This window comes from Aythya marila, assembly GCF_965140915.1.
Source record: "Aythya marila genome assembly, contig: HAP1_HAP1_SCAFFOLD_258, whole genome shotgun sequence".
In the NCBI taxonomy this organism is placed as follows: domain Eukaryota; kingdom Metazoa; phylum Chordata; class Aves; order Anseriformes; family Anatidae; genus Aythya; species Aythya marila.
The window spans coordinates 80,612-205,000 of NW_028137481.1; the positions used below are offsets into that span (position 1 = coordinate 80,612).

Sequence of the window (124,389 nt, forward strand, 5' to 3'; positions counted from 1 at the left end):
GGGGAAGGGGGCAGTGGAGGAGGTGGCGGAGGAGGAGGTGGTGGCGGAGAAGATTGAGGAGGTGGCGGAGAAGATTGAGGAGGTGGCGGCATTTCTGGAAAAGGAGACGGATGAGTAGGAAGCGGTGACAAAAGAGGAGGTGAGCAAGGGCTAGGCAGAGGGACACAATGGAGGTGGAAGAGGAGAGAAGGTGGAGGAGAAATAGTAGAATGTGAGAGAAGGAAGTGGCAGCAAAAAAGAAAAACAAAAAGGAGGAGGTGGAGGAGGACTAGGAGGTGGTGGAGGAGGAGGCCAAAAAAAAACAAAAAACAAAAGAGAAGGAGTAGAAGGTGGAGGAGGAGAAGGAGGTGGAGGAGGAGGTGGTTGAGGAGGAGGAGGCGGAGGACTCCAAAACAAAACACCCTCTCTGGCGCTGAGCGTTGACCACCGCTCCTAATTCTAGTTCTGTTTGTAATCCCACAGGACCATGGCACCGTAGCCCTGTAAGGTAGCAGCTGGCGGCTCCTAGCAACTTGATGACGCTCTGTGATGCATTGCTTGTGGCCTGGTTGCCTGGGTAGCGATTGTTAGCTATTATGCAAATAGCCTGTTATCAACCGGGGATGTGGCTGCTCCTCCCTATAAATGGAGAGGAGGAGGAGGAGGAGGTAGTGGAGGAGGTGGTGGTGGTGGAGGAGGAGGAGGCGGTGGAGGAGGAGGAGGCGGTGGAGGAGGAGGAGGCGGTGGAGGAGGAGGAGGCGGTGGAGGAGGAGGCGGTGGAGGAGGAGGCGGTGGAGGAGGAGGCGGTGGAGGCGGTGGAGGAGGAGGCGGAGGAGGAGGAGGAGGAGGAGGCGGAGGAGGAGGAGGAGGAGGCGGAGGAGGAGGAGGAGGAGGAGGAGGAGGCGGTGGAGGCGGAGGAGGCGGTGGAGGAGGAGGCGGTGGAGGAGGAGGCGGTGGAGGAGGAGGCGGTGGAGGAGGAGGCGGTGGAGGCGGTGGAGGAGGAGGAGGAGGAGGCGGTGGATGAGGAGGAGGAGGCGGTGGATGAGGAGGAGGAGGCGGTGGAGGAGGAGGAGGAGGAGGCGGTGGAGGAGGAGGCGGTGGAGGAGGCGGAGGCGGAGGAGGCGGAGGCGGAGGAGGAGGCGGAGGAGGCGGAGGAGGAGGAGGAGGAGGCGGTGGAGGAGGAGGCGGTGGAGGAGGCGGCGGTGGAGGAGGAGGAGGCGGCGGTGGAGGAGGAGGAGGAGGCGGTGGAGGAGGAGGAGGAGGCGGTGGACGAGGAGGCAAAAAAAATCGAAAAAATAACAAAATAATAGTAGGAGGACGTTGCGGAAGGAAAGGTGTTTGAGGTTGAGGCCAAAAAAAAAGAATCCAGACAAAAGAAGCATAGGTGGAGGAGGTGGCGGAGGAGAAGGTTGTGGAGGAGGAGTCCAAAATAATAATAATAAAAATATATATATATATATATATATATAGTAGTATGTGGTGGAGGAGGAAGAGGAAGTGGTGGAGGAGGAGTTGAAAAGGAGGAAGAGGCCAAAATGTAAAAGACAAAAAAAGAGGAGGAGGAGGACGTGGAGGAGGAGGAGGTTGTGGAGAAGGAGGCCAAAAAAATCACAAATACAAAAAAAGTGGGTGAGGAGAAGGAGGTGGGAGAGGAGGAGGCCAAAAAATAAAAAACAGAAAAATCCTAGAAAATGAGGAGGAGGAGGATGTGTTGGAGGAAGTGATGGTGGAGGAGGAGGCCCCAAATAAAATATATGGAAATATTTTAATTTGAAAAATGGATGGATTTGGACCCCAAAGCGAGCTCCTTTCTCTCGGAAGCATCACGTCCTCCTGTCTTTCTTGTATTTGGCTATGACTTTAGGAATCCCTGCAATCCCTGCAGCTGTGTCCCCTGCCAGCTTCTTGTGTGCCCCAAGCATCCTCGCTTGCAGGGCAGTAGAAGATGCAGAAAAGGCCTTGCCTTAGTGGAAGCACTGCCCTGCAGGAGCTCCAACAACCCTCTCAGCAGCATGCTGTAGCCCCCAAATGCCCCCGAAATGGCACATTTCAGCTACTGGGAAGGAAACGAGCTCGCTCAAGGTGAGCTACCCGCTCAAGGCCCAGGTGTCTGTGAGGCGGTGTTGGCAAGGAGTCCTGTTGTGTGAGTCCGTTCTTTGTGGGTGCTCCGTCCCCACAAGGCTTGCTTTTCAAGGCCCAGGAGAGTCTTGTGGGCACTGGCCTGGGGTCCCAGGCTGAGCCAGCTGCTGGCTGGCAATCAGGGAGGCTCGCTCGTCTTGGCTTGGGTTTGCGTGGCCAGGCTGTGGGAGCGGGGGGCTGCAGGGGTGTCCTCTGTGAGGAGAATGCAGCAGCTGCCCCATGGGAGCTCAGGGCCGCTGCCAGGAGGCTCCTTCCAGGAGGGACCCACCCGCTGCTGCCCAGAACGCAGAGCAAAAGGATGATGTTTGCGCCTGGGGGAGAGCCCATCTAAGAAAGGGAACAAAAGCTGCTGCCCAGCAGCGTGTGGCTCAGGGAGGAGTGAGAAAGCTCTGTGCAGCCCCCAAGGTCCGTGCAGCAGGAGGCAGGAGGTGCTCCAGGCTCCCAGCAGCAGTTCCCCTGCGGCCTGTGCAGGGAGAGGCCCCTGGTGGAGCAGGCTGTCCCCCTGCAGCCCATGGGTCCCCCGTGGAGCAGATCTCCACGCTGCAGCCCCCCTGTGGCTGGAGGAGCCCCCGGTGGAGCAGGTGGCTGTGGCCTGGAGGAGGCCGCGGCCTGTGGAGAGCCCCCGGTGGAGCAGGCCCCGGGCTGGACTGGAACAGGCTGTGCTGAGCCTGCTTTGCCCGTGACGCTCCTTGTGGAGTGATCTCCCTGTCCTTCTGGCAGCCCTTGAGCCCTCTCCAGCCTCTTTTCTCCCCTTGGCGTTGGAGGAGGGGCAGGGAGAGAGCGCTTGTGCTGGAGCTCAGCTGCCCAGCTGAGGAAAACCACCACGGCTCTGTCTTGCCGCTGCTGCAGCACGCTGGTAGCAGCCAGCACCGTCTGTTCTTCGAGCCTCAGCAAGCCCACAGCATCTTACCAGAAGGGATCCCTTTCCTTCACGCCTCCAGAGGCTGAGGGCTTGTGCCCCGTTTGCAAGCGCTTTCTCAGTGCCCCCTTCCCCAGAGAAGGATCCCAGCTGCTTGGCTTCCCTGCCCTCTGCTGCCAGGCTCCCGCAGCTGCTATCCCAGCAGCGCAGCAGCCAGCTGACAATGTGCTCGCCTGGAGGACAGCTGCAATCTTGTCCCATGGCTCGCAGCTCGCCCAGGGATGGGGATCACCTGCTTCCTGCTGCTTTTCTATCTAATCTCCTTTCCAACAGCCTCCTGTGCCCTGGGATGGCCCTACCTTGGGGTAGGCTGCCTCGCCTTCCTCTTGCTCCTTCCCCTTCTTGGGAGGACTTTCTGCCCTTCTGAAACAAGCTGAGTTCTACATGCATTCCTTCCCCTTGTGTGTATTGGTGCGTGAGACAGCAGCGGTGTCGTCCCCGGAGCCAGCTGTAGGGCCTGTGCCAGGCTTGGAGGGGCTGCAGGGAACATGCCAGGGGCTGGAGGGGCTGCAGGGAACATGCCAGGGGCTGGAGGGGCTGCAGGGAACATGCCAGGGGCTGGAGGGGCTGCAGGGTGTGTGACAAGTCTTTGAGGGGCCTCAGGTCCTGCCGCAGTGGTTGAAGTCGATGCAGGGAACATCAGAGTTGTTGGAGGGGCTGCAGGTAAAATGCCAGGGCTTGCAGCAGCTGCAGGCTGCGTCACAGCTTTGCATCAGGTCAAGACGCATTTTCCTAGAACCATACATTTCCTCCTGAAGGGGCTGAAGAGCATGGAATGGTCTTCAAAATGCACAGAGCAGACCCCAGCAAATGTAGAGCTGCTGCTAGCAAGTAGGTAACTTTATTGTTCCTGTTGTTAATTTTGTTTCACAACAACAGATGCAAATATGTATCTTGAATGAGGGCAAAGGTGACCTTGGATCTGAAGCACACAGGCGTTCGCTAGTGTCCCCCCATCCGGAGTGAATCCAGAACGACTCGGAAGGAAAAATAAAATCCAAACCAGTGCGTTGTGATAAAGAGAGTTTAATAGGGTAGAAAAGGAATAAAAACCAACAAAATAATAAATAATGATACTTACAGTTTATAAGATATTAATATATAAAAATATTTAATGCTATTAAATACTTATAATTTTATAATAATAAAACAATGCCGTACTGTACAACACAGTCAATAAAGTGGATTTAATTAAATAAATAAGAAAACCAATAAATTAAATGAAAATTTAAAAATTTAAATTTAATACAAATAAAACCCATTTGTCCCATTCCAATGAATTGCTATCCCCATCATCACTTCCCATCCCACTGATCATTTGCTATCCCAAAGACCTCCCAGTTCTTATCCCCTTGGCATGCCAGTGCAAGAAGAAGTGCTCTGCAGGCAGAGGCCTTGCTGAGTGACCACCTAAGGAGAGGAATTTAATCCAGAAGGCAGGAAAGAAGAGCAATGCCCCGAAAGAAGAAGCAAGTCTTGTCTCTCAGCCCTTTGGTGTCCCAAGCAGCAGTTGCCATGGCCAAGCTTTCCCAGCCCAGCTGCTGCCAGCATCTCCCCAGCTTGCCATTGCCACCTTCCTGGGTGAGGCGCGCGCGCATTTGCCATTGGCGCTGTTGCCATCCCTGTGAGTGGCAAGCCCATCCCCTAGCTCCAGCACGAGAGAGGGGAGAGGGCAAGCGAGAGGGGCAAGGGCTGAGGAGCGTGGCTGAAGCTGGAGCAGGTGCCTGCAGAGGTCTCTGTGCCTGCCTGGGTGCTGCGGGGGCCGTCGAGGAGAAGCCCGAGGTCGGTCACGGGTAGCTGGAGCCTGGCACTGTCGGCGGGGCGCTGGGCATGCTGCTGGGGCTGCTGGAGGTGGGCTGCGGCTGCACACAGGCCAGCTGGCACGCTGGCCCCAGCGCCTTGGCCCTGGCCCCCAGCGGCTGCAAAGTCTCGCTGGGGGTCTTTGTCCCCGGCTGCTGGCGCTGCAGCGTCCTGGCCCCGCTGGCCTGGGCACAGAGCCTGTCCTGGGGCCGCACGGCACGGGGCTCCCCACTCGGAGTCTCCGGCAGCAGCCGCGCTCTGCGGGGAGGTGGCGCCGCTGCTCCTTGCCCCCCTGCAGCCCCCGGGCTTCGCGCTCTCTTGCTGGGTGCCGTGGTGCTGTTGATCGCCAGCTGCTGCCCGCTGCTGCCTGCTTCCCTGCTGCTGCCAGCCACCGTGCTGCTGCCACCCGTCTTCCCCTGGCACGGTCTCTTGCGGCCTTGGCCAGCCTGGCCCAGCAGCGTCTTCCTCTCCTTGCCGGGGGGGTTCTCTGTCGTCGGCCTCCTGTGCTGGCAGCTCTGCGCTGTCCCGGGGGTGCTGCTGGGCGCAGGGCGCTTGGCCCCCCGCTTGGTGCCGGTGGATGCAGGGGCAGGCGGGGGGCTCTTGAGGGGACCCAGGGGGCGTTTGGGCAGGGGTCTCCTATGGTCAGTGCGGCCCTTGGGGTTGGGGCGTTTCTTGGGGGAACTCGGGGGGGATTTGGGCTGGGGTCTACTAAGGGCACTGGGGACCTTGGGGTTGGGGCGTTTCTTGGGAGAACTAGGGGGGGATTTGGGCTGGGGTCTACTAAGGGCACTGGGGACCTTGGGGTTGGGGCGGGTCTTGAGGGAACGCTGGGGGGGTTGGGGCAGGGGTCTACTAAGGGCACTGAGGAGCTGGGTGTCAGGGAGGCTCCTGGGGGGACTCAGGGGTGGACTGGGTAGGGGGCTCCTAAGCGCACTGGGCAGGGGACTGGCTGCAGGGCTGAGCGGGGGGCTCACTGCTGGCACGACGGGGGACTGCAGCGACAGCCCACCCTCAAGCTTCTCGGGGCGCAGCCCAGGGGTTGAGGGGACCTCACCGAGGGCTCCTGTGGCTTCCAGTCCCTGCGTGCTCGGCTCCTCGATGTCCTCGCAGAGGTCGGGCAGCTGCGAGAGGAAGCGGCTGAGGGCAGGACTGCTGGGCAAATCGGGGAAGGCGTCCTGGGGCTCCACGGCATCGAGCCAGCTGAGCAGCTCCTCCATGCCGGGGATGGGGATGTCCAGGTCGGCCAGGAGCTCGTCCTGCATGTGCTGCAGCTGCTGGCTGTCCCCTGCCAGCTCTGGAAAGGCCTCGGCAAAGGCATCAGGGCCCAGCTCGGGCAGCTGCGGGGGCTCCTCAGGCACCTGCGGGGCTGTCGCCGCTGAGGACGAAGCAAGAAAATCCCCCAAGACGGGCGATGTCAGCTTTCCCATGGCCCCTGGGTGTGGGGCGCCCAGCGGCCGGCTGTGCCAGCCCCAAACTCACCGTCAGGCGTCGCCGTCTGGGTGCTGGCGGTCCTTGGAGCCTGGGCAGGCTTGGGGGCAGTGGGGCCGGGCAGCGGGGGCCCCTGGTCCTCGCTGAGCCCCACGGCGTGCAAGCAGGGCTCCGGCAGCTGCCCCCGGCTGCTGCTCAGGGTGCGGGGCGTGGGGAGCGCCTGCCCCCGCAGCGGAGGCCCCGGGACGAGGGGTGGCGGGGGGTTGCGCTGGGCGGGGGCCTGCAACAGGCAGGTGCCTGCGGGGTGCAGGAGCTCCCCATGGAGCACGGCCCTGGGCCCCAGCCCCAGCGCATGGTGGGGTACCAGTGTCCCCGTCACCATGGGCTGTCCCCACTGATGGACGGGGGCACAGGGAGGAGCGGTGTGGGGGAGCTGCCCCCCGGCGGGGAGCTGCACCAGCTGCAGCTGGTGCCCCATGGTTGGGAGCTGCACCAGCTGCAGGTTTTGCCCCACAGCGGGGAGCTGCACCAGCTGCAGCTGGTGCCCCACGGCGGGGAGCTGCCCCACAGCAGGGAGCTGCCCCCCGGCGGGGAGCTGCCCAAGCTGCAGGTGGTGCCCCTGGGCTGGGAGGTGCCCCCCAGGTGGCAGCTGCACCCCGGCGGGGAGCTGCAGCACCTGCCCCTGGACCCCCGGCACCACGTGCCAGACGGTGGCCTGGGGCAGCGCGGAGGGGAGGGTGGGTACCTGCGGGGGCTGCAAGGGCAGCGCCGTCGCTCCGGGGAGGGAGGGCAGCAGCCAGGCAGCCACCGTTGGCGGCACGGCTGGGACGACGAAGGGGGAGTTTTGCGTCTGCGCAAGCCGCGGAAGCCGTCTGGGGAAACCCTCTGTGGGAAAAAGGCCGCTGGGCTGAGCTCTGGGGCGCTGGGCTCGCCAGCAGGGCCGCAGCCCCGGGAGGAGCGGGAGCCGGCTGCTGGACCTGCCATGGTGGCTGGAGAGTGGGGCGGTTGCTTGGGGAACCCGGGCAACGGGGGTTCCGTCCCAACGGCTCACCAGCCCCTCGCCGACATCTTGGGGAGGACTGCAGGCTTTGGACCCAAGCAGGCTGCCCAGCGCAAGACTTGGCCATGTTCATTAGAACATTACTAGCCTCTAAGCCTCATGGCATCACCTTCCATCTTGACTGCTGAACCTCCTTGCTCCCTACTATCTTCTTTGCCAAGATACAGCTGTCCACATTTACTTTTCCTACTTGGCTGGACTGAATTTAAGAAGGGAGCTTGCAACTCTTCCTCTTGTTTGCCACTTCATCATCAAACCAAATGAAAACCATTTGCCTTTAACCTCTTTATTTCAGGCCTTCTTTCCTAGTGGCCATTCAAAACTGGGAAAAAAATAGTCTACCAAGTGGGGTTTTTTTTTGATTTGATAATAAATCTGCAGACTGTTAAGTCATCAAGCACTTCAAGACTGTTTGAAATAATCTCGAGATTAATATAAAAGGAATTCCTCACACACGCTGCGGCCGCTTACCTTTAGTATAGTCGTTGGATGCGATGGAGCAGTATTTCTTGCTTTCGCCTGCACTGGAAGTCTTCCCTTCCTTGTAAGGTTGTTTACTGCTCTCACTTCTGCATTACTGACATGAAGAGCCATCTGGAGGATGGCATTCTTCCTTCTTCTCCCGCGTTATCTTCTGGAAACGAGGATCTAAGTGTTCCAAGGAGCCTTTCGCTTTCCTGGTGTTTCTCCTTTTTCTTCTTTTTCTTCTCCTTTTTCTTCTTTTTCTTACGCTTGCGATTGGCATTGTCAAAGCGGAGCGCACAGAAACACAAATCATGAAGTCTGAAAGAAACATGCAAGTTAAAAAGGGAAAAAAAGATGTGGCACTTGTTGCCTATATGAAACCTGATTTATTTTACCACAGGTGATGATTTGCAGCATGTCAGCTATTTTGTGGTGCTTTGTGCACACGCAACTTACTTTAGATGCAGCAAACTTAAGCCGTCAGATTGAAGGACCATAGGTCCTGGTTTGTACACAGATCATTAACAACGGCTAGCTCTGGAATACGTGCAAGCAGAAAAAATCTTTTAACCTAATCTGGAATGGTGTACGGATGTGATTCGAACTATGTGGTCCAAAGCTAGTGCTCTGACACAATTCAGCAAGAGCTTTCCTGTCTTCACTGATCAACCTAACAACATGATCCCCAGCCAGCTGGTGCTATCTAAAGAACTTAGAAACTACCAGAAAAAAAAAAATAAATAAATAAAATAAAAGGAAGACATGAGAAGCACCCAGAAAAGAATTAGGATAAAAAATGCGGAGTATGCTGGAATCCTTGCTTACTTGGAATCCTTCTCTCCATCTTTATCCTTAGACTTCTTTTTCTTCCAGAACTTGTGATATTTTTGCATTTTTTTCACCACCTACAAGCTCCTTTTCTATCTTTCTGTCTTTCCTTTCTATTTCACTTTCACTACCTTCTGCACGGGTATATTTTCTTTTTCTGTTTCCTTCTGTTTCAGTTTTCTGGCGACAGTTCTCCAAATGAGCTGACACAGGTGGAAGCGCATGTCTTTCACGAGAATGTCTTCTGGAATGTTGCTGAGGTACCGAGCAACGATGCAAGTCTGCTCGGGGTGTGCCAAAGCGACGTACATCTTCCTCTCTCAAGAGGGAACCGTGAGGCCATCCGCTTTTGTAATGATAATGCTTATGTGACCTGCTGTAGTAAGTTGCAGTCGATCTGTCAAAGGCTGAATCGCCGTGAGAGAACTTTCTCTCTCTACTGTCTCCTGTCGCATGAGGTGAATAGTAATCCTTGTAATAGCCACATCTTTCCCATCTCCGTGCTTCGTCTCGATAGTATCTTTCTCTGCTCCAACTTCTTTCCCCTTTGGATCGGTAGTACCTATTGCTACCTTGTTCTGATCTTCCTCCGCTGCCAGATCTGTACTTTGAATATTTGACTGCTCTTCTGCCATTCTCAGGGCTGTTTCTTTCACGAGGGAAAGATCTGTACCTGCTTCCCTCCCAGTACTCCTGCTTGTGACTCTTTTGCTCAACAAATTCCACGCTCTGAGAACACCTCCTCTTGCTGGAAGGACCTGCTTTTTGACTCTCCTTCTCTTCACTAGGAGCATGTTCCCTCTTGCTTCGGTAATGCTCTTTCTCAGTGGTTTTAGTCTTGTCCTTTGTATCTTGGCGTCTATCTGCAATAGCTAAGGAAGAAAGATTGTTAGAGCTACATTCAGTGTCAGACTCGAGAGAGGAAGTTTGCCGCAATTTCTCACCAGGCTCAGAAGAGTCTTTGCCGGACAAAACATTTTCTTTTGAAATGAGGTCACGTTCTTTTGATCTTCTTGGTTTCTCCTTGTCTCCACGGTCATCACATTGGTACTGGGCGAGGTATTCATCATTCCCAGGAGATTTCGGAGGTTCCGCAACACTGCATAAAATAAAAACCCATTTCTCACTTCTGCTGAAGGACGTGAATATTAAGAGTAAAACCTTCCAAAGGCAAACAAACAAACAAAAACCTCCGGACTACAGGAACGCTCGCAAAGATATGCCATTTAGAAACCTCTCCTGTGATTAGGACACCTTCTTCAGCTCCCAGAGAAAGTGCTTTTTCCCCTCTTGCTTCTGAAGCCATTGCACTAAAAAAGCAAACGCATCTGTCTCCTTCCACCTGCTGCTCTGAGAAAAAAGGCATAGGGGCGAGCGGGGAACAGCCAGTGTTTCTCCAGACAGTGGAGAAAAATGGAAAAACATTCTATAAAGGAACACAAGTTCTCCTTGAGGCACCAACCTGCATCAGAGTGATATGCTCAGTGCTGATCATTAGTTCTGTTCGTGACACTGGACACACAGTATGGAATTGTACTAATTTAAATCCTTCCATTAAATACTATTAGTAGACAGATAAAACTGTAACGAACTTCCATAAAGTCTTGTCTTAATCAGACTGTGCTCATTTTACCTCATTTCCTCTGACAAGCTGTTCAGCTGGCTGGCTCTGAAGGACTCCGTGATGACTTCTCGATTGACTGAAGGCATAGCTCCAGGCATCTGCAATTAAAACGCACAAGTCAGCAGACAAAAAAATACTATTTGTAGTAGTACTGAGGACTAGTCTTGTCAGAATGTCTCCATTAAATGGTAAGCAAGACCGCTGTCAGTTGTATGCATTATCTACACTTCAAAGATAACCCCAACTCACCCCCCAAAATCTACTTTATGAAACTTAGGAATTTTTATCTCAGCTGAGCTTAAGTTGACAAGTTCTAATGTAAGCTCAGGTCTGCAAATTCTAAGGGGATAATACCACAAAGTCTTACGATCACGTGTGCTGTGTTTTCTCAGTATTTCACCTGAATTAGGAACACAATAAACACTCCCGAATACATCGTAGGTGAGAAATTCTCGATGGAGCAAATCTATGTTTCAAGCAATCCATTTGTTTTAGAAAAGAACATCTCAGAAGGTTTAACAGGTTCAACTCGGCAAGTGGAATCATCAAGTTTCAGTCCGTTTTCTTTAGATTCATTAACTAACCTAATAGCACCATTTAGTGAATCTGTTTTTGGCAGCTCATGCTGGGATCTTCCTTTGTCAGCATTCTGACAGGAAGAATTGGAATGCTGCAATGTACGGACTACCTTTCCAACCAAAATTCCATTAGAGGACATTGCATTGCAATTCCTTTGAAATAAGCCCTTTGACTCCTCCTCAGATTTTCCTGAAGATTCTGCACCATAAGGGACTGTGTTATCAGAGCTGAGTTTAGGATTTTCATTCACTGTTGGCTCCACAAAAATTTCATCAGAAACTTTTTTGTTTGTTTGCATTTGCTTCATTTGCATTACCGAATTTGTAATTGTGGATGAAGGAACAGCCTGGTAGAGATCTTCATCCTCCACAGCACTGCTAAGACAGTCAGGCTGTGACACAGTCTGACGAGCAGGCAATTTATTGTGAATACTGATGGTGATCTTCTGTTTTCTTGACGTATCAGTCATTGAAGGCCTGGTAATTGCCTGGTTTTGAACACAGGCCATTGGTGGTGCTGAAGATGGCCTTTTTAGGGTGACACCAGTGGTCTTTGTGTCCTCTTTTATGGATCCATTTCCATTTAAACGGCTTGAATTCTGTATTTAAAAAGAAGAAATTGCAAGATGGATTAACGCAAACACTGCATGTAACATTTTGAAACACAAAACTCTCCTACTGAGTGTTTCTACAAATGGTCTTAACACCTAAAAAGATGCTTAAAACCAAACAAAAAACCCCACACCAAACCCCAAACCCACTAGCAGTTTGGTGCCGTTATCTGCCCTCCCGCTTCCCTGAATTACCTTAATCATATGAGGAAGAAGTCGTGGTCCCAGAAATCCAGCCTGCTTACTATTAGCCCCCTGCTGACCAGGAGGGAATGAACAGGGATAAGATGGTGCTGGCAAGTAAAACGCACGTTCTCCAAGTGTCAAATCATAGCGCCTTCAGAAAAGAGCAGTGATCGTAGTTTAGTTTTTCTTTCAGCCTACTCTTGGATTAAATCCCATCCTATCATTTTAGAGGAACAGCTCATACGATATGGAAGCCTTCTCTACAGAAGGCTTCGCCAAGACTACAGACTGAAAAGTAGAGAACAGTCTTCCTACTAAGACTATCACTTGCAGAGCAATAATTCATTCTTACACCACAGATGACCTTCATTTCTCTCCTTCTCTAAATTAGCCAGCTACAGATAACACATAGATAGAAATTTACACAAGTGCTGCAGTTTAAGGCCAAGCAACAAAAGATAATAAACGACACAGAGAATTTCAGGTTAGACAGAACTGAATTAGACAAATAATAATCTTCTCCCGGGACAGCAAGAAAAACACTTGCAAAACAGAAAAATATCAATAACAGGAAAGTAAATCTCTTCTGAACACATTTTAAGATTTGTTATTACCTGATATAAAAAAGTATGTAAGCTTGCTGACCAAGAACTCTTTTAATGTCAGTATGCACTACTTTAGCATCATTCATCTGATACCAAAGTCCATTACCAGCCTGCAAATAAAGACAATGATTTCTTTAGGTGAATTGCACGTTTTCCAGTTGAAATCACGGACAGGAACAAAATACACACGTGTCAAATAAAAATATAATGAAATCTTTTTCCCTAGAAACAGTAGCTGCTAGTCATGCTTTAATTGGTTTGCCAGCACAACCTTTACCCTGTTAGAAATGCTGTTGACTTCTACCTTTACATAGCATATATAGTGTCCTGAGTGACAGCTGACACCGTGATGTACCAGCACCGCGTATAAGGCATAGAGCAGTGGTTCTCCCATTGACTGCGACATGTAGGCTCTCAGGTCCAAATACTCCGGATATTTCACCTCCTAAAGAGACATCAAGAAGATAGAAAAATTATCCCAGAGTACTTCGTGGACTAGCCAGAGAAAAACACTTCCAAAAAACACAGACTAGAATTGATTTCTAGAATATATTTCTCGAATATATTTCTTGATTCACTACAAATAAGTCTTCCCATAAACAACGGTTAAGACTAGAAGTTGCAGAGAACTGTTTCCTGATGAATCAGCCTTCTCAGAGGAAAGCATATGCTTCTTGTCAAGCGGGAACTTTATTGATATTAAGAGAAAGAATAAGCCATAGTCGTTAGTCTACAATTATTGTCTGAAAATATTAACAACTTTCAGCTTTGGGGGATGTCCCATTACACAATGATATAGTTGCATTACAGTGGTAAATATACCTTGTTGATCTTTCCACCTGTGAAATCTGCAAATCTTTTCAGTGATATTGTGAGAACCTTGGAAGAACGGTGTATGGTAAATCTCTTGGATGCAGGAACCATCTTTTTACACCTTAAAAACAAGCAGAGATAAGTGTTTGAAGGCATCTTCTTTTTTCGCCCCCAAAACAAACTCCTTTTAATGTCTCACGCATGCCTATGCTATTTGAATGATATTTACTTGCATAATAGGTTGGTCTTTTTTCTTTTCATAAACCCATGCACTGCGTGTCAGGTTTGTTAATACACAGAAGAAGGTCAATTTTCCCAACAACTCAGAGCATAGCGGGAACAGGAATCTCTCACAAAAGGGTATGACCAGGTTGGATGGCAAGGTACCATTTCTTGGTCTACAAAAGTGGCTATTTGAACTCCAATCCTGGATACATTCTTTCAGCTTTCAAGGGAAATACAAATATTGAAAGCGGAACGAGAGAGCCTTGGTCCCCAGGGCTAGAAATTGCAAATAATCTCCAACATAGGTCGACTATCAACATCAAAAATACAACAGAAGCACATGGTCATTCTACAGGAGGGAGACATTTAACAGTAGGAAGTCTTCATGTACTGAGCTTGTCTGGAAAGACACTGAAACCATCTGCCATCCTTTGAAACAAAATAGTTCAGTTTGACACATTGCCCGCTCCAAGGTAGGACCTACGGTGTAAGCAGTGAAAATTAGCCACTAGCCCAGAGAACAACGGAAACTGGGCAGTTTACATCAAGAAAAGTACTGTCGAGAGCTAATAAATAGAAAGAACAAAAGTAGCTCTTTTTGAATTCTGATGGCAAAATACAAGCCAGAGAATTGCAAACCCATAGGGAATGCCTATGAACAAGACTTCCCCCCTCCAAGGAAACAAAAATCCAAGTCTTTTATAAACTTCCACAAAACTTGTAAGTAGATCCAAAGTTTAGAGGTAGTCCAACAGAGTCATGCAACATAGAAAACTGACATCTAGGATTAAGACCTAATTCGTCAAAATCTTACTCGCTACATTTATAGCAATTCTCTCCATCCAGCTCTTCAGGTTTCACAAAGAGTTCCAGAGCTCTGCTAACAGACGAAACCGCCTAGAGCAGCGAGAAAGAAGAGCGCAAAGTCACCGTAATTCAGAATTCCAGAGACATACTAGTAGTTTATAAGAGAATCTTACTAACATACTCAAGCGATCTACTAGGAGCACTGTGAAGAAGGAGGCAGAAAGAGCATGCTCAGCATTGACCTCACCTGGAAGGCATTTGACTTTGGAACAAATACTTTTCCAGTAGCCTAGACAGCATCTACAGTGTGCTTTGTCATCAATACTGGGGACAAATTCATCAGTCTAACAATTAGATGTATATTGAGGTAGAACAACAAAGAAGTATGACAGCATTATAATTTTTGCAGAAAGAGAATTCTTTCCCCTTAAACCCAATGCAAATGTGGAGACTATTTACATGGGTTCCACGGAAGGACAAAGTCCAATCCACTTCCTTAGCACCACCAAGCTCTTACGTTTTAACATTATATGTGGTTTGGTTTTTTAAGTTAAACAAGTTTAATTTAGAAAGTTATGCATGTACTTAAACATCATGAATTATATTTAGAAAACATCTTACCTTTATATCCAAAGTGATATCAAGAAATGCCTCATACGTATCCGAAACTGCTTTGCAATTCAAGCACTTCACTGGAAACAAAATATAAATGCTTAACATTATGTGAAGGAGACTAACTGTCCAAATTCAAGTTGTTGACAGATACTACTTTAGACAAACTACAGACTGCTTTACTACCGACAAAAGACACAGATCAGTTCTAAGGACAGGAATATTTTTTCAAGTACCTCTCGATCTTAGAAATCCTCCAAATATTTGATGAATGATGGTGGTAGCTTGAGAAGATCTGTCCAATCTGGAAATAAATTATAATCAGACCTCAGAAGATTTAAGGCACAGAGTTAACTCTTCAAAGAGTTTGATGAAAACCAAGGATGATGTAGACTTGCGTTGCTGATAGTAAATAAGGCACTAAAAGGTGCTAGAGATCATTTCTGAGAGTAAATAAAGGACTAGAAGGTGCTAGAGAATGTATGAAAGTGAACTTGTTTATGCTTACTCGGTGCTTCCGTTCAAGCACGCTTCCTGCATAGCATCAACAGTATAGCGCAAGAACTCGTGTGCGTCTTCTTGACTGCCAAAACGGAAATGTTGTCCTATTCCTAAATAAGAAGATGATAGTATTGACCTCATTTAAAAATGAAATCATTCTTGTATTTCTAAAATCTCTCTTCATTGGAGTGTTAAAACCACTTAGACACATCAAATAATTATTTGAAGATTACAAGCTATCGAAAAGAAACACATCTGAAGCCACTTACGACTGAGATTACTGATAACATGCGTAGGCTCGATGGCATCAACAGTGCAACGCAGGGCCTGGTTAATGTGAGTCTCCATCGTGCACATCATGCAAAAATCTTGTTCATGACCTGAAGAGTGAAAGAGCAAAGCATCCCAGTCCAGCGAAATATCCAGAACTACAAACATCTAAGTACAATTTAAACTATAGATACAATATCCACTCTCCTTGCTACATTCTATTCTCCCAAGATGCCAATGTCCCAACAGTCTTGTAACATTTCATTTCACACAACTTGACAGAAGAAAAATATCCACTAAGCCTGTATTCAAATGCATGTTGTGATGAGAAATCTAAAAGACTACTGCAAAGTCGCAGTTGTAAAGGCTGACAGGAATGTGAACTCCACAGGCTGCAAAATGTATTACTCTCTAAAATTACTACCAAATGCATTACTGTCCAATGCACTTCATTATTCCCATGAAGCAATAAATAATCCTTTAATAAACAAACAAACAAACAAACAAACAAATAACTAAATAAATAAATAAAACATGGTGCATTAATTGCACTCCATATGCTATTCGGAGCCCACTGCTAATACAGTGCTCAAAGCCAGCTGCTACAGGTAAAATCAGGCAAATAAGCTTATCTCACAGAATCACTGCTGTTCTTTCACCTTCAGAGCTATCCAACAGATTCAAAATACTGTTAGAAAGTACTCACATGACTGGCTGTGCTCAAGAGAAAGCATGTAATTGGCAAGTGGGGGTGTGTAGGTCAAACACTGTAGAGTAGCATTAAGAAAACATGTGTTGCCAAGATTGTACAGGCCAACTCCAACACTTTGTGTTTCTCGCCAATCCATACAAATCTTCTCAGGTGGAAAAAGAATGCTCTGTGGCGGAGCAATTCCATCATTAACGACTGCAAGAAAGTTAAATTTAAAAAGAGATCTTGTTTGTTTGTTTCGAAGAAAGGTATTTAAAAAAATACTATTCTGCAGGAGCACCTAGAGGAGCTAGCTACAATCCAAACCAGAAAAACTTATTGCAGACAGCTTTAATACCACCAAATTCAAATTGGCTGGTCAACACAATGTTTTGGGGAAAAAAAAAACAAAAACAAAAACAACTTTAGTCAACCATTTTAATTTTTCTAAGGCAAGGCTAACTGCCATTCTGTTTGTAGCACCTAATGCCAAGTTCCTCTCCATCTATAATCTTTAACCTGATTAACTCAACTACTGTTTTTTTCCTTATTATAACTTAAACCACAAACTTAGACTTGAAATTATACGGTAAAAACGTAAAAACTAGGAACTAGGAATGACGGTACCCCTACAGATACCAGATTTTTTCCTGAGCAATGTTATCCTTCAAAAAACCTGTGAAAAATGGAAGCTGTGAATAGCAACAATCAAACACTTTTCTCTGCAAAACAGAAAAGACATGGAGGAATCTGTGCATTACAAAAAGCTCCCCGTATTTCTCTGTTGACTGTAAATATATCAAAATTAATTTCTGTAACATCAGTCACTTCAGTTGCCTTAGGGGATTCGCTTTTGAAGTCTTTCTTCACAGTAGTCCCCTTCTCTATCAGTGCAACAAGTAAGAACTGCATTTTCTACTTTTGCTTTGAAGACAATGGAGGCAGGATAGAACGCACACTTACTTAGATCTCTTGGGGCAAAAGCCTTAGATTTTTCAGATGATCTACAGTAAATAGCACCTCCACGTCCTTGGGCCACAGAGACTTGGCTTGAATCTTCTGCAGGCACTATCCGGCCCCAGTTGGCGGTGCGTGACATCAGTATTTTAGGACTTGGTTTCTTGGATTTGCCAGACCGCCTTGAAGAGGGCTTTTTAGGCTTTGAAGATTTGGGCTTCTTAGCTACGGTCATTGTTCACATCTGCGACAGAGACAGAAGTTCTGGTTGACGTAAGACTATCAAGAAGCACTCCAAGAAGAAAAGAGTAACAGAAGTCCTGTCACTTAATCTCAAAGAAACAGCCTTAAGAACTAAATCGCTGGTATGAATGATTTAAAAAGAATCCCCAAACTAAACACACAAAGTGAAAATTTCCATCTAAACTCTATCAGTATTACTTTTTGCTTCTGCAGAACTAGTGGCTGATGCCATTTCTTTCCCTTCCGTAGGATTTTAATCCATTACAACTCTGGAGTCTTTTTAATATAAAAATGTAGAAGACATTCTCTGAGGGGAATCAGTTATTTATTGATTTCCGGAGTTGCGCAATTATCTGTTAATTAGTACCTATGATCTAATAGATAATTGTTGCAATTATCTATTGCTGGCATTAGTAACGGAACACTATTACTTCACTGCCTGCGTTTTTCTGTTTCGTCTGCACAAAGGTACCCAGAACTCACTGCTACTTTTCTTCTGTCTTTCCAGGGCTCGCCCTCTACCTCACTGTCTACTGCACCAGTCATGAGGGGTTTGTTGTGATTCTATAATGAGCCTAGCTTTTAAATACACCTTTTCTGGGCGTCACTTGGTGATAGCAAGTTAATTTCTGAGGGCTCCTCAGTCTACATCATGCGGTCGCTTTTTCCAGGTGAAAAAGCGGAGCTGTAAGTGGCAGTACACCAAAGCCCTGGCATGCTGAGATCCAAGAGGAGAGATGTTTGGCCCTCCTTTTCACTCCTGGGAACCATATACCTCAAAACCCACAGAGGATGGGCTATATCTCAGAGAAATCTTGGGAAAGGAGAGCATGAAGAGCATGTTTGCAAATTTATTTCTCCCTGGGCTTCTTCTGCTTCTCCAAGAAAGACGAGTTTGAATATAACTTTGGCAGCAGTACTTCTGGTGTTTTACTCCTACCACATTTAAAACTCCTACGACAAACTGAAAAGTTAGACTAAAAAGCAGCTCTTTCCGTTCTCCTTTCTAAAGTTGCACGCTTTCCTCATGCAAAACAACAGGGGAATGTAAGCTAGAAACGGAAATGCTGAATGTAAAACAAAACAAAACAAACCTCAGCCCTCCAGGACAAAAGCCAATAACTGCTACAAAGTCCTTTTTAAAATGCTGATTAGGTTTCAAGGTGATACCGCTTTAAATAAGCGTAGTTGTGTGTCCATAGGCAGAAGCTGAATAATGACAGGATGAACTTCTATACTTCATGTTTTGTTACTGTCTTACTGTAGCACACAGGGACTTGTTACCTTTAGGGAAACCACTAACCTCATGGAGGGTTTAAAACATAAGCTAGTTTGTTATACCAAAATGACGGAGAGAACAAAGCATAAAGTGCTTTCAGATTTCTAGCACGCCTTGATTGCTGTCCATTAAACTTCAGACACGTTAAACAAAACACAGTAAATAAGAAAACTCCTAGTCCCACAGCTGGCAAATTGTGTGCAGAGGTTGTAATTAGAACTTTTTTGCCTTGACGTTTTACATTTAAAATTGATTTTAAATCCATTCTATACACACTTTCCATTCCTGAAAAAACAATACGCAAACCTGACAAATGCATTTACATGAGAAATGAAGTCGTCCTTGTCCGATTGGAAGACTAAGGTGACAGCTCCTGGGCTCAGGGATAAGCTCCGATCTTCACCAGTGACAGCTCCTTTTTTAGGATTGAAAGGGAAAATGTTTCAGCAACACTTTGGAAACATACTTAAGGGACAAGAAACAAAATCAAGACTGCAGTGAGAAGGAGAACAGAAAAACAATACTGGGGAAAATGGGAAGGGAAGGGAAGGGAAGGGAAGGGAAGGGAAGGGAAGGGAAGGGAAGGGAAGGGAAGGGAAGGGAAGGGAAGGGAAGGGAAGGGAAGGGAAGGGAAGGGAAGGGAAGGGAAGGGAAGGGAAGGGAAGGGAAGGGAAGGGAAGGGAAGGGAAGGGAAGGGAAGGGAAGGGAAGGGAAGGGAAGGGAAGGGAAGGGAAGGGAAGAAGAAAAAAAGAAAAAAAAGAAAAAAAGAAAAAAAGAAAAAAAGAAAAAAGAAAAAAAGAAAAAAAACAACAAAAAAAAAAGAAAAAAAGAAAAAAAGGGAAGAGAAGGGAAGCAAAGTGAAGCGAAGCGAAGCGAAGCGAAGACCTTGATCTTTATACTGACCAATGAGATAAGCCTTACACATTTTTAAGTTTATTTTTGACAACTGGTTGAGGTGTTACCAGCTATTAAGTACGATTCAAGAGCAAATATTAACACTAGAAAGAAGAAATCCGGTCCACCACCACTGTTTCAAAATACATCCATTTCTCATTTGGAGATGACGTCTCTCTGGCAAGATAGTAGAAAAACTGTAAATACCGATAGAGCTTCCTCTCCCGATGTTCCATATACATACCGATGCTGTTCCTACACCTACGCTCTGAGCATAAATTTATGTTGACATGAGTGACAAGAGAGGGTGTTACTCCTCTCTTTGTTTGCCTTGAGAGACACACCTCTTGTCCATTGAAAAGTAAATTCAAGATTCCAGATCACTTAAGACAGTTGCTATCCCCCCATTCAGAGTTCTGCAGCAGCACTCTTCAGATGTGTTTAGCAGTCTCTTTAGAAAATGTTATCACTTAGGACCTGCTTCTCAGTAGGTCCACGTTTGGCCTCCGCTTAGCAGAGAGTCAATCCCAGCTTAAGCTTTCGTACAAGAGCCCCTTCACGAAACGGAGTTGAACCCTGACATAACTGAGTTGAACCTTTAACCTTGAAGCTTCCTTAAAGAAGAAAGCAGCACCCAGGCCAGGAAATAGAAATTAATCGTCACTTTACCCTGAAACGCAGTGGGCTATTCTGTGCTGGCAGGATTGCTGCCGGGCTGGCCGACGAGGCGGCGGGCAGCTCCCCGGGGCCACAGGGCCTGGCACAGGGAGCCGCCGGGGGTCTCCAAGGTCCGGGAACAGCGGCAACAGCGGCAACAGCAGGGACAGAGGGGACAGCAGCGACAGCAGCAGCCACCTCAGCCGGGGCTGTCTCCACAACCGCCACAACGGCCTCGGAACGCCGCCGAACTCGGAGCTCCAGCGTGACGCCTTTTGAACCTGGCCGCGCTGCTCATGGCTAAAACCAGAGCGTTTCCTCCGGCGTGTGTTTACTGTCGGTGCCGGATCGGCCCTCACCCCGAGCTCTCCCTGCCGGGAGGGCTTTGGGGTTGGGGTTTCCCTCCCGCCGCCCCGCGCGCAAGGGGTCCGCGCTGGGGAGCAGCATCTCACCCACGGCGAGAGACCGAGGGCACGACATGAAAAAGCCCCGACACGAAAAAGCCACGACATGCGGCCGAGGCGGCGGGGAGACGGCTCTGAGGGAGCTGCCACTTCGCCCCGCCGTCCTCCCCTCCCGGGCCGCCCCGCCGAGCCCCGTGCGCCTCAGGCGCTGCGCTGAGGGGGTGGCTGGCTACTGAGACAGCTGCCCAGGGCACTGCTCATGGCACCGAGCCTGACGGAGGTCAACAAGTGTTGAACAATGCTCTCAGACATCGGGTCTCACTTTGGGGTGGTCCTGTGTGGAGCCACGAGTTGGACTTGGTGATTATTGGGAGTCCTTTCCACCTTGGGATGTTCTCTGATTCTAGGTCAGCAATCCAGTAGCTGATGAGAAGTGTGGAGTCATTCAAAGGGAAGAGAGAGCACAACACTTCTCGTTTGCAGAAGCGGCTATTTGGTAACCAAACCGATGATTCCTTTGCTTCTAGAGCAACTAACAGCAGGGATCCGCTTTACAATAGAGGGAAAAGAGTCGTTGGCATGTCATGTGAAGTAACCTTCAAATCCCAGAGGATGATTTTGTTGGAACTTTATTCAGCTGAAAACACGGAAGCCTTGCTTCTGCTTGTGTTAGTTACAGCTCCAGTTTACTTTGGTTGGGAGGGAAGGCATTCCAGGCTAATGTGCTGTACCTGTTCCTTCAGCTCATTGTCCATAAACGGAGGAGCAAATGAAATCAGTTTAATCTCCATTAAATGCAGCAGACAAAGCGGAGTAGAGGGCGATCTAGCACTTAATTTTTCCTGTAAGCAGGAAACCCAGAACTCAACAACACTTTTCAAATCTTGTCCTGCAGTAAATGACCAGCTGAGTGAAGCTTGCATTTAGAGGATGTGCTCCTCCAGTAGACGGAAATAGCTTTTCCTCTTCACAAGTGCAACTGAGTGGTGGACTGGCAGCTACGTGGTTAACTAGTTGTGCCAAAGGGGTTGTGTTGAATGCACAGAAAAATATGCAGGAATAAATAAACAGCAGAGGGTTGTCTGTAGTCATGACACTGAGTACAGATGTTGTCTGCAGGTTCGTGCAGAGTGCACCGCGCCAATAAGCACCCAGAGTCGGAATGCACACGAAGGTCTTTTAATTATATAATTACTTATAGAACTCTGCAGAGTCAGGCACTTGGCCATCTTTCGCAAAGCAAGCACACCTCTGACTCGAATCACCGTCATTTATACACAGGAAACTTGTGAAAACTCTCTCTTTGGCTCCTTTGGATTGGTTATTACAGCTCACCTAACTTATCTCCACTGAGCTTGTGCATTACAGAGGAATACCGGGGGGGAGGGGGAACAGCAGAGGGGGGACACACACCGAATCCCACATTAGCATAGATTAGCATTTTGACAGGTGTGATTTTTAATGTGCTAATGACCCTTAATGAGAAAAAGGTTACTATAGGTCAGTCTGGAGCTGGTGTTCTCCTTCCTGTTTTTTCCCTTTTAGCCCTTCTCTTCCTTGCTTCTGCTAGCTCAAGGCTACCTGTCTCTCTCCTTCTTTATTTTCTCAGCTAAAAGACTGCACAAGCTACACGCCTCCCTATTTGCTTCAACATTTCCTTGGTTTTTTTTTTTTGTTTTTTTTTTTTTCCCAGCTCTGGGACGACACAGGTGTGGTTTGATATTTGCCAGTATAGCTAAAACTCACGCCAGTCTGCTCACGCACAGTAAGTAGTAAGATTTAAGGACTGGTTTCATCGGCTTCTTCCATACTAACATCCTTCTTATGTTTTAGATATGCTGTAGTTAAATCAACACTAAGTTACTACTTGTGGAGTAATCGCCTTAAGCGACTAGGCATCATAAGCACACCTCCATCCCAAAAGCTACCCGCCTCCAAGGTGCAACCACCCCTCACTGAGCACGCCCTCGGAATTTCTCACAGTCTGTACCTTTAAACGCAAGTGAGATCATTTCTACCAAGCACAACCAAGATATGCATGACTAGAGTCACTCAAGCTCCACCTTAAAGATAGAAAATAATACCAATTGCTTTAAGAGAAAGGGGATGTTAGGGAAGATACTATCAGGAAGGATTCCTTCTGACATCACTCGACAGGCTGAGCCTCTCACTCCCCCACCCCCACTCCATTGGGACGCCGTGGGGTAAGATCTGAACGCTTGCTTATACCAGGCGTCTCTGTGGAATCTTAGAAATCTCTAGAGTTTTGATGCTTTTTAATGTCTTAATACCTAGGCTGTGTACCTGTGCATTTCATGCATGCTAGCTTGCTTTTGCAGACAGTGAATTTATCACTGACAATCCAAAGAACCTGTGTACCTGTCGCCGTAAGAAATTGCACTTAATTGCATTCTTCCTAGCTGTGAGAGTTCTCCTTGAATGCGACTAGAGCGAGGCCGTACTGCGTTGTTGGTGAATCCGTGACCGTGATAGTTCAGCACCCTGAATCCGACGGGACCCATGACGGTCAATCGGCTACACCCCTTAACGCGACACTACTAGACGAAGAAGATGACAGGGCTTGCATGCACTGCATTAGGCTTTGCATGTGAAAACACCCCCAAATAATTTCACGCGCATTTAACGTTTTTAAAGGGAAAAAAACAGGAAGGTGTAGTCTCTCTGTAAGCTACAGCCCTACATAGTTAAGGCATCAGCATTCATTCCTTTGCTTGATAGCAAAGTATGAACATACAGAAGAGTTAAATATTTTCTTTGCATTCTTAAAGGCGATTTTTCAGATTTGGGCTTCAGTTGTTGGAGTTGAAGAGATCAGTAGACATCCTTACTTTTACGTTAAGACCAAAATCTTTATCTAAGATTGTGTTATCGAACGCAACTAAACTCCCACCCCCACATGGTTTTTTTGTAACTTCGCAATGATCTTGCTGCAGTCCCACTCTGATGGTCTTTCAGTAACATGCAAACTGCCGTGGCAGATTCTGTTACAGTGCTTTTCTATTGACAGTGTGCATAACACTCAAGGTAAAGCCCCTCATTTCGCAGTGGGGACATAAAGTGTTTCTTTGGACCCTGCTGCTTCTGTTAGTACTCATTTTTTCACAAACTTGTTGAACCTGAGCCGTGCCTACTGAGCCAACGAATGCTTTGATGACACAGTATTTTGTCAAAGCAGTTTTGCTTCTTGGAGCTACAGAAGCAGCTCTGGCTACGTGATAGCGAATTGTGCTGCATTGGCAAAACCAGACTTAGCTACAGACTTACAACACTTGCTAACTCGATCTATTTCAAATCTCATTTTAACTTTAAAGGACAATCAGTTTTGTGGCTCCTGTCTTACTAATTTGCTTTGTTTTGCATGGAAGGGCAGCCTGTGAATGTTTTGCTTTATTGCATGCTTCAAAAAAAAAAGGCTGAGGAAGAGACTGGAGGAACCTTTTCTATTCTATGGACTTTCCCCCGAGAGTGTGGAATTGCAGGCTACTTGGATGAATGTTCGAATATGAGTAAGGGAGCAGACCTCAGCCAAAGGAGGTGGAATCCTTGCTTAATAGTAAGTATCAGTGTGGGAACATCTTTGCTTAACGGGAGCCATTTAAACTCTTCATAGAAACAAAATAAGCTGGACATCTTATGCTTGGAAAGGAGTATGGTTACACAGCTGCTAACATAATGACTTGAGTCTTCTGCTCTGCAACTTCAGGTTTTGTTTTCAAGCAGTGCATACATCAGTTTAAGCTTTGGACAAGGAGATTTGCAATGCAAATAGTGATAAACCAGAATCAGCGGCGCTGACGAGTGTAATGGTGAAATGCAGCAAATCAAGTATTCCTGGAGAAATGTGAGATTACAAAACTAGTAAGCCATGAAGCACTTTTGTGGTTGTTGTTGGTTGTTTTTTAAATCAATTCTTATATGCTGAAATAGCATCTTCAAGAAAATCTGTTTATCTAGCCAGGTAACGGTGTCTCCCTGTAAACAGGAAGGAAATGCCAGGAGCAGCCATACCTCTTTGCTGTCAAAATAAAGAGGCCAACATCATGCCATAGTGCAAAGGCTTGCGAAGAAAGATCATTCTAAGAGGTCTGCAAGAAAAGATGACTTACTTTGTCATAAGTTTGTCAAATAGAATGGACGAGTTAGTAGTCGAGTACCGACTGTGTCCGACTCTACAGCTGCGGCGCAGCTCCAAGTCCCTGTTTTCTCCATGGACTCGTCTCACAGTTTTTGCACCAGCTCTACTCCTCAATGTTCTGGTGACTGAAACGCAGAAACAAAGTCTTTTGAAACAGTGAAGATGGGATTCTCCTTATTTCACCGTTGCTCTTGTAAAATGGAAACAGACAGACAAAAAAGGCACCCTGAAGTGGATTGAGTTTTCTTTACATTTCAGGTCAGAAGTTGGTGTCACAACCACTGCATTCCACTTCTTTATCGCTCTGCACGTTTAAACTGTCTACTTAAAACTGGGACCTGTAGGGAAATTTTTAAAGAGACTGAAAGCTAGCCAGACAAAAACAAACGTGCAACTTTTGTTCCATGCAGGAGGGAAATCTACTCCACTTATTTCTGTCTTGGAAAAGTGAGAACAATCAACACCTTTCTCTAAGGTGTTTTCACTCCATTCATGTCAAACTGTATCTAACAGTGCTCAAAACAAACACTAGGACATTGCAAGCCTCTTCCTAAGAGGTGTATGTTTGATTACTCTGTTTATGCATGCAGCACTTCCATTTCCTGCATTAGGATCTAACAGCTCAAGGAGGGAAGAATCGTTTCAAGAGAAACACCCAAACACCACATAACTCAAACTCGTGCTTTTTAGAAAAAAGCCTGCCCATTGTTTGCCATACAGCACCCTTTGGCACAGGTTGGTTGCTTGCACTGTCATTAAAAGAGCCAAGAGGACAAGGGGAAGGGAAGAGCTACACCACTGTGCTGCTAGGATCACAGCTAAGGTTTACTTTTGTGCTTGCCAGCTATAAAACTAAGTTTGAACTTATCAAGTATCGATTTACTTTGCACAATTAGAACAGTTTGCTTTGTGCCTACCAAGCTGCAATTCACACTGCTCCCTCCCCAAGGAATTCATAAAATCTCCTATTTGCACCTACCTCTCTTCACAGAAAAGTCACTGAGGAGTGAATTCAGCTGACTACAGAAGGCTTTGGGGCCAAATGAAAGCCATGGAGTGACCAAGTGCCATCCTCTTCAGTAACCTGCGGAAATAGGTATCCCGGGGACTTACAGCCACTTACCTGTGCTATATTCTTTTTTTCGTTCCAATTTTGGCTTTCTCAACTGCCTACATTAAGAAAGAGGACAGGGCAGAGAAGGGAGAAAAGACTTGTTGTATTAGACCCATCAAGGATGGGAAATTTCACCATGTTTACAAGCCAGTGCTCCATGGTATACAAAGAGAAGCCTGTAGGCCTCACGCAGGATCCACATCCCAAGTCTGTTGCGTGCCATATACACGCGGTTCTGTATGTACCCACATTTCCTAGCTTGCTCATGTTGAATTCTCAAAATTATGAGCAATAGCACCCAAGTGGAAAAGATACATGTCCTGGTTAGGACATGTATCCTCAGTTAGGACAGCGTTTCAATCTACAAATCGAACAGAGATTGAACATATAGAAATACAGTACCTTGAAAAGCATCTTCTCTTGACATTTCCCCTCAGTATCGCCATACTTTCTTCAAAGCTGGAGACTGAACACCGCAGGATGCTTTTGCTCATTGATCTTAAACGGTGTCCGTTGAAACATTCAATACTGGGAGAAGAATAATCCTAGGGAAAGAAGGAAACAAGAATATATTTATGTGAACCACGTAGATTCAGATAAAGAAATTCTGCCTCACGCAAGTTTAATTGACCCTCCTGACTTGGTAGTGGGGCAACTAATGGCAGGCAGACACTGAAACGCTGCTGTGCTCAAGAAAAACCTGGAGAGAAAAAAAAAAAAAAAAAAAGCTTTAAAAACTAAAGCTTCCCTCTCCCCACCATTTTCTTGTGGATAACTTAAGCTTAATATCCTTGGCAAAAAGATATTGCAGCAAAACCTTTCACATAAAATTAGTGTTTCGTGAAAAACAACAACAACAACAAAACTATAAATTCAATTGGAATTTTTTTCAATAAATTCAATTGGAATTTAAATTCAAAACTTTAAATTCAGTTGAATTTAAATTAAAAAAAAATTAATTAATTTAAATTAAAAAAAAAAATAATTCAATTGACTGTTCAGAGGAACAGTCAAGCTTGACATTATACATCCTAGAATTAAAATCTAGTTTGAGTTTTTCTCCCATCTCCAGGCCTTGCTAAAGATGCTTATTAGGAGCTCTGTCAAAAAAAGTGAAAGGCTTGTTATACCAAAGCTTCGAACCCTTCTTACTGCCCTTGACCTTCTTCACATTGCTGCTCCTACAAGGGTGAGCACTATCATTTTTAGTACGGGAGGGAAGCTGTCATATCCTTGAGTGGGGGGTCGTTCTGTTTACAAAATGAAGTTCCAGTAAGAGTACATCAAATGAACCAACTTTCTTTGAACTTTAATTCATCGCTATATTGAATGAATGACCTCTGGATTTCTCTCTCCCATTTGGAAGTCAATTTGAAAACAAACTACCTCTGCCATAAAGAGCCAGGCATCAGAGACACCTGTTGCGCCTCAAGAACAGAGAAGGTATGAACGACAAGAGCAGCTGAATAAAATGCAACTTGCCATTAGAAATGGGTGTACTGGCATCTACAGGTGCCGCTGGCATCTCCTCATCTGGTTTCTCGTCTTCAGTAGCAGGGTTCTGCTGTGGTGACTTGGAGTTGTCGCATGGAGCACACGCTGCAGAGGTGCGACCTTGCAAGAAAGAATAGATACCAAAGATCTTCGTCGTGCATTTTCAGTTACAAATGCAGAGACAAGTCTTCAAATCCTTAGCGTTAAAGCACGTACCTCTTTTCTCACGAGATTCTTTAATTTGTTCACAAAGTCGTCTAAACTCTGTATCCATTTCGTTCCTCACCATTGAATATGCAGTGTCTTGCAAAACATAGGCGCTGTGACGATCTGAAATTTTACACACTTTACCTGAATGTTGTCTACCAACCAATGAAACTGTTTTGATCACAGAAGAAAATTGCTTTCTTCATAGGTTGGTTCCGAAAGGTTCTCTCAGTGAATATTTTCAGCATAACAACATCGAAGTTAATTAAAACAAAAGCACTAGTTCCTTGGGAACACTTATATCACAATTCCATGCCCAAGTAGCAAAATGATAAAATATTTACAATGTGGTAAGAGATGTTCTCTGTGGACGTCCAAAATCATCTAATCCATCCGAAGTCTATTGTCCGCACACAGCATTTATCCATCTATACGTTCGACAGATTTTTTAAACTAGGGCTAAAAAGCACATCCTCACCTGTAGATCTTTGATCCGGGTAGTACTCTAAGGCATTGTTACAGATTAGATCGATGTCCTTCAGCTAGTCTCCGGCAGCGAGGTACTGGCGCGAGTCAATTTGAGTCAGAACTGTTGAAAGATCCATCGGCTCTTTAATCCTTGTGGCATAGTCAGGTACCTGCAGATCAAATACAAGCATTCAGAGGTTTTCTTAACCTTGCACACTGTCTACCAAAATTATTCTGAAGACTTTAAATAAACGACTTCCTAAAAACCCTGAACATTTGCGATGCATCAGAAGATGCTGAAATTAACCAGTTTGCTTCTCAAAAATGGAAGGGCTCTTTCATTTGTCATTAGCACGGCCACGAGAGGACAACAAGAAGTAGGGAGGTCAGAAGCACGTGCATGGTAGAGAAGAAACACTGAGGGTGGGAGATTCATTTCACTTTGCTTCAGAAAATCACAACAGTGAAAGCTGAGCAAGCCATCCGGCATTCTCTTTGTTGTTGACATTGAGGAAAAGGTGCATGAATTGCACCTGTGAAGTACCTATTGCAGACATCTACTTTAGAATGAGATAACTGGGCCCTGAGGTGCTCATTTCTTCCCTCAGACCAGAAGAGGAGACTAATGACTAGTTCAGATGAGGACATATGTATCTGTCTAGATTTTTCACAGCTCAAGAACCTAGGAGAAAAGGGGAAGAAAAGCCAGTGGAGGCCCACATGAAGACGACTTTGCTGATCCCCAGGTATATTCAAGTTACATCTGTCTTTGAAATATACGCCCCTAGTTTAGGCTTATCTCATAAATTAAGGAGAAAAAGGCATCTAAGCAGCCAATTGGAGGAAAAAGAAAACACACTGCACTTATGGTTGATTCCTATTGAGGAGTTCCAGATGAAAGAGAGAACAGGATCTCAAAACTTATTTTTACAAACTGCTGCTCCTATTCCTGTTCCCACAGGAACTGACAGTCCAAGAAAGGGCTTCAGACTTCACTCAAGTACTCCTGTAAATACTGTTTGTAATTATAAGGAAAGATCTCTGTGCTTTTCAGTGCTGTGACACGCCTACATATCAAAGCTTTTTCACGAGCAAACTGTGTTGGCATTTGGACTGGCTTTTTAGAATGAAACCAGGGCTTTCAGCGAATAATCCCATAAGAGACATTTGAGAGTCAGCAGAAGTAAAAGCACTGCCTCTGCTTCTTGCAAAATCCTAACAGCGCAGCCCTAAAAATAAAGTTGAACCTTTCCCAAAACGCTGAGAAATACGAACACTGAGAAGTTACAGACACACACAGATCAGTACTACTTTACCTTCTGTGGGTCAACGGGCTTTGCAAATTCCCTGAAACGTCTGTCAGTGGCAAGTCTGTGAGTAACGTCCCTCAAGAAAATTCTAAGGTCACGCAAGGTATCCTCCTCTTCCTCCTCCAGCATCCCTACTTCTTCCTCTTGTGGCTTCTGAGGCTCAGCTGGTGGTGCTACAGGCACAACTTCCAATGTCCAATCAAATTCAATTCATCAGGAAAAATTAGCCAATTTACAGTACTCAAATACAAGCATATGACAAATTACTGACAGAAAATGACCACCAAAGCAAAGCCCAAAGAGCTAGTAACTTCGATAGGAAAGTTTTAGATGTACTTCTCATATCCTCCTCACCTCTTTTCTTTACAGGAGGCTTAGCCACTTCATTTAGAATTAGGTCCTCAAAAAAAGGCTGCTCTCTCTGCCCTACCAGGCAACTCAATATTGCACACTTCTCCAAATTCCGTATTAAATCATTTTTGCATCTAAAGCAGAAGGAGGAGAGACATTTCAGATTTAAGGCCACAAAAAACTCATCTTCTATTCCAAAAAGATGAGTACCTTTTCAAATTAATTATAACCTGAAGAACACAAACTGAAAAAAGTTATCATCCTGGCCTTAAAACGCTACATTTTCACAGGCTGGCACAGCAAATTCAAATATCACCTTTAAGAATCACCTGTAGAATTAAAGCTCGCTGAAGGGATTGTACGCTACACTGGTAAAGTAATGGCTTTCACCACATCCAACAGCGCCTCCTTTGTATTTACTTGCCTTGCTGCAGCCTTTACTTAGAACCTTTATGGCTATAGAGGGAAGAGACAGGCTTCAGCAGACAAGTGAGGGCTTTTTGCTGAGTTTTTATTTCTCTATCAAAAGGTGTCTGAAGTAGCTAGTACCTCTACGTCTTCCTCCATTTTCAAGTTCTAGTATTAAAAGGTAGGTGAGGAATTTCACTACTTATTTTAGAAGGAATTTACAGCCTGTACAAAAACTTCTGTGGGAACTCAAGCACTTTCAAAGCAGTTGATAATAAACACGTCTAGGTAAGACCCGTTCTCTTCCCCCGATGACTGAGACCAAATCATCAGAATGACAACAGCGTGGTCCTGTTTTGGGCACCTTCCCTTAATGTAAACTCTCAGAAGTCAATGAAGTTCTGCACGTACTTTTACTACATTTTATTTAGGATTACAACTAGAATTCGATTCCAAAGTTACTTTAGCAGAAATTGGAACTCAGCTTTCCAGCTTGGAAAGCTTTGGCCTATATGAAGAAAGAAACTGATTTATTTATTTATTTTTTAATCAAAGTGTTTCAATTCTCTACTAAATTGCATTATTAGCAGTTTACCCAACATAGCATGGAATGGCAGACAGTCAGAAGAAATCTCTTCAGTAAAAACATCCTCTTGTCATTTCAAGCACTGCATATTCTTGACTGAACCACTTTGTAGCAATCAGAATTATTGTATTAATTTATTATTTGCATGCGTGAGAAAGGGGTGAAAGTCACTTGCTTGACTCAGAAAAAACCTTAAGCAGATGCTTTCACAGTATTCTTTTTCTCTAAGCAAATTTTAAGTGATTTGTTAGGGTGCCTGAGTAATAACAGCATGCATTTAAGAAAGCACAGCATTTTGATGCTGAAAGCATTCATAAATTACAAGACACTGAAGAAATAGTAAGGAAAGTATTGACAAATACCTCTTCTGGGAGATCTGAGTGACGTACATCAGACGGAGCAAGCAGCAAAACTGGCAAAAATGCTGGAATGTTAAGTAGTAGAGTTAGAAAAGTAAGTTTCAAGGCAGGTCCAGCGTTGTCCCACCATAAATGGATATCTGGGACATAAATTGTGCTTGGTGCTGTCTTCTGAGCATTTCGGATCAGCTAGTGAAAAGGAAAGCTTGCGTAAGAAAACTAAAACACGTACAAGAACCTCTTAATACATAGCTACATAGCCATCTGACTGCCCCATGAAATGAAACTACGTGAACAGAGTGGCAAGCATCCTTTCACATAAGGAATTTCTCTGTGCACCCTTTCAGATTATCAGTATTCGGAGAACTCTAGTCAGAAGATGGGAAGGATATATTCAGGCAGTGGCTAGACACCGTAGCTATATGGCCACAGCCACAATCATCGCATAACAAAGAAAGGAAATGTCCCTCTTAAGGGACACATCAGTATTCAGTCGTGTAACATGTCTGTCCTTACTTGTATGGCTCTCAAACGTTTCCACTAAAGGTAAAAATATTTTAAGGTAGTGATGCCAAACAAGAAAATGGATTTCCTGCCTAAAAGTAAAAACACCAAATCTGGTCATTTTTTCTAGTTAAAACCACATCACCGTGCAAATGAAGTGTTTTCTGAATGTTAATGCTTTTAGTGCACATACTGCAACAGCACAAGTTGTGTATGTCCGTGAGAAAGCAAAATAAACAGAAGCCCCAAACCTCGGTTGCCTTACTAATATAATTTAGAAGAAGCCTACAAAAAGTAGCCGACATGCAGTCTGATACAGAGCCATCTACTGGGAGCATACAGTCTTAGGAGGCAATGAGAACTACTTTCTGGATCCCAGTGACATGAACAGCATTTCTTTCCACAAAGAGATGTTTATTAGCAACACCGCCCAGCTTCCTGAGCTGCTAGCAACAGCCTCACTGTAAAATTGGGTATGGAAAATGTCGACATGTACAACATCCAGATTGTTTGTGGTGCTGTCTAAAAGAAAAGGGGATTTTCAGACAGAAGCAAACATCCCAGCGCATTAAAACAAGGCCACCTCCATTACCAATTAATTTTGCTCACCTTACTTGCAACTCGATTGATCCTTTACATACAGTCAGTGAATCCGATGAGAAGAAAAAGAAAAAAAGGTACCTGTCCGCAGATTTCTTCTGGCGATGCAACGTTTGTAAGCAGAACAGAAAGGTCCAGGGTGTGAACGGGAAACTTCTCCAAAGCGTGCAACACCACGGGTGCCACGTAAGAAACCTGGCCGTACCCTTCTTTTCCTACTATTAGCAGACGGGGCAGACGGGTTCGCAGAAAGCACTCCTAGAACAAGAGTTAAGTAAACAAGCTTATAAATGAGGTGCTGAATAGACACACAGATGTTCCAAGTAATTTTCCTATAGACTTTCTTTTCCCTCCCCAAATAATCCAAATGGCAGCGGTACATTAAATACATGTAAGATTTCCAGTTAAGTTATTCACTCATTCCAATTGTTTCACCTTCTTCCCTTGTGTTTCCTATTCTTTAGTAAACCAAGACTGCAAATTAATATCCCTGCAATCTTGCTTTACTTTATTATAAATTTATTATTTATTATATATTTATTATTTACTTTATTATAAATTTATTTTTATTTAAAAATTAATTGGTGAGGAGCATTTGTTTCCCCACTACAATCAGGCTGTACCTCTGCTGGCTTAAATCAAAGATGCTAGAGACTTAGCCTTGCTCTAAAGCACAGAAAATCTTCTGGACAGCACAGCAATAGAAACGGAGAAAAATAACTGATCCAGCTGTGACAACATGATCTAACTTTCCAACTGTGGGCTTGCATGACTTCCATACTAAAATATCACAAGATTAACACAACTTGGTGGCTTAACAAATAAAGACACCATTCACATTTTTCTCAAGGTGTTTTAACAAGCCATTTCTCAGTTTTCTTTCTGCTACATAATTCACTACTGGTTTAAAAATCCTGGAAAACAGAAGGGCAAAAGGTGGCAACACAAACCCATAAAGTTGGGGTATTTTTAGCTAAAAAGACAGACAGCACATTTATGTGGTCTTGAGTCTTTCAAAGAATGCCATGGATTAAGTCAACGTGTTCTGGTAGTCTATGGATCACTTTGGCTTACGAAGAGAAGCCTGGGCTTTTCAATTTGGTCATTCAGAGCAACTTCATTACAACTTTAGTCCCTCCACCCTTTCTTCTTGTGAATACCAAGCACCCCTTCAACACACAAACTTGATGTTGCCCCTTCGTCTACCACCCCTCGCACTTTTAACAGCTGGAACTGTTCACAAAGACTCGGCAGACCTGAGAATTTAAACGTAACAGGGATCTATCTTTCTTTACCTGCTGAAACAGAGGCGTTTTTTCTCTGGTCCGTCAGGCATTCCATCTTTTAATTCATCTCCAGAAACCAAGGATGCATCGTCATCACTGTCAAACATATCATCTTGTAAAATCGGATTGAAATGCTCTGAAAGGCAAAAGAGGTTTGTTAACTTTCCTGAATAGCCTTTGTCTCTTTCTCTTCCATTAATACAGCTTCTAAATCAGTGCCAAAACCCTTTCTTCATTTGAGAGCACACACTGAAAGCTATTTCCTAGAGTTCAGCCCACCACAGATCTAAGGAGATGGCACAAGGCCCTACAAAGCTGTACTAAATCCCACTGATGTGTACGTGTAAGGTACGCTACTCTTGGTGATTTTTTTCTCCCCCTTAGAATAAAGGAGATTACGAACAATTTCTGCAGTTGCTAAATACCTTAAAAAGAAAACAACAAACAAGACCATTTCTTTCTGGAGGAGGTTCCCACAATGAAAGCACGGGGATAAAGGATGTGATGGCCACAGAATTCCATTCATCTAGTAAGTATCAATGCTAATTGATCTCACGTGTATAGTACGATCCACAAACATTTAAATTAGGAGACTGGTTAAAAATGACGATAGCTAAAACAATATTTAGCTTAGACCAGGTATACTTGTATCCTGGTTCTGACATTCTTCAGAAAGGAATTAGAAACATTGACCTAGAAATGCTTCCCCTCCAAAGATCTGAGTTTTGATTTTTTAAAGAAAAATAGGTGCATTATACTTCAAACCTCAAGTCAACCTCTACAAATGCTAATTATCTTAGCTGCCGTCAGAAGCAGCATGCTTCAGTAGAGAACGCATCGTCCTTTACTGTGTATTGAGTCATTCAGAGCTTCCATTTGGCATTTCAGTTTTGAATCCACAATAAAACCTATGTGTTGTATTCCAGACTTGCCCAAAAAAAAGACATGCACATGCAAATAATAAAATTCTACCACCATTATGTCTGAAAGCTATAAGTTGATTGCACAAACCACAAGTTTTTGCTTTAGCAGAATTATAAAGAAGTGGATGCTGTGGTTATACCTTGCTGTCGGTCCTCCTTTAGTGCAAGCTTTGCATGCGGAAAGATCTTCTGCACAACTTGTAAAATATTCTCTACTGATCTTTGAAAAAGTGGCTTGAAAATGGGTGATAGTGCTTGTACGGGTGAAGCCTTGATCCGGTTTGAAGCTGGAACAACCTTCTTCATAGCCATGAAAAAGTCCTTTGCTTTTATTTTAATAGAATTAACGTCTAGTAGCAACTTCTCCCTACTTGCATAAATCTGAGGATAGCATCGGCGTAGAGAGCACAGCGCAGCTTCAGTACAGAGGGATTTGATATCTGCACCACAGTCTCCTAACAAACAAAAATCAAACGTTACATCAGTCAAGGCCCAGGTTTACAACATGCAACATTTAAAGAATTTGTAAGGCCAAAACCAAACAGCTTAACAGGGAATTCAAAGTGCTACCGCTCTGCAGGGAAGTTTCATGTTGCTCACTGCCTGATATCCTGCGCTTATGCAGCTGAAGCAGACTCCTCATCAAAAACTATACTCTTGAGGAAGATGCCCCAGAACCATTTAACGTTCTTAGACAACAAGAGGAACGACAACAAAGAGTAAATAGATGAAAGCATCTCACTCTGATTGCTATGAAGGTGTGCCAGCTGCCTCGTTGACTACTTGTGCAGCAAGGCACAAGAGCATGGGTACTGCCTGGTACAAGCTAAGGTTCTTTACAACTTGGTCACAAGCAAGAATCCGTTTCTGTTTCAGTCTTACCAATGCATTTCTCAGCTAGTTCATCAAGCAACATGTCCGGTGGCTGAGGGGTCCAGTCACGAGTATGAATCTTGACAATTTCTTTTCTAGCCTGGAAGCAAAATCATTGCATTTTAGCTTGTCCCAAGTTTTCCTTAAAAATACCAACAAGAAACAAACAAACCAAAAAGCAAACAAACAAACAACAAAAAACAAAACAGTCCTCCCTCAAAACCCCTCATCTATTAATACGCTTTTCTTACTTGCTCAACTTTCAAGTATTTTACAGTTATTTAATATACACTCTGCATTGTCAACCAGGAAATTGAATAGTTCTTATTTGTTATACTGAACTTTTTCTAGGAACCTACAGTGAAAGAAAAGGCATTTATAGCTTCAATAACAAGTTTCCAAACTACGAGACCTAAGGACCCAGAGGAAAATACTGTAATGAAAAATTTATCCAGAAACATTTCTTTGCTGTCCAAAAAACTTCTCTAAAACTTAGCAAGCTTTCATTGGGACAGTCTCATTACTTCATCACATTTGATTTTCAGTCAGTAAATTCACAGAAAGCACTTCTGGCACAATGCTTCCAATTGCTACGATTACTATAAAGAAGAAAAGAATTATGACTCAAACTACTACCACCGAGCAGGGGCACAATCAAATGCAAACACGTCCCCTATTCATTCATAAGCGAAGGATTGAGACCAAAAACACAACTTCATGATGAAAACACCCAAGTGGACTAAATAATTAAGCAAACAGGTACAACTTGGGGAATGAAAGGTTTGATTATAGAACTAACTACTTGGTGGTATCATCCTGACCATATATATCCAGTACCAGATTTGCCCTCCATGGAACAATGCAGTGTCTCCACATATCACTCGTTTGTTCAAGTTGTCAATTATTTTTTTCCTATAAAGTTGGACTTTGCCATGGTAGCACTAACGTTGAATTTAAGTTCTCACCTCTTTATTTGGCAAGTTGAAGAAGAACTCTCTGCCAAAGCATCCTGGTCTTTGTAAAGCAGGATCTATAGAATCCAGTCTGTTGGTAGCTCCGATTACCACGATCTCCCCTCTGTTATCTATGCCATCCATAAACATCTGAAGAGTTGAAACAATGGAAATAATAGAAAAATATAAGTTTTACTTACTGGTTCAGTACATTTTGTTACATTCCACATGACTTTCTTGATGTTGGAACTACCTTCTTCCTAGTGGTCATTCAAAACTGGGAAAAAAATAGTCTCCCAAGTCGGGGTTTTTTTTGATTTGATAATAAATCTGCAGACTGTTAAGTCATCAAGCACTTCAAGACTGTTTGAAATAATCTCTACGTTAATATAAAAGGAGTACCGCACACTTCTGCTCAGGAAGAAAATCACGGAAAATGTCAACTTTGATTTTAGATGTTGAATTTGTTGCAGTGAGATCTTCCTCATCGCATGATTCTATTTGGATTTAAACCATATTATCTATGGAGAGACCAAGATTAGGACAAGAACAGCACAGAGTTCAGCATGAAGCCAATCAGGAGTTCAAGTTTGTATTCTTTGTATTCAACTTTACCCTTCTCTTGCTCGAAGGATCTGCTTTTTGAGTCTCCTTCTCTTCACTAGGAGCATGTTCCCTCTTGCTTCGGTAATGCTTTTTCTCAGTGGTTTTAGTCTCGTCCTTTGTATCTTGGCATCTCTCTGTAACAGCTGAGGAGGAAAGGTTTTTAGAGCTACATTCAGTGTCAGACTTGAGAGAGGAAGTTTGCCGCAATTTCTCACCAGGCTCACAAGACTCTTTGCCGTACAAAACGGTTTCTTTTGAAATGAGGTCACGTTCTTTTGATCTTCTTGGTTTCTCCTTGTCTCCACCGTCATCACATTGGTACTATGCGAGGTATTCATCGTTCCCAGGAGATTTCGGAGGGTCCACGACACTGCACAAAATAAAATCACATTTCTCACTTCTGCTGAAGGATGTGAATATTAAGAGTAAAACCTTCCAACGTCAAACAAACAAACAAAAACCTCCGGACTACAGGAACCCTCGCAAAGATATGCCATTTAGAAACCTCTCCTGTGATTAGGACACCTTCTTCAGCTCCCAGAGAAAGTGCTTTTGCCCCTCTTGCTTCTGAAGCCATTGCACTAAAAAAGCAAACGCATCTGTCTCCCTCCACATGCTGCTCTGAATAAGAGCCAGAATATTCAAAGCCACTCTATTTGTTCTCCCCACATAGCCAAAAAAACACCAGTTGAAAGAGTTTTCTACCTCTCTCCACGAATTTACATTCACATATCCTATGACTGCAAAAATAGAAGGCGGGGCTCAGGAGGAACAGCCAGTGCTGGAAATGAAAAAAAGCAGCCTGTTTCTTCAGAGTCTTAAGCCTATGCTACTAGGAACAAAACAAAACAAAACAAAACAAGAGGAGAGGAGAACAACAGCGGGAAATTTACCTATTCTCCAGGTGTTCAATTGCAAAGCCTCCTCTGGAGGATCAACAGTTGTGAATTCAGTGTGCTTAGGAGAAATCAGATCTACATCTGAACCACAACTATTTCAGTAGTATCACGAACTTCTGTTACTCTGAAGAAGCAGTCAGCACCGTTTCTATGTTAGGAAAGAGCTGAACAGAGTCTGTTATTCACATCAAGTAGTCAGGCAGGTTTCTTCTTCTTCAGGCTGGGTTTCACTAGAACATGACTAGCCTGTAAGCCTCATGGCATCACCTTCCATCTTGACTGCTGAACCTCCTTGCTCCCTACTATCTTCTTTGCCAAGATACAGCTGTCCACATTTACTTTTCCTACTTGGCTGGACTGAATTTAAGAAGATCTTGCATCTAAGAAAGGGAACAAAAGCTGCTGCCCAGCAGCGTCTGGCTCAGGGAGGAGTGAGAAAGCTCTGTGCAGCCCCCAAGGTCCGTGCAGCAGGAGGCAGGAGGTGCTCCAGGCTCCCAGCAGCAGTTCCCCTGCGGCCTGTGCAGGGAGAGGCCCCTGGTGGAGCAGGCTGTCCCCCTGCAGCCCATGGGTCCCCCGTGGAGCAGATCTCCACGCTGCAGCCCCCCTGTGGCTGGAGGAGCCCCCGGTGGAGCAGGTGGCTGTGGCCTGGAGGAGGCCGCGGCCTGTGGAGAGCCCCCGCAGGAGCAGGCCCCGGGCTGGACTGGAACAGGCTGTGCTGAGCCTGCTTTGCCCGTGACGCTCCTTGTGGAGTGATCTCCCTGTCCTTCTGGCAGCCCTTGAGCCCTTGCCAGCCTCTTTTCTCCCCTTGGCGTTGGAGGAGGGGCAGGGAGAGAGCGCTTGTGCTGGAGCTCAGCTGGCCGGCTGAGGAAAACCACCACGGCTCTGTCTTGCCGCTGCTGCAGCACGCTGGTAGCAGCCAGCACCGTCTGTTCTTCGAGCCTCAGCAAGCCCACAGCATCTTACCAGAAGGGATCCCTTTCCTTCACGCCTCCAGAGGCTGAGGGCTTGTGCCCTGTTTTCAAGCGCTTTCTCAGTGCCCCCTTCCCCAGAGAAGGATCCCAGCTGCTTGGCTTCCCTGCCCTCTGCTGCCAGGCTCCCGCAGCTGCTATCCCAGCAGCGCAGCAGCCAGCTGACAATGTGCTCGCCTGGAGGACAGCTGCAATCTTGTCCCATGGCTTGCAGCTCGCCCAGGGATGGGGATCACCTGCTTCCTGCTGCTTTTCTATCTAATCTCCTTTCCAACAGCCTCCTGTGCCCTGGGATGGCCCTACCTTGGGGTAGGCTGCCTCGCCTTCCTCTTGCTCCTTCCCCTTCTTGGGAGGACTTTCTGCCCTTCTGAAACGAGATGAGTTCTGCATGCATTCCTTCCCCTTGTGTGTATTGGTGCCTGAGACAGCAACGGGGTCGTCCCCGGAGCCAGCTGTAGGGCCTGTGCCAGGCTTGGAGGGGCCGCAGGGAACTTGCCAGGGGCTGGAGTGGCTGGATGTGAAGTACTATCAGTAAAGAATTTCTTCCTAACATATATCAGAAATCTAACTTTTCAGTGTAAAGCTATTACTCCATGTCCTGTCACTTCAGGCCCTGATAAAGACCCCCTCCCCAGCTTTCCTATAGGTTGCCTTTAAGTACAGGAAGGCTCTCAGCCTGGCTGAGTGATGGCAGATCCTTCACAATATTATTTGAATTTCACGTAAATAGAACAGACTATCAACTTACTTAGGAGAAGTAATACAATTTCAGAACTATTCAAAACCAAAGGCATTCCAAACTAAGTTTAAGTTCAGAGGAAATCCAAAGAAAAAAACTAATTTTGAAACTAATAATCAGAGACCATAATCTTCTTCAAATGATAGATTTTCCTCCTGTACTGGGTAATTTTGATCTGTCTTTAATGATCATCCAGACATGGCTTTGACACCGAGTATCTTGCTTTGCCTCTGCATTAAGTCTTCTTCTCATGTGAGGTAAATGTCCTGCTCTTATGGGATGGGCTTAGGAGACATACGCGCTGTGTCTCATGATGCTTGGATATCATCTTAATTCTGTGTGAAGATGAAAGGTCTCACTGCTTCCTGAACAGGGAAGTGGATGTCTGCAGTTAAGAACCCTCTGTCTAATCTAGAAACATGAAGGAAGGAGTTTGCTGGATTGCAAGTGACAGTGAAGAAAGCCACAGGTGACATATCAAACTGATTAAAATGTTATTTAGCTCAGGGCATGGCTAATGATGTGGAGCTGGAATAGTTTGATGACTGTAATTACACTCACTATCACTGTGACTTGTTTATAGGATGGTAATGCCTAAAGGTCCCACTGGAGCCTGAAACAAGGTTGTGCTGGGTGCTGCACGTGCATATCTCAGTAGCGCTTTGATAGCTAGTGATACAAACAGACAAAACAGAGATTGAAAGGAGAAACGGGGGGACAGAGATAAGAAGATCTTCCTGCAGGTCATTTAGGGTATGAGCCAGGACTTCAGTGCATCCAGCTCTCTAGTGCTCTGCTGGCCCAGTGAGATGAATGGAAAACATTGCAGCCTTGGAAAAATAGTGCTTCTTCTAATTCTTTGGCCAGTTTTGATGATTTAGGACTGCTCTATTTATTTATTTATTTATTTTACTTTCCCCATTTGTGCTGGAGAAGGTGAACTTTTTAAATACCTATTCTGAATTCAAATATCATGTTCATTGTTATGTTTCTGTTTTGTTGGCACTATTCGTAATGACTTCTACCCTTCAGTGGAAGCAAAAGCTTATCATACCATAAAAGTGGAAAGGTCACAGAAAACTTCAGAGCTTTTGAAGAAAGCTGAGGAAAATCCATTCCCTGTTCTAGGCAGAGGGAGTGGCTGATTTCCAGACAGGTAAATGGGCAGGATAAGGCCACTTCATGTCCGCTGATGGCCAGTTGTATGGACCGCGAAGATAATGGACTAGCAGCACAAGAGACAGTGCCAATAATCTAATCCAATACAATCTATTTCAAGTGGTAGAGACCTGATACTCTACGACAATGTGAGGAAGACCAAACTGTCAGGCAAACTTTGAGATGATCATGTTCAGGATCTAAAACTCTTAAGACAAGTGTCAACACAGGAAGGGTGAAATAAAGGCATGAATGCCATACAAGTACTGATAAATCTCAGGAAGTCTGGAAACCAGGGCAGATGGATGGAATAAGATGGTGCTTTGTGTTAGCAAGAAGCAGAGGTTAGGGAAATGTTATGGGTCAGCAATAGAGTGGTTTTGTGCAAATCGCTGCTAAAGAAAGACAGCCTTGCTAGCCTGCTCTTTGCTCTTAGCTCCAGTCTACAGTTATCAGACACATAAACAATAATGGGAATTACGGGAGACTTCAACTTCCCAGCAAAAGACTGAAAGATGATTACCACTTATTCTCATACAGATATACTATGTGATGGATTTCTTCACAAAAGTGAAAAAATATAAGACCATTTTAGACTTGGCTCCTGTACGGGTTTAAATGTAGTAAGATTTGAATAAAGTCTGATCATGAGCTGACTTTTCTCATTTTACATTTCAAGACAGACAACACCAGGCTTAGAACGAAGGTTTTGGGGCTTACAAATGCAAACTTTGAAATCTAAGGAAATGAATCATTGAGTCTGACTAAGCATCTCTGGGACTGGAGTGCAGAGAAGGCAGAGTTAAAATTCAAAATTCAGATGGGAAAAAAGCAATGAGAAAAGGTACATTTCAGAGGTTAAAAACTGCAAAAATAAAGTACGAATGACCCAAAACCTCCTTCACGTAGGAAATTAAACAATAATAGTAAATGATACTTAAGCCACAGAAACCAGGGGGAACAAAGAGAACAAATTAGGACAGTTGCATACTCGAGGCAAAAATAGATCAAAAGTTAATGATGTCTCAAATGCTGCAAATCTTATTTCCTGCATCTAACAGCAACAACAATGTGATATTAAGGGCAGTGACAGGATTCCCATTGCAAATGAGGGTAGGGCACTAGGCACAACATCATCTGAGGTGAAATAAAAATCTACAGTGATTCAAGTGAAAAATGACAAGCTGATATCTACCTAGCCTATTAACAGCATTGGCACACAGAACAACAAGTCATGTAGGAAAAATACATCACAACTGTGCAAATCAGGGATAGTCCCCAGAATGGGAGAGTAACAAATATACTTCTGTCCAGGAGAATGTAAAGAGTGATCCAGACAAGTGCAGGCCTGTTAGTTTGACATCAACGCTGAGCAAAGTTTTGTAGCAAGAATAGATAAGACTAGGGAAGTAGCGGGTAATGTGGAATTTACAAGATAATTTATTAAAGCTAATTTGTTTCCAGAGAATTTAGTAGCTTGCCTTTGTAGGACCAGTGCTCCCCTACACAGGGGATGAACTACATCTATTTCACTTTCTGTGAGCTTCTGATACATTATCTATGGATTTGGGCTTTGGGGCTGCAAGTGAATCAAGGGAGTTTGCAATTGTTCACACTGTTCGAAGAGGGAATTACCAGCAAAGGAGAGGTTCCCTGTAGTGATTCTCAGAGACAGTTCTGAAACTGCAGCTGCTAAGGAGGCAAAGACTCATGGAGAAATGTAGGCTGGAAGGGACCTCTGAAAACCCAACCTCCTATTCAGAGCAGAGATGACTTCAAATTTAGGTATGTTCAGTATGGACATGGTGGCCGAAGACTAAAAATTACATATGAGCTTTGAGATTTCCAGGTGACATAAAGTTGGGAAGTACTACCGAGCCTGACAGAAGGATATCCCTTGTGATTGAAATGGTTCAGGTGAAGTGACATTTGATAATACAAAGCAGAGCCATGCTAAGAGATTCTCAACCAAGGGTGGTTTTTTTTTTTTTTCTTTTTTTTTTTTTTTTTTTTGTCATGTTTGCTATATGGCAGTCAGGAGTTTAAAACAAACAATAAAACAACAAAACCCCATGTTCATGCACTGTTAACAGAAGAACTGAAAAAGTTAAGTGGTTATATGGTGTGTATGGCTATTCTTTTTTTTTTTTTTTTTCTCCAGTATAAATACACCTGACAGGGCAGCCCTGCCACACATTTAAGACATGAGGCAAAATTCTGCCACTTGTATTCACATTGAACTTAGGAGGAAGTGTTCAGAAGACAGAAGGAACAAGTTGCCTATTGTGTGGAAGGGAATTAAAGGACATCATTCTGCTCAGCCAGATGCCAGTTGAGAGAAAAATATGATGTCTCTGTGAAAATGCATTTCTTGAGTAAATATCAAGGAGAATTAGGAAATGTGTAAGTTGGGAGATACATCTGAAATGATGATTGCAGTTGGCTTATGAGGAACTTTGGACAGGAAATTGGTAGAAACTTCCCATTTTAAGAATAAAGTGCACCATAGATATGAAGTCAGCATTCACCTAAAGAGTAGAGGCCAACTCAAAGCCCCCACAACAAAGCAGTGGACAAACCAGAACACTAACATGTTATGGTCTAGAGTCACACAGATATACATAAGTTTACTATACCTAAACATCTGAGGGGTTCCTTTGAGAGGCGGAGGGCTTGTGCCCCATTTCCATTTCCACTCTCAGTGTCCCCTGCCTCAGAGAAGGATCCCAGCTGCTTGGCTTCCCTGGCCTCTGATGCCAGGCTACCAGAGCAGGTATCCCAGCATCGCAGCAAACAGGTGACAATTTGAGTGCCACAGCAGTCCTCAATGCTAGCTGGACACTCAGGGCATTTGTGGCCACCCACCTTTGTGAGCTCCAAGGCTGACAGTGACTCTCTGCTGAGCTGCCACGGCTCTCGGGTGTCCCGGTGACAGAGCTTTCGGCGCTAAGCTGACTGCCAGGAGAAAAGGCTGCCGTGAAATGGCTGCTCCACAATGCCAGGAGCAAGGTCTGCTGGGCTGGGGGTTCGCAGGGGAGCTCAGCCTTGGGCCTGGCAACTGCGCCTGGAAGCCAGGGACGGCCTTGGTGTGCAGCTGGACACCTGGGCCTGAGAAAGCAAGGTCTCTTTCCAGACACTTGGCACCATCGTCACCCAGTGGCTGTCTCAGGGGGACGAGAGAAATGCACAGCATCTCTTGCTTTCCTGAAAAAGGGATGGATTTTGACCCCAAAGCGAGCTCCTTTCTCTCGGAAGCATCACGTCCTCCTGTCTTTCTTGTATTTGGCTATGACTTTAGGAATCCCTGCAATCCCTGCAGCTGTGTCCCCTGCCAGCTTCTTGTGTGCCCCAAGCATCCTCGCTTGCAGGGCAGTAGAAGATGCAGAAAAGGCCTTGCCTTAGTGGAAGCACTGCCCTGCAGGAGCTCCAACAACCCTCTCAGCAGCACGCTGTAGCCCCCAAATGCCCCCGAAATGGCACATTTCAGCTACTGGGAAGGAAACGAGCTCGCTCAAGGTGAGCTACCCGCTCAAGGCCCAGGTGTCTGTGAGGCGGTGTTGGCAAGGAGTCCTGTTGTGTGAGTCCCTTCTTTGTGGGTGCTCCGTCCCCACAAGGCTTGCTTTTCAAGGCCCAGGAGAGTCTTGTGGGCACTGGCCTGGGGTCCCAGGCTGAGCCAGCTGCTGGCTGGCAATCAGGGAGGCTCGCTCGGTGTCTTGGCTTGGGTTTGCGTGGCCAGGCTGTGGGAGCGGGGGGCTGCAGGGGTGTCCTCTGTGAGGAGAATGCAGCAGCTGCCCCATGGGAGCTCAGGGCCGCTGCCAGGAGGCTCCTTCCAGGAGGGACCCACCCGCTGCTGCCCAGAACGCAGAGCAAAAGGATGATGTTTGCGCCTGGGGGAGAGCCCATCTAAGAAAGGGAACAAAAGCTGCTGCCCAGCAGCGTCTGGCTCAGGGAGGAGTGAGAAAGCTCTGTGCAGCCCCCAAGGTCCGTGCAGCAGGAGGCAGGAGGTGCTCCAGGCTCACAGCAGCAGTTCCCCTGCGGCCTGTGCAGGGAGAGGCCCCTGGTGGAGCAGGCTGTCCCCCTGCAGCCCATGGGTCCCCCGTGGAGCAGATCTCCACGCTGCAGCCCCCCTGTGGCTGGAGGAGCCCCCGGTGGAGCAGGTGGCTGTGGCCTGGAGGAGGCCGCGGCCTGTGGAGAGCCCCCGGTGGAGCAGGCCCCGGGCTGGACTGGAACAGGCTGTGCTGAGCCTGCTTTGCCCGTGACGCTCCTTGTGGAGTGATCTCCCTGTCCTTCTGGCAGCCCTTGAGCCCTTGCCAGCCTCTTTTCTCCCCTTGGCGTTGGAGGAGGGGCAGGGAGAGAGCGCTTGTGCTGGAGCTCAGCTGCCCAGCTGAGGAAAACCACCACGGCTCTGTCTTGCCGCTGCTGCAGCACGCTGGTAGCAGCCAGCACTGTCTGTTCTTCGAGCCTCAGCAAGCCCACAGCATCTTCCCAGAAGGGATCCCTTTCCTTCACGCCTCCAGAGGCTGAGGGCTTGTGCCCCGTTTGCAAGCGCTTTCTCAGTGCCCCCTTCCCCAGAGAAGGATCCCAGCTGCTTGGCTTCCCTGCCCTCTGCTGCCAGGCTCCCGCAGCTGCTATCCCAGCAGCGCAGCAGCCAGCTGACAATGTGCTCGCCTGGAGGACAGCTGCAATCTTGTCCCATGGCTCGCAGCTCGCCCAGGGATGGGGATCACCTGCTTCCTGCTGCTTTTCTATCTAATCTCCTTTCCAACAGCCTCCTGTGCCCTGGGATGGCCCTACCTTGGGGTAGGCTGCCTCGCCTTCCTCTTGCTCCTTCCCCTTCTTGGGAGGACTTTCTGCCCTTCTGAAACAAGCTGAGTTCTACATGCATTCCTTCCCCTTGTGTGTATTGGTGCGTGAGACAGCAGCGGTGTCGTCCCCGGAGCCAGCTGTAGGGCCTGTGCCAGGCTTGGAGGGGCTGCAGGGAACATGCCAGGGGCTGGAGGGGCTGCAGGGAACATGCCAGGGGCTCGAGGGGCCGCAGGGTGTGTGACAAGGCTTTGAGGGGCCTCAGGTCCTGCCGCAGTGGTTGAAGTCGATGCAGGGAACATCAGAGTTGTTGGAGGGGCTGCAGGTAAAATGCCAGGGCTTGCAGCAGCTGCAGGCTGCGTCACAGCTTTGCATCAGGTCAAGACGCATTTTCCTAGAACCATACATTTCCTCCTGAAGGGGCTGAAGAGCATGGAATGGTCTTCAAAATGCATAGAGCAGACCCCAGCAAATGTAGAGCTGCTGCTAGCAAGTAGGTAACTTTATTGTTCCTGTTGTTAATTTTGTTTCACAACAACAGATGCAAATATGTATCTTGAATGAGGGCAAAGGTGACCTTGGATCTGAAGCACACAGGCGTTCGCTAGTGTCCCCCCATCCGGAGTGAATCCAGAATGACTCGGAAGGAAAAATAAAGTCCAAACCAGTGCGTTGTGATAAAGAGAGTTTAATAGGGTAGAAAAGGAATAAAAACCAACAAAATAATAAATAATGATACTTACAGTTTATAAGATATTAATATATAAAAATATTTAATGCTATTAAATACTTATAATTTTATAATAATAAAACAATGCCATACTGTAAAACACAGTCAATAAAGTGGATTTAATTAAATAAATAAGAAAACCAATAAATTAAATGAAAATTTAAAAATTTAAATTTAATACAAATAAAACCCATTTGTCCCATTCCAATGAATTGCTATCCCCATCATCACTTCCCATCCCACTGATCATTTGCTGTCCCCAAAACCTCCCAGTTCTTATCCCCTTGGCATGCCAGTGCAAGAAGAAGTGCTCTGCAGGCAGAGGCCTTGCTGAGTGACCACCTAAGGAGAGGAATTTAATCCAGAAGGCAGGAAAGAAGAGCAATGCCCCGAAAGAAGAAGCAAGTCTTGTCTCTCAGCCCTTTGGTGTCCCAAGCAGCAGTTGCCATGGCCAAGCTTTCCCAGCTCAGCTGCTGCCAGCATCTCCCCAGCTTGCCATTGCCACCTTCCTGGGTGAGGCGCGCGCGCATTTGCCATTGGCACTGTTGCCATCCCTGTGAGTGGCAAGCCCATCCCCTAGCTCCAGCACGAGAGAGGGGAGAGGGCAAGTGAGAGGGGCAAGGGCTGAGGAGCGTGGCTGAAGCTGGAGCAGGTGCCTGCAGAGGTCTCTGTGCCTGCCTGGGTGCTGCGGGGGCCGTCGAGGAGAAGCCCGAGGTCGGTCACGGGTAGCTGGAGCCTGGCACTGTCGGCGGGGCGCTGGGCATGCTGCTGGGGCTGCTGGAGGTGGGCTGCGGCTGCACACAGGCCAGCTGGCACGCTGGCCCCAGCGCCTTGGCCCTGGCCCCCAGCGGCTGCAAAGTCTCGCTGGGGGTCTTTGTCCCCGGCTGCTGGCGCTGCAGCGTCCTGGCCCCGCTGGCCTGGGGACAGAGCCTGTCCTGGGGCCGCACGGCACGGGGCTCCCCACTCGGAGTCTCCGGCAGCAGCCGCGCTCTGCGGGGAGGTGGCGCCGCTGCTCCTTGCCCCCCTGCAGCCCCCGGGCTTCGCGCTCTCTTGCTGGGTGCCGTGGTGCTGTTGATCGCCAGCTGCTGCCCGCTGCTGCCTGCTTCCCTGCTGCTGCCAGCCACCGTGCTGCTGCCACCCGTCTTCCCCTGGCACGGTCTCTTGCGGCCTTGGCCAGCCTGGCCCAGCAGCGTCTTCCTCTCCTTGCCGGGGGGGTTCTCTGTCGTCGGCCTCCTGTGCTGGCAGCTCTGCGCTGTCCCGGGGGTGCTGCTGGGCGCAGGGCGCTTGGCCCCCCGCTTGGTGCCGGTGGACGCAGGGGCAGGCGGGGGGCTCTTGAGGGGACCCAGGGGGCGTTTGGGCAGGGGTCTCCTATGGTCAGTGCGGCCCTTGGGGTTGGGGCGTTTCTTGGGGGAACTCGGGGGGGATTTGGGCTGGGGTCTACTAAGGGCACTGGGGACCTTGGGGTTGGGGCGGGTCTTGAGGGAACGCTGGGGGGGTTGGGGCAGGGGTCTACTAAGGGCACTGAGGAGCTGGGTGTCAGGGAGGCTCCTGGGGGGACTCAGGGGTGGACTGGGTAGGGGGCTCCTAAGCGCACTGGGCAGGGGACTGGCTGCAGGGCTGAGCGGGGGGCTCACTGCTGGCACGACGGGGGACTGCAGCGACAGCCCACCCTCAAGCTTCTCGGGGCGCAGCCCAGGGGTTGAGGGGACCTCACCGAGGGCTCCTGTGGCTTCCAGTCCCTGCGTGCTCGGCTCCTCGATGTCCTCGCAGAGGTCGGGCAGCTGCGAGAGGAAGCGGCTGAGGGCAGGACTGCTGGGCAAATCGGGGAAGGCGTCCTGGGGCTCCACGGCATCGAGCCAGCTGAGCAGCTCCTCCATGCCGGGGATGGGGATGTCCAGGTCGGCCAGGAGCTCGTCCTGCATGTGCTGCAGCTGCTGGCTGTCCCCTGCCAGCTCTGGAAAGGCCTCGGCAAAGGCATCAGGGCCCAGCTCGGGCAGCTGCGGGGGCTCCTCAGGCACCTGCGGGGCTGTCGCCGCTGAGGACGAAGCAAGAAAATCCCCCAAGACGGGCGATGTCAGCTTTCCCATGGCCCCTGGGTGTGGGGCGCCCAGCGGCCGGCTGTGCCAGCCCCAAACTCACCGTCAGGCGTCGCCGTCTGGGTGCTGGCGGTCCTTGGAGCCTGGGCAGGCTTGGGGGCAGTGGGGCCGGGCAGCGGGGGCCCCTGGTCCTCGCTGAGCCCCACGGCGTGCAAGCAGGGCTCCGGCAGCTGCCCCCGGCTGCTGCTCAGGGTGCGGGGCGTGGGGAGCGCCTGCCCCCGCAGCGGAGGCCCCGGGACGAGGGGTGGCGGGGGGTTGCGCTGGGCGGGGGCCTGCAACAGGCAGGTGCCTGCGGGGTGCAGGAGCTCCCCATGGAGCACGGCCCTGGGCCCCAGCCCCAGCGCATGGTGGGGTACCAGTGTCCCCGTCACCATGGGCTGTCCCCACTGATGGACGGGGGCACAGGGAGGAGCGGTGTGGGGGAGCTGCCCCCCGGCGGGGAGCTGCACCAGCTGCAGCTGGTGCCCCATGGTTGGGAGCTGCACCAGCTGCAGGTTTTGCCCCACAGCGGGGAGCTGCACCAGCTGCAGGTTTTGCCCCACAGCGGGGAGCTGCACCAGCTGCAGCTGGTGCCCCACGGCGGGGAGCTGCCCCACAGCAGGGAGCTGCCCCCCGGCGGGGAGCTGCCCAAGCTGCAGGTGGTGCCCCTGGGCTGGGAGGTGCCCCCCAGGTGGCAGCTGCACCCCGGCGGGGAGCTGCAGCACCTGCCCCTGGACCCCCGGCACCACGTGCCAGACGGTGGCCTGGGGCAGCGCGGAGGGGAGGGTGGGTACCTGCGGGGGCTGCAAGGGCAGCGCCGTCGCTCCGGGGAGGGAGGGCAGCAGCCAGGCAGCCACCGTTGGCGGCACGGCTGGGACGACGAAGGGGGAGTTTTGCGTCTGCGCAAGCCGCGGAAGCCGTCTGGGGAAACCCTCTGTGGGAAAAAGGCCGCTGGGCTGAGCTCTGGGGCGCTGGGCTCGCCAGCAGGGCCGCAGCCCCGGGAGGAGCGGGAGCCGGCTGCTGGACCTGCCATGGTGGCTGGAGAGTGGGGCGGTTGCTTGGGGAACCCGGGCAACGGGGGTTCCGTCCCAACGGCTCACCAGCCCCTCGCCGACATCTTGGGGAGGACTGCAGGCTTTGGACCCAAGCAGGCTGCCCAGCGCAAGACTTGGCCATGTTCATTAGAACATTACTAGCCTCTAAGCCTCATGGCATCACCTTCCATCTTGACTGCTGAACCTCCTTGCTCCCTACTATCTTCTTTGCCAAGATACAGCTGTCCACATTTACTTTTCCTACTTGGCTGGACTGAATTTAAGAAGGGAGCTTGCAACTCTTCCTCTTGTTTGCCACTTCATCATCAAACCAAATGAAAACCATTTGCCTTTAACCTCTTTATTTCAGGCCTTCTTTCCTAGTGGCCATTCAAAACTGGGAAAAAAATAGTCTACCAAGTGGGGTTTTTTTTTGATTTGATAATAAATCTGCAGACTGTTAAGTCATCAAGCACTTCAAGACTGTTTGAAATAATCTCGAGATTAATATAAAAGGAATTCCTCACACACGCTGCGGCCGCTTACCTTTAGTATAGTCGTTGGATGCGATGGAGCAGTATTTCTTGCTTTCGCCTGCACTGGAAGTCTTCCCTTCCTTGTAAGGTTGTTTACTGCTCTCACTTCTGCATTACTGACATGAAGAGCCATCTGGAGGATGGGATTCTTCCTTCTTCTCCCGCGTTATCTTCTGGAAACGAGGATCTAAGTGTTCCAAGGAGCCTTTTGCTTTCCTGGTGTTTCTCCTTTTTCTTCTTTTTCTTCTCCTTTTTCTTCTTTTTCTTACGCTTGCGATTGGCATTGTCAAAGCGGAGCGCACAGAAACACAAATCATGAAGTCTGAAAGAAACATGCAAGTTAAAAAGGGAAAAAAAGATGTGGCACTTGTTGCCTATATGAAACCTGATTTATTTTACCACAGGTGATGATTTGCAGCATGTCAGCTATTTTGTGGTGCTTTGTGCACACGCAACTTACTTTAGATGCAGCAAACTTAAGCCGTCAGATTGAAGGACCATAGGTCCTGGTTTGTACACAGATCATTAACAACGACTAGCTCTGGAATACGTGCAAGCAGAAAAAATCTTTTAACCTAATCTGGAATGGTGTACGGATGTGATTCGAACTATGTGGTCCAAAGCTAGTGCTCTGACACAATTCAGCAAGAGCTTTCCTGTCTTCACTGATCAACCTAACAACATGATCCCCAGCCAGCTGGTGCTATCTAAAGAACTTAGAAACCACCAGGAAAAAAAAAAAAAAAAAAAAAAAAAAAAAAAAGGAAGACATGAGAAGCACCCAGAAAAGAATTAGGATAAAAAATGCGGAGTATGCTGGAATCCTTGCTTACTTGGAATCCTTCTCTCCATCTTTATCCTTAGACTTCTTTTTCTTCCAGAACTTGTGATATTTTTGCATTTTTTTCACCACCTACAAGCTCCTTTTCTATCTTTCTGTCTTTCCTTTCTATTTCACTTTCACTACCTTCTGCACGGGTATATTTTCTTTTTCTGTTTCCTTCTGTTTCAGTTTTCTGGCGACAGTTCTCCAAATGAGCTGACACAGGTGGAAGCGCATGTCTTTCACGAGAATGTCTTCTGGAATGTTGCTGAGGTACCGAGCAACGATGCAAGTCTGCTCGGGGTGTGCTAAAGCGACGTACATCTTCCTCTCTCAAGAGGGAACCGTGAGGCCATCCGCTTTTGTAATGATAATGCTTATGTGACCTGCTGTAGTAAGTTGCAGTCGATCTGTCAAAGGCTGAATCGCCGTGAGAGAACTTTCTCTCTCTACTGTCTCCTGTCGCATGAGGTGAATAGTAATCCTTGTAATAGCCACATCTTTCCCATCTCCGTGCTTCGTCTCGATAGTATCTTTCTCTGCTCCAACTTCTTTCCCCTTTGGATCGGTAGTACCTATTGCTACCTTGTTCTGATCTTCCTCCGCTGCCAGATCTGTACTTTGAATATTTGACTGCTCTTCTGCCATTCTCAGGGCTGTTTCTTTCACGAGGGAAAGATCTGTACCTGCTTCCCTCCCAGTACTCCTGCTTGTGACTCTTTTGCTCAACAAATTCCACGCTCTGAGAACACCTCCTCTTGCTGGAAGGACCTGCTTTTTGACTCTCCTTCTCTTCACTAGGAGCATGTTCCCTCTTGCTTCGGTAATGCTCTTTCTCAGTGGTTTTAGTCTTGTCCTTTGTATCTTGGTGTCTATCTGCAATACCTACGGAAGAAAGATTGTTAGAGCTACATTCAGTGTCAGACTTGAGAGAGGAAGTTTGCCGCAATTTCTCACCAGGCTCACAAGACTCTTTGCCGTACAAAACATTTTCTTTTGAAATGAGGTCACGTTCTTTTGATCTTCTTGGTTTCTCCTTGTCTCCACGGTCATCACATTGGTACTGGGCGAGGTATTCATCATTCCCAGGAGATTTCGGAGGTTCCGCAACACTGCATAAAATAAAAACCCATTTCTCACTTCTGCTGAAGGACGTGAATATTAAGAGTAAAACCTTCCAAAGGCAAACAAACAAACAAAAACCTCCGGACTACAGGAACGCTCGCAAAGATATGCCATTTAGAAACCTCTCCTGTGATTAGGACACCTTCTTCAGCTCCCAGAGAAAGTGCTTTTTCCCCTCTTGCTTCTGAAGCCATTGCACTAAAAAAGCAAAAGCAAACGCATCTGTCTCCTTCCACCTGCTGCTCTGAGAAAAAAGGCATAGGGGCGAGCGGGGAACAGCCAGTGTTTCTCCAGACAGTGGAGAAAAATGGAAAAACATTCTATAAAGGAACACAAGTTCTCCTTGAGGCACCAACCTGCATCAGAGTGATATGCTCAGTGCTGATCATTAGTTCTGTTCGTGACACTGGACACACAGTATGGAATTGTACTAATTTAAATCCTTCCATTAAATACTATTAGTAGACAGATAAAACTGTAACGAACTTCCATAAAGTCTTGTCTTAATCAGACTGTGCTCATTTTACCTCATTTCCTCTGACAAGCTGTTCAGCTGGCTGGCTCTGAAGGACTCCGTGATGACTTCTCGATTGACTGAAGGCATAGCTCCAGGCATCTGCAATTAAAACGCACAAGTCAGCAGACAAAAAAATACTATTTGTAGTAGTACTGAGGACTAGTCTTGTCAGAATGTCTCCATTAAATGGTAAGCAAGACCGCTGTCAGTTGTATGCATTATCTACACTTCAAAGATAACCCCAACTCACCCCCCAAAATCTACTTTATGAAACTTAGGAATTTTTATCTCAGCTGAGCTTAAGTTGACAAGTTCTAATGTAAGCTCAGGTCTGCAAATTCTAAGGGGATAATACCACAAAGCCTTACGATCACATGTGTGCTGTGTTTTCTCAGTATTTCACCTGAATTAGGAACACAATAAACACTCCCGAATACATCGTAGGTGAGAAATTCTCGATGGAGCAAATCTATGTTTCAAGCGATCCATTTGTTTTAGAAAAGAACATCTCAGAAGGTTTAACAGGTTCAACTCGGCAAGTGGAATCATCAAGTTTCAGTCCGTTTTCTTTAGATTCAGTAACTAACCTAATAGCACTATTTAGTGAATCTGTTTTTGGCAGCTCATGCTGGGATCTTCCTTTGTCAGCATTCTGACAGGAAGAATTGGAATGCTGCAATGTACGGACTACCTTTCCAACCAAAATTCCATTAGAGGACATTGCATTGCATTTCAAATTCCTTTGAAATAAGCCCTTTGACTCCTCCTCAGATTTTCCTGAAGATTCTGCACCATAAGGGACTGTGTTATCAGAGCTGAGTTTAGGATTTTCATTCACTGTTGGCTCCACAAAAATTTCATCAGAAACTTTTTTGTTTGTTTGCATTTGCTTCATTTGCATTACCGAATTTGTAATTGTGGATGAAGGAACAGCCTGGTAGAGATCTTCATCCTCCACAGCACTGCTAAGAAAGTCAGGCTGTGACACAGTCTGACGAGCAGGCAATTTATTGTGAATACTGATGGTGATCTTCTGTTTTCTTGACGTATCAGTCATTGAAGGCCTGGTAATTGCCTGGTTTTGAACACAGGCCATTGGTGGTGCTGAAGATGGCCTTTTTAGGGTGACACCAGTGGTCTTTGTGTCCTCTTTTATGGATCCATTTCCATTTAAACGGCTTGAATTCTGTATTTAAAAAGAAGAAATTGCAAGATGGATTAACGCAAACACTGCATGTAACATTTTGAAACACAAAACTCTCCTACTGAGTGTTTCTACAAATGGTCTTAACACCTAAAAAGAAAAACACACTGCCCTTTAAGGATAAATGCAAGTCCAATAAGCGTATTCAATTCCTGCTTTTGGTTTACTGCAGATTGGTATCAAATTAACATCATCTTTGAAAAACAGCCAAGCAACTTAACATTACCTGCTGCTATTCCCAAATATATTTATTTTCCCCTTTAAACATACCCTGAAAAGCCTGAAGTAATCGTTCTGGTGCTCAGGAATAAGACATTTAGTTTTCCCTGTCTTAGCTAAAGTGACGAGGATAGGAAAAACAAGTCCTCTTTTAAATGATTTGAGGATTAGTACACTCTGCTTAAATTGTCAAAGAGCGTAGCTCTCTGTGCTTTAGAAAGCTGTCTTGGAGCTATAAAGTAATGGAGTCGCATGGCTGCACAATTTAGCAGTAACCACTGTTTGAATGACTCTGGCTGTAGCATGAGGGCTGTGAAGAAAGCTGCAGCGTGGGAAGGAAAACAAAACTAAGATGCCGAAAACCAAACAAAAAACCCCACACCAAACCCCAAACCCACTAGCAGTTTGGTGCCGTTATCTGCCCTCCCGCTTCCCTGAATTACCTTAATCATATGAGGAAGAAGTCGTGGTCCCAGAAATCCAGCCTGCTTACTATTAGCCCCCTGCTGACCAGGAGGGAATGAACAGGGATAAGATGGTGCTGGCAAGTAAAACGCACGTTCTCCAAGTGTCAAATCATAGCGCCTTCAGAAAAGAGCAGTGATCGTAGTTTAGTTTTTCTTTCAGCCTACTCTTGGATTAAATCCCATCCTATCATTTTAGAGGAACAGCTCATACGATATGGAAGCCTTCTCTACAGAAGGCTTCGCCAAGACTACAGACTGAAAAGTAGAGAACAGTCTTCCTACTAAGACTATCACTTGCAGAGCAATAATTCATTCTTACACCACAGATGACCTTCATTTCTCTCCTTCTCTAAAGTAGCCAGCTACAGATAACACATAGATAGCAATTTACACAAGTGCTGCAGTTTAAGGCCAAGCAACAAAAGATAATAAACGACACAGAGAATTTCAGGTTAGACAGAACTGAATTAGACAAATAATAATCTTCTCCCGGGACAGCAAGAAAAACACCTGCAAAACAGAAAAATATCAATAACAGGAAAGTAAATCTCTTCTGAACACATTTTAAGATTTGTTATTACCTGATATAAAAAAGTATGTAAGCTTGCTGACCAAGAACTCTTTTAATGTCAGTATGCACTACTTTAGCATCATTCATCTGATACCAAAGTCCATTACCAGCCTGCAAATAAAGACAACGATTTCTTTAGGTGAATTGCACGTTTTCCAGTTGAAATCACGGACAGGAACAAAATACACACGTGTCAAATAAAAATATAATGAAATCTTTTTCCCTAGAAACAGTAGCTGCTAGTCATGCTTTAATTGGTTTGCCAGCACAACCTTTACCCTGTTAGAAATGCTGTTGACTTCTACCTTTACATAGCATATATAGTGTCCTGAGTGACAGCTGACACCGTGATGTACCAGCACCGCGTATAAGGCATAGAGCAGTGGTTCTCCCATTGACTGCGACATGTAGGCTCTCAGGTCCAAATACTCCGGATATTTCACCTCCTAAAGAGACATCAAGAAGATAGAAAAATTATCCCAGAGTACTTCGTGGACTAGCCAGAGAAAAACACTTCCAAAAAACACAGACTAGAATTGATTTCTAGAATATATTTCTCGAATATATTTCTTGATTCACTACAAATAAGTCTTCCCATAAACAACGGTTAAGACTAGAAGTTGCAGAGAACTGTTTCCTGATGAATCAGCCTTCTCAGAGGAAAGCATATGCTTCTTGTCAAGCGGGAACTTTATTGATATTAAGAGAAAGAATAAGCCATAGTCGTTAGTCTACAATTATTGTCTGAAAATATTAACAACTTTCAGCTTTGGGGGATGTCCCATTACACAATGATATAGTTGCATTACAGTGGTAAATATACCTTGTTGATCTTTCCACCTGTGAAATCTGCAAATCTTTTCAGTGATATTGTGAGAACCTTGGAAGAACGGTGTATGGTAAATCTCTTGGATGCAGGAACCATCTTTTTACACCTTAAAAACAAGCAGAGATAAGTGTTTGAAGGCATCTTCTTTTTTCGCCCCCAAAACAAACTCCTTTTAATGTCTCACGCATGCCTATGCTATTTGAATGATATTTACTTGCATAATAGGTTGGTCTTTTTTCTTTTCATAAACCCATGCACTGCGTGTCAGGGTTGTTAATACACAGAAGAAGGTCAATTTTCCCAACAACTCAGAGCATAGCGGGAACGGGAATCTCTCACAAAAGGGTATGACCAGGTTGGATGGCAAGGTACCATTTCTTGGTCTACAAAAGTGGCTATTTGAACTCCAATCCTGGATACATTCTTTCAGCTTTCAAGGGAAATACAAATACTGAAAGTGGAACGAGAGAGCCTTGGTCCCCAGGGCTAGAAATTGCAAATAATCTCCAACATAGGTCGACTATCAACATCAAAAATACAACAGAAGCACATGGTCATTCTACAGGAGGGAGACATTTAACAGTAGGAAGTCTTCATGTACTGAGCTTGTACTGAGCTTGTCTGGAAAGACACTGAAACCATCTGCCATCCTTTGAAACAAAATAGTTCAGTTTGACACATTGCCCGCTCCAAGGTAGGACCTACGGTGTAAGCAGTGAAAATTAGCCACTAGCCCAGAGAACAACGGAAACTGGGCAGTTTACATCAAGAAAAGTACTGTCGAGAGCTAATAAATAGAAAGAACAAAAGTAGCTCTTTTTGAATTCTGATGGCAAAATACAAGCCAGAGAATTGCAAACCCATAGGGAATGCCTATGAACAAGACTTCCCCCCTCCAAAGAAACAAAAATCCAAGTCTTTTATAAACTTCCACAAAACTTGTAAGTAGATCCAAAGTTTAGAGGTAGTCCAACAGAGTCATGCAACATAGAAAACTGACGTCAAAATCTTACTCGCTACATTTATAGCAATTCTCTCCATCCAGCTCTTCAGGTTTCACAAAGAGTTCCAGAGCTCTGCTAACAGACGAAACCGCCTAGAGCAGCGAGAAAGAAGAGCGTAAAGTCACCGTAATTCAGAATTCCAGAGACATACTAGTAGTTTATAAGAGAATCTTACTAACATACTCAAGCGATCTACTAGGAGCACTGTGAAGAAGGAGGCAGAAAGAGCATGCTCAGCATTGACCTCACCTGGAAGGCATTTGACTTTGGAACAAATACTTTTCCAGTAGCCTAGACAGCATCTACAGTGTGCTTTGTCATCAATACTGGGGACAAATTCATCAGTCTAACAATTAGATGTATATTGAGGTAGAACAACAAAGAAGTATGACAGCATTATAATTTTTGCAGAAAGAGAATTCTTTCCCCTTAAACCCAATGCAAATGTGGAGACTATTTACATGGGTTCCACGGAAGGACAAAGTCCAATCCACTTCCTTAGCACCACCAAGCTCTTACGTTTTAACATTATATGTGGTTTGGTTTTTTAAGTTAAACAAGTTTAATTTAGAAAGTTATGCATGTACTTAAACATCATGAATTATATTTAGAAAACATCTTACCTTTATATCCAAAGTGATATCAAGAAATGCCTCATACGTATCCGAAACTGCTTTGCAATTCAAGCACTTCACTGGAAACAAAATATAAATGCTTAACATTATGTGAAGGAGACTAACTGTCCAAATTCAAGTTGTTGACAGATACTACTTTAGACAAACTACAGACTGCTTTACTACCGACAAAAGACACAGATCAGTTCTAAGGACAGGAATATTTTTTCAAGTACCTCTCGATCTTAGAAATCCTCCAAATATTTGACGAATGATGGTGGTAGCTTGAGAAGATCTGTCCAAGCTGGAAATAAATTATAATCAGACCTCAGAAGATTTAAGGCACAGAATTAACTCTTCAAAGAGTTTGATGAAAACCAAGGATGATGTAGACTTGCGTTGCTGATAGTAAATAAGGCACTAAAAGGTGCTAGAGATCATTTCTGAGAGTAAATAAAGGACTAGAAGGTGCTAGAGAATGTATGAAAGTGAACTTGTTTATGCTTACTCGGTGCTTCCGTTCAAGCACGCTTCCTGCATAGCATCAACAGTATAGCGCAAGAACTCGTGTGCGTCTTCTTGACTGCCAAAACGGAAATGTTGTCCTATTCCTAAATAAGAAGATGATAGTATTGACCTCATTTAAAAATGAAATCATTCTTGTATTTCTAAAATCTCTCTTCATTGGAGTGTTAAAACCACTTAGACACATCAAATAATTATTTGAAGATTACAAGCTATCGAAAAGAAACACATCTGAAGCCACTTACGACTGAGATTACTGATAACATGCGTAGGCTCGATGGCATCAACAGTGCAACGCAGGGCCTGGTTAATGTGAGTCTCCATCGTGCACATCATGCAAAAATCTTGTTCACGACCTGAAGAGTGAAAGAACAAAGCATCCCAGTCCAGCGAAATATCCAGAACTACAAACATCTAAGTACAATTTAAACTATAGATACAATATCCACTCTCCTTGCTACATTCTATTCTCCCAAGATGCCAATGTCCCAACAGTCTTGTAACATTTCATTTCACACAACTTGACAGAAGAAAAATATCCACTAAGCCTGTATTCAAATGCATGTTGTGATGAGAAATCTAAAAGACTACTGCAAAGTCGCAGTTGTAAAGGCTGACAGGAATGTGAACTCCACAGGCTGCAAAATGTATTACTCTCTAAAATTACTACCAAATGCATTACTGTCCAATGCACTTCATTATTCCCATGAAGCAATAAATGATCCTTTAATAAACAAACAAACAAACAAACAAATAACTAAATAAATAAAACATGGTGCATTAATTGCACTCCATATGCTATTCGGAGCCCACTGCTAATACAGTGCTCAAAGCCAGCTGCTACAGGTAAAATCAGGCAAATAAGCTTATCTCACAGAATCACTGCTGTTCTTTCACCTTCAGAGCTATCCAACAGATTCAAAATACTGTTAGAAAGTACTCACATGACTGGCTGTGCTCAAGAGAAAGCATGTAATTGGCAAGTGGGGGTGTGTAGGTCAAACACTGTAGAGTAGCATTAAGAAAACATGTGTTGCCAAGATTGTACAGGCCAACTCCAACACTTTGTGTTTCTCGCCAATCCATACAAATCTTCTCAGGTGGAAAAAGAATGCTCTGTGGCGGAGCAATTCCATCATTAACGACTGCAAGAAAGTTAAATTTAAAAAGAGATCTTGTTTGTTTGTTTCGAAGAAAGGTATTTAAAAAAATACTATTCTGCAGGAGCACCTAGAGGAGCTAGCTACAATCCAAACCAGAAAAACTTATTGCAGACAGCTTTAATACCACCAAATTCAAATTGGCTGGTCAACACAATGTTTTGGGGAAAAAAAAAACAAAAACAAAAACAACTTTAGTCAACCATTTTAATTTTTCTAAGGCAAGGCTAACTGCCATTCTGTTTGTAGCACCTAATGCCAAGTTCCTCTCCATCTATAATCTTTAACCTGATTAACTCAACTACTGTTTTTTTCCTTATTATAACTTAAACCACAAACTTAGACTTGAAATTATACGGTAAAAACGTAAAAACTAGGAACTAGGAATGACGGTACCCCTACAGATACCAGATTTTTTCCTGAGCAATGTTATCCTTCAAAAAACCTGTGAAAAATGGAAGCTGTGAATAGCAACAATCAAACACTTTTCTCTGCAAAACAGAAAAGACATGGAGGAATCTGTGCATTACAAAAAGCTCCCCGTATTTCTCTGTTGACTGTAAATATATCAAAATTAATTTCTGTAACATCAGTCACTTCAGTTGCCTTAGGGGATTCGCTTTTGAAGTCTTTCTTCACAGTAGTCCCCTTCTCTATCAGTGCAACAAGTAAGAACTGCATTTTCTACTTTTGCTTTGAAGACAATGGAGGCAGGATAGAACGCACACTTACTTAGATCTCTTGGGGCAAAAGCCTTAGATTTTTCAGATGATCTACAGTAAATAGCACCTCCACGTCCTTGGGCCACAGAGACTTGGCTTGAATCTTCTGCAGGCACTATCCGGCCCCAGTTGGCGGTGCGTGACATCAGTATTTTAGGACTTGGTTTCTTGGATTTGCCAGACCGCCTTGAAGAGGGCTTTTTAGGCTTTGAAGATTTGGGCTTCTTAGCTACGGTCATTGTTCACATCTGCGACAGAGACAGAAGTTCTGGTTGACGTAAGACTATCAAGAAGCACTCCAAGAAGAAAAGAGTAACAGAAGTCCTGTCACTTAATCTCAAAGAAACAGCCTTAAGAACTAAATCGCTGGTATGAATGATTTAAAAAGAATCCCCAAACTAAACACACAAAGTGAAAATTTCCATCTAAACTCTATCAGTATTACTTTTTGCTTCTGCAGAACTAGTGGCTGATGCCATTTCTTTCCCTTCCGTAGGATTTTAATCCATTACAACTCTGGAGTCTTTTTAATATAAAAATGTAGAAGACATTCTCTGAGGGGAATCAGTTATTTATTGATTTCCGGAGTTGCGCAATTATCTGTTAATTAGTACCTATGATCTAATAGATAATTGTTGCAATTATCTATTGCTGGCATTAGTAACGGAACACTATTACTTCACTGCCTGCGTTTTTCTGTTTCGTCTGCACAAAGGTACCCAGAACTCACTGCTACTTTTCTTCTGTCTTTCCAGGGCTCGCCCTCTACCTCACTGTCTACTGCACCAGTCATGAGGGGTTTGTTGTGATTCTATAATGAGCCTAGCTTTTAAATACACCTTTTCTGGGCGTCACTTGGTGATAGCAAGTTAATTTCTGAGGGCTCCTCAGTCTACATCATGCGGTCGCTTTTTCCAGGTGAAAAAGCGGAGCTGTAAGTGGCAGTACACCAAAGCCCTGGCATGCTGAGATCCAAGAGGAGAGATGTTTGGCCCTCCTTTTCACTCCTGGGAACCATATACCTCAAAACCCACAGAGGATGGGCTATATCTCAGAGAAATCTTGGGAAAGGAGAGCATGAAGAGCATGTTTGCAAATTTATTTCTCCCTGGGCTTCTTCTGCTTCTCCAAGAAAGACGAGTTTGAATATAACTTTGGCAGCAGTACTTCTGGTGTTTTACTCCTACCACATTTAAAACTCCTACGACAAACTGAAAAGTTAGACTAAAAAGCAGCTCTTTCCGTTCTCCTTTCTAAAGTTGCACGCTTTCCTCATGCAAAACAACAGGGGAATGTAAGCTAGAAACGGAAATGCTGAATGTAAAACAAAACAAAACAAACCTCAGCCCTCCAGGACAAAAGCCAATAACTGCTACAAAGTCCTTTTTAAAATGCTGATTAGGTTTCAAGGTGATACCGCTTTAAATAAGCGTAGTTGTGTGTCCATAGGCAGAAGCTGAATAATGACAGGATGAACTTCTATACTTCATGTTTTGTTACTGTCTTACTGTAGCACACAGGGACTTGTTACCTTTAGGGAAACCACTAACCTCATGGAGGGTTTAAAACATAAGCTAGTTTGTTATACCAAAATGACGGAGAGAACAAAGCATAAAGTGCTTTCAGATTTCTAGCACGCCTTGATTGCTGTCCATTAAACTTCAGACACGTTAAACAAAACACAGTAAATAAGAAAACTCCTAGTCCCACAGCTGGCAAATTGTGTGCAGAGGTTGTAATTAGAACTTTTTTGCCTTGACGTTTTACATTTAAAATTGATTTTAAATCCATTCTATACACACTTTCCATTCCTGAAAAAACAATACGCAAACCTGACAAATGCATTTACATGAGAAATGAAGTTGTCCTTGTCCGATTGGAAGACTAAGGTGACAGCTCCTGGGCTCAGGGATAAGCTCCGATCTTCACCAGTGACAGCTCCTTTTTTAGGATTGAAAGGGAAAATGTTTCAGCAACACTTTGGAAACATACTTAAGGGACAAGAAACAAAATCAAGACTGCAGTGAGAAGGAGAACAGAAAAACAATACTGGGGAAAATGGGAAGGGAAGGGAAGGGAAGGGAAGGGAAGGGAAGGGAAGGGAAGGGAAGGGAAGGGAAGGGAAGGGAAGGGAAGGGAAGGGAAGGGAAGGGAAGGGAAGGGAAGGGAAGGGAAGGGAAGGGAAGGGAAGGGAAGGGAAGGGAAGGGAAGGGAAGGGAAGGGAAGGGAAGGGAAGGGAAGGGAAGGGAAGGGAAGGGAAGGGAAGGGAAGGGAAGAAGAAAAAAAGAAAAAAAAGAAAAAAAGAAAAAAAGAAAAAAAGAAAAAAGAAAAAAAGAAAAAAAACAACAAAAAAAAAAGAAAAAAAGAAAAAAAGGGAAGAGAAGGGAAGCAAAGTGAAGCGAAGCGAAGCGAAGCGAAGACCTTGATCTTTATACTGACCAATGAGATAAGCCTTACACATTTTTAAGTTTATTTTTGACAACTGGTTGAGGTGTTACCAGCTATTAAGTACGATTCAAGAGCAAATATTAACACTAGAAAGAAGAAATCCGGTCCACCACCACTGTTTCAAAATACATCCATTTCTCATTTGGAGATGACGTCTCTCTGGCAAGATAGTAGAAAAACTGTAAATACCGATAGAGCTTCCTCTCCCGATGTTCCATATACATACCGATGCTGTTCCTACACCTACGCTCTGAGCATAAATTTATGTTGACATGAGTGACAAGAGAGGGTGTTACTCCTCTCTTTGTTTGCCTTGAGAGACACACCTCTTGTCCATTGAAAAGTAAATTCAAGATTCCAGATCACTTAAGACAGTTGCTATCCCCCCATTCAGAGTTCTGCAGCAGCACTCTTCAGATGTGTTTAGCAGTCTCTTTAGAAAATGTTATCACTTAGGACCTGCTTCTCAGTAGGTCCACGTTTGGCCTCCGCTTAGCAGAGAGTCAATCCCAGCTTAAGCTTTCGTACAAGAGCCCCTTCACGAAACGGAGTTGAACCCTGACATAACTGAGTTGAACCTTTAACCTTGAAGCTTCCTTAAAGAAGAAAGCAGCACCCAGGCCAGGAAATAGAAATTAATCGTCACTTTACCCTGAAACGCAGTGGGCTATTCTGTGCTGGCAGGATTGCTGCCGGGCTGGCCGACGAGGCGGCGGGCAGCTCCCCGGGGCCACAGGGCCTGGCACAGGGAGCCGCCGGGGGTCTCCAAGGTCCGGGAACAGCGGCAACAGCGGCAACAGCAGGGACAGAGGGGACAGCAGCGACAGCAGCAGCCACCTCAGCCGGGGCTGTCTCCACAACCGCCACAACGGCCTCGGAACGCCGCCGAACTCGGAGCTCCAGCGTGACGCCTTGTGAACCTGGCCGCGCTGCTCATGGCTAAAACCAGAGCGTTTCCTCCGGCGTGTGTTTACTGTCGGTGCCGGATCGGCCCTCACCCCGAGCTCTCCCTGCCGGGAGGGCTTTGGGGTTGGGGTTTCCCTCCCGCCGCCCCGCGCGCAAGGGGTCCGCGCTGGGGAGCAGCATCTCACCCACGGCGAGAGACCGAGGGCACGACATGAAAAAGCCCCGACACGAAAAAGCCACGACATGCGGCCGAGGCGGCGGGGAGACGGCTCTGAGGGAGCTGCCACTTCGCCCCGCCGTCCTCCCCTCCCGGGCCGCCCCGCCGAGCCCCGTGCGCCTCAGGCGCTGCGCTGAGGGGGTGGCTGGCTACTGAGACAGCTGCCCAGGGCACTGCTCATGGCACCGAGCCTGACGGAGGTCAACAAGTGTTGAACAATGCTCTCAGACATCGGGTCTCACTTTGGGGTGGTCCTGTGTGGAGCCACGAGTTGGACTTGGTGATTATTGGGAGTCCTTTCCACCTTGGGATGTTCTCTGATTCTAGGTCAGCAATCCAGTAGCTGATGAGAAGTGTGGAGTCATTCAAAGGGAAGAGAGAGCACAACACTTCTCGTTTGCAGAAGCGGCTATTTGGTAACCAAACCGATGATTCCTTTGCTTCTAGAGCAACTAACAGCAGGGATCCGCTTTACAATAGAGGGAAAAGAGTCGTTGGCATGTCATGTGAAGTAACCTTCAAATCCCAGAGGATGATTTTGTTGGAACTTTATTCAGCTGAAAACACGGAAGCCTTGCTTCTGCTTGTGTTAGTTACAGCTCCAGTTTACTTTGGTTGGGAGGGAAGGCATTCCAGGCTAATGTGCTGTACCTGTTCCTTCAGCTCATTGTCCATAAACGGAGGAGCAAATGAAATCAGTTTAATCTCCATTAAATGCAGCAGACAAAGCGGAGTAGAGGGCGATCTAGCACTTAATTTTTCCTGTAAGCAGGAAACCCAGAACTCAACAACACTTTTCAAATCTTGTCCTGCAGTAAATGACCAGCTGAGTGAAGCTTGCATTTAGAGGATGTGCTCCTCCAGTAGACGGAAATAGCTTTTCCTCTTCACAAGTGCAACTGAGTGGTGGACTGGCAGCTACGTGGTTAACTAGTTGTGCCAAAGGGGTTGTGTTGAATGCACAGAAAAATATGCAGGAATAAATAAACAGCAGAGGGTTGTCTGTAGTCATGACACTGAGTACAGATGTTGTCTGCAGGTTCGTGCAGAGTGCACCGCGCCAATAAGCACCCAGAGTCGGAATGCACACGAAGGTCTTTTAATTATATAATTACTTATAGAACTCTGCAGAGTCAGGCACTTGGCCATCTTTCGCAAAGCAAGCACACCTCTGACTCGAATCACCGTCATTTATACACAGGAAACTTGTGAAAACTCTCTCTTTGGCTCCTTTGGATTGGTTATTACAGCTCACCTAACTTATCTCCACTGAGCTTGTGCATTACAGAGGAATACCGGGGGGGAGGGGGAACAGCAGAGGGGGGACACACACCGAATCCCACATTAGCATAGATTAGCATTTTGACAGGTGTGATTTTTAATGTGCTAATGACCCTTAATGAGAAAAAGGTTACTATAGGTCAGTCTGGAGCTGGTGTTCTCCTTCCTGTTTTTTCCCTTTTAGCCCTTCTCTTCCTTGCTTCTGCTAGCTCAAGGCTACCTGTCTCTCTCCTTCTTTATTTTCTCAGCTAAAAGACTGCACAAGCTACACGCCTCCCTATTTGCTTCAACATTTCCTTGGTTTTTTTTTTTTGTTTTTTTTTTTTTCCCAGCTCTGGGACGACACAGGTGTGGTTTGATATTTGCCAGTATAGCTAAAACTCACGCCAGTCTGCTCACGCACAGTAAGTAGTAAGATTTAAGGACTGGTTTCATCGGCTTCTTCCATACTAACATCCTTCTTATGTTTTAGATATGCTGTAGTTAAATCAACACTAAGTTACTACTTGTGGAGTAATCGCCTTAAGCGACTAGGCATCATAAGCACACCTCCATCCCAAAAGCTACCCGCCTCCAAGGTGCAACCACCCCTCACTGAGCACGCCCTCGGAATTTCTCACAGTCTGTACCTTTAAACGCAAGTGAGATCATTTCTACCAAGCACAACCAAGATATGCATGACTAGAGTCACTCAAGCTCCACCTTAAAGATAGAAAATAATACCAATTGCTTTAAGAGAAAGGGGATGTTAGGGAAGATACTATCAGGAAGGATTCCTTCTGACATCACTCGACAGGCTGAGCCTCTCACTCCCCCACCCCCACTCCATTGGGACGCCGTGGGGTAAGATCTGAACGCTTGCTTATACCAGGCGTCTCTGTGGAATCTTAGAAATCTCTAGAGTTTTGATGCTTTTTAATGTCTTAATACCTAGGCTGTGTACCTGTGCATTTCATGCATGCTAGCTTGCTTTTGCAGACAGTGAATTTATCACTGACAATCCAAAGAACCTGTGTACCTGTCGCCGTAAGAAATTGCACTTAATTGCATTCTTCCTAGCTGTGAGAGTTCTCCTTGAATGCGACTAGAGCGAGGCCGTACTGCGTTGTTGGTGAATCCGTGACCGTGATAGTTCAGCACCCTGAATCCGACGGGACCCATGACGGTCAATCGGCTACACCCCTTAACGCGACACTACTAGACGAAGAAGATGACAGGGCTTGCATGCACTGCATTAGGCTTTGCATGTGAAAACACCCCCAAATAATTTCACGCGCATTTAACGTTTTTAAAGGGAAAAAAACAGGAAGGTGTAGTCTCTCTGTAAGCTACAGCCCTACATAGTTAAGGCATCAGCATTCATTCCTTTGCTTGATAGCAAAGTATGAACATACAGAAGAGTTAAATATTTTCTTTGCATTCTTAAAGGCGATTTTTCAGATTTGGGCTTCAGTTGTTGGAGTTGAAGAGATCAGTAGACATCCTTACTTTTACGTTAAGACCAAAATCTTTATCTAAGATTGTGTTATCGAACGCAACTAAACTCCCACCCCCACATGGTTTTTTTGTAACTTCGCAATGATCTTGCTGCAGTCCCACTCTGATGGTCTTTCAGTAACATGCAAACTGCCGTGGCAGATTCTGTTACAGTGCTTTTCTATTGACAGTGTGCATAACACTCAAGGTAAAGCCCCTCATTTCGCAGTGGGGACATAAAGTGTTTCTTTGGACCCTGCTGCTTCTGTTAGTACTCATTTTTTCACAAACTTGTTGAACCTGAGCCGTGCCTACTGAGCCAACGAATGCTTTGATGACACAGTATTTTGTCAAAGCAGTTTTGCTTCTTGGAGCTACAGAAGCAGCTCTGGCTACGTGATAGCGAATTGTGCTGCATTGGCAAAACCAGACTTAGCTACAGACTTACAACACTTGCTAACTCGATCTATTTCAAATCTCATTTTAACTTTAAAGGACAATCAGTTTTGTGGCTCCTGTCTTACTAATTTGCTTTGTTTTGCATGGAAGGGCAGCCTGTGAATGTTTTGCTTTATTGCATGCTTCAAAAAAAAAAGGCTGAGGAAGAGACTGGAGGAACCTTTTCTATTCTATGGACTTTCCCCCGAGAGTGTGGAATTGCAGGCTACTTGGATGAATGTTCGAATATGAGTAAGGGAGCAGACCTCAGCCAAAGGAGGTGGAATCCTTGCTTAATAGTAAGTATCAGTGTGGGAACATCTTTGCTTAACGGGAGCCATTTAAACTCTTCATAGAAACAAAATAAGCTGGACATCTTATGCTTGGAAAGGAGTATGGTTACACAGCTGCTAACATAATGACTTGAGTCTTCTGCTCTGCAACTTCAGGTTTTGTTTTCAAGCAGTGCATACATCAGTTTAAGCTTTGGACAAGGAGATTTGCAATGCAAATAGTGATAAACCAGAATCAGCGGCGCTGACGAGTGTAATGGTGAAATGCAGCAAATCAAGTATTCCTGGAGAAATGTGAGATTACAAAACTAGTAAGCCATGAAGCACTTTTGTGGTTGTTGTTGGTTGTTTTTTAAATCAATTCTTATATGCTGAAATAGCACCTTCAAGAAAATCTGTTTATCTAGCCAGGTAACGGTGTCTCCCTGTAAACAGGAAGGAAATGCCAGGAGCAGCCATACCTCTTTGCTGTCAAAATAAAGAGGCCAACATCATGCCATAGTGCAAAGGCTTGCGAAGAAAGATCATTCTAAGAGGTCTGCAAGAAAAGATGACTTACTTTGTCATAAGTTTGTCAAATAGAATGGACGAGTTAGTAGTCGAGTACCGACTGTGTCCGACTCTACAGCTGCGGCGCAGCTCCAAGTCCCTGTTTTCTCCATGGACTCGTCTCACAGTTTTTGCACCAGCTCTACTCCTCAATGTTCTGGTGACTGAAACGCAGAAACAAAGTCTTTTGAAACAGTGAAGATGGGATTCTCCTTATTTCACCGTTGCTCTTGTAAAATGGAAACAGACAGACAAAAAAGGCACCCTGAAGTGGATTGAGTTTTCTTTACATTTCAGGTCAGAAGTTGGTGTCACAACCACTGCATTCCACTTCTTTATCGCTCTGCACGTTTAAACTGTCTACTTAAAACTGGGACCTGTAGGGAAATTTTTAAAGAGACTGAAAGCTAGCCAGACAAAAACAAACGTGCAACTTTTGTTCCATGCAGGAGGGAAATCTACTCCACTTATTTCTGTCTTGGAAAAGTGAGAACAATCAACACCTTTCTCTAAGGTGTTTTCACTCCATTCATGTCAAACTGTATCTAACAGTGCTCAAAACAAACACTAGGACATTGCAAGCCTCTTCCTAAGAGGTGTATGTTTGATTACTCTGTTTATGCATGCAGCACTTCCATTTCCTGCATTAGGATCTAACAGCTCAAGGAGGGAAGAATCGTTTCAAGAGAAACACCCAAACACCACATAACTCAAACTCGTGCTTTTTAGAAAAAAGCCTGCCCATTGTTTGCCATACAGCACCCTTTGGCACAGGTTGGTTGCTTGCACTGTCATTAAAAGAGCCAAGAGGACAAGGGGAAGGGAAGAGCTACACCACTGTGCTGCTAGGATCACAGCTAAGGTTTACTTTTGTGCTTGCCAGCTATAAAACTAAGTTTGAACTTATCAAGTATCGATTTACTTTGCACAATTAGAACAGTTTGCTTTGTGCCTACCAAGCTGCAATTCACACTGCTCCCTCCCCAAGGAATTCATAAAATCTCCTATTTGCACCTACCTCTCTTCACAGAAAAGTCACTGAGGAGTGAATTCAGCTGACTACAGAAGGCTTTGGGGCCAAATGAAAGCCATGGAGTGACCAAGTGCCATCCTCTTCAGTAACCTGCGGAAATAGGTATCCCGGGGACTTACAGCCACTTACCTGTGCTATATTCTTTTTTTCGTTCCAATTTTGGCTTTCTCAACTGCCTACATTAAGAAAGAGGACAGGGCAGAGAAGGGAGAAAAGACTTGTTGTATTAGACCCATCAAGGATGGGAAATTTCACCATGTTTACAAGCCAGTGCTCCATGGTATACAAAGAGAAGCCTGTAGGCCTCACGCAGGATCCACATCCCAAGTCTGTTGCGTGCCATATACACGCGGTTCTGTATGTACCCACATTTCCTAGCTTGCTCATGTTGAATTCTCAAAATTATGAGCAATAGCACCCAAGTGGAAAAGATACATGTCCTGGTTAGGACATGTATCCTCAGTTAGGACAGCGTTTCAATCTACAAATCGAACAGAGATTGAACATATAGAAATACAGTACCTTGAAAAGCATCTTCTCTTGACATTTCCCCTCAGTATCGCCATACTTTCTTCAAAGCTGGAGACTGAACACCGCAGGATGCTTTTGCTCATTGATCTTAAACGGTGTCCGTTGAAACATTCAATACTGGGAGAAGAATAATCCTAGGGAAAGAAGGAAACAAGAATATATTTATGTGAACCACGTAGATTCAGATAAAGAAATTCTGCCTCACGCAAGTTTAATTGACCCTCCTGACTTGGTAGTGGGGCAACTAATGGCAGGCAGACACTGAAACGCTGCTGTGCTCAAGAAAAACCTGGAGAGAAAAAAAAAAAAAAAAAAAGCTTTAAAAACTAAAGCTTCCCTCTCCCCACCATTTTCTTGTGGATAACTTAAGCTTAATATCCTTGGCAAAAAGATATTGCAGCAAAACCTTTCACATAAAATTAGTGTTTCGTGAAAAACAACAACAACAACAAAACTATAAATTCAATTGGAATTTTTTTCAATAAATTCAATTGGAATTTAAATTCAAAACTTTAAATTCAGTTGAATTTAAATTAAAAAAAAATTAATTAATTTAAATTAAAAAAAAAAATAATTCAATTGACTGTTCAGAGGAACAGTCAAGCTTGACATTATACATCCTAGAATTAAAATCTAGTTTGAGTTTTTCTCCCATCTCCAGGCCTTGCTAAAGATGCTTATTAGGAGCTCTGTCAAAAAAAGTGAAAGGCTTGTTATACCAAAGCTTCGAACCCTTCTTACTGCCCTTGACCTTCTTCACATTGCTGCTCCTACAAGGGTGAGCACTATCATTTTTAGTACGGGAGGGAAGCTGTCATATCCTTGAGTGGGGGGTCGTTCTGTTTACAAAATGAAGTTCCAGTAAGAGTACATCAAATGAACCAACTTTCTTTGAACTTTAATTCATCGCTATATTGAATGAATGACCTCTGGATTTCTCTCTCCCATTTGGAAGTCAATTTGAAAACAAACTACCTCTGCCATAAAGAGCCAGGCATCAGAGACACCTGTTGCGCCTCAAGAACAGAGAAGGTATGAACGACAAGAGCAGCTGAATAAAATGCAACTTGCCATTAGAAATGGGTGTACTGGCATCTACAGGTGCCGCTGGCATCTCCTCATCTGGTTTCTCGTCTTCAGTAGCAGGGTTCTGCTGTGGTGACTTGGAGTTGTCGCATGGAGCACACGCTGCAGAGGTGCGACCTTGCAAGAAAGAATAGATACCAAAGATCTTCGTCGTGCATTTTCAGTTACAAATGCAGAGACAAGTCTTCAAATCCTTAGCGTTAAAGCACGTACCTCTTTTCTCACGAGATTCTTTAATTTGTTCACAAAGTCGTCTAAACTCTGTATCCATTTCGTTCCTCACCATTGAATATGCAGTGTCTTGCAAAACATAGGCGCTGTGACGATCTGAAATTTTACACACTTTACCTGAATGTTGTCTACCAACCAATGAAACTGTTTTGATCACAGAAGAAAATTGCTTTCTTCATAGGTTGGTTCCGAAAGGTTCTCTCAGTGAATATTTTCAGCATAACAACATCGAAGTTAATTAAAACAAAAGCACTAGTTCCTTGGGAACACTTATATCACAATTCCATGCCCAAGTAGCAAAATGATAAAATATTTACAATGTGGTAAGAGATGTTCTCTGTGGACGTCCAAAATCATCTAATCCATCCGAAGTCTATTGTCCGCACACAGCATTTATCCATCTATACGTTCGACAGATTTTTTAAACTAGGGCTAAAAAGCACATCCTCACCTGTAGATCTTTGATCCGGGTAGTACTCTAAGGCATTGTTACAGATTAGATCGATGTCCTTCAGCTAGTCTCCGGCAGCGAGGTACTGGCGCGAGTCAATTTGAGTCAGAACTGTTGAAAGATCCATCGGCTCTTTAATCCTTGTGGCATAGTCAGGTACCTGCAGATCAAATACAAGCATTCAGAGGTTTTCTTAACCTTGCACACTGTCTACCAAAATTATTCTGAAGACTTTAAATAAACGACTTCCTAAAAACCCTGAACATTTGCGATGCATCAGAAGATGCTGAAATTAACCAGTTTGCTTCTCAAAAATGGAAGGGCTCTTTCATTTGTCATTAGCACGGCCACGAGAGGACAACAAGAAGTAGGGAGGTCAGAAGCACGTGCATGGTAGAGAAGAAACACTGAGGGTGGGAGATTCATTTCACTTTGCTTCAGAAAATCACAACAGTGAAAGCTGAGCAAGCCATCCGGCATTCTCTTTGTTGTTGACATTGAGGAAAAGGTGCATGAATTGCACCTGTGAAGTACCTATTGCAGACATCTACTTTAGAATGAGATAACTGGGCCCTGAGGTGCTCATTTCTTCCCTCAGACCAGAAGAGGAGACTAATGACTAGTTCAGATGAGGACATATGTATCTGTCTAGATTTTTCACAGCTCAAGAACCTAGGAGAAAAGGGGAAGAAAAGCCAGTGGAGGCCCACATGAAGACGACTTTGCTGATCCCCAGGTATATTCAAGTTACATCTGTCTTTGAAATATACGCCCCTAGTTTAGGCTTATCTCATAAATTAAGGAGAAAAAGGCATCTAAGCAGCCAATTGGAGGAAAAAGAAAACACACTGCACTTATGGTTGATTCCTATTGAGGAGTTCCAGATGAAACAGAGAACAGGATCTCAAAACTTATTTTTACAAACTGCTGCTCCTATTCCTGTTCCCACAGGAACTGACAGTCCAAGAAAGGGCTTCAGACTTCACTCAAGTACTCCTGTAAATACTGTTTGTAATTATAAGGAAAGATCTCTGTGCTTTTCAGTGCTGTGACACGCCTACATATCAAAGCTTTTTCACGAGCAAACTGTGTTGGCATTTGGACTGGCTTTTTAGAATGAAACCAGGGCTTTCAGCGAATAATCCCATAAGAGACATTTGAGAGTCAGCAGAAGTAAAAGCACTGCCTCTGCTTCTTGCAAAATCCTAACAGCGCAGCCCTAAAAATAAAGTTGAACCTTTCCCAAAACGCTGAGAAATACGAACACTGAGAAGTTACAGACACACACAGATCAGTACTACTTTACCTTCTGTGGGTCAACGGGCTTTGCAAATTCCCTGAAACGTCTGTCAGTGGCAAGTCTGTGAGTAACGTCCCTCAAGAAAATTCTAAGGTCACGCAAGGTATCCTCCTCTTCCTCCTCCAGCATCCCTACTTCTTCCTCTTGTGGCTTCTGAGGCTCAGCTGGTGGTGCTACAGGCACAACTTCCAATGTCCAATCAAATTCAATTCATCAGGAAAAATTAGCCAATTTACAGTACTCAAATACAAGCATATGACAAATTACTGACAGAAAATGACCACCAAAGCAAAGCCCAAAGAGCTAGTAACTTCGATAGGAAAGTTTTAGATGTACTTCTCATATCCTCCTCACCTCTTTTCTTTACAGGAGGCTTAGCCACTTCATTTAGAATTAGGTCCTCAAAAAAAGGCTGCTCTCTCTGCCCTACCAGGCAACTCAATATTGCACACTTCTCCAAATTCCGTATTAAATCATTTTTGCATCTAAAGCAGAAGGAGGAGAGACATTTCAGATTTAAGGCCACAAAAAACTCATCTTCTATTCCAAAAAGATGAGTACCTTTTCAAATTAATTATAACCTGAAGAACACAAACTGAAAAAAGTTATCATCCTGGCCTTAAAACGCTACATTTTCACAGGCTGGCACAGCAAATTCAAATATCACCTTTAAGAATCACCTGTAGAATTAAAGCTCGCTGAAGGGATTGTACGCTACACTGGTAAAGTAATGGCTTTCACCACATCCAACAGCGCCTCCTTTGTATTTACTTGCCTTGCTGCAGCCTTTACTTAGAACCTTTATGGCTATAGAGGGAAGAGACAGGCTTCAGCAGACAAGTGAGGGCTTTTTGCTGAGTTTTTATTTCTCTATCAAAAGGTGTCTGAAGTAGCTAGTACCTCTACGTCTTCCTCCATTTTCAAGTTCTAGTATTAAAAGGTAGGTGAGGAATTTCACTACTTATTTTAGAAGGAATTTACAGCCTGTACAAAAACTTCTGTGGGAACTCAAGCACTTTCAAAGCAGTTGATAATAAACACGTCTAGGTAAGACCCGTTCTCTTCCCCCGATGACTGAGACCAAATCATCAGAATGACAACAGCGTGGTCCTGTTTTGGGCACCTTCCCTTAATGTAAACTCTCAGAAGTCAATGAAGTTCTGCACGTACTTTTACTACATTTTATTTAGGATTACAACTAGAATTCGATTCCAAAGTTACTTTAGCAGAAATTGGAACTCAGCTTTCCAGCTTGGAAAGCTTTGGCCTATATGAAGAAAGAAACTGATTTATTTATTTATTTTTTAATCAAAGTGTTTCAATTCTCTACTAAATTGCATTATTAGCAGTTTACCCAACATAGCATGGAATGGCAGACAGTCAGAAGAAATCTCTTCAGTAAAAACATCCTCTTGTCATTTCAAGCACTGCATATTCTTGACTGAACCACTTTGTAGCAATCAGAATTATTGTATTAATTTATTATTTGCATGCGTGAGAAAGGGGTGAAAGTCACTTGCTTGACTCAGAAAAAACCTTAAGCAGATGCTTTCACAGTATTCTTTTTCTCTAAGCAAATTTTAAGTGATTTGTTAGGGTGCCTGAGTAATAACAGCATGCATTTAAGAAAGCACAGCATTTTGATGCTGAAAGCATTCATAAATTACAAGACACTGAAGAAATAGTAAGGAAAGTATTGACAAATACCTCTTCTGGGAGATCTGAGTGACGTACATCAGACGGAGCAAGCAGCAAAACTGGCAAAAATGCTGGAATGTTAAGTAGTAGAGTTAGAAAAGTAAGTTTCAAGGCAGGTCCAGCGTTGTCCCACCATAAATGGATATCTGGGACATAAATTGTGCTTGGTGCTGTCTTCTGAGCATTTCGGATCAGCTAGTGAAAAGGAAAGCTTGCGTAAGAAAACTAAAACACGTACAAGAACCTCTTAATACATAGCTACATAGCCATCTGACTGCCCCATGAAATGAAACTACGTGAACAGAGTGGCAAGCATCCTTTCACATAAGGAATTTCTCTGTGCACCCTTTCAGATTATCAGTATTCGGAGAACTCTAGTCAGAAGATGGGAAGGATATATTCAGGCAGTGGCTAGACACCGTAGCTATATGGCCACAGCCACAATCATCGCATAACAAAGAAAGGAAATGTCCCTCTTAAGGGACACATCAGTATTCAGTCGTGTAACATGTCTGTCCTTACTTGTATGGCTCTCAAACGTTTCCACTAAAGGTAAAAATATTTTAAGGTAGTGATGCCAAACAAGAAAATGGATTTCCTGCCTAAAAGTAAAAACACCAAATCTGGTCATTTTTTCTAGTTAAAACCACATCACCGTGCAAATGAAGTGTTTTCTGAATGTTAATGCTTTTAGTGCACATACTGCAACAGCACAAGTTGTGTATGTCCGTGAGAAAGCAAAATAAACAGAAGCCCCAAACCTCGGTTGCCTTACTAATATAATTTAGAAGAAGCCTACAAAAAGTAGCCGACATGCAGTCTGATACAGAGCCATCTACTGGGAGCATACAGTCTTAGGAGGCAATGAGAACTACTTTCTGGATCCCAGTGACATGAACAGCATTTCTTTCCACAAAGAGATGTTTATTAGCAACACCGCCCAGCTTCCTGAGCTGCTAGCAACAGCCTCACTGTAAAATTGGGTATGGAAAATGTCGACATGTACAACATCCAGATTGTTTGTGGTGCTGTCTAAAAGAAAAGGGGATTTTCAGACAGAAGCAAACATCCCAGCGCATTAAAACAAGGCCACCTCCATTACCAATTAATTTTGCTCACCTTACTTGCAACTCGATTGATCCTTTACATACAGTCAGTGAATCCGATGAGAAGAAAAAGAAAAAAAGGTACCTGTCCGCAGATTTCTTCTGGCGATGCAACGTTTGTAAGCAGAACAGAAAGGTCCAGGGTGTGAACGGGAAACTTCTCCAAAGCGTGCAACACCACGGGTGCCACGTAAGAAACCTGGCCGTACCCTTCTTTTCCTACTATTAGCAGACGGGGCAGACGGGTTCGCAGAAAGCACTCCTAGAACAAGAGTTAAGTAAACAAGCTTATAAATGAGGTGCTGAATAGACACACAGATGTTCCAAGTAATTTTCCTATAGACTTTCTTTTCCCTCCCCAAATAATCCAAATGGCAGCGGTACATTAAATACATGTAAGATTTCCAGTTAAGTTATTCACTCATTCCAATTGTTTCACCTTCTTCCCTTGTGTTTCCTATTCTTTAGTAAACCAAGACTGCAAATTAATATCCCTGCAATCTTGCTTTACTTTATTATAAATTTATTATTTATTATATATTTATTATTTACTTTATTATAAATTTATTTTTATTTAAAAATTAATTGGTGAGGAGCATTTGTTTCCCCACTACAATCAGGCTGTACCTCTGCTGGCTTAAATCAAAGATGCTAGAGACTTAGCCTTGCTCTAAAGCACAGAAAATCTTCTGGACAGCACAGCAATAGAAACGGAGAAAAATAACTGATCCAGCTGTGACAACATGATCTAACTTTCCAACTGTGGGCTTGCATGACTTCCATACTAAAATATCACAAGATTAACACAACTTGGTGGCTTAACAAATAAAGACACCAATCACATTTTTCTCAAGGTGTTTTAACAAGCCATTTCTCAGTTTTCTTTCTGCTACATAATTCACTACTGGTTTAAAAATCCTGGAAAACAGAAGGGCAAAAGGTGGCAACACAAACCCATAAAGTTGGGGTATTTTTAGCTAAAAAGACAGACAGCACATTTATGTGGTCTTGAGTCTTTCAAAGAATGCCATGGATTAAGTCAACGTGTTCTGGTAGTCTATGGATCACTTTGGCTTACGAAGAGAAGCCTGGGCTTTTCAATTTGGTCATTCAGAGCAACTTCATTACAACTTTAGTCCCTCCACCCTTTCTTCTTGTGAATACCAAGCACCCCTTCAACACACAAACTTGATGTTGCCCCTTCGTCTACCACCCCTCGCACTTTTAACAGCTGGAACTGTTCACAAAGACTCGGCAGACCTGAGAATTTAAACGTAACAGGGATCTATCTTTCTTTACCTGCTGAAACAGAGGCGTTTTTTCTCTGGTCCGTCAGGCATTCCATCTTTTAATTCATCTCCAGAAACCAAGGATGCATCGTCATCACTGTCAAACATATCATCTTGTAAAATCGGATTGAAATGCTCTGAAAGGCAAAAGAGGTTTGTTAACTTTCCTGAATAGCCTTTGTCTCTTTCTCTTCCATTAATACAGCTTCTAAATCAGTGCCAAAACCCTTTCTTCATTTGAGAGCACACACTGAAAGCTATTTCCTAGAGTTCAGCCCACCACAGATCTAAGGAGATGGCACAAGGCCCTACAAAGCTCTACTAAATCCCACTGAAATATACGTGTAAGGTACGCTACTCTTGGTGATTTTTTTCTCCCCCTTAGAATAAAGAAGATTACGAACAATTTCTGCAGTTGCTAAATACCTTAAAAAGAAAACAACAAACAAGACCATTTCTTTCTGGAGGAGGTTCCCACAATGAAAGCACGGGGATAAAGGATGTGATGGCCACAGAATTCCATTCATCTAGTAAGTATCAATGCTAATTGATCTCACGTGTATAGTACGATCCACAAACATTTAAATTAGGAGACTGGTTAAAAATGACGATAGCTAAAACAATATTTAGCTTAGACCAGGTATACTTGTATCCTGGTTCTGACATTCTTCAGAAAGGAATTAGAAACATTGACCTAGAAATGCTTCCCCTCCAAAGATCTGAGTTTTGATTTTTTAAAGAAAAATAGGTGCATTATACTTCAAACCTCAAGTCAACCTCTACAAATGCTAATTATCTTAGCTGCCGTCAGAAGCAGCATGCTTCAGTAGAGAACGCATCGTCCTTTACTGTGTATTGAGTCATTCAGAGCTTCCATTTGGCATTTCAGTTTTGAATCCACAATAAAACCTATGTGTTGTATTCCAGACTTGCCCAAAAAAAAGACATGCACATGCAAATAATAAAATTCTACCACCATTATGTCTGAAAGCTATAAGTTGATTGCACAAACCACAAGTTTTTGCTTTAGCAGAATTATAAAGAAGTGGATGCTGTGGTTATACCTTGCTGTCGGTCCTCCTTTAGTGCAAGCTTTGCATGCGGAAAGATCTTCTGCACAACTTGTAAAATATTCTCTACTGATCTTTGAAAAAGTGGCTTGAAAATGGGTGATAGTGCTTGTACGGGTGAAGCCTTGATCCGGTTTGAAGCTGGAACAACCTTCTTCATAGCCATGAAAAAGTCCTTTGCTTTTATTTTAATAGAATTAACGTCTAGTAGCAACTTCTCCCTACTTGCATAAATCTGAGGATAGCATCGGCGTAGAGAGCACAGCGCAGCTTCAGTACAGAGGGATTTGATATCTGCACCACAGTCTCCTAACAAACAAAAATCAAACGTTACATCAGTCAAGGCCCAGGTTTACAACATGCAACATTTAAAGAATTTGTAAGGCCAAAACCAAACAGCTTAACAGGGAATTCAAAGTGCTACCGCTCTGCAGGGAAGTTTCATGTTGCTCACTGCCTGATATCCTGCGCTTATGCAGCTGAAGCAGACTCCTCATCAAAAACTATACTCTTGAGGAAGATGCCCCAGAACCATTTAACGTTCTTAGACAACAAGAGGAACGACAACAAAGAGTAAATAGATGAAAGCATCTCACTCTGATTGCTATGAAGGTGTGCCAGCTGCCTCGTTGACTACTTGTGCAGCAAGGCACAAGAGCATGGGTACTGCCTGGTACAAGCTAAGGTTCTTTACAACTTGGTCACAAGCAAGAATCCGTTTCTGTTTCAGTCTTACCAATGCATTTCTCAGCTAGTTCATCAAGCAACATGTCCGGTGGCTGAGGGGTCCAGTCACGAGTATGAATCTTGACAATTTCTTTTCTAGCCTGGAAGCAAAATCATTGCATTTTAGCTTGTCCCAAGTTTTCCTTAAAAATACCAACAAGAAACAAACAAACCAAAAAGCAAACAAACAAACAACAAAAAACAAAACAGTCCTCCCTCAAAACCCCTCATCTATTAATACGCTTTTCTTACTTGCTCAACTTTCAAGTATTTTACAGTTATTTAATATACACTCTGCATTGTCAACCAGGAAATTGAATAGTTCTTATTTGTTATACTGAACTTTTTCTAGGAACCTACAGTGAAAGAAAAGGCATTTATAGCTTCAATAACAAGTTTCCAAACTACGAGACCTAAGGACCCAGAGGAAAATACTGTAATGAAAAATTTATCCAGAAACATTTCTTTGCTGTCCAAAAAACTTCTCTAAAACTTAGCAAGCTTTCATTGGGACAGTCTCATTACTTCATCACATTTGATTTTCAGTCAGTAAATTCACAGAAAGCACTTCTGGCACAATGCTTCCAATTGCTACGATTACTATAAAGAAGAAAAGAATTATGACTCAAACTACTACCACCGAGCAGGGGCACAATCAAATGCAAACACGTCCCCTATTCATTCATAAGCGAAGGATTGAGACCAAAAACACAACTTCATGATGAAAACACCCAAGTGGACTAAATAATTAAGCAAACAGGTACAACTTGGGGAATGAAAGGTTTGATTATAGAACTAACTACTTGGTGGTATCATCCTGACCATATATATCCAGTACCAGATTTGCCCTCCATGGAACAATGCAGTGTCTCCACATATCACTCGTTTGTTCAAGTTGTCAATTATTTTTTTCCTATAAAGTTGGACTTTGCCATAGTAGCACTAACGTTGAATTTAAGTTCTCACCTCTTTATTTGGCAAGTTGAAGAAGAACTCTCTGCCAAAGCATCCTGGTCTTTGTAAAGCAGGATCTATAGAATCCAGTCTGTTGGTAGCTCCGATTACCACGATCTCCCCTCTGTTATCTATGCCATCCATAAACATCTGAAGAGTTGAAACAATGGAAATAATAGAAAAATATAAGTTTTACTTACTGGTTCAGTACATTTTGTTACATTCCACATGACTTTCTTGATGTTGGAACTACCTTCTTCCTAGTGGTCATTCAAAACTGGGAAAAAAATAGTCTCCCAAGTCGGGGTTTTTTTTGATTTGATAATAAATCTGCAGACTGTTAAGTCATCAAGCACTTCAAGACTGTTTGAAATAATCTCTACGTTAATATAAAAGGAGTACCGCACACTTCTGCTCAGGAAGAAAATCACGGAAAATGTCAACTTTGATTTTAGATGTTGAATTTGTTGCAGTGAGATCTTCCTCATCGCATGATTCTATTTGGATTTAAACCATATTATCTATGGAGAGACCAAGATTAGGACAAGAACAGCACAGAGTTCAGCATGAAGCCAATCAGGAGTTCAAGTTTGTATTCTTTGTATTCAACTTTACCCTTCTCTTGCTCGAAGGATCTGCTTTTTGAGTCTCCTTCTCTTCACTAGGAGCATGTTCCCTCTTGCTTCGGTAATGCTTTTTCTCAGTGGTTTTAGTCTCGTCCTTTGTATCTTGGCATCTCTCTGTAACAGCTGAGGAGGAAAGGTTTTTAGAGCTACATTCAGTGTCAGACTTGAGAGAGGAAGTTTGCCGCAATTTCTCACCAGGCTCACAAGACTCTTTGCCGTACAAAACGGTTTCTTTTGAAATGAGGTCACGTTCTTTTGATCTTCTTGGTTTCTCCTTGTCTCCACCATCATCACATTGGTACTATGCGAGGTATTCATCGTTCCCAGGAGATTTCGGAGGGTCCACGACACTGCACAAAATAAAATCACATTTCTCACTTCTGCTGAAGGATGTGAATATTAAGAGTAAAACCTTCCAACGTCAAACAAACAAACAAAAACCTCCGGACTACAGGAACCCTCGCAAAGATATGCCATTTAGAAACCTCTCCTGTGATTAGGACACCTTCTTCAGCTCCCAGAGAAAGTGCTTTTGCCCCTCTTGCTTCTGAAGCCATTGCACTAAAAAAGCAAACGCATCTGTCTCCCTCCACATGCTGCTCTGAATAAGAGCCAGAATATTCAAAGCCACTCTATTTGTTCTCCCCACATAGCCAAAAAAACACCAGTTGAAAGAGTTTTCTACCTCTCTCCACGAATTTACATTCACATATCCTATGACTGCAAAAATAGAAGGCGGGGCTCAGGAGGAACAGCCAGTGCTGGAAATGAAAAAAAGCAGCCTGTTTCTTCAGAGTCTTAAGCCTATGCTACTAGGAACAAAACAAAACAAAACAAAACAAGAGGAGAGGAGAACAACAGCGGGAAATTTACCTATTCTCCAGGTGTTCAATTGCAAAGCCTCCTCTGGAGGATCAACAGTTGTGAATTCAGTGTGCTTAGGAGAAATCAGATCTACATCTGAACCACAACTATTTCAGTAGTATCACGAACTTCTGTTACTCTGAAGAAGCAGTCAGCACCGTTTCTATGTTAGGAAAGAGCTGAACAGAGTCTGTTATTCACATCAAGTAGTCAGGCAGGTTTCTTCTTCTTCAGGCTGGGTTTCACTAGAACATGACTAGCCTGTAAGCCTCATGGCATCACCTTCCATCTTGACTGCTGAACCTCCTTGCTCCCTACTATCTTCTTTGCCAAGATACAGCTGTCCACATTTACTTTTCCTACTTGGCTGGACTGAATTTAAGAAGATCTTGCATCTAAGAAAGGGAACAAAAGCTGCTGCCCAGCAGCGTCTGGCTCAGGGAGGAGTGAGAAAGCTCTGTGCAGCCCCCAAGGTCCGTGCAGCAGGAGGCAGGAGGTGCTCCAGGCTCCCAGCAGCAGTTCCCCTGCGGCCTGTGCAGGGAGAGGCCCCTGGTGGAGCAGGCTGTCCCCCTGCAGCCCATGGGTCCCCCGTGGAGCAGATCTCCACGCTGCAGCCCCCCTGTGGCTGGAGGAGCCCCCGGTGGAGCAGGTGGCTGTGGCCTGGAGGAGGCCGCGGCCTGTGGAGAGCCCCCGCAGGAGCAGGCCCCGGGCTGGACTGGAACAGGCTGTGCTGAGCCTGCTTTGCCCGTGACGCTCCTTGTGGAGTGATCTCCCTGTCCTTCTGGCAGCCCTTGAGCCCTTGCCAGCCTCTTTTCTCCCCTTGGCGTTGGAGGAGGGGCAGGGAGAGAGCGCTTGTGCTGGAGCTCAGCTGGCCGGCTGAGGAAAACCACCACGGCTCTGTCTTGCCGCTGCTGCAGCACGCTGGTAGCAGCCAGCACCGTCTGTTCTTCGAGCCTCAGCAAGCCCACAGCATCTTACCAGAAGGGATCCCTTTCCTTCACGCCTCCAGAGGCTGAGGGCTTGTGCCCTGTTTTCAAGCGCTTTCTCAGTGCCCCCTTCCCCAGAGAAGGATCCCAGCTGCTTGGCTTCCCTGCCCTCTGCTGCCAGGCTCCCGCAGCTGCTATCCCAGCAGCGCAGCAGCCAGCTGACAATGTGCTCGCCTGGAGGACAGCTGCAATCTTGTCCCATGGCTTGCAGCTCGCCCAGGGATGGGGATCACCTGCTTCCTGCTGCTTTTCTATCTAATCTCCTTTCCAACAGCCTCCTGTGCCCTGGGATGGCCCTACCTTGGGGTAGGCTGCCTCGCCTTCCTCTTGCTCCTTCCCCTTCTTGGGAGGACTTTCTGCCCTTCTGAAACGAGATGAGTTCTGCATGCATTCCTTCCCCTTGTGTGTATTGGTGCCTGAGACAGCAACGGGGTCGTCCCCGGAGCCAGCTGTAGGGCCTGTGCCAGGCTTGGAGGGGCCGCAGGGAACTTGCCAGGGGCTGGAGTGGCTGGATGTGAAGTACTATCAGTAAAGAATTTCTTCCTAACATATATCAGAAATCTAACTTTTCAGTGTAAAGCTATTACTCCATGTCCTGTCACTTCAGGCCCTGATAAAGACCCCCTCCCCAGCTTTCCTATAGGTTGCCTTTAAGTACAGGAAGGCTCTCAGCCTGGCTGAGTGATGGCAGATCCTTCACAATATTATTTGAATTTCACGTAAATAGAACAGACTATCAACTTACTTAGGAGAAGTAATACAATTTCAGAACTATTCAAAACCAAAGGCATTCCAAACTAAGTTTAAGTTCAGAGGAAATCCAAAGAAAAAAACTAATTTTGAAACTAATAATCAGAGACCATAATCTTCTTCAAATGATAGATTTTCCTCCTGTACTGGGTAATTTTGATCTGTCTTTAATGATCATCCAGACATGGCTTTGACACCGAGTATCTTGCTTTGCCTCTGCATTAAGTCTTCTTCTCATGTGAGGTAAATGTCCTGCTCTTATGGGATGGGCTTAGGAGACATACGCGCTGTGTCTCATGATGCTTGGATATCATCTTAATTCTGTGTGAAGATGAAAGGTCTCACTGCTTCCTGAACAGGGAAGTGGATGTCTGCAGTTAAGAACCCTCTGTCTAATCTAGAAACATGAAGGAAGGAGTTTGCTGGATTGCAAGTGACAGTGAAGAAAGCCACAGGTGACATATCAAACTGATTAAAATGTTATTTAGCTCAGGGCATGGCTAATGATGTGGAGCTGGAATAGTTTGATGACTGTAATTACACTCACTATCACTGTGACTTGTTTATAGGATGGTAATGCCTAAAGGTCCCACTGGAGCCTGAAACAAGGTTGTGCTGGGTGCTGCACGTGCATATCTCAGTAGCGCTTTGATAGCTAGTGATACAAACAGACAAAACAGAGATTGAAAGGAGAAACGGGGGGACAGAGATAAGAAGATCTTCCTGCAGGTCATTTAGGGTATGAGCCAGGACTTCAGTGCATCCAGCTCTCTAGTGCTCTGCTGGCCCAGTGAGATGAATGGAAAACATTGCAGCCTTGGAAAAATAGTGCTTCTTCTAATTCTTTGGCCAGTTTTGATGATTTAGGACTGCTCTATTTATTTATTTATTTATTTTACTTTCCCCATTTGTGCTGGAGAAGGTGAACTTTTTAAATACCTATTCTGAATTCAAATATCATGTTCATTGTTATGTTTCTGTTTTGTTGGCACTATTCGTAATGACTTCTACCCTTCAGTGGAAGCAAAAGCTTATCATACCATAAAAGTGGAAAGGTCACAGAAAACTTCAGAGCTTTTGAAGAAAGCTGAGGAAAATCCATTCCCTGTTCTAGGCAGAGGGAGTGGCTGATTTCCAGACAGGTAAATGGGCAGGATAAGGCCACTTCATGTCCGCTGATGGCCAGTTGTATGGACCGCGAAGATAATGGACTAGCAGCACAAGAGACAGTGCCAATAATCTAATCCAATACAATCTATTTCAAGTGGTAGAGACCTGATACTCTACGACAATGTGAGGAAGACCAAACTGTCAGGCAAACTTTGAGATGATCATGTTCAGGATCTAAAACTCTTAAGACAAGTGTCAACACAGGAAGGGTGAAATAAAGGCATGAATGCCATACAAGTACTGATAAATCTCAGGAAGTCTGGAAACCAGGGCAGATGGATGGAATAAGATGGTGCTTTGTGTTAGCAAGAAGCAGAGGTTAGGGAAATGTTATGGGTCAGCAATAGAGTGGTTTTGTGCAAATCGCTGCTAAAGAAAGACAGCCTTGCTAGCCTGCTCTTTGCTCTTAGCTCCAGTCTACAGTTATCAGACACATAAACAATAATGGGAATTACGGGAGACTTCAACTTCCCAGCAAAAGACTGAAAGATGATTACCACTTATTCTCATACAGATATACTATGTGATGGATTTCTTCACAAAAGTGAAAAAATATAAGACCATTTTAGACTTGGCTCCTGTACGGGTTTAAATGTAGTAAGATTTGAATAAAGTCTGATCATGAGCTGACTTTTCTCATTTTACATTTCAAGACAGACAACACCAGGCTTAGAACGAAGGTTTTGGGGCTTACAAATGCAAACTTTGAAATCTAAGGAAATGAATCATTGAGTCTGACTAAGCATCTCTGGGACTGGAGTGCAGAGAAGGCAGAGTTAAAATTCAAAATTCAGATGGGAAAAAAGCAATGAGAAAAGGTACATTTCAGAGGTTAAAAACTGCAAAAATAAAGTACGAATGACCCAAAACCTCCTTCACGTAGGAAATTAAACAATAATAGTAAATGATACTTAAGCCACAGAAACCAGGGGGAACAAAGAGAACAAATTAGGACAGTTGCATACTCGAGGCAAAAATAGATCAAAAGTTAATGATGTCTCAAATGCTGCAAATCTTATTTCCTGCATCTAACAGCAACAACAATGTGATATTAAGGGCAGTGACAGGATTCCCATTGCAAATGAGGGTAGGGCACTAGGCACAACATCATCTGAGGTGAAATAAAAATCTACAGTGATTCAAGTGAAAAATGACAAGCTGATATCTACCTAGCCTATTAACAGCATTGGCACACAGAACAACAAGTCATGTAGGAAAAATACATCACAACTGTGCAAATCAGGGATAGTCCCCAGAATGGGAGAGTAACAAATATACTTCTGTCCAGGAGAATGTAAAGAGTGATCCAGACAAGTGCAGGCCTGTTAGTTTGACATCAACGCTGAGCAAAGTTTTGTAGCAAGAATAGATAAGACTAGGGAAGTAGCGGGTAATGTGGAATTTACAAGATAATTTATTAAAGCTAATTTGTTTCCAGAGAATTTAGTAGCTTGCCTTTGTAGGACCAGTGCTCCCCTACACAGGGGATGAACTACATCTATTTCACTTTCTGTGAGCTTCTGATACATTATCTATGGATTTGGGCTTTGGGGCTGCAAGTGAATCAAGGGAGTTTGCAATTGTTCACACTGTTCGAAGAGGGAATTACCAGCAAAGGAGAGGTTCCCTGTAGTGATTCTCAGAGACAGTTCTGAAACTGCAGCTGCTAAGGAGGCAAAGACTCATGGAGAAATGTAGGCTGGAAGGGACCTCTGAAAACCCAACCTCCTATTCAGAGCAGAGATGACTTCAAATTTAGGTATGTTCAGTATGGACATGGTGGCCGAAGACTAAAAATTACATATGAGCTTTGAGATTTCCAGGTGACATAAAGTTGGGAAGTACTACCGAGCCTGACAGAAGGATATCCCTTGTGATTGAAATGGTTCAGGTGAAGTGACATTTGATAATACAAAGCAGAGCCATGCTAAGAGATTCTCAACCAAGGGTGGTTTTTTTTTTTTTTCTTTTTTTTTTTTTTTTTTTTTGTCATGTTTGCTATATGGCAGTCAGGAGTTTAAAACAAACAATAAAACAACAAAACCCCATGTTCATGCACTGTTAACAGAAGAACTGAAAAAGTTAAGTGGTTATATGGTGTGTATGGCTATTCTTTTTTTTTTTTTTTTTCTCCAGTATAAATACACCTGACAGGGCAGCCCTGCCACACATTTAAGACATGAGGCAAAATTCTGCCACTTGTATTCACATTGAACTTAGGAGGAAGTGTTCAGAAGACAGAAGGAACAAGTTGCCTATTGTGTGGAAGGGAATTAAAGGACATCATTCTGCTCAGCCAGATGCCAGTTGAGAGAAAAATATGATGTCTCTGTGAAAATGCATTTCTTGAGTAAATATCAAGGAGAATTAGGAAATGTGTAAGTTGGGAGATACATCTGAAATGATGATTGCAGTTGGCTTATGAGGAACTTTGGACAGGAAATTGGTAGAAACTTCCCATTTTAAGAATAAAGTGCACCATAGATATGAAGTCAGCATTCACCTAAAGAGTAGAGGCCAACTCAAAGCCCCCACAACAAAGCAGTGGACAAACCAGAACACTAACATGTTATGGTCTAGAGTCACACAGATATACATAAGTTTACTATACCTAAACATCTGAGGGGTTCCTTTGAGAGGCGGAGGGCTTGTGCCCCATTTCCATTTCCACTCTCAGTGTCCCCTGCCTCAGAGAAGGATCCCAGCTGCTTGGCTTCCCTGGCCTCTGATGCCAGGCTACCAGAGCAGGTATCCCAGCATCGCAGCAAACAGGTGACAATTTGAGTGCCACAGCAGTCCTCAATGCTAGCTGGACACTCAGGGCATTTGTGGCCACCCACCTTTGTGAGCTCCAAGGCTGACAGTGACTCTCTGCTGAGCTGCCACGGCTCTCGGGTGTCCCGGTGACAGAGCTTTCGGCGCTAAGCTGACTGCCAGGAGAAAAGGCTGCCGTGAAATGGCTGCTCCACAATGCCAGGAGCAAGGTCTGCTGGGCTGGGGGTTCGCAGGGGAGCTCAGCCTTGGGCCTGGCAACTGCGCCTGGAAGCCAGGGACGGCCTTGGTGTGCAGCTGGACACCTGGGCCTGAGAAAGCAAGGTCTCTTTCCAGACACTTGGCACCATCGTCACCCAGTGGCTGTCTCAGGGGGACGAGAGAAATGCACAGCATCTCTTGCTTTCCTGAAAAAGGGATGGATTTTGACCCCAAAGCGAGCTCCTTTCTCTCGGAAGCATCACGTCCTCCTGTCTTTCTTGTATTTGGCTATGACTTTAGGAATCCCTGCAATCCCTGCAGCTGTGTCCCCTGCCAGCTTCTTGTGTGCCCCAAGCATCCTCGCTTGCAGGGCAGTAGAAGATGCAGAAAAGGCCTTGCCTTAGTGGAAGCACTGCCCTGCAGGAGCTCCAACAACCCTCTCAGCAGCACGCTGTAGCCCCCAAATGCCCCCGAAATGGCACATTTCAGCTACTGGGAAGGAAACGAGCTCGCTCAAGGTGAGCTACCCGCTCAAGGCCCAGGTGTCTGTGAGGCGGTGTTGGCAAGGAGTCCTGTTGTGTGAGTCCCTTCTTTGTGGGTGCTCCGTCCCCACAAGGCTTGCTTTTCAAGGCCCAGGAGAGTCTTGTGGGCACTGGCCTGGGGTCCCAGGCTGAGCCAGCTGCTGGCTGGCAATCAGGGAGGCTCGCTCGGTGTCTTGGCTTGGGTTTGCGTGGCCAGGCTGTGGGAGCGGGGGGCTGCAGGGGTGTCCTCTGTGAGGAGAATGCAGCAGCTGCCCCATGGGAGCTCAGGGCCGCTGCCAGGAGGCTCCTTCCAGGAGGGACCCACCCGCTGCTGCCCAGAACGCAGAGCAAAAGGATGATGTTTGCGCCTGGGGGAGAGCCCATCTAAGAAAGGGAACAAAAGCTGCTGCCCAGCAGCGTCTGGCTCAGGGAGGAGTGAGAAAGCTCTGTGCAGCCCCCAAGGTCCGTGCAGCAGGAGGCAGGAGGTGCTCCAGGCTCACAGCAGCAGTTCCCCTGCGGCCTGTGCAGGGAGAGGCCCCTGGTGGAGCAGGCTGTCCCCCTGCAGCCCATGGGTCCCCCGTGGAGCAGATCTCCACGCTGCAGCCCCCCTGTGGCTGGAGGAGCCCCCGGTGGAGCAGGTGGCTGTGGCCTGGAGGAGGCCGCGGCCTGTGGAGAGCCCCCGGTGGAGCAGGCCCCGGGCTGGACTGGAACAGGCTGTGCTGAGCCTGCTTTGCCCGTGACGCTCCTTGTGGAGTGATCTCCCTGTCCTTCTGGCAGCCCTTGAGCCCTTGCCAGCCTCTTTTCTCCCCTTGGCGTTGGAGGAGGGGCAGGGAGAGAGCGCTTGTGCTGGAGCTCAGCTGCCCAGCTGAGGAAAACCACCACGGCTCTGTCTTGCCGCTGCTGCAGCACGCTGGTAGCAGCCAGCACCGTCTGTTCTTCGAGCCTCAGCAAGCCCACAGCATCTTCCCAGAAGGGATCCCTTTCCTTCACGCCTCCAGAGGCTGAGGGCTTGTGCCCCGTTTGCAAGCGCTTTCTCAGTGCCCCCTTCCCCAGAGAAGGATCCCAGCTGCTTGGCTTCCCTGCCCTCTGCTGCCAGGCTCCCGCAGCTGCTATCCCAGCAGCGCAGCAGCCAGCTGACAATGTGCTCGCCTGGAGGACAGCTGCAATCTTGTCCCATGGCTCGCAGCTCGCCCAGGGATGGGGATCACCTGCTTCCTGCTGCTTTTCTATCTAATCTCCTTTCCAACAGCCTCCTGTGCCCTGGGATGGCCCTACCTTGGGGTAGGCTGCCTCGCCTTCCTCTTGCTCCTTCCCCTTCTTGGGAGGACTTTCTGCCCTTCTGAAACAAGCTGAGTTCTACATGCATTCCTTCCCCTTGTGTGTATTGGTGCGTGAGACAGCAGCGGTGTCGTCCCCGGAGCCAGCTGTAGGGCCTGTGCCAGGCTTGGAGGGGCTGCAGGGAACATGCCAGGGGCTGGAGGGGCTGCAGGGAACATGCCAGGGGCTCGAGGGGCCGCAGGGTGTGTGACAAGGCTTTGAGGGGCCTCAGGTCCTGCCGCAGTGGTTGAAGTCGATGCAGGGAACATCAGAGTTGTTGGAGGGGCTGCAGGTAAAATGCCAGGGCTTGCAGCAGCTGCAGGCTGCGTCACAGCTTTGCATCAGGTCAAGACGCATTTTCCTAGAACCATACATTTCCTCCTGAAGGGGCTGAAGAGCATGGAATGGTCTTCAAAATGCATAGAGCAGACCCCAGCAAATGTAGAGCTGCTGCTAGCAAGTAGGTAACTTTATTGTTCCTGTTGTTAATTTTGTTTCACAACAACAGATGCAAATATGTATCTTGAATGAGGGCAAAGGTGACCTTGGATCTGAAGCACACAGGCGTTCGCTAGTGTCCCCCCATCCGGAGTGAATCCAGAATGACTCGGAAGGAAAAATAAAGTCCAAACCAGTGCGTTGTGATAAAGAGAGTTTAATAGGGTAGAAAAGGAATAAAAACCAACAAAATAATAAATAATGATACTTACAGTTTATAAGATATTAATATATAAAAATATTTAATGCTATTAAATACTTATAATTTTATAATAATAAAACAATGCCGTACTGTAAAACACAGTCAATAAAGTGGATTTAATTAAATAAATAAGAAAACCAATAAATTAAATGAAAATTTAAAAATTTAAATTTAATACAAATAAAACCCATTTGTCCCATTCCAATGAATTGCTATCCCCATCATCACTTCCCATCCCACTGATCATTTGCTGTCCCCAAAACCTCCCAGTTCTTATCCCCTTGGCATGCCAGTGCAAGAAGAAGTGCTCTGCAGGCAGAGGCCTTGCTGAGTGACCACCTAAGGAGAGGAATTTAATCCAGAAGGCAGGAAAGAAGAGCAATGCCCCGAAAGAAGAAGCAAGTCTTGTCTCTCAGCCCTTTGGTGTCCCAAGCAGCAGTTGCCATGGCCAAGCTTTCCCAGCTCAGCTGCTGCCAGCATCTCCCCAGCTTGCCATTGCCACCTTCCTGGGTGAGGCGCGCGCGCATTTGCCATTGGCACTGTTGCCATCCCTGTGAGTGGCAAGCCCATCCCCTAGCTCCAGCACGAGAGAGGGGAGAGGGCAAGTGAGAGGGGCAAGGGCTGAGGAGCGTGGCTGAAGCTGGAGCAGGTGCCTGCAGAGGTCTCTGTGCCTGCCTGGGTGCTGCGGGGGCCGTCGAGGAGAAGCCCGAGGTCGGTCACGGGTAGCTGGAGCCTGGCACTGTCGGCGGGGCGCTGGGCATGCTGCTGGGGCTGCTGGAGGTGGGCTGCGGCTGCACACAGGCCAGCTGGCACGCTGGCCCCAGCGCCTTGGCCCTGGCCCCCAGCGGCTGCAAAGTCTCGCTGGGGGTCTTTGTCCCCGGCTGCTGGCGCTGCAGCGTCCTGGCCCCGCTGGCCTGGGGACAGAGCCTGTCCTGGGGCCGCACGGCACGGGGCTCCCCACTCGGAGTCTCCGGCAGCAGCCGCGCTCTGCGGGGAGGTGGCGCCGCTGCTCCTTGCCCCCCTGCAGCCCCCGGGCTTCGCGCTCTCTTGCTGGGTGCCGTGGTGCTGTTGATCGCCAGCTGCTGCCCGCTGCTGCCTGCTTCCCTGCTGCTGCCAGCCACCGTGCTGCTGCCACCCGTCTTCCCCTGGCACGGTCTCTTGCGGCCTTGGCCAGCCTGGCCCAGCAGCGTCTTCCTCTCCTTGCCGGGGGGGTTCTCTGTCGTCGGCCTCCTGTGCTGGCAGCTCTGCGCTGTCCCGGGGGTGCTGCTGGGCGCAGGGCGCTTGGCCCCCCGCTTGGTGCCGGTGGACGCAGGGGCAGGCGGGGGGCTCTTGAGGGGACCCAGGGGGCGTTTGGGCAGGGGTCTCCTATGGTCAGTGCGGCCCTTGGGGTTGGGGCGTTTCTTGGGGGAACTCGGGGGGGATTTGGGCTGGGGTCTACTAAGGGCACTGGGGACCTTGGGGTTGGGGCGGGTCTTGAGGGAACGCTGGGGGGGTTGGGGCAGGGGTCTACTAAGGGCACTGAGGAGCTGGGTGTCAGGGAGGCTCCTGGGGGGACTCAGGGGTGGACTGGGTAGGGGGCTCCTAAGCGCACTGGGCAGGGGACTGGCTGCAGGGCTGAGCGGGGGGCTCACTGCTGGCACGACGGGGGACTGCAGCGACAGCCCACCCTCAAGCTTCTCGGGGCGCAGCCCAGGGGTTGAGGGGACCTCACCGAGGGCTCCTGTGGCTTCCAGTCCCTGCGTGCTCGGCTCCTCGATGTCCTCGCAGAGGTCGGGCAGCTGCGAGAGGAAGCGGCTGAGGGCAGGACTGCTGGGCAAATCGGGGAAGGCGTCCTGGGGCTCCACGGCATCGAGCCAGCTGAGCAGCTCCTCCATGCCGGGGATGGGGATGTCCAGGTCGGCCAGGAGCTCGTCCTGCATGTGCTGCAGCTGCTGGCTGTCCCCTGCCAGCTCTGGAAAGGCCTCGGCAAAGGCATCAGGGCCCAGCTCGGGCAGCTGCGGGGGCTCCTCAGGCACCTGCGGGGCTGTCGCCGCTGAGGACGAAGCAAGAAAATCCCCCAAGACGGGCGATGTCAGCTTTCCCATGGCCCCTGGGTGTGGGGCGCCCAGCGGCCGGCTGTGCCAGCCCCAAACTCACCGTCAGGCGTCGCCGTCTGGGTGCTGGCGGTCCTTGGAGCCTGGGCAGGCTTGGGGGCAGTGGGGCCGGGCAGCGGGGGCCCCTGGTCCTCGCTGAGCCCCACGGCGTGCAAGCAGGGCTCCGGCAGCTGCCCCCGGCTGCTGCTCAGGGTGCGGGGCGTGGGGAGCGCCTGCCCCCGCAGCGGAGGCCCCGGGACGAGGGGTGGCGGGGGGTTGCGCTGGGCGGGGGCCTGCAACAGGCAGGTGCCTGCGGGGTGCAGGAGCTCCCCATGGAGCACGGCCCTGGGCCCCAGCCCCAGCGCATGGTGGGGTACCAGTGTCCCCGTCACCATGGGCTGTCCCCACTGATGGACGGGGGCACAGGGAGGAGCGGTGTGGGGGAGCTGCCCCCCGGCGGGGAGCTGCACCAGCTGCAGCTGGTGCCCCATGGTTGGGAGCTGCACCAGCTGCAGGTTTTGCCCCACAGCGGGGAGCTGCACCAGCTGCAGGTTTTGCCCCACAGCGGGGAGCTGCACCAGCTGCAGCTGGTGCCCCACGGCGGGGAGCTGCCCCACAGCAGGGAGCTGCCCCCCGGCGGGGAGCTGCCCAAGCTGCAGGTGGTGCCCCTGGGCTGGGAGGTGCCCCCCAGGTGGCAGCTGCACCCCGGCGGGGAGCTGCAGCACCTGCCCCTGGACCCCCGGCACCACGTGCCAGACGGTGGCCTGGGGCAGCGCGGAGGGGAGGGTGGGTACCTGCGGGGGCTGCAAGGGCAGCGCCGTCGCTCCGGGGAGGGAGGGCAGCAGCCAGGCAGCCACCGTTGGCGGCACGGCTGGGACGACGAAGGGGGAGTTTTGCGTCTGCGCAAGCCGCGGAAGCCGTCTGGGGAAACCCTCTGTGGGAAAAAGGCCGCTGGGCTGAGCTCTGGGGCGCTGGGCTCGCCAGCAGGGCCGCAGCCCCGGGAGGAGCGGGAGCCGGCTGCTGGACCTGCCATGGTGGCTGGAGAGTGGGGCGGTTGCTTGGGGAACCCGGGCAACGGGGGTTCCGTCCCAACGGCTCACCAGCCCCTCGCCGACATCTTGGGGAGGACTGCAGGCTTTGGACCCAAGCAGGCTGCCCAGCGCAAGACTTGGCCATGTTCATTAGAACATTACTAGCCTCTAAGCCTCATGGCATCACCTTCCATCTTGACTGCTGAACCTCCTTGCTCCCTACTATCTTCTTTGCCAAGATACAGCTGTCCACATTTACTTTTCCTACTTGGCTGGACTGAATTTAAGAAGGGAGCTTGCAACTCTTCCTCTTGTTTGCCACTTCATCATCAAACCAAATGAAAACCATTTGCCTTTAACCTCTTTATTTCAGGCCTTCTTTCCTAGTGGCCATTCAAAACTGGGAAAAAAATAGTCTACCAAGTGGGGTTTTTTTTTGATTTGATAATAAATCTGCAGACTGTTAAGTCATCAAGCACTTCAAGACTGTTTGAAATAATCTCGAGATTAATATAAAAGGAATTCCTCACACACGCTGCGGCCGCTTACCTTTAGTATAGTCGTTGGATGCGATGGAGCAGTATTTCTTGCTTTCGCCTGCACTGGAAGTCTTCCCTTCCTTGTAAGGTTGTTTACTGCTCTCACTTCTGCATTACTGACATGAAGAGCCATCTGGAGGATGGGATTCTTCCTTCTTCTCCCGCGTTATCTTCTGGAAACGAGGATCTAAGTGTTCCAAGGAGCCTTTTGCTTTCCTGGTGTTTCTCCTTTTTCTTCTTTTTCTTCTCCTTTTTCTTCTTTTTCTTACGCTTGCGATTGGCATTGTCAAAGCGGAGCGCACAGAAACACAAATCATGAAGTCTGAAAGAAACATGCAAGTTAAAAAGGGAAAAAAAGATGTGGCACTTGTTGCCTATATGAAACCTGATTTATTTTACCACAGGTGATGATTTGCAGCATGTCAGCTATTTTGTGGTGCTTTGTGCACACGCAACTTACTTTAGATGCAGCAAACTTAAGCCGTCAGATTGAAGGACCATAGGTCCTGGTTTGTACACAGATCATTAACAACGACTAGCTCTGGAATACGTGCAAGCAGAAAAAATCTTTTAACCTAATCTGGAATGGTGTACGGATGTGATTCGAACTATGTGGTCCAAAGCTAGTGCTCTGACACAATTCAGCAAGAGCTTTCCTGTCTTCACTGATCAACCTAACAACATGATCCCCAGCCAGCTGGTGCTATCTAAAGAACTTAGAAACCACCAGGAAAAAAAAAAAAAAAAAAAAAAAAAAAAAAAAGGAAGACATGAGAAGCACCCAGAAAAGAATTAGGATAAAAAATGCGGAGTATGCTGGAATCCTTGCTTACTTGGAATCCTTCTCTCCATCTTTATCCTTAGACTTCTTTTTCTTCCAGAACTTGTGATATTTTTGCATTTTTTTCACCACCTACAAGCTCCTTTTCTATCTTTCTGTCTTTCCTTTCTATTTCACTTTCACTACCTTCTGCACGGGTATATTTTCTTTTTCTGTTTCCTTCTGTTTCAGTTTTCTGGCGACAGTTCTCCAAATGAGCTGACACAGGTGGAAGCGCATGTCTTTCACGAGAATGTCTTCTGGAATGTTGCTGAGGTACCGAGCAACGATGCAAGTCTGCTCGGGGTGTGCTAAAGCGACGTACATCTTCCTCTCTCAAGAGGGAACCGTGAGGCCATCTGCTTTTGTAATGATAATGCTTATGTGACCTGCTGTAGTAAGTTGCAGTCGATCTGTCAAAGGCTGAATCGCCGTGAGAGAACTTTCTCTCTCTACTGTCTCCTGTCGCATGAGGTGAATAGTAATCCTTGTAATAGCCACATCTTTCCCATCTCCGTGCTTCGTCTCGATAGTATCTTTCTCTGCTCCAACTTCTTTCCCCTTTGGATCGGTAGTACCTATTGCTACCTTGTTCTGATCTTCCTCCGCTGCCAGATCTGTACTTTGAATATTTGACTGCTCTTCTGCCATTCTCAGGGCTGTTTCTTTCACGAGGGAAAGATCTGTACCTGCTTCCCTCCCAGTACTCCTGCTTGTGACTCTTTTGCTCAACAAATTCCACGCTCTGAGAACACCTCCTCTTGCTGGAAGGACCTGCTTTTTGACTCTCCTTCTCTTCACTAGGAGCATGTTCCCTCTTGCTTCGGTAATGCTCTTTCTCAGTGGTTTTAGTCTTGTCCTTTGTATCTTGGTGTCTATCTGCAATACCTACGGAAGAAAGATTGTTAGAGCTACATTCAGTGTCAGACTTGAGAGAGGAAGTTTGCCGCAATTTCTCACCAGGCTCACAAGACTCTTTGCCGTACAAAACATTTTCTTTTGAAATGAGGTCACGTTCTTTTGATCTTCTTGGTTTCTCCTTGTCTCCACGGTCATCACATTGGTACTGGGCGAGGTATTCATCATTCCCAGGAGATTTCGGAGGTTCCGCAACACTGCATAAAATAAAAACCCATTTCTCACTTCTGCTGAAGGACGTGAATATTAAGAGTAAAACCTTCCAAAGGCAAACAAACAAACAAAAACCTCCGGACTACAGGAACGCTCGCAAAGATATGCCATTTAGAAACCTCTCCTGTGATTAGGACACCTTCTTCAGCTCCCAGAGAAAGTGCTTTTTCCCCTCTTGCTTCTGAAGCCATTGCACTAAAAAAGCAAACGCATCTGTCTCCTTCCACCTGCTGCTCTGAGAAAAAAGGCATAGGGGCGAGCGGGGAACAGCCAGTGTTTCTCCAGACAGTGGAGAAAAATGGAAAAACATTCTATAAAGGAACACAAGTTCTCCTTGAGGCACCAACCTGCATCAGAGTGATATGCTCAGTGCTGATCATTAGTTCTGTTCGTGACACTGGACACACAGTATGGAATTGTACTAATTTAAATCCTTCCATTAAATACTATTAGTAGACAGATAAAACTGTAACGAACTTCCATAAAGTCTTGTCTTAATCAGACTGTGCTCATTTTACCTCATTTCCTCTGACAAGCTGTTCAGCTGGCTGGCTCTGAAGGACTCCGTGATGACTTCTCGATTGACTGAAGGCATAGCTCCAGGCATCTGCAATTAAAACGCACAAGTCAGCAGACAAAAAAATACTATTTGTAGTAGTACTGAGGACTAGTCTTGTCAGAATGTCTCCATTAAATGGTAAGCAAGACCGCTGTCAGTTGTATGCATTATCTACACTTCAAAGATAACCCCAACTCACCCCCCAAAATCTACTTTATGAAACTTAGGAATTTTTATCTCAGCTGAGCTTAAGTTGACAAGTTCTAATGTAAGCTCAGGTCTGCAAATTCTAAGGGGATAATACCACAAAGCCTTACGATCACATGTGTGCTGTGTTTTCTCAGTATTTCACCTGAATTAGGAACACAATAAACACTCCCGAATACATCGTAGGTGAGAAATTCTCGATGGAGCAAATCTATGTTTCAAGCGATCCATTTGTTTTAGAAAAGAACATCTCAGAAGGTTTAACAGGTTCAACTCGGCAAGTGGAATCATCAAGTTTCAGTCCGTTTTCTTTAGATTCAGTAACTAACCTAATAGCACTATTTAGTGAATCTGTTTTTGGCAGCTCATGCTGGGATCTTCCTTTGTCAGCATTCTGACAGGAAGAATTGGAATGCTGCAATGTACGGACTACCTTTCCAACCAAAATTCCATTAGAGGACATTGCATTGCATTTCAAATTCCTTTGAAATAAGCCCTTTGACTCCTCCTCAGATTTTCCTGAAGATTCTGCACCATAAGGGACTGTGTTATCAGAGCTGAGTTTAGGATTTTCATTCACTGTTGGCTCCACAAAAATTTCATCAGAAACTTTTTTGTTTGTTTGCATTTGCTTCATTTGCATTACCGAATTTGTAATTGTGGATGAAGGAACAGCCTGGTAGAGATCTTCATCCTCCACAGCACTGCTAAGAAAGTCAGGCTGTGACACAGTCTGACGAGCAGGCAATTTATTGTGAATACTGATGGTGATCTTCTGTTTTCTTGACGTATCAGTCATTGAAGGCCTGGTAATTGCCTGGTTTTGAACACAGGCCATTGGTGGTGCTGAAGATGGCCTTTTTAGGGTGACACCAGTGGTCTTTGTGTCCTCTTTTATGGATCCATTTCCATTTAAACGGCTTGAATTCTGTATTTAAAAAGAAGAAATTGCAAGATGGATTAACGCAAACACTGCATGTAACATTTTGAAACACAAAACTCTCCTACTGAGTGTTTCTACAAATGGTCTTAACACCTAAAAAGAAAAACACACTGCCCTTTAAGGATAAATGCAAGTCCAATAAGCGTATTCAATTCCTGCTTTTGGTTTACTGCAGATTGGTATCAAATTAACATCATCTTTGAAAAACAGCCAAGCAACTTAACATTACCTGCTGCTATTCCCAAATATATTTATTTTCCCCTTTAAACATACCCTGAAAAGCCTGAAGTAATCGTTCTGGTGCTCAGGAATAAGACATTTAGTTTTCCCTGTCTTAGCTAAAGTGACGAGGATAGGAAAAACAAGTCCTCTTTTAAATGATTTGAGGATTAGTACACTCTGCTTAAATTGTCAAAGAGCGTAGCTCTCTGTGCTTTAGAAAGCTGTCTTGGAGCTATAAAGTAATGGAGTCGCATGGCTGCACAATTTAGCAGTAACCACTGTTTGAATGACTCTGGCTGTAGCATGAGGGCTGTGAAGAAAGCTGCAGCGTGGGAAGGAAAACAAAACTAAGATGCCGAAAACCAAACAAAAAACCCCACACCAAACCCCAAACCCACTAGCAGTTTGGTGCCGTTATCTGCCCTCCCGCTTCCCTGAATTACCTTAATCATATGAGGAAGAAGTCGTGGTCCCAGAAATCCAGCCTGCTTACTATTAGCCCCCTGCTGACCAGGAGGGAATGAACAGGGATAAGATGGTGCTGGCAAGTAAAACGCACGTTCTCCAAGTGTCAAATCATAGCGCCTTCAGAAAAGAGCAGTGATCGTAGTTTAGTTTTTCTTTCAGCCTACTCTTGGATTAAATCCCATCCTATCATTTTAGAGGAACAGCTCATACGATATGGAAGCCTTCTCTACAGAAGGCTTCGCCAAGACTACAGACTGAAAAGTAGAGAACAGTCTTCCTACTAAGACTATCACTTGCAGAGCAATAATTCATTCTTACACCACAGATGACCTTCATTTCTCTCCTTCTCTAAAGTAGCCAGCTACAGATAACACATAGATAGCAATTTACACAAGTGCTGCAGTTTAAGGCCAAGCAACAAAAGATAATAAACGACACAGAGAATTTCAGGTTAGACAGAACTGAATTAGACAAATAATAATCTTCTCCCGGGACAGCAAGAAAAACACCTGCAAAACAGAAAAATATCAATAACAGGAAAGTAAATCTCTTCTGAACACATTTTAAGATTTGTTATTACCTGATATAAAAAAGTATGTAAGCTTGCTGACCAAGAACTCTTTTAATGTCAGTATGCACTACTTTAGCATCATTCATCTGATACCAAAGTCCATTACCAGCCTGCAAATAAAGACAACGATTTCTTTAGGTGAATTGCACGTTTTCCAGTTGAAATCACGGACAGGAACAAAATACACACGTGTCAAATAAAAATATAATGAAATCTTTTTCCCTAGAAACAGTAGCTGCTAGTCATGCTTTAATTGGTTTGCCAGCACAACCTTTACCCTGTTAGAAATGCTGTTGACTTCTACCTTTACATAGCATATATAGTGTCCTGAGTGACAGCTGACACCGTGATGTACCAGCACCGCGTATAAGGCATAGAGCAGTGGTTCTCCCATTGACTGCGACATGTAGGCTCTCAGGTCCAAATACTCCGGATATTTCACCTCCTAAAGAGACATCAAGAAGATAGAAAAATTATCCCAGAGTACTTCGTGGACTAGCCAGAGAAAAACACTTCCAAAAAACACAGACTAGAATTGATTTCTAGAATATATTTCTCGAATATATTTCTTGATTCACTACAAATAAGTCTTCCCATAAACAACGGTTAAGACTAGAAGTTGCAGAGAACTGTTTCCTGATGAATCAGCCTTCTCAGAGGAAAGCATATGCTTCTTGTCAAGCGGGAACTTTATTGATATTAAGAGAAAGAATAAGCCATAGTCGTTAGTCTACAATTATTGTCTGAAAATATTAACAACTTTCAGCTTTGGGGGATGTCCCATTACACAATGATATAGTTGCATTACAGTGGTAAATATACCTTGTTGATCTTTCCACCTGTGAAATCTGCAAATCTTTTCAGTGATATTGTGAGAACCTTGGAAGAACGGTGTATGGTAAATCTCTTGGATGCAGGAACCATCTTTTTACACCTTAAAAACAAGCAGAGATAAGTGTTTGAAGGCATCTTCTTTTTTCGCCCCCAAAACAAACTCCTTTTAATGTCTCACGCATGCCTATGCTATTTGAATGATATTTACTTGCATAATAGGTTGGTCTTTTTTCTTTTCATAAACCCATGCACTGCGTGTCAGGGTTGTTAATACACAGAAGAAGGTCAATTTTCCCAACAACTCAGAGCATAGCGGGAACGGGAATCTCTCACAAAAGGGTATGACCAGGTTGGATGGCAAGGTACCATTTCTTGGTCTACAAAAGTGGCTATTTGAACTCCAATCCTGGATACATTCTTTCAGCTTTCAAGGGAAATACAAATACTGAAAGCGGAACGAGAGAGCCTTGGTCCCCAGGGCTAGAAATTGCAAATAATCTCCAACATAGGTCGACTATCAACATCAAAAATACAACAGAAGCACATGGTCATTCTACAGGAGGGAGACATTTAACAGTAGGAAGTCTTCATGTACTGAGCTTGTACTGAGCTTGTCTGGAAAGACACTGAAACCATCTGCCATCCTTTGAAACAAAATAGTTCAGTTTGACACATTGCCCGCTCCAAGGTAGGACCTACGGTGTAAGCAGTGAAAATTAGCCACTAGCCCAGAGAACAACGGAAACTGGGCAGTTTACATCAAGAAAAGTACTGTCGAGAGCTAATAAATAGAAAGAACAAAAGTAGCTCTTTTTGAATTCTGATGGCAAAATACAAGCCAGAGAATTGCAAACCCATAGGGAATGCCTATGAACAAGACTTCCCCCCTCCAAAGAAACAAAAATCCAAGTCTTTTATAAACTTCCACAAAACTTGTAAGTAGATCCAAAGTTTAGAGGTAGTCCAACAGAGTCATGCAACATAGAAAACTGACGTCAAAATCTTACTCGCTACATTTATAGCAATTCTCTCCATCCAGCTCTTCAGGTTTCACAAAGAGTTCCAGAGCTCTGCTAACAGACGAAACCGCCTAGAGCAGCGAGAAAGAAGAGCGTAAAGTCACCGTAATTCAGAATTCCAGAGACATACTAGTAGTTTATAAGAGAATCTTACTAACATACTCAAGCGATCTACTAGGAGCACTGTGAAGAAGGAGGCAGAAAGAGCATGCTCAGCATTGACCTCACCTGGAAGGCATTTGACTTTGGAACAAATACTTTTCCAGTAGCCTAGACAGCATCTACAGTGTGCTTTGTCATCAATACTGGGGACAAATTCATCAGTCTAACAATTAGATGTATATTGAGGTAGAACAACAAAGAAGTATGACAGCATTATAATTTTTGCAGAAAGAGAATTCTTTCCCCTTAAACCCAATGCAAATGTGGAGACTATTTACATGGGTTCCACGGAAGGACAAAGTCCAATCCACTTCCTTAGCACCACCAAGCTCTTACGTTTTAACATTATATGTGGTTTGGTTTTTTAAGTTAAACAAGTTTAATTTAGAAAGTTATGCATGTACTTAAACATCATGAATTATATTTAGAAAACATCTTACCTTTATATCCAAAGTGATATCAAGAAATGCCTCATACGTATCCGAAACTGCTTTGCAATTCAAGCACTTCACTGGAAACAAAATATAAATGCTTAACATTATGTGAAGGAGACTAACTGTCCAAATTCAAGTTGTTGACAGATACTACTTTAGACAAACTACAGACTGCTTTACTACCGACAAAAGACACAGATCAGTTCTAAGGACAGGAATATTTTTTCAAGTACCTCTCGATCTTAGAAATCCTCCAAATATTTGACGAATGATGGTGGTAGCTTGAGAAGATCTGTCCAAGCTGGAAATAAATTATAATCAGACCTCAGAAGATTTAAGGCACAGAATTAACTCTTCAAAGAGTTTGATGAAAACCAAGGATGATGTAGACTTGCGTTGCTGATAGTAAATAAGGCACTAAAAGGTGCTAGAGATCATTTCTGAGAGTAAATAAAGGACTAGAAGGTGCTAGAGAATGTATGAAAGTGAACTTGTTTATGCTTACTCGGTGCTTCCGTTCAAGCACGCTTCCTGCATAGCATCAACAGTATAGCGCAAGAACTCGTGTGCGTCTTCTTGACTGCCAAAACGGAAATGTTGTCCTATTCCTAAATAAGAAGATGATAGTATTGACCTCATTTAAAAATGAAATCATTCTTGTATTTCTAAAATCTCTCTTCATTGGAGTGTTAAAACCACTTAGACACATCAAATAATTATTTGAAGATTACAAGCTATCGAAAAGAAACACATCTGAAGCCACTTACGACTGAGATTACTGATAACATGCGTAGGCTCGATGGCATCAACAGTGCAACGCAGGGCCTGGTTAATGTGAGTCTCCATCGTGCACATCATGCAAAAATCTTGTTCACGACCTGAAGAGTGAAAGAACAAAGCATCCCAGTCCAGCGAAATATCCAGAACTACAAACATCTAAGTACAATTTAAACTATAGATACAATATCCACTCTCCTTGCTACATTCTATTCTCCCAAGATGCCAATGTCCCAACAGTCTTGTAACATTTCATTTCACACAACTTGACAGAAGAAAAATATCCACTAAGCCTGTATTCAAATGCATGTTGTGATGAGAAATCTAAAAGACTACTGCAAAGTCGCAGTTGTAAAGGCTGACAGGAATGTGAACTCCACAGGCTGCAAAATGTATTACTCTCTAAAATTACTACCAAATGCATTACTGTCCAATGCACTTCATTATTCCCATGAAGCAATAAATGATCCTTTAATAAACAAACAAACAAACAAACAAATAACTAAATAAATAAAACATGGTGCATTAATTGCACTCCATATGCTATTCGGAGCCCACTGCTAATACAGTGCTCAAAGCCAGCTGCTACAGGTAAAATCAGGCAAATAAGCTTATCTCACAGAATCACTGCTGTTCTTTCACCTTCAGAGCTATCCAACAGATTCAAAATACTGTTAGAAAGTACTCACATGACTGGCTGTGCTCAAGAGAAAGCATGTAATTGGCAAGTGGGGGTGTGTAGGTCAAACACTGTAGAGTAGCATTAAGAAAACATGTGTTGCCAAGATTGTACAGGCCAACTCCAACACTTTGTGTTTCTCGCCAATCCATACAAATCTTCTCAGGTGGAAAAAGAATGCTCTGTGGCGGAGCAATTCCATCATTAACGACTGCAAGAAAGTTAAATTTAAAAAGAGATCTTGTTTGTTTGTTTCGAAGAAAGGTATTTAAAAAAATACTATTCTGCAGGAGCACCTAGAGGAGCTAGCTACAATCCAAACCAGAAAAACTTATTGCAGACAGCTTTAATACCACCAAATTCAAATTGGCTGGTCAACACAATGTTTTGGGGAAAAAAAAAACAAAAACAAAAACAACTTTAGTCAACCATTTTAATTTTTCTAAGGCAAGGCTAACTGCCATTCTGTTTGTAGCACCTAACGCCAAGTTCCTCTCCATCTATAATCTTTAACCTGATTAACTCAAGTACTGTTTTTTTCCTTATTATAACTTAAACCACAAACTTAGACTTGAAATTATACGGTAAAAACGTAAAAACTAGGAACTAGGAATGACGGTACCCCTACAGATACCAGATCTTTTCCTGAGCAATGTTATCCTTCAAAAAACCTGTGAAAAATGGAAGCTGTGAATAGCAACAATCAAACACTTTTCTCTGCAAAACAGAAAAGACATGGAGGAATCTGTGCATTACAAAAAGCTCCCCGTATTTCTCTGTTGACTGTAAATATATCAAAATTAATTTCTGTAACATCAGTCACTTCAGTTGCCTTAGGGGATTCGCTTTTGAAGTCTTTCTTCACAGTAGTCCCCTTCTCTATCAGTGCAACAAGTAAGAACTGCATTTTCTACTTTTGCTTTGAAGACAATGGAGGCAGGATAGAACGCACACTTACTTAGATCTCTTGGGGCAAAAGCCTTAGATTTTTCAGATGATCTACAGTAAATAGCACCTCCACGTCCTTGGGCCACAGAGACTTGGCTTGAATCTTCTGCAGGCACTATCCGGCCCCAGTTGGCGGTGCGTGACATCAGTATTTTAGGACTTGGTTTCTTGGATTTGCCAGACCGCCTTGAAGAGGGCTTTTTAGGCTTTGAAGATTTGGGCTTCTTAGCTACGGTCATTGTTCACATCTGCAACAGAGACAGAAGTTCTGGCTGACGTAAGACTATCAAGAAGCATTCCAAGAAGAAAAGAGTAACAGAAGTCCTGTCACTTAATCTCAAAGAAACAGCCTTAAGAACTAAATCGCTGGTATGAATGATTTAAAAAGAATCCCCAAACTAAACACACAAAGTGAAAATTTCCATCTAAACTCTATCAGTATTACTTTTCGCTTCTGCAGAACTAGTGGCTGATGCCATTTCTTTCCCTTCCGTAGGATTTTAATCCATTACAACTCTGGAGTCTTTTTAATATAAAAATGTAGAAGACATTCTCTGAGGGGAATCAGTTATTTATTGATTTCCGGAGTTGCGCAATTATCTGTTAATTAGCACCTATGATCTAATAGATAATTGTTGCAATTATCTATTGCTGGCATTAGTAACGGAACACTATTACTTCACTGCCTGCGTTTTTCTGTTTCGTCTGCACAAAGGTACCCAGAACTCACTGCTACTTTTCTTCTGTCTTTCCAGGGCTCGCCCTCTACCTCACTGTCTACTGCACCAGTCATGAGGGGTTTGTTGTGATTCTATAATGAGCCTAGCTTTTAAATACACCTTTTCTGGGCGTCACTTGGTGATAGCAAGTTAATTTCTGAGGGCTCCTCAGTCTACATCATGCGGTCGCTTTTTCCAGGTGAAAAAGCGGAGCTGTAAGTGGCAGTACACCAAAGCCCTGGCATGCTGAGATCCAAGAGGAGAGATGTTTGGCCCTCCTTTTCACTCCTGGGAACCATATACCTCAAAACCCACAGAGGATGGGCTATATCTCAGAGAAATCTTGGGAAAGGAGAGCATGAAGAGCATGTTTGCAAATTTATTTCTCCCTGGGCTTCTTCTGCTTCTCCAAGAAAGACGAGTTTGAATATAACTTTGGCAGCAGTACTTCTGGTGTTTTACTCCTACCACATTTAAAACTCCTACGACAAACTGAAAAGTTAGACTAAAAAGCAGCTCTTTCCGTTCTCCTTTCTAAAGTTGCACGCTTTCCTCATGCAAAACAACAGGGGAATGTAAGCTAGAAACGGAAATGCTGAATGTAAAACAAAACAAAACAAACCTCAGCCCTCCAGGACAAAAGCCAATAACTGCTACAAAGTCCTTTTTAAAATGCTGATTAGGTTTCAAGGTGATACCGCTTTAAATAAGTGTAGTTGTGTGTCCATAGGCAGAAGCTGAATAATGACAGGATGAACTTCTATACTTCATGTTTTGTTACTGTCTTACTGTAGCACACAGGGACTTGTTACCTTTAGGGAAACCACTAACCTCATGGAGGGTTTAAAACATAAGCTAGTTTGTTATACCAAAATGACGGAGAGAACAAAGCATAAAGTGCTTTCAGATTTCTAGCACGCCTTGATTGCTGTCCATTAAACTTCAGACACGTTAAACAAAACACAGTAAATAAGAAAACTCCTAGTCCCACAGCTGGCAAATTGTGTGCAGAGGTTGTAATTAGAACTTTTTTGCCTTGACGTTTTACATTTAAAATTGATTTTAAATCCATTCTATACACACTTTCCATTCCTGAAAAAACAATACGCAAACCTGACAAATGCATTTACATGAGAAATGAAGTCGTCCTTGTCCGATTGGAAGACTAAGGTGACAGCTCCTGGGCTCAGGGATAAGCTCCGATCTTCACCAGTGACAGCTCCTTTTTTAGGATTGAAAGGGAAAATGTTTCAGCAACACATTGGAAACATACTTAAGGGACAAGAAACAAAATCAAGACTGCAGTGAGAAGGAGAACAGAAAAACAATACTGGGGGGAAAATGAAAGGGAAGGAAAGGGAAGGGAAGGGAAGGGAAGGGAAGGGAAGGGAAGGGAAGGGAAGGGAAGGGAAGGGAAGGGAAGGGAAGGGAAGGGAAGGGAAGGGAAGGGAAGGGAAGGGAAGGGAAGGGAAGGGAAGGGAAGGGAAGGGAAGGGAAGGGAAGGGAAGGGAAGGGAAGGGAAGGGAAGGGAAGGGAAGGGAAGGGAAGGGAAGGGAAGGGAAGGGAAGGGAAGGGAAGGGAAGACCTTGATCTTTATACTGACCAATGAGATAAGCCTTACACATTTTTAAGTTTATTTTTGACAACTGATTGAGGTGTTACCAGCTATTAAGTACGATTCAAGAGCAAATATTAACACTAGAAAGAAGAAATCCGATCCACCACCACTGTTTCAAAATACATCCATTTCTCATTTGGAGATGACGTCTCTCTGGCAAGGTAGTAGAAAAACTGTAAATACCGATAGAGCTTCCTCTCCCGATGTTCCATATACATACCGATGCTGTTCCTACACCTACGCTCTGAGCATAAATTTATGTTGACATGAGTGACAAGAGAGGGTGTTACTCCTCTCTTTGTTTGCCTTGAGAGACACACCTCTTGTCCATTGAAAAGTAAATTCAAGATTCCAGATCACTTAAGACAGTTGCTATCCCCCCATTCAGAGTTCTGCAGCAGCACTCTTCAGATGTGTTTAGCAGTCTCTTTAGAAAATGTTATCACTTAGGACCTGCTTCTCAGTAGGTCCACGTTTGGCCTCCGCTTAGCAGAGAGTCAATCCCAGCTTAAGCTTTCGTACAAGAGCCCCTTCACGAAACGGAGTTGAACCCTGACATAACTGAGTTGAACCTTTAACCTTGAAGCTTCCTTAAAGAAGAAAGCAGCACCCAGGCCAGGAAATAGAAATTAATCGTCACTTTACCCTGAAACGCAGTGGGCTATTCTGTGCTGGCAGGATTGCTGCCGGGCTGGCCGACGAGGCGGCGGGCAGCTCCCCGGGGCCACAGGGCCTGGCACAGGGAGCCGCCGGGGGTCTCCAAGGTCCGGGAACAGCGGCAACAGCGGCAACAGCAGGGACAGAGGGGACAGCAGCGACAGCAGCAGCCACCTCAGCCGGGGCCGTCTCCACAACCGCCACAACGGCCTCGGAACGCCGCCGAACTCGGAGCTCCAGCGTGACGCCTTTTGAACCTGGCCGCGCTGCTCATGGCTAAAACCAGAGCGTTTCCTCCGGCGTGTGTTTACTGTCGGTGCCGGATCGGCCCTCACCCCGAGCTCTCCCTGCCGGGAGGGCTTTGGGGTTGGGGTTTCCCTCCCGCCGCCGCCGCGGGCAGGCCCCGCGTGCAAGGGGTCCGCGCTGGGGAGCAGCATCTCACCCACGGCGAGAGACCGAGGGCACGACATGAAAAAGCCCCGACACGAAAAAGCCACGACATGCGGCCGAGGCGGCGGGGAGACGGCTCTGAGGGAGCTGCCACTTCGCCCCGCCGTCCTCCCCTCCCGGGCCGCCCCGCCGAGCCCCGTGCGCCTCAGGCGCTGCGCTGAGGGGGTGGCTGGCTACTGAGACAGCTGCCCAGGGCACTGCTCATGGCACCGAGCCTGACGGAGGTCAACAAGTGTTGAACAATGCTCTCAGACATCGGGTCTCACTTTGGGGTGGTCCTGTGTGGAGCCACGAGTTGGACTTGGTGATTATTGGGAGTCCTTTCCACCTTGGGATGTTCTCTGATTCTAGGTCAGCAATCCAGTAGCTGATGAGAAGTGTGGAGTCATTCAAAGGGAAGAGAGAGCACAACACTTCTCGTTTGCAGAAGCGGCTATTTGGTAACCAAACCGATGATTCCTTTGCTTCTAGAGCAACTAACAGCAGGGATCCGCTTTACATTGGAGGGAAAAGAGTCGTTGGCATGTCATGTGAAGTAACCTTCAAATCCCAGAGGATGATTTTGTTGGAACTTTATTCAGCTGAAAACACGGAAGCCTTGCTTCTGCTTGTGTTAGTTACAGCTCCAGTTTACTTTGGTTGGGAGGGAAGGCATTCCAGGCTAATGTGCTGTACCTGTTCCTTCAGCTCATTGTCCATAAACGGAGGAGCAAATGAAATCAGTTTAATCTCCATTAAATGCAGCAGACAAAGCGGAGTAGAGGGCGATCTAGCACTTAATTTTTCCTGTAAGCAGGAAACCCAGAACTCAACAACACTTTTCAAATCTTGTCCTGCAGTAAATGACCAGCTGAGTGAAGCTTGCATTTAGAGGATGTGCTCCTCCAGTAGACGGAAATAGCTTTTCCTCTTCACAAGTGCAACTGAGTGGTGGACTGGCAGCTACGTGGTTAACTAGTTGTGCCAAAGGGGCTGTGTTGAATGCACAGAAAAATATGCAGGAATAAATAAACAGCAGAGGGTTGTCTGTAGTCATGACACCGAGTACAGATGTTGTCTGCAGGTTCGTGCAGAGTGCACCGCGCCAATAAGCACCCAGAGTCGGAATGCACACGAAGGTCTTTTAATTATATAATTACTTATAGAACTCTGCAGAGTCAGGCACTTGGCCATCTTTCGCAAAGCAAGCACACCTCTGACTCGAATCACCGTCATTTATACACAGGAAACTTGTGAAAACTCTCTCTTTGGCTCCTTTGGATTGGTTATTACAGCTCACCTAACTTATCTCCACTGAGCTTGTGCATTACAGAGGAATACCGGGGGGGAGGGGGAACAGCAGAGGGGGGACACACACCTAATCCCACATTAGCATAGATTAGCATTTTGACAGGTGTGATTTTTAATGTGCTAATGACCCTTAATGAGAAAAAGGTTACTATAGGTCAGTCTGGAGCTGGTGTTCTCCTTCCTGTTTTTTCCCTTTTAGCCCTTCTCTTCCTTGCTTCTGCTAGCTCAAGGCTACCTGTCTCTCTCCTTCTTTATTTTCTCAGCTAAAAGACTGCACAAGCTACACGCCTCCCTATTTGCTTCAACATTTCCTTGGTTTTGTTTTTGTTTTTTTCCCAGCTTTGGGACGACACAGGTGTGGTTTGATATTTGCCAGTATAGCTAAAACTCACGCCAGTCTGCTCACGCACAGTAAGTAGTAAGATTTAAGGACTGGTTTCATCGGCTTCTTCCATACTAACATCCTTCTTATGTTTTAGATATGCTGTAGTTAAATCAACACTAAGTTACTACTTGTGGAGTAATTGCCTTAAGCGACTAGGCATCATAAGCACACCTCCATCCCAAAAGCTACCCGCCTCCAAGGTGCAACCACCCCTCACTGAGCACGCCCTCGGAATTTCTCAGAGCCTGTACCTTTAAACGCAAGTGAGATCATTTCTACCAAGCACAACCAAGATATGCATGACTAGAGTCACTCAAGCTCCACCTTAAAGATAGAAAATAATACCAATTGCTTTAAGAGAAAGGGGATGTTAGGGAAGATACTATCAGGAAGGATTCCTTCTGACATCACTCGACAGGCTGAGCCTCTCACTCCCCCACCCCCACTCCATTGGGACGCCGTGGGGTAAGATCTGAACGCTTGCTTATACCAGGCGTCTCTGTGGAATCTTAGAAATCTCTAGAGTTTTGATGCTTTTTAATGTCTTAATACCTAGGCTGTGTACCTGTGCATTTCATGCATGCTAGCTTGCTTTTGCAGACAGTGAATTTATCACTGACAATCCAAAGAACCTGTGTACCTGTCGCCGTAAGAAATTGCACTTAATTGCATTCTTCCTAGCTGTGAGAGTTCTCCTTGAATGCGACTAGAGCGAGGCCGTACTGCGTTGTTGGTGAATCCGTGACCGTGATAGTTCAGCACCCTGAATCCGACGGGACCCATGACGGTCAATCGGCTACACCCCTTAACGCGACACTACTAGACGAAGAAGATGACAGGGCTTGCATGCACTGCATTAGGCTTTGCATGTGAAAACACCCCCAAATAATTTCACGCGCATTTAACGTTTTTAAAGGGAAAAAAACAGGAAGGTGTAGTCTCTCTGTAAGCTACAGCCCTACATAGTTAAGGCATCAGCATTCATTCCTTTGCTTGATAGCAAAGTATGAACATACAGAAGAGTTAAATATTTTCTTTGCATTCTTAAAGGCGATTTTTCAGATTTGGGCTTCAGTTGTTGGAGTTGAAGAGATCAGTAGACATCCTTACTTTTACGTTAAGACCAAAATCTTTATCTAAGATTGTGTTATCTAACGCAACTAAACTCCCACCCCCACATGGTTTTTTTGTAACTTCGCAATGATCTTGCTGCAGTCCCACTCTGATGGTCTTTCAGTAACATGCAAACTGCCGTGGCAGATTCTGTTACAGTGCTTTTCTATTGACAGTGTGCATAACACTCAAGGTAAAGCCCCTCATTTCGCAGTGGGGACATAAAGTGTTTCTTTGGACCCTGCTGCTTCTGTTAGTACTCATTTTTTCACAAACTTGTTGAACCTGAGCCGTGCCTACTGAGCCAACGAATGCTTTGATGACACAGTATTTTGTCAAAGCAGTTTTGCTTCTTGGAGCTACAGAAGCAGCTCTGGCTACGTGATAGCGAATTGTGCTGCATTGGCAAAACCAGACTTAGCTACAGACTTACAACACTTGCTAACTCGATCTATTTCAAATCTCATTTTAACTTTAAAGGACAATCAGTTTTGTGGCTCCTGTCTTACTAATTTGCTTTGTTTTGCATGGAAGGGCAGCCTGTGAATGTTTTGCTTTATTGCATGCTTCAAAAAAAAAAGGCTGAGGAAGAGACTGGAGGAACCTTTTCTATTCTATGGACTTTCCCCCGAGAGTGTGGAATTGCAGGCTACTTGGATGAATGTTCGAATATGAGTAAGGGAGCAGACCTCAGCCAAAGGAGGTGGAATCCTTGCTTAATAGTAAGTATCAGTGTGGGGACATCTTTGCTTAACGGGAGCCATTTAAACTCTTCATAGAAACAAAATAAGCTGGACATCTTATGCTTGGAAAGCAGTATGGTTACACAGCTGCTAACATAATGACTTGAGTCTTCTGCTCTGCAACTTCAGGTTTTGTTTTCAAGCAGTGCATACATCAGTTTAAGCTTTGGACAAGGAGATTTGCAATGCAAATAGTGATAAACCAGAATCAGCGGCGCTGACGAGTGTAATGGTGAAATGCAGCAAATCAAGTATTCCTGGAGAAATGTGAGATTACAAAACTAGTAAGCCATGAAGCACTTTTGTTGTTGTTGTTGGTTGTTTTTTAAATCAATTCTTATATGCTGAAATAGCACCTTCAAGAAAATCTGTTTATCTAGCCAGGTAACGGTGTCTCCCTGTAAACAGGAAGGAAATGCCAGGAGCAGCCATACCTCTTTGCTGTCAAAATAAAGAGCAAGTCGAGGCCAACATCATGCCATAGTGCAAAGGCTTGCGAAGAAAGATCATTCTACGAGGTCTGCAAGAAAAGATGACTTACTTTGTCATAAGTTTGTCAAATAGAATGGACGAGTTAGTAGTCGAGTACCGACTGTGTCCGACTCTACAGCTGCGGCGCAGCTCCAAGTCCCTGTTTTCTCCGTGGACTCGTCTCACAGTTTTTGCACCAGCTCTACTCCTCAATGTTCTGGTGACTGAAACGCAGAAACAAAGTCTTTTGAAACAGTGAAGACGGGATTCTCCTTATTTCACCGTTGCTCTTGTAAAATGGAAACAGACAGACAAAAAAGGCACCCTGAAGTGGATTGAGTTTTCTTTACATTTCAGGTCAGAAGTTGTTGTCACAACCACTGCATTCCACTTCTTTATCGCTCTGCACGTTTAAACTGTCTACTTAAAACTGGGACCTGTAGGGAAATTTTTAAAGAGACTGAAAGCTAGCCAGACAAAAACAAACGTGCAACTTTTGTTCCATGCAGGAGGGAAATCTACTCCACTTATTTCTGTCTTGGAAAAGTGAGAACAATCAACACCTTTCTCTAAGGTGTTTTCACTCCATTCATGTCAAACTGTATCTAACAGTGCTCAAAACAAACACTAGGACATTGCAAGCCTCTTCCTAAGAGGTGTATGTTTGATTACTCTGTTTATGCATGCAGCACTTCCATTTCCTGCATTAGGATCTAACAGCTCAAGGAGGGAAGAATCGTTTCAAGAGAAACACCCAAACACCACATAACTCAAACTCGTGCTTTTTAGAAAAAAGCCTGCCCATTGTTTGCCATACAGCACCCTTTGGCACAGGTTGGTTGCTTGCACTGTCATTAAAAGAGCCAAGAGGACAAGGGGAAGGGAAGAGCTACACCACTGTGCTGCTAGGATCACAGCTAAGGTTTACTTTTGTGCTTGCCAGCTATAAAACTGAGTTTGAACTTACCAAGTATCGATTTACTTTGCACAATTAGAACAGTTTGCTTTGTGCCTACCAAGCTGCAATTCACACTGCTCCCTCCCCAAGGAATTCATAAAATCTCCTATTTGCACCTACCTCTCTTCACAGAAAAGTCACTGAGGAGTGAATTCAGCTGACTACAGAAGGCTTTGGGGCCAAATGAAAGCCATGGAGTGACCAAGTGCCATCCTCTTCAGTAACCTGCGCAAATAGGTATCCCGGGGACTTACAGCCACTTACCTGTGCTATATTCTTTTTTTCGTTCCAATTTTGGCTTTCTCAACTGCCTACATTAAGAAAGAGGACAGGGCAGAGAAGGGAGAAAAGACTTGTTGTATTAGACCCATCAAGGATGGGAAATTTCACCATGTTTACAAGCCAGTGCTCCATGGTATACAAAGAGAAGCCTGTAGGCCTCACGCAGGATCCACATCCCAAGTCTGTTGCGTGCCATATACACGCGGTTCTGTATGTACCCACATTTCCTAGCTTGCTCATGTTGAATTCTCAAAATTATGAGCAATAGCACCCAAGTGGAAAAGATACATGTCCTGGTTTCAGTTAGGACAGCGTTAGTTCTCCTCCTAGTAGCGGGTAGGTTGCTATGTTTTGGCTTAGAATGTGTGAAAGGATGTTTAGAAGAGTGCTGATACCACCCCGATGTTTCAATTGCTGCAGAGCAGTACTTACAACAAGCCAAGGACCTTTCGGTGTCTCACTGTCCTACTGGCGATCAGAATCGGCGCACAGCAACAGCTGCGAGGGGACAGACTCAGGATGGCCGACCCCAACTGGCCAAAGAATTCTATGCCTTATGGCAACACGCTGCACCATGGATAGGGCGGGGCAGCCGGGCTGCTAGGGGTTACGCTGGGCACTGGTCAGCGGGTAGTGAGCAACTGCATTGTACATCACTTGTTTTGTACACATTACTAGTAGCAGTACTATCATCATCACCATCATTATTATTATTTTCCTGTCTTAATAAACTGCCTTTATCTCAACTCGCGGGCTTCACTGTCCCGTTTCTCTCCCCCATCCCAGAGAGGGAGGTGGGAGGGTTGCAGAAGGGCTGTGTGGTGTTTAGCTGCCGGCCGGGTTAAACCACAACAACACCTCAAAGGGGTTGGGGAAAAAAACAGGTTTTTTTAGAAAAGCAGAAGACTTTCACTGAGAAGAGGGATTCTAGTTTTAAGGTACTGGTACGCCATCAGCATGCTCATAGGCCTCTGCTGATTTTAGCCGGAGGTTTATCAGGCCACAACTCACTGCACATGCTTTCTCTCTTGCTTTTCAATCTACAAATCGAACAGAGATTGAACATATAGAAATACAGTACCTTGAAAAGCATCTTCTCTTGACATTTCCCCTCAGTACCGCCATACTTTCTTCAAAGCTGGAGACTGAACACCGCAGGATGCTTTTGCTCATTGATCTTAAACGGTGTCTCTTGAAACATTCAATACTGGGAGAAGAATAATCCTAGGGAAAGAAGGAAACAAGAATATATTTATGTGAACCACGTAGACTCAGATAAAGAAATTCTGCCTCACGCAAGTTTAATTGACCCTCCTGACTTGGTAGTGGGGCAACTAATGGCAGGCAGACACTGAAACGCTGCTGTGCTCAAGAAAAACCGGGAGAGAAAAAAAAAAAAAAAAAAAAAGCTTTCAAAACTAAAGCTTCCCTTTCCCCACCGTTTTCTTGTGGATAACTTAAGCTTAATATCCTTGGCAAAAAGATAATGCAGCAAAACCTTTCACATAAACTTAGTGTTTCATGAAAAACTACAACAACAAAACATTAAATTCAATTGGAATTTTTTTCAATAAATTCAATTGGAATTTAAATTCAAAACTTTTAATTCAGTTGAATTTAAATTAAAAAACATAAACTAATTAATTTAAATTAAAAAAAAAATAAATTCAATTGACTGTTCAGAGGAACAGTCAAGCTTGACATTATACATCCTAGAATTAAAATCTAGTTTGAGTTTTTCTCCCATCTCCAGACCTTGCTAAAGATGCTTATTAGGAGCTCTGTCAAAAAAAGTGAAAGGCTTGTTATATCAAAGCTTCGAACCCTTCTTACTGCCCATGACCTTCTTCACATTGCTGCTCCTACAAGGGTGAGCACTATCATTTTTAGTATGGGAGGGAAGCTGTGATATCCTTGAGTTGGGGGTCGTTCTGTTTACAAAATGAAGTTCCAGTAAGAGTACATCAAATGAACCAACTTTCTTTGAACTTTAATTCATCGCTATATTGAATGAATGACCTCTGGATTTCTCTCTCCCATTTGGAAGTCAATTTGAAAACAAACTACCTCTGCCATAAAGAGCCAGGCATCAGAGACACCTGTTGCGCCTCAAAAACGGAGAAGGTATGAATGACAAGTGCAGCAGAATAAAATGCAACTTGCCATTAGAAATGGGTGTACTGGCATCTACAGGTGCCGCTGGCATCTCCTCATTTTCATTACTCTCTTCATCTGGTTTCTCGTCTTCAGTAGCAGGGTTCTGCTGTGGTGACTTGGAGTTGTTGCATGGAGCACACGCTGCAGAGGTGCGACCTTGCAAGAAAGAATAGATACCAAAGATCTTCGTCGTGCATTTTCAGTTACAAATGCAGAGACAAGTCTTCAAATCCTTAGCGTTAAAGCACGTACCTCTTTTCTCACGAGATTCTTTAATTTGTTCACAAAGTTGTCCAAACTCTGTATCCGTTTCGTTCCTCACCATTGAATATGCAATGCCTTCCAAAACATAGGCGCTGTGACGATCTGAAATTTTACACACTTTAACTGACTGTTGTCTACCAACCAATGAAACTGTTTTGATCACAGAAAAAAATTGCTTTCTTCATAGGTTGGTTTCGAAAGGTTCTCTCAGTGAATATTTTCAGCATAACAACATCGAAGTTAATTAAAACAAAAGCACTAGTTCCTTGGGAACACTTATATCACAATTCCATGCCCAAGTAGCAAAATGATAAAATATTTACAGTCTGGACGTCCAAAATCATCTAATCCATCCGAAGTCTATTGTCCACACACAGCATTTATCCATCTATATGTTTGACAGATTTTTTAAACTAGGGCTAAAAAGCACATCCTCACCTGTAGATCTTTGATCCAGGTAGTACTCGAAGGCATTGTTACAGATTAGATCGATGTCCTTCAGCTAGTCTCCTGCAGCGAGGTACTGGCGCGAGTCAATTTGAGTCAGAACTGTTGAAAGATCCATCGGCTCTTTAATCCTTGTGGCATAGTCAGGTACCTGCAGATCAAATACAAGCATTCAGAGGTTTTCTTAACCTTGCACACTGTCTACCAAAATTATTCTGAAGACTTTAAATAAACGACTTCCTAAAAACCCTGAACATTTGCAATGCATCAGAAGATGCTGAAATTAACCAGTTTGCTTCTCAAAAATGGAAGGGCTCTTTCATTTTTCATTAGAGCGGCCACGAGAGGACAACAAGAAGTAGGGAGGTCAGAAGCACGTGCATGGTAGAGAAGAAACACTGAGGGTGGGAGATTCATTTCACTTTGCTTCAGAAAATCACAACAGTGAAAGCTGAGCAAGCCATCCGGCATTCTCTTTGTTGTCGACATTGAGGAAAAGGTGCTTGAATTGCACCTGTGAAGTACCTATTGCAGGCATCTACTTTAGAATGAGATAACTGGGCCCTGAGGTGCTCATTTCTTCCCTCAGACCAGAAGAGGAGACTAATGACCAGTTCAGATGAGGACATATGTATCTGTCTAGATTTTTCACAGCTCAAGAACCTAGGAGAAAAGGGGAAGAAAAGCCAGTGGAGGCCCACATGAAGACGACTTTGCTGATCCCCAGGTATATTCAAGTTACATCTGTCTTTGAAATATACGCCCCTAGTTTAGGCTTATCTCATAAATTAAGGAGAAAAAGGCATCTAAGCAGCCAATTGGAGGAAAAAGAAAACACACTGCACTTATGGTTGATTCCTATTGAGGAGTTCCAGATGAAAGAGAGAACAGGATCTCAAAACTTATTTTTACAAACTGCTGCTCCTATTCCTGTTCCCACAGGAACTGACAGTCCAAGAAAGGGCTTCAGACTTCACTCAAGTAGTCCTGTAAATACTGTTTGTCATTATAAGGAAAGATCTCTGTGCTTTTCAGTGCTGTGACACGCCTACATATCAAAGCTTTTTCACGAGCAAACTGTGTTGGCATTTGGACTGGCTTTTTAGAATGAAACCAGGGCTTTCAGCAAATAATCCCATAAGAGACATTTGAGAGTCAGCAGAAGTAAAAGCACTGCCTCTGCTTCTTGCAAAATCCTAACAGTGCAGCCCTAAAAACAAAGTTGAACCTTCCCCAAAACGCTGAGAAGTACGAACACTGAGAAGTTACAGACACACACGGATCAGCACTACTTTACCTTCTGTGGGTCAACGGGCTTTGCAAATTCCCTGAAACGTCTGTCAGTGGCAAGTCTGTGAGTAACGTCCCTCAAGAAAATTCTAAGGTCACGCAAGGTATCCTTCTCTTCCTCCTCCAGCATCTTTACTTCTTCCTCTTGTGGCTTCTGAGGCTCAGCTGGTGGTGCTACAGGCACAACTTCCAATGTCCGATCAACTTCAATTCATCAGGAAAAATTAGCCAATTTACAGTACTCAAATACAAGCATATGACAAATTACTGACAGAAAATGACCACCAAAGCAAAGCCCAAAGAGCTAGTAACTTCGATAGGAAAGTTTTAGATGTACTTCTCATATCCTCCTCACCTCTTTTCTTTACAGGAGGCTTAGCCACTTCATTTAGAATTAGGTCCTCAAAAAAAGGCTGCTCTCTCTGCCCTACCAGGCTACTCAATATTGCACACTTCTCCAAATTCCGTATTAAATCATTTTTGCATCTAAAGCAGAAGGAGGAGAGACATTTCAGATTTAAGGCCACAAAAAACTCATCTTCTATTCCAAAAAGACGAGTACCTTTTCAAATTAAGAATAACCTGAAGAACACAAACTGAAAAAAGTTATCTTCCTGGCCTTAAAAGGCTACATTTTCACAGGTTGGCACGGCAAATTCAAATATCACCTTTAAGAATCACCTGTAGAATTAAAGCTCGCTGAAGGGATTGTACGCTACACTGATAAAGTAATGGCTTTCACCACATCCAACAGCGCCTCCTTTGTATTTACTTGCCTTGCTGCAGCCCTTACTTAGAACCTTTATGGCTATAGAGGGAAAAGAAAGGCTTCAGCAGACAAGTGAGGGCTTTTTGCTGAGTTTTTATTTCTCTACCAAAAGGTGTCTGAAGTAGCTAGTACCTCTACGTCTTCCTCCATTTTCAAGTTCTAGTAATAAAAGGTAGGTGAGGAATTTCACTACTTATTTTAGAAGGAATTTACAGCCTGTACAAAAACTTCTGTGGGAACTCAAGCACTTTCAAAGCAGTTGATAATAAACACGTCTAGGTTAGACCCGTTCTCTTCCCCCAGTGACTGAGAGAAGAAATTGGAATTGAGCAGAAATTGGAAGTCAGCTTTCCAGCTTGGAAAGCTTTGGCCTCTATGAAGAAAGAAACTGATTTATTTATTTATTTTTCAATCAAAGTGTTTCAATTCTCTACTAAATTGCATTATTAGCAGTTTGCCCAACATAGCATGGAATGGCAGACAGTCAGAAGAAATCTCTTCAGTAAAAACATCCTCTTGTCATTTCAAGCACTGCATATTCTTGACTGAACCACTTTGTAGCCACCAGAATTATTGTATTAATTTATTATTTGCATGTGTGAGAAGGGGGTGAAAGTCACTTGCTTGACTCAGAAAAAACCTTAAGCAGATGCTTTCACAGTATTCTTTTTCTCTAAGCAAATTTTAAGTGATTTGTTAGGGTGTCTGAGTAATAACAGTATGCATTTAAGAAAGCACACCAGTTTGATGTTGAAAGCATTCATAAATTACAAGACACTGAAGAAATAGTAAGGAAAGTATTGACAAATACCTCTTCTGGGAGATCTCAGTGACGTACATCAGACGGAGCAAGCAGCAAAACTGGCAAAAGTGCTGGAATGTTACGTAGTAGAGTTAGAAAAGTAAGTTTCAAGGCAGGTCCAGCGTTGTCCCACCATAAATGGATATCTGGGACATAAATTGTGCTTGGTGCTGTCTTCTGAGCATTTCGGATCAGCTAGTGAAAAGGAAAGCTTGCGTAAGAAAACTAAGACACGTACAAGAACCTCTTAATACATAGCTACATAGCCATCTGACTGCCCCGTGAAATGAAACTGCGTGAACAGAGTGGCAAGCATCCTTTCACATAAGGAATTTCTCTGTGCACCCTTTCAGATTGTCAGTATTCGGAGAACTCTAGTCAGAAGATGGGAAGGATATATTCAGGCAGTGGCTAGACACCGTAGCTATATGGCCACAGCCACAATCATCGCACAACAAAGAAAGGAAATGTCCCTCTTAAGGGACACATCAGTATTCAGTCGTGTAACATGTCTGTCCTTACTTGTATGGCTCTCAAACGTTTCCACTAAAGGTAAAAATATTTTAAGGTAGTGATGCCAAACAAGAAAATGGATTTCCTGCCTAAAAGTAAAAACACCAAATCTGGTCATTTTTTCTAGTTAAAACCACATCACTGTGCAAATGAAGTGTTTTCTGAATGTTAATGCTTTTAGTGCACATACTGCAACAGCACAAGTTGTGTATGTCCGTGCGAAAACAAAATAAACAGAAGCCCCAAACCTTGGTTGCCTTACTAATATAATTTAGAAGAAGCCTACAAAAAGTAGCCGACATGCAGTCTGATACAGAGCCATCTACTGGGAGCACACAGTCTTAGGAGGCAATGAGAACTACTTTCTGGATCCCAGTGACATGAGCAGCATTTCTTTCCACAAAGAGATGTTTATTAGCAACACCGCCCAGCTTCCTGAGCTGCTAGCAACAGCCTCACTGTAAAACTGGGTATGGAAAATGTCGACATGTACAACATCCAGATTGTTTGTGGTGCTGTCTAAAAGAAAAGGGGATTTTCAGACAGAAGCAACTTTAAAACAAGGCCACCTCCATTACCAATGAATTTTGCTCACCTTACTTGCAACTCGATTGATCTTTTACATACAGTCAGTGAATCCGATGAGAAGAAAAAGAAAAAAGGTACCTGTCCGCAGATTTCTTCTGGCGATGCAACGTTTGTAAGCAGAACAGAAAGGTCCAGGGTGTGAACGGGAAACTTCTCCAAAGCGTGCAACACCGCGGGTGCCACGTAAGAAACCTGGCCGTACCCTTCTTTTCCTACTATTAGCAGACGGGGCTGGCGTGATGTTGGTTCGCAGAAAGCACTCCTAGAACAAGAGTTCAGAAAACAAGTTTATAAATGAGGTGCTGAATAAACACACAGATGTTCCAAGTAATTTTCCTATAGACTTTCTTTTCCCTCCCCAAATAATCCAAATGGCAGCGGTACATTAAATACATGTAAGATTTCCAGTTAAGTTATTCAGTCATTCCAATTGTTTCACCTTCTTCCCTTTGTTTCATCTTCTCCCCTTGTTTTTCTAATTCTTAACTAAACCAAGACTGCAAATTAATATCCCTGCAATCTTGCTTTACTACTAGGAAATAAATTGGTGAGGAGCATTTGTTTCCCCACTACAATCAGGCTGTACCTCTGCTGGCTTAAATCAAAGATGCTAGAGACTTAGCCTTGCTCTAAAGCACAGAAAATCTTCTGGACAGCACAGCAATAGAGACGGAGAAAAATAACTGATCCAGCTGTGACAACATGATCTAACTTTCCAACTGTGGGCTTGCATGACTTCCATACTAAAATATCACAAGATTAACACAACTTGGTGGCTTAACAAATAAAGACACCATTCAATTTTTTCTCAAGGTGTTTTAACGAGCCATTTCTCAGTTTTCTTTCTGCTACATAATTCACTACTGGTTTAACAATCTTGGAAAACAGAAGGGCAAAAGGTGGCAACACAAACCCATAAAGTTGGGGTATTTTTAGCTAAAAGGACAGACTGCACATTTATGTGGTCTTGAGTCTTTCAAAGAATGCCATGGATTAAGTCAACGTGTTCTGGTAGTCTACGGATCACTTTGGCTTACGAAGAGAAGCCTGGGCTTTTCAATTTGGTCATTCAGAGCAACTTCATTACAACTTTAGTCCCTCCACCCTTTCTTCTTGTGAATACCAAGCACCCCTTCAACACACAAACTTGATGTTGCCCCTTCGTCTACCACCCCTCGCACTTTTAACAGCTGGAACTGTTCACAAAGACTCAGCAGACCTGAGAATTTAAACGTAACAGGGATCTATCTTTCTTTACCTGCTGAAACAGAGGCGTTTTTTCTCTGGTCCGTCAGGCATTCCATCTTTTAATTCATCTCCAGAAACCAAGGATGCATTGTCATCACTGTCAAACATATCATCTTGTAAAATAGGATTGAAATGCTCTGAAAGGCAAAAGAGGTTTGTTAACTTTCCTGAATAGCCTTTGTCTCTTTCTCTTCCATTAATACAGCTTCTAAATCAGTGCCAAAACCCTTTCTTCATTTGAGAGCACACACTGAAAGCTATTTCCTAGAGTTCAGCCCACCACAGATCTAAGGAGATGGCACAAGGCCCTACAAAGCTCTACTAAGTCCCACTGATGTGTACATATAAGGTATGCTACTCTTGGTGATTTTTTTCTCCCCCTTAGAATAAAGGAGATTACAAACACTTTCTGCAGTTGCTAAATAGCTAAAAAAGAAACAAACAAGACCATTTCTTTCTGGAGGAGGTTCCCACAATGAAAGCACGGGGATAAAGGATGTGATGGCCACAGAATTCCATTCATCTAGTAAGTATCAATGCTAATTGATCTCACGTGTATAGTACGATCCACAAGCATTTAAATTAGGAGACTGGTTAAAAATGATGATAGCTAAAACAATATTTAGCTTAGACCAGTTATACTTGTATCCTGGTCCTGACATTCTTCAGAAAGGAATTAGAAACATTGACCTAGAAATGCTTCCCCTCCAAAGATCTGAGTTTTGATTTTTTAAAGAAAAATAGGTGCCTTATACTTCAAACCTCAAGTCAACCTCTACAAATGCTAATTATCTTAGCTGCCCTCAGAAGCAGGATGCTTCAGTAGAGAACGCATCATCCTTTACTGTGTATTGATCATTCAGAGCTTCCATTTGGCATTTCAGTTTCGAATCCACAATAAAACCTATGCGTTATATTCCAGACTTGCCCAAAAACAAGACACGCACATGCAAATAATAAAATTCTACCACCATTATGTCTGAAAGGTTTAAGTTGATTGCACAAACCACAAGTTTTTGCTTTAGCAGAATTATAAAGAAGTGGATGCTGTGGTTATACCTTGCTGTCGGTCCTCCTTTAGTGCAAGCTGTGCATGCGGGAAGATCTTCTGCACAACTTGTAAAATATTCTCTACTGATCTTTGAAAAAGTGGCTTGAAAATGGGTGATAGTGCTTGTACGGGCGAAGTCTCGATCCTGTTTGAAGCTGGAACAACCTTCTTCATAGCCATGAAAAAGTCCTTCGCTTTTATTTTAATAGAATTAACATCTAGCTGCAATTTCTCCCTACTTGCATAAATCTGAGGATAGCATCGGCGTAGAGAGCACAGCGCAGCTTCAGTACATAAAGATTTGATATCTGCACCACAGTATCCTAACAAACAAAAATCAAACGTTACATCAGTCAAGGCCCAGGTTTACAACATGCAACATTTAAAGAATTTGTAATGCCAAAACCAAACAGCTTAACAGGGAATTCAAAGTGCTACCGCTCTGCAGGGAAGTTTCATGTTGCTCACTGCCTGATATCCTGCACTTATGCAGCTGAAGCAGACTCCTCATCAAAAACTATACTCTTGAGGAAGATGCCCCAGAACCATTTAACGTTCTTAGACAACAAGAGGAACGACAACAAAGAGTAAATAGATGAAAGCATCTCACTCTGATTGCTATGAAGGTGTGCCAGCTGCCTCGTTGACTACTTGTGCAGCAAGGCACAAGAGCATGGGTACTGCCTGGTACAAGCTAAGGTTCTTTACAACTTGGTCACAAGCAAGAATCCGTTTCTGTTTCAGTCTTACCAATGCATTTCTCAGCTAGTTCATCAAGCAACATGTCCGGTGGCTGAGGGGTCCAGTCACGAGTATGAATCTTGACAATTTCTTTTCTAGCCTGGAAGCAAAATCATTGCATTTTAGCTTGTCCCAAGTTTTCCTTAAAAATACCAACAAGAAACAAACAAACCAAAAAGCAAACAAACAAACAACAAAAAACAAAACAGTCCTCCCTCAAAACCCCTCATCTATTAATACGCTTTTCTTACTTGCTCAACTTTCAAGTATTTTACAGTTATTTAATATACACTCTGCATTTTCAACCAGGAAATTGAATAGTTCTTATTTGTTATACTGAACTTTTTCTAGGAACCTACAGTGAAAGAAAAGGCATTTATAGCTTCAATAACAAGTTTCCAAACTACGAGACCTAAGGACGCAGAGGAAAATACTGTAATGAAAAATTTATCCAGAAACATTTCTTTGCTGTCCAAAGAACTTCTCTAAAACTTAGCAAGCTTTCATTGGGACAGTCTCATTACTTCATCACATTTGATTTTCAGTCAGTAAATTCACAGAAAGCACTTCTGGCACAATGCTTCCAATTGCTACAATTACTATAAAGAAGAAAAGAATTATGACTCAAACTACTACCACTGATCCAGGGCACAATCAAATGCAAACACGTCCCCTATTCATTCATAAGGGAAGGATTGAGACCAAAAACACAACTTCATGATGAAAACACCCAAGTGGACTAAATAATTAAGCAAACAGGTACAACTTGGGGAATGAAAGGTTTGATTATAGAACTAACTACTTGGTGGTATCATCCTGACCATATATATCCAGTACCAGATTTGCCCTCCATGGAACAACGCAGTGTCTCCACGTATCACTCTTTTGTTCAAGTTGTCAATTATTTTTTTCCTATAAAGTTGGACTTTGCCATGGTAGCACTTACATTGAATTTAAGTTCTCACCTCTTTATCTGGCAAGTTGAAGAGGAAGTGTCTGCCAAAGCGTCCTGGTCTTCGTAAAGCAGGATCTATAGAATCCAGTCTGTTAGTAGCTCCGATTACCACGATCTCCCCTCTGTTATCTATGCCGTCCAGAAGGGTCAGAAGAGTTGAAACAATGGAACTAATAGAAAAATAAAAGTTTTACTTACTGGTTCAGTACATTTTGTTACATTCCACATGACTTTCTTGATGCCGGAATAACCTTCTTCCTAGTGGTCATTCAAAACTGGGAAAAAAATAGTCTACCAAGTCGGGGTTTTTTTGATTTGATAATAAATCTGCAGACTGTTAAGTCATCAAGCACTTCAAGACTGTTTGAAATAATCTCTACGTTAATATAAAAGGAGTACCGCACACTTCTGCTCAGGAAGAAAATCACGGAAAATGTCAACTTTGATTTTAGATGTTGAATTTGTTGCAGTGAGATCTTCCTCATCGCACGATTCTATTTGGATTTAAACCGTATTATCTATGGAGAGACCAAGATTAGGACAAGAACAGCACAGAGTTCAGCATGAAGCCAATCAGGAGCTCAAGTTTGTATTCTTTGTATTCCACTTTATCCTTCTCTTGCTGGAAGGACCTGCTTTTTGACTCTCCTTCTCTTCAGTAGGAGCATGTTCCCTCTTGCTTTGGTAATGCTCTTTCTCAGTGGTTTTAGTCTTGTCCTTTGTATCTTGGCATCTCTCTGTAACAGCTGAGGAGGAAAGGTTTTTAGAGCTACATTCAGTGTCAGACTCGAGACAGGAAGTATGCTGCAATTTCTCACCAGGCTCACAAGACTCTTTGCCGTACAAAACGGTTTCTTTTGAAATGAGGTCACGTTCTTTTGATCTTCTTGGTTTCTCCTTGTCTCCACCGTCATCACATTGGTACTGGGCGAGGTATTCATCGTTCCCAGGAGATTTCGGAGGGTCCACGACACTGCACAAAATAAAATCACGTTTCTCACTTCTGCTGAAGGACGTGAATATTAAGAGTAAAACCTTCCAAAGGCAAACAAACAAACAAAAACCTCCGGACTACAGGAACCCTCGCAAAGATATGCCATTTAGAAACCTCTCCGGTGATTAGGACACCTTCTTCAGCTCCCAGAGAAAGTGCTTTTTCCCCTCTTGCTTCTGAAGCCATTGCACTAAAAAAGCAAACGCATCTGTCTCCCTCCACATGCCGCTCTGATTAAGAGCCAGAATATTCAAAACCACTCTATTTGTTCTCCCCACATAGCCGAAAAAACACCAGTTGAAACAGTTTTCTACCTCTCTCCACGAATTTACATTCACATATCCTATGACTGCAAAAATAGAAGGCAGGGCTCAGGGAACAGCAAATGTTGGAAATGAAAAAAAGCAGCCTGTTTCTTCAGAGTCTTAAGCCTATGCTGCTAGGAAAACAAAACAAAACAAAACAAAACAAGAGGAGAGGAGAACAACAGCGGGAAATTTACCTATTCTCCAGGTGTTCAATTGCAAAGCCTCCTCTGGAAGGAGAAAGTTGTGAATTCACAGTTGTGAATTCAGTGTGCTTAGGAGAAATCAGATCTACATCTGAACCACAACTATTTCAGTAGTATCACGAACTTCTGTTACTCTGAAGAAGCAGTCAGCACCGTTTCTATGTTAGGAAAGAGCTGAACAGAGTCTGTTATTCACATCAAGTAGTCAGGCAGGTTTCTTCTTCTTCAGGCTGGGTTTCACTAGAACATGACTAGCCTGTAAGCCTCATGGCATCACCTTCCATCTTGACTGCTGAACCTCCTTGCTCCCTACTATCTTCTTTGCCAAGATACAGCTGTCCACATTTACTTTTCCTACTTGGCTGGACTGAATTTAAGAAGATCTTGCATCTAAGAAAGGGAACAAAAGCTGCTGCCCAGCAGCGTGTGGCTCAGGGAGGAGTGAGAAAGCTCTGTGCAGCCCCCAAGGTCCGTGCAGCAGGAGGCAGGAGGTGCTCCAGGCTCACAGCAGCAGTTCCCCTGCGGCCTGTGCAGGGAGAGGCCCCTGGTGGAGCAGGCTGTCCCCCTGCAGCCCATGGGTCCCCCGTGGAGCAGATCTCCACGCTGCAGCCCCCCTGTGGCTGGAGGAGCCCCCGGTGGAGCAGGTGGCTGTGGCCTGGAGGAGGCCGCGGCCTGTGGAGAGCCCCCGCAGGAGCAGGCCCCGGGCTGGACTGGAACAGGCTGTGCTGAGCCTGCTTTGCCCGTGACGCTCCTTGTGGAGTGATCTCCCTGTCCTTCTGGCAGCCCTTGAGCCCTTGCCAGCCTCTTTTCTCCCCTTGGCGTTGGAGGAGGGGCAGGGAGAGAGCGCTTGTGCTGGAGCTCAGCTGGCCGGCTGAGGAAAACCACCACGGCTCTGTCTTGCCGCTGCTGCAGCACGCTGGTAGCAGCCAGCACCGTCTGTTCTTCGAGCCACAGCAAGACCACAGCATCTTCCCAGAAGGGATCCCTTTCCTTCACGCCTCCAGAGGCTGAGGGCTTGTGCCCCGTTTGCAAGCGCTTTCTCAGTGCCCCCTTCCCCAGAGAAGGATCCCAGCTGCTTGGCTTCCCTGCCCTCTGCTGCCAGGCTCCCGCAGCTGCTATCCCAGCAGCGCAGCAGCCAGCTGACAATGTGCTCGCCTGGAGGACAGCTGCAATCTTGTCCCATGGCTCGCAGCTCGCCCAGGGATGGGGATCACCTGCTTTCAGCTGCTTTTCTCTCTGCTCTCCTTTCCAACAGCTTCCTGTGCCCTGGGATGGCCCTACCTTGGGGTAGGCTGCCTCGCCTTCCTCTTGCTCCTTCCCCTTCTTGGGAGGACTTTCTGCCCTTCCGAAACGAGATGACTTCTGCATGCATTCCTTCCCCTTGTGTGTATTGGCGCCTGAGACAGCAATGGGGTCGTCCCCGGAGCCAGCTCTCAGGGCCTGTGCCAGGCTTGGAGGGGCTGCAGGGAACA

At 45.0% G+C, this 124,389-nt stretch overlaps 3 protein-coding genes across 3 annotated transcripts; all 3 read right to left on the bottom strand.

Annotated features, from left to right (window-relative positions):
* Positions 1-8,611: 8,611 nt before the first annotated feature.
* Positions 8,612-10,678, bottom strand: LOC309890778 (uncharacterized protein; the record flags this gene model as incomplete). The annotated part of the gene is given in 3 exon segments (XM_082785190.1): positions 8,612-8,686; positions 8,688-9,267; positions 10,665-10,678. Coding segments are annotated over 3 exon segments (669 nt in total).
* Positions 10,679-10,708: 30 nt separating this feature from the next.
* LOC309890779 (ubiquitin carboxyl-terminal hydrolase 42-like) lies at positions 10,709-17,333 on the bottom strand (the record flags this gene model as incomplete). Its single annotated transcript, XM_082785191.1, has 12 exons — positions 10,709-11,419; positions 11,627-11,768; positions 12,232-12,332; positions 12,527-12,667; positions 13,045-13,156; positions 14,075-14,157; positions 14,689-14,759; positions 14,916-14,983; positions 15,188-15,290; positions 15,450-15,560; positions 16,157-16,357; positions 17,105-17,333. The coding sequence occupies 12 exons, from the start codon at positions 17,331-17,333 to the stop codon at positions 10,709-10,711; spliced, it is 2,073 nt and encodes a 690-aa protein (XP_082641317.1).
* Positions 17,334-26,188: 8,855 nt separating this feature from the next.
* LOC309890780 (ATPase family AAA domain-containing protein 2-like) lies at positions 26,189-121,582 on the bottom strand (the record flags this gene model as incomplete). Its single annotated transcript, XM_082785192.1, has 4 exons — positions 26,189-26,206; positions 119,801-120,039; positions 120,467-120,557; positions 121,423-121,582. Coding segments are annotated over 4 exons (508 nt in total), but the record flags the coding sequence as incomplete, so codon positions are not given.
* Between the last annotated feature and the right edge of the window lie 2,807 nt (positions 121,583-124,389).